The sequence below is a fragment of the Phycodurus eques genome, chromosome 4 (assembly GCF_024500275.1).
Source record: "Phycodurus eques isolate BA_2022a chromosome 4, UOR_Pequ_1.1, whole genome shotgun sequence".
NCBI lineage: Eukaryota > Metazoa > Chordata > Actinopteri > Syngnathiformes > Syngnathidae > Phycodurus > Phycodurus eques.
The window spans coordinates 7,536,993-7,642,538 of NC_084528.1; the positions used below are offsets into that span (position 1 = coordinate 7,536,993).

At 40.8% G+C, this 105,546-nt stretch overlaps 1 protein-coding gene across 1 annotated transcript; it reads right to left on the reverse strand.

The window, feature by feature from the left end:
* Nucleotides 1–4,520: 4,520 nt before the first annotated feature.
* me1 (malic enzyme 1, NADP(+)-dependent, cytosolic) lies at nt 4,521–88,159 on the reverse strand. The gene is made up of 14 exons (XM_061675522.1): nt 87,904–88,159; nt 55,093–55,226; nt 50,911–51,060; nt 24,264–24,339; nt 22,825–22,986; nt 15,841–15,944; nt 9,723–9,832; nt 8,633–8,730; nt 8,240–8,353; nt 7,868–7,973; nt 7,076–7,218; nt 6,807–6,980; nt 5,376–5,474; nt 4,521–5,291 (listed from the first exon to the last, which is right to left on the reverse strand). Exons 1-14 carry the CDS (start codon nt 88,033–88,035, stop codon nt 5,124–5,126), a joined length of 1,770 nt encoding a protein of 589 aa, XP_061531506.1. The 5' UTR covers nt 88,036–88,159; the 3' UTR covers nt 4,521–5,123.
* Between the last annotated feature and the right edge of the window lie 17,387 nt (nt 88,160–105,546).

The following is a 105,546-nucleotide window of genomic DNA, read 5'->3' on the forward strand; positions in this document are numbered from 1 at the left end:
GAGGCGTTGGCGCTTCTGCTTGGTATCTGTGCGTGGTACCCGCACAAGAAACAACAGGCTGTCTGAAACCTGCACTCATCACTACCTCGGAGGCTAAAACCTGTGCGGTCCTGGCAAACTCTGAAGCGGGGCCGTCTCTGTAAATTACTCCAATGATCATTTACACGAGCAGCAGAGTGGGAAGCAAGGCCATGTGCAGAGGTGCTGACTTAATAATAGGCCTCATTCAGTCCACCATGATGTCCTAAATAGGCTCATAAAATACATGTCATCTGTTTGTGCACTTATTTTAGATACATTAAATCCCAGCCAAGAGGGAAGCGTTAAGCCTATCCCAGCTGACTTTTGGGTGAGAGGACGGCTACATCCTGGACTGGTCGCCAGCCAATCGCAGGGCACATACAGATAAACAACCATTTACATTCCTACCTAAGGAAAATCGAGAGTCAATCAACCCGAAAATCCATGTTTTGGAATGTGGGAGGAAAATGGAGTAGCTGGAGAAAACCCACGCAAGCACGGGGAGATCATGCAAACTCCACACAGGAAGGACTTAGCCCGGATTCCAACTGCCAACCTCAGAACTGTCAGGCGGCTGTGGATAACAACTTGCCCACCATAAGGCAAGTGCACAGACACTTTTTATGGGCAGGTGCTCAAGCCAAAAAAATAAAAAGGGTATCAATCGCCAAAATTATTCACTCAATTAAGAAAAAAATACTAATGTATATTTAACTTATGTATTTATTTCTGTTGACACAATAAACACAGTAAATAAAACAACTATTAACAAAGGAAGTGAAGGGAAGCTACAGTGGATCTAAAAAGTCGACACACCCCTGTTCAAATGACAGGTTTTTGTGATATAAAACAAAATGAATCAATAAATCATTTAAAGAACCCCCCCCCCCCCCCCATTAACTAAATTATAACCTGTACAACAACAATTGAAAAAAAAATTTAAAATGGAAGTTGAAATAAACAATTGAGATAATGTGGTTGAAAAAAGGGCACACTCTCTCTTATAATGCATATTCAAACTCATGCTAAATGGGGCCCAGCACACACCTGCCACCATTTAAAGAGCATCTGATTAACCCCAGATAAATTAAGGTGGGAGCAAATGTACAATTACCCCAAGAGATCAAAGCATTGCGTGGAATTTATAAGGGTATTTTTATTTATTTACAGTAAAAATTAATGAATGAAAGGGGAAAAAAACTGAAGCAAAAGGGCCACTTTTTTTTTCATCCAGTGCAAAAGGGCAGGTGCTTGAGCACCGCTTGGAATCTGTCTGTGCATGTACCTCCGCACCTTACTGTCCATAATCAACACGATAAAGTCAACACACTGACAGTTAAAGCATAGTGTAGGATGTCAAAATGTCTGTGTACAAAGAAAAAGCACATCGCAATACAAAAACACCTTGCAGGATTTCTTTTCTATTGTTTTGTCATTCGAAACTTGATGCTTTTCAAAAGTAATGGTTGATAGAAAACCTTCAACAGCTACAACCTTGTAAATAATCAGTTTAAGCAATCCCAAAAAGTAAAGGCAAGCAGTACATGTTTTCTTTTTCTTTACATGATTTTCAATTATGGTACAGTTAACCACGGCTACTTGTAACTCGTGGCTTTGGACAAGACCTCTCCTCAAGTATTTTCTGGTCAAGAAAGCTATTCATGCATGTCAGCCTACTGCATGTGTTCATTTTCCCCATACAGGTTTCTAGTATAAGTCAAAAGAGCAATACACATAAAGTACACTCGGTGCATGTTTTTAAGGACGGAGACTTAGCAAAGTGTTGAGCAGCTATGATACACACTATAAAACACGGCAATGTGAGCTTTATTGCATCTGTTCTGAACACATTTTGTGGGGTATGCCATGAACCTAACAATGCGATTGTTTTTCACCAAAATAAATAACAGCGTATTAGAGCGCCCTCTGCTGTCCTCATCAGAGGCTGTGACAGTCAAATTTTGGTTAAAGTCACATTTTATTTTATTTTTTCTCTAACTTTCACCCCTGATGTCAGATAAATAAACATAGACATAATAGTGTGATGTTAAAATGTTATATGATTCATCAATAGTTTGATATACTTTCTCATATCCTTCAAAGTAGCCATGAACACAATGCACCAAAGTATTTTCCAAATACAAACAAATGGGCGCTCTGAGCATGATTTGAATGAGAAATTAGGAGCGATGCACTGCTAACTATGACAACAAAGAGTCCACATGTGGTGTGCGTACAGTGAATGAAAGGACAGACAAGGGTTGCATGCTCTTGCAGTAAAAAGCTGGATGAGGGTTGGAGGTAAAGCCAATATGAGATGAGTGTCAGACAGACGACAGGGAGGATGGGCAGACAGACACAGGCGGCAATCCCTCAGGGCCTTTGCTGATTGGCACTGAACACAAGGTCTTAGCAAGGTGCAATTTAATGTGAGAGTGTAAACAAGGTCAAAAAGATGTAGCTGTTGCCCAGCCTGCCTGCGACAAGAAAGGTGGCAGCAATTGCTCCAAGGTGATGATTGAGAGACTCTTTGGAACATCGGTGTGATTTTCTCATTGACAACAATAAAAAGCTTTGTTGAAACATGAAAACACAACTAATACATGATGCATTTATACAACTCCTTCCATCAAAACGGATTGATTTTAATGTTGACTAATTTTCTTGACTATAATGTTTGTTGGAATTTTTTATGGATTGTGTAGTCCACTGGTACTGAAGTGTAGTGAACTATCCTCCTAGGTCAATGTAAGTAAAAAGTGTAAAAAAAAAAAGAAAAAAAGATCAAAATATCAAATATGTGATCTTACATACCACGACAACACACCTGTATAAAAGGTATAAAAATATAAACAATCTTACATAGTACAATTACACACCTATTTAATGTACTGGCAGTTCAAGCAGAAAATACACATTTTAAGTACACGGTTCACATATTTCTTAAACAGCTTAAACATTGTTTTTAAACTTTTTTTCCCCCCTGTACTTCACCATGCTATGATTCAAGAACAGCACTGATAACTTAAGAGCAGATACAGTTTAATACTTTGCAAAAGGGTCATCCGTGCAAGGGTATGACATTTTGTCTATCTTAAATGTTACACTTAGTTCGTTGAAACTTAAATGTGAACTTTTCATGTACTTAAAGTTGACTATTAGTACCTTACTACCAATACTGATATGCTTAGTTCCAAGTATTAAAAGAGTTTATCTTATCTTATATACTGAAGGTACTTTATTTTTTACTATCCTCACTGCATAAAGTAAACTTGTCAAAGTAACTCAGTTGTATCGTCCTTGATGGGGAAACCTGCACATACATTTTCTAAATAAAAGCAGCTAAAACCTTTTTTTTTTTTTTTTTTTTTTTTTTTGTAAAGATGCTAATACGCCATTTACTTACTGCTGATGGTTCCAGACAGTTAATGCATAACGGATGGTGTTGACATTGAGACATATTGATCCACATGTGAGAGCAGTAGGTGCCCAGGGCCATGTTGGACTATTTGAAGGGAGGGACGAGCAAGGAAAGTGAGTAACGCAAAAGTTTCTCTGAAAAGAGACTTGCCTGAGGCGGGACGCTGAACACTGAATGCTGACTGGTCCAGTTGCCTCCATATTGATTCCATACTGGAAAGGCCAGTGTCAGTGGGCCAGCCAAGGCCTCTGGTACTGATTGTCTGACTGAGGATCGATTAATTAACGTCAAATCACATTTACCTTCATCCAAACCAGACAGACACAAACTAGTGTTAACCTTTTCTTGTGGCTGGCTGTCAACACACATTTTCACAGCACACTTGTTGACTAAAAAAAAAAAAAAAAAAAATTAAATAAAGAAAGAAGTACATTAGCAAAGATGACTCCGATAAAGTAATTACTACATCGGACCCTGGTGACATCTTCATTTAAAAACAATTTTCAAACCTGATGCTCTTAAAAAAAAAAAAAAAAGCAAGCAAGCAAACCTGATTCTCTTGTGAATAATGGTGAGCTGGTGACAACTAACTTATAAAAATGGAAAATCGAGCAAAGATTGCAATAGCTAGAACACTGATTTAAAACAAAACAAAACATGCCATTGTGATCTACAATTACAACACTTCACGAATATTTCACATTTGATATTGTAGTCTTTATCTTTTCTGAGTTTGCACCTCTGACAACATTTGCATGGCATTACGTTTGCAGTCAATCACGTATAATGAAGCATGATTGCGTTTGTGATTTATGTGACAAAATCTGTATCCTCAGGGACTTGACCTTCAAGTCGTTATTGAAGAGTTTTGCTGAATTTCATTGCAACTCCAAGCGTTGACCCCAAGAGGGAAGCAGATTACCATGATCGAATGCCTCTCTGAGAAGGAACATGCTCCAGGCAAGTGACTTCAGACTAACTGTTCATGTCATTAAAAGAGTACGGTAAAAAAATAAAATAAAAATAATAATAATAAATTAAATTGACAGATACAAAAAGTGTAAATCACTAGGGTTTTTTATTGTAATTTTTTTTTTAGGCAGGACAATGATGCTGTCAAATCTCTTGTTGTCTCCTATGTTTTTAGTATTTTCATTTGAAAACCACTGTCTAGAAGTCACAAAATTCCCTTTTGCTATTTTACAAAAGTAAGGTTTGGACAAAGATAACAACAATCAAAACGATTTTAATTCAAAATATTTTCACATACCAGATGGAGTCATTCAAATACAGTCATCATAATACAGAATAGTGCATTTAAATTTTTTTTAAATATATTTTTTGGATAGAGGTTGCACACTGCAGTGTGACAAGTCTGTGGTTCAGAATTAAGACACTCTGGAAAAAATAAAGCTGCTACATCTATCGACATTGAGCCCTTTTATCTTAACTGGATTACTAAAATAATCTATATAATCAGAACCTTAGTGGGGAAAGTAATGCCCAAAACAACCTTGAAACCTCTTCCAGGTGCATCAAATATCCACTGGTTCCTTTATGCCAGTGTTGTTACCATACAATTCACACTAATAGAGCAGAGTAAAAATACATTCTATAGAGGTCCTCTGTCCTTTTGTTTGGATGACAGTGGTTTACTTGAACTCATCCGAAGCTCATTATGTCAAAGTTTGCATGACTGGAGAGTCATACTGTCCTCTGGCCAGCGGTACGAGTCGGCAGTAAAGTCATCATAGTCAGTGGTGAAAACTAGCGAGCGCACATAGGCTTCTTTGTCGGAGGGCTCTGGGCGAAGTGTGGCCATGTTGTGTTCATAGGCATATTCTATTATCTGTAACACATGTTTCATATGTGAAGAATGAATAAACATAAGAGCACTACAGAAAATGGCATTGTCCATGAGCTGAACTCTCACCTTGACTGCCAGCATGAGAGACACCTCCCTCATGGAGCTGAGAGGTGGATACAGTCTTCCCTCAGACAAGTCCTTTTCCGTCACTAGGTCAGCGAGGGCCTGTTTTAGATTAAACCCGCACATAATCACAAAACTAATCCGCAATGGTGTTTGGACTAAAACTGAAGACAGTGAAGACGAGTGGTCTAGAAGAAGTGGTATACAAAAAAATAATAATAATAATAATAAATCATATGTTCATTTTCCACAAAACTATAGTGGGAACACTTAAGAATACTGCCTCATGCTATTATTTTATTTATGTATTTTAATATTTTTTTTTAAAGATTTTGTTATGACTTTCTTTTTTCTTCTTTTATCATCATTATTAGGAAGAGGCCTACTGTATTTTATTTATGAAATGTTCTGTGGCTATGGACTGAGGAAAGTGATATATACATACAAGAAAATGATAAATAAAGTATCTTTAATCAATCAATTTCCTCTACCATTTGTCCTTATTTAGGTCACGGGTAGGGTTGTCGAGCTGGAGGTGAAAAGGGATTTGGCAGGCTTGTTCAAGGTCCCATGCCACACTTATTTTATTTTTATTAAATTTAAAAAAAATAATCTTTGATGTCCTTTTATCAGGCTTGTGCGTCTTGCTGCAACTGCAACACTGACTTTCATGCTAGCATTGTACAAATGTGCTGGTAATGTGGTTAGTAGTTAGTGGGTAACATGCGTGATGTTAAGAGGTCATCCTCCATGAAATGTGCCCCAACAGCACAATAGTGGCTCCAAAATGCTTTCTCCAAAAATAATGTGAAGCCATTTCTTCTTCAACTTCTCTTGAGGTTGGCAGGTGATGCAAAGTTTCAGCTTTGAACAAGACGCAGCCGCATTGTCGTTCAGTCATTTTCGCCAAGTTTAGTGGGTGGATAGCAAATACTTGATGAGTACTACTTTAATGAGTAGTGTAACCATGTCACAATGATGCCTCAAAATGGTCATTTTCCTGCCTTTGGACTTTCATCGGCTACTGCATACAATTGCCAAACCGCATAGATGTCAAACTTAAACCAGATCACAGACTCATTTTGACCCATGTTATGCATAAAAAGGTGGTTATGATAGCATGGGATCTGCAACAATGCTCTTCTCTGCGGTTTGTCAAATTCGTCAGACATTTTTATTTTCACTTGGGAGGGACTGGCCTTATTGAAAAAGAGCATTTTTTTCTCAAAGACTGCTGAATTTTGATATGTAAAAACACATCGGTTAGGTTCATGTAGGTTGTCGCAAATGTAAGTAATTATCTAGCGAAAGGGTCCCATTTATATTATTTGGCTGGATTCGATCTTCTTTAGAGGGTGCGTTGGTGTGTTCAGCATATACGTGTATATAGTGTTTATTCAGTGTATATGTGCAAGTGTCAAATGTCAATGCTACCTTTGCGGCAGTCAGAAAAACATCTTCAGTGATGTGTCGAACGGCGCAGGCGATGACACCAAGGCCCACACCAGGGAAGATGTACGCGTTGTTTCCTTGACCGGGGTACAACGTTCTCCCCTCAGGTAAGGTGACAGGGTCGAAGGGACTGCCACTGGCAAAGATGCCCCTCCCCTATCCAACAAGGCCAGCATTATTATCTATTGAAGTGCATTACATGCATTTTCCAAGCAAAATCAATGGCAAGCATGGCTACATTTCCACAGTACCTCTGTGAATGAGTAACATTGCTCTGCGGTGCATTCGGCTTTGCTGGTCGGGTTGCTGAGAGCAAAGATGATCGGGTGTTCGTTGAAGGACGCCATGTCCCTGATGATCTGCTCTGTGAAGGCGCCAGCTACGGCTGCCACACCTGAAACAGAAAGGCAATGATGGAACAATACAGCGGTCCTCGGTTCACAGTACCAACATACGACATTATGAGGTTGCGAACGGCAGGCAATAAACTAGCGTGCGCAGCGGGGTAAGAATGTGTTGTCAGCCGACACAAGACTCAACGCTCAGTTACCGCCGTGCCTACGGTTTTTCACTTTGATTGTTGTATATTTATGGCCTTGAAGTGTTTTTCATGTCATTATTCCCTGTAATAAGGACTTTACTACTGTGTTAGCAAAACACTATCGCAAGCGCTGAACTACATTTACAACCTGAATTCTAATATTTGTTCCATGAAATTGTTTTAATTTATTCCCTTAGTTCCGCAACATTTCTCTTTGCTGCACTGCTTCCGGTATGAGTATGTGGATGCGAGATATTTTTTTTGGTGGTGGGGGGGGGGGATTAGATTTCAGTCTTTATGTGTTGCCATGTCAATTTAATCTGCCCAGGGCCTTCAGACATGTTTCTTTAAGTACAAATTCCATAAACTGAGGACTCCTTTATGGTAACCGTTTTGAAAATTCCAACAACTAAGCGCCATAGCCTAACTCATTCACAGCCATTGTGCCACATGCTTCCAGTATCAGAGTGTACACTTGATAAAAATATTGTTTGCGTTTTACCAATGAGAGCTGTGGGTTTCAGTTCACGGACCACGTCCTCCAGGTTCCTCATCTGTGGGTGCTCGTGAGCAAACCTCTCCTTCTCATGCGTCAGGTGATCTCGGCCCTTACGAATATGGAGAACGTTGAAGAAGAGGATGTGTAAATGTGTAAAGGTGGGTGATCCAATGGATGTTATTGCTTGCTAGCAGTTTTCCCTTTGTGTTTAGGCTCTTGCGTTGTGTAAAAAAATGCGCTGCGTTTTGCCATCAATTTCTTGGTACTTAAAACCACTCCAACCATGAATTGTGCTTGCCAAATATTTGTGATTTGACTGAGCTGAGCTTAGCTTGTGCAGGTGTACCTATGATAGGAATATTTCAATAAAAACACCTTGACAATGAGGCCCTTGGAATCGACCATCCAGATCTTCTTCAAACTGTCTTCCTTGGCAAGTCCCTCTTTCTCCATGGCCATTGTAATCAGCTCAGCGATCCCCATTGCTGCCTGGTACCAACATGACAGGGAGGGAAGTCTTTTATAGTTTTTTGTTATTATAAAGGGTTGGCTGGACAGCTGAACACAGGCACACAAATGAAGAATTTAATTGATTAATTTCTCAAATACAAATGAAATTTTAACAATAAAATAATTGTATATATTTGGTTGCAAGGCAAAATTCCAGTCCTTCTCCTCTTCCTACATGATCATTTTAACTGACAGTTGGGAGTTGTAAAAGTAGGAAACGTAATAGTGTAGTGGTCACACTGCGCATGCCACACCCACCTCCCCTGCACCTTGGAACACTACTGTGTGGTCACACATTTTGCTCCTGGTGATGCGGAGGGCCGCCAAGAGTCCAGCGACCGCTACTGCTGCAGTGCCTGGGGGAAATTACAGAGCAACATCAGTTATGATTTAAGGAAATACATGAGCCCAACATATTACCTGCAGTTTTACAGTATGCTACTGGTATCTAAACTAGCATCTGCACCATGGAAAACACTTTTCCTTTGCCTAATGCCCCATAATTCGTAAATCTGAATGTCAAATTGTTGGTCAAATGAACATTGATCACAGGGATTTATTCGGAACAATTGGAGACAACTATTTAAACTGAAGTATTATGTACTTTTCCTGAACCTATGCTCTGACAAGACTTTTAGATCCATCCATCCATCCATCCATCCATCCATCCATCCATCCATCCATCCATCCATTTTCCGTACGGCTTATCCAGTTCATGTCGTGGGGAGCCGGGGCCTATCCCAGCTGACTTTGGGCAGTAGGCAGCCTACACCCTAGACTGCTCGCCAGTTAAAAAGACAGACACAGACAGCCATTCACACCCACATTTGCGTCATCGCTGAGTAGGAAGTGAACTCACGCTGACTGCACAGAGATCAGGCAAGTGAACCGATACACTCTCAGTGATGGCTGTATAAATATCCATCCATCAATCCATTTTCCGTACCGCTTATCCTCAGTCGGGTCGCAGGCTTGCTGGAGCCTATCCCAGCTGACTCTGAGCGAGAGGCGGGGCACACCCTCAACTGATCGCCAGCCAATCACAAGGCGCATATAAACAAACAGCCATTCACACCTATGTAAATCGAATTTCATGCTACGCTATCATGAATGCATGCTGTGTAAATGTGTGTTGGTATGACAATTAAACTTCTTTAATCCTTGAAGTGTACAGTGACTGTGTGTTTTCATGTGGATGATGTAACATTTCAGGAAACGTCATAACATAAACACAACACCATAATGTATAAACCTAATAAACATCCTAGGATAAGTTGTATACAATTAAACAAGTGGCCTCGAAAAAGATAAAGAGGCAAAGATACGCAGTTTTCGTGTTCCCAGCTACCTTGGATGTCATCGTTGAACGTGCAATACATGTTTCTGTACTTGCTGAGCAGACGGAAAGCGTTAACATTTGCAAAGTCTTCAAACTGAATCAGGCAGCCCGTTCCATACCTGTAAACAGGAGGGATACAGTTAACATTGTTGTAGCCCCCCCAAAAAATGGGATGCTTGATGACACAATGTGGTGGAGGGGATACTGTACATACTCAAGCTTCCACAGCACTTTTATTCAGTCCTGAGGAGGGCGCTATGCACCACAGTTTTGAGTGCTATTCCCATGCTAAACGTTTAGCTAAAATAAAGGAGTTGTCTTCAGAGCAAAAATAAATCATTTTATCTTGAAATTAAGCAAAATAATACATACATTAAAATGAATTGAAACCACAAACCCATTGGACATCGTTTTGAATTACCAGCTGATAAATGCTTCCCTGTTGATGAGTTTCAATGAGAGAGGTCAAAGATGCACATGACAAGGAAGACAAAGAAAAGAACAAAAGGCCAGCAAGTGTCTCCGGTAAACCACTAGTGTTCCTTGAGTTGCATCTCAGACAAATGTTCAATATAGCAACACAGAAGCCACTGTTAATAATAGCTTTTAAAAGCACGATACAACAAAAATAAGCCCAAGGTTAAGAGCCATTCCATTAGATTTTGCAGCGATATTTTGTTGAGGAATGCCAAGTTCTCATGCCTTTTACCAGATGGCCCATTTGTTAAGGAATTCATAGAATGTTTGCTCAGTCTCCAAGATTAAAACCCTGGTGGGGCAGGAGTTAAGGAAACAATGAACTGGATAGAGGTGTCATTCTGGTGACCTCCTGCCGAAAAATACAAAGTAAAATAAAATAAAAATATAAGTGACTGTCCAGTGGGCTTTAGGCTTCTACACTGGAGGTCACTTGATTGTTGACAAATGTGTTTGAATTATTTTGTAAGCTTTTTCTGATTTTTAAAATATTTCCAACAATGATTTTACCTGGTAAATATTTAGTACTATAGTACAGTAAACCGTTAATGACAAAAGTAATGCATAGTCCACTTATCTAATAAAAGCTTATAATGCTGTTTTGGATTCATTTCCCACATTCCTAACTGACCACGCTGTCTCACCCTCTCCCTAGGTTTCCACGGTAATAATAACATAGCATGACTGACTGGCATCTGCCAATATTAGGCTTGAGAATGACAGCTTCTGCCTTGCAACAAGTGTCTGCACATACATGTGAGATAATTTGTTCATTTCATCACTTTGTCACAGCTGCACATAATAATAATAATAATGAAACATTCATTACTAATTAATATATACAAGAGGTCCCTTTGACAGTGGCATTTGCCATGAAGCATACATTACGTGCAATGTTTTATTCCCTCTTGTTGCACATGTTGTTTGAAGCTGTTAGTAGATGAGAGAGAGGAGCAAGTTTGAACGACCAGTATGAGAGTGCTGGGCTCTAGATGTCTATGGCCGGGATATTGAGATTGTAATCTTGCGATCATAGCATGCATGATGTCACTTACATTTGCTACAAGCTGAGTTTGAATGTAAACAAACAACTGCAATTTTCTAACAGCCGATAGTTCGTCGGTTGGCGAGTAACACATGGAAAAGTTCAATTATCCAGTCCCATTGAAGCTGTATTTACACCACCCCCATTTGGTCCTCTTTAAACGGACCAGAATTTGTTTCCCCCTTGTTCTGGAACTTTTGTGCAAATGTGATGCATACACACAAGCGAACCCTGATGCACACCAAACAACCGCTACGAGACCTCCTTTTTGAGGTGGTCTCAGTCCGCTTCAAAACAGACATGGTGTGGTTCATTTGTGATGTGATAAGTCATACCTGATCCCCCGTCTTGTGCTTAGCAACGCTACCCTTGCATGTTGTGGCTCAGGGCGATATATAATCCTTCAGCTTGCAGCACACATTTGCCGACGGCATTCCAAAATGAGAAATAGAACGTCGCAAAAACTCTTCCTACTCTCATATACTCCCACTCTACACTCTTGACACTCTTACATTATGTTGCAGCTTTAATAAGAGCACAAATTAAAAAACAGAAAGGCAGCGCACATTTCCGAGTCTATGCATGTCCCACCCTCATCATTTATGTCCATAGGGAGCAACGATCATCACACGCGTGGCTTTTTTTTTTTTTTTTTTTTTACAAATTATAGTTTGCGTGCAAAATGTACAATGTAATGTCATGTAAATGTAATTGTGCAACTAATAATTTGTATGAAGCTGTTGATGTCTTTCCCGTGATGCACTTTTGTCATTACCGTTATGTAAGAAGTGTATTTCAGTGGGCCACCACGTCTGCTCTGTCAATGAGGATTGCCTCCACTATGAATGCCCAAAGTTTTAAATCATCAATAAAGTTTTGAAAATGGGACTTTGAACATGGATGTTTTAGCATTTACCCATATAAAACCAAAGCGGCATAAAAAAATTGTGTTTTTGAAGTTATTCATGAAATTATAGAAAAATGACCCCTAAACATGTTCCAAGGGAAATGTGTATAAAATAACAGAATCTGGAAACCATTTTTATTCCCCTGAAATTCAGTTGAAAAAATAGACACAAGGGCAAAAAAGGACTCTGTCAGTTGAAAACTGAATTAAAATACCAGAGCTCATGTTTCAGAGAGCGACAGAGGAAATTGGGACAGGTCATGCAAACAGAGACAGCTGCCTCCAAAGCCCACTACTATACACCTGCAGTGCTGTCATAATCATAATCTTTATACTCTCTGTCATTTGCATGCTATTTCTGTTTTAGTTTTTCATTTAAAGGGAAATATCCTGAAGAGAGTGCCATTGGTGTTTCTCCTTCTGCAGGACTACAAGAAATTGCTGCCTAATTCTGGGATTGAGAACCTGTCTGCCAACACGGCAGTCGTGTTGTGGAGAAAATGTGTTTTCTATCAAGCAAGGAGCAGCTCCAAAAGCACTGTGTGTCTGCAAGAAGACAAATAATAATGAGACAATGAAGGGTGCTATAAACCTTTTATTGTGTTGGGGCTTTTAATAAATGGGGAAAAGCAACCAGAGCACGCTTGACCTTGTGCCGGTGCAGCTTCCTATTGGCAAGGTCACCAAAGTTCACACACAACCAAGGCTAAAAAAAAAAACGAGGGTTATCTGCAGAGGAAAAGAATGCTGCAACTTTTCTCCTGATACAGTTAAGACAAAAGATTATACTGTATATTTGTCAAACGTAAGGGGAATCTTTTTTAGGGATAAATGACAGGGTAGGAAACGTTAGGCACTTCAACAAAAATATCAGAATGATAGACATGGAAACGTGAAAGAAAAATCCAAACCGACATCCTCTAAATATAAGTAGACATAAACTACTAGTGAGGTTGTGGGATTGAAGCGAAAGAGGAATATCTCCCCAGTTTAGAACCTTCGGAGTTGGAGTTTAGCCTGCAGTGAAGATAGAGGTTAGTGTTTGTGTGTGTGTGTGTGTGTGTGTGTGTGTGGAGTGCACGCATGCATGTGTGTGTGTGAACGAGATTAGCACAGACCCCAAATATTTTACAGTTACTCATGACCATAAAATAAGGCTAATCTGGGCCAATATGCATAGCCAAATCAATGACAAAAACATCGGAAAAACTTACCGCAACTTGGTTTCTCAACTTAGAAGTGGGCTGGAATATGCACATTTGGGCAGACAGTGCCAGGCAAATAATACAGTGCATCAAAGCTGTTGTTTTTGTCCTCTGAAATGTAAATACAGTCACGCGCTGTTGCCTTCTATGGGAACGACGACCTTCCCAACATGGCCGCCATGTCGGCACATCGATTAGCCGGATTGGTGGATCCTGTGTTTATACCTATGCCCGCGAAGCCCAATATAAGGCGTTGAGTGTCTTGTGTTGTTCGATTGGTGAGAGAGTTAAACGTCACTAGTGGTTACGTTGTATTGGGGCGAACAGCGCCCAATGTGAAAGTCATTTTATAAACAGATTGCACATGAAAAACAATTGATAAATAAGCAATAATGGATCAATAAAAGTAATGCGCGACATGTAGCTCATTGGAACGGAGTAAAAGTACCGTTTTTTCTTAACAAATACTTGGGTAAAAGTAAAATGTATGCTGCACTAAAACAACTCTGACAAGTACAATTTATCCAAAAGGCTACTTGAGTAAATATAACTGAGTAAGTGTATCGCTGGGACAGGTGGGAAAAAAAGACAGAACGTTGAGGAATGCTCATCAAACACCTGTTTGGAACATCCAACAGGCTAATTGGGAACAGGTGGGTGCCAAGATTGGGTATAAAAGGAGCTTCTCTGAATTGTTCAGTCATTCACAAGCAAAGATGGGGCGAGGTTCACCTCTTTGGGAACAAGTGCGTGAGAAAATAGTATGTTTCAGAGAGTGAGCGACAGGGGAAAATTGGGACAGGTCATGCAAACAGAGACAGCTGCCTCCAAAGCCCACTACTATACACCTGCAGTGCTGTCATACGCAGTTTAAGGACACTGCAATTGGCTGGCGACCAGTTCAGGGTGTACCCCGCCTCTCGCCCGAAGATTGCTGGGATGGGCTCCAGCACGCCCGCGACACTAGTGAGGATAAGCGGAACGGAAGATGAACGAATGAATGAATGAGTTTCAGGACAATGTTCCTCAACATACAATTGCAAGGAATTTAGGGATTTCATCATCTACGGTCCATAATATCATCAAAAGGTTCAGAGAATCTGGAGAAATCACTGCATGGAAGCGGCAAGGCCGAAAACCAACAATGAATGCCCGTGACCATCGATCCCTCAGGCGGCACTGCATCAAAAAGCGACATCAATGTGTAAAGGATATCACCACATGGGCTCAGGAACACTTCAGAAAACCAATGTCAGTAAATACAGTTCGGCGCTACATCCGTAAGTGCAACTTGAAACTCTACTATGCAAAGCAAAAGCCATTTGTCAACAACACCCAGAAAAGGTGATGTAACACAGTGGTAAACGTGTTGCAGTCATAAAATTCTAAGTTAATGATTATTTGCAAAAAACAATAAAGTTTCTCAGTTTGAACATTAAATATCTTGTCTTTGTAGTGTATTCCATTAAATATAGGTTGAACATGATTTGCAAATCATTTTATTCCGTTTTTATTTATGTTTCACACAACGTCCCAACTTCATTCGGAATTGGGGTTGTATATCAATATTGAGCTTGGCCTTTCACGTGAAAATGTGATGAAAAGATTCAGAAGCTAAGTCAACAATAATGTACGTCGTGTGTGTGACTGCTACTTGTCTGTCGATAGTCCTGCTAGCAGGCAGATTGTCTGATTCAATGGAACAGTTGCAGTAGGGTTGTACTTATACTTCAACTGAAATGGTTTGGTTTCAAAATACATCCAATCTGTGTATTTTTACCGTGGCAATATGGAGTAACTGTGTTCATGCTCTTTGTGTTTGTCAGCACACTAAAGACGTATATTACTTATAAGCCCATGGAGCTGTAATCATTCACTCAATCCCCTAGCCTGTAATTATTGATTTTTCCGCCAATCTGGCTACGTTTTGGGGAAAATCACCGCTGTTCCCTGTAGTTGAGAAGCTACCCACTTATTAGAGTTGTGGCTTCTTTTTGCCAATTCTATTTCTGTTCTTTCTTAAGTTCTGACAAGGACTAACCTAGCCAAAGCACATCGTTGACCATGATGCTTCTGTAGCCCTGAGCTACACATATAAATATGTATCGGCACCCGATTAAATCAAATGTACACAAAACTGTCATCGAGGATATGAACTCAGCACATTGACCCATTTTAATGGTTGTGAATGAAATCTATAGCTATGGTGGTTTTTGTGGCCCCCTAATCACTTTTCAACAAGGTCTGGTCATCACGAATGAAGTTGGTTATTACGCATAGTTTTGAATAGCATGGGACCCCAAATTCCACTCATAAAAGTGAAATCATTCACTTGTGAATTTTTTTTTCCAGACAACTGAATCCCACAAACTGTGTCTGCAGCACACACTGCATTGCGTATAGTAGGCTCGAAATGTCTTCAAATCACAGCAGCAGACTGTCAAGAGGAAGTGGGCAAATGATGAGTTGAGAGCCAAAATGGACATACTGTACCTTTCTGACACAGCTTTCATAAATTCATCCAGCAGGTCATCATATGCCTGGCCTCGCACCCTCTTGTGCCTGAGCCCAATGTACAGTGGATCCTGCAACAGTGCCTGAAAAAAGACACAATGAAGAGGAAAAACACAGATGAAACTAGATGTAGTTTATGCTACATTTATTATTTAATAGGATGACTAAATTATAAAAAGAAAATAAATAAATAAACATTTAGAGCCCAGCCATCCCAAACGACACGTACATTTTCTTCTTTGACTGAGTTTGTTTGGTGAGTGTTGAAGTGATTGAGTGAAACCTCACACTCCTAATTTGCTTAACATTTTAATGCTGGCTACACATGTTTTATGTTCGTACTGATTTCACCATGCAGCGAGCCGAACGTCTCTCAAAGCAATATATTTCTGGTTAGACTGGCTATACACAAATGTCTTGGGAGTTTTGAAGTTTTAATCCCAAAAGTTTGGCAGCTGCTTTCATGGCTCATTTAAGCGGGCATCGTTTACTTCCCATGCATTTTGAATATATAATTACACAGTGGCTCTAAAATAAGCAAAGCATGAAGAGAGAAGCGGCCACCTTTCCATTGCGAGGTCAAGACCCATCCCAGAACATTATTTATATGAAGCTGACAAGTCATTTCCTGGCATGCACTTGCTGGACAGTAACAAGCAGGAGTTGGCTGAGGTAAATTGTAACCTAAACAAGCAAAACGTGAACGTCTCGGAGTAGACTAATACCAGCTCCACTCTGGTGGTCAGTTCAAAAGTGATGCAATCGCACGCAACAAGAAAAGTCATGAGAAGAGCTCGCGGAGTTTACAACAAATGTATTCATATAAAACAGTGCAAACACATGCAAAACGGTATCAACCCGAGGTTGGATGATTTGGGGAATAGCAAACAAATTCTTTGTATAGGTTATTACTGGTGACAACAAACTGAAAAGGTTGTATCATAACACAATGATGCTAAAACAGGCTCCACACCAAAGGTGTTGGAAAAGGGAAACAAAATATTATCTAATGTCTGGCGGTGTATATGAAAGTATGTAAACGATAAAAAATGTCAAACTAGAAAACGATTCATGATGACTGACAAAGGAGGATACACAGACACTGTGTTCCTCTGCAGGAAAAAAACCGCAAATACAGCACAAAGATTTTTACAGAGATATTTTACACATATTAATTGCAGAATAATCAGACAAGATTTCATAGAGGTCGATTGTTGTGACATGAATTTAAATCGTTTTGAATCTTTCCGAAAAAGAACGAAAAATAGCTTCTAAACTTATTGAATATACAGTAAAACGATCCAATTAAACTCAATATTTTAAAATGACATGGTCTTTTCAGTGGCAAACTTTTCTCAATTAATACATTGCATACGTTTTGCAAGCAGTGCACCTTAACCTGTGGTCTGCTTGCTTGACACTTTGGATGTTTGCCAGCTCTCTCTCATAACCACTCAAGGATATATATAATCCCATAATAGCAGTCATTTAAATCATCATCAAGCGCTACTACTCGCTTGCAGCCTAAAAACTGTCAGGGCCCAAATGAAACCAGCCTCTGTAAGAACTGTGTAACTCTTAAGATACATATAGCTGGTCCATTTAGCCCATTACATCTCATTTGAGCTGTCATCTCTTAAGAATAACATAAAAGTGGAAAATTCAACCACAGCCACGCAAACTGTTGTGTAATTTTGTTAAGCCGTTCTACAAAAGTTGCATGAGTAGCAAATAAATGTGAGTGCACTTGAAAGTTAAGCCTCGACCAGACATTTTCCAACCCATTCTGGTCTGATGTAATCCTATAGCTAAGACTAAAATGAACATACAGTATAAATTGAATGATAAAATAATATTAGAATATGTTTTTAAATTGCTTGTTTGCATTGAAAGGTAAAGTTTTGTAAAGAAAAAAATCACCAGGAGGCCAGAACATTGGAATTTTAGTGAGCACGTCTGCCTCACAGTCGAGAGTTGAGGTTCTAGGTTTGAATCTCGGTTTGTGTTTGCATTTTCTCCTTGTGCTTGTGTGGGTTTTCGTCCTCCCACATTCCAAAAATATTAATCTTAGGTTATTTGAACAGCATTGAATGTGAGTGTGAATGGTTCCTTGTCTATATTTGCTTTCCGATTCACTGTCGACCACTCCAAGGTCGACCATGTCAATGTCACTTAGGAATACATGTATGGATCACCTAGAGTTATAGTCTGGTTAACTGCCAGTTGAGGAGTAACACAAAGATTTCCTCTCTCAAGCTCTTTTACAAATACAACACAAGTTATTAAAACATGCGATTGTTAGCAAAACTTTCACTTATAGAATTCCGTCCAAAAGTAATGGAACAGTGAGTTATTTTTGTTGTTGTGAATTTTGGGACGGTAATGTCATGGCTAAGGCTCGCAGCTTCTTGGACAGGCTCAATCTCTTTACTCAAAAAGGAAAAATAGCAGCATTCAAATCAGAATCATTTTGTCTTCCAATTTTAAAGAAAGATGCAACTAAACTAACTGGGATATCCCTAACCATGCAGCACGATCCAAAACGACGAAGGAGTTCGTCAGGGAATGAAGTGGAACATTTTGGACTGGTCAAGCCAAGCTCCAGACTTAAACCCTATAGAGCACGCATATTAACTGCTAAAGGCAAGACTGACAAACAGCAGCTGAAAGATGCTGCAGTTAAAGGCTGGAAACATGACTGTTTTCACAGTTGTACAGTTATTGTACCAAATGTTTCTATTAAAAAGTTTTTTTTTCCATTTGCATCCTTTTCTATATTGAAAATATGTTATTTCTCCAACCACATCAGAACTTTGGGGGATTGGAGCTGAACTGGAGCTGAGTCATCTGAAGTCTGTCTTGGCAAAATAAATGACAACTTCTGACAGGCCCAGTTCATTGGTGTCAGGCACAGAACCCTCAAAGGTCGCCACGCCTTTGGCCGACACGGCATGGATACGGTACATAGAGATGTGTAAATATAAACATCCACGTGGACTATTCTTAGTCTGTTCAAAGCTATAGACACGTGCTAAACTGCCCCCAGTTTTGGTAAAGGACTGTTGGTGGGTGCTCTATTTGCTGCCCAAAGTGGCAGAGGAGAGAGGCTCTTTCCCAGCTGGCATCCATCCGTTGTAATGGAAATGTCTCTAAAAGGTGTTGCCACCTTGGTAAAGTGTGAGATTAGGTGGTTGATGGTTGATTTGTGAAGTAAGGCGTGCCTGCATGGGTAAATTGGATTAAGCGACTTCTCCCAGTGGACATACTGTACATTGAACTCACCTATGCTGTAAAGCACAACTTGAACTTTCATTCTTTCTAATGTTATTTATCTATTTTGAACAACATACTAACACAGTCCTTCTCATACTTGTACAGTTACTAATCAGCTGAAAACCTTGATTAGCTTATCCTGATTGTATTAGTAAACAATATAAAGACAATAACAAATCTGACTGAACCTGTTTACTACTACTGCTTAATAGTAAAATGTATACGGTACATTTTATTTCATACTAATTGTTTCTGCTTAAACAAATCACTTAATGTGCTGTTAAGATGATTTGAGACAAGTATACCTCATGCTTATGTAAGAACTTTTGATTTTATACTTTACACTGGATATACTGAATGAATGGCAAACTCTGCCCCCTACTTATTATGTAGCTTTTGCGGTTGCAGTAAAAATGGTGAAGTATTATACTTTAAGTATGGTCTATGAATGAATTCTCTGTCTGAGTTGTCTTATAATTTTTTTCCCAGAGGTTTATCCCTTTTCCTTTGACATTGTGTGTATGTTCCGCTCTCCTTCCAATGGACGTAAAAGGATACAACTTTATAAGTGGGAGCACGTTCATCCCAATGAGGGTCGCTCAGTGGAGACACATGATGCCCAAAAAACTAATCGCAACCGCAAAACCTTTACATATGAGCACACCTGTGAATTAGTAAAGAAATAACAGGAGCATGCTATGAGAATTAAGTGCTGGGTCTCTCACTCTGTTTGTTGGGCGTATAAACCACGATTACCTAGCTACCTTGACAGCCTTATGTATAAGAAACACTTGTGGGTGACAATTCTGATGTACAGAATGTAGAAATACACACAAAGGCGAATGGTTGGTAATCCTCCACTATGGAAAAAACACTGGAATAGTTTTTCACTGACAAAGGTTGATCTAATTAGCTAATTCAAATTGGGCAGGTTTTTTTTTTTTGGTAAATTATTTTAAAACTGAAATGTGGAGGAGGCATAGGGTACAATGAAATGTCATTAATATTAAGGCATTCTAGAGTGAAATTAGCTGCCCGGCGTCAGAAAGCTTGGTCTCAGGCACAAGACACACAAGGATGGCTTGTTTTCAAAAATAATTCTGGAGAGAAAAAGAAATGTAATTGACACACGAGCTGGTAAACATTTCAAGTAAAGGTGTGATGGTCAGTCTTTACAGCTTGTTGCGAAGTTTAATACTAGAGGGATCAGTTCTTTGACATCTGCGACTGACTGGCGACCAGTTCAGGGTGTAGTCCCCCTTTCGCCCGAAGTCAGGCTGGGATAGGCTCCAGCGTCCCGCGACCCTAACCAGGATAAGCGGTGTTGAAAATGGATGGATGGACAGTTCTTTGACATCAGAATACCTATAATGTTAATGACCACACCATACTAACTAAGCTATGTACAGAGCTTGCTATTTTTTTAACACAAAAATCGCTATTCACAGTCCATTTACAACTCAGTCTCAGTTCCCAAATCCCAAAAATGTACATTATTATCATTTTGTCACTTCTTTACAACACAAGCAATACTTGATTTTGATCAGGTAATTTGATCTGTACTAACGTTATTTCAGTGAGCATTGTGAGGTTTTCTTTAACGGAGGTGTCTAATCTACTTCATCATTTATAGTCCTTCGAATGACTGTATTCTAATGATGCCATAATGCATAGATTATTTTAGATTTGAGACTATGTGAGTCCCAGAATGCACATGTCTGGAAACAATGAGTCCCAGCCCTGAAACAATGAATGCCTGCAACTTACCATCACGGAGTACAGATACAGCAATCCTCCGTGATATGACGGATGTTGCTTCGCCGTCCTCCTATATTGCAGATTTTCTACAATGTTTTTGTGTTATCCATTGCTCTTACTCTCTTTCATTATATTATGTTTCAGCCTGCCCCGGCAGCAAATTATTTTAAGGATATTTTCCCCCCCAATTTTTATTGTTTTATTTTTTTATGCCACTGATATAATGATATCCTAGAGCATAATAATTCAAGTACATCCTTTTTAACAACAACTTTCAATTCTACAGGACATTGAACATTGGCATTTAAATGTAGAACAATAAATAGCAGGTAAATAAAACAAAGGAAATCAGAATCAGGCTGTGTACAAAACATTGCAGTGAAACAAATATTAAATATTTGGCACATAGTCATAGGCAGTCATTAAAGAGGCCCAAAAAATGTCTTAAACCCTGCCAAATTTTAATGAATAATCCGTCCATTTTCTGTACCGCTTATCGTCACTCGGGTCGCGGGCGTGCTGGAGCCAATCCCAGCAATCATCGGGCAGGAGGCGGGGTACACCCTGAACTGGTTGCCAGCCAATCGCAGGGCACATCCAAACAAACAACCATCCGCACTCACATTCACACCTACGGACAATTTAGAGTCTCCAATTCATGCATGTTTTTGAGATGTGGAAGGAAACCGGAGTGCCCAGAGAAAACCCACGCAGGCACAGGGAGAACATGCAAACTCCACACAGGCAGGGCCAGGGATTGAACCCCGGTCCTCAGAACTGTGAGGCTGACGCTCTAACCAGTCGTCCACCGTGCCACCTTGAATGAATAATAATAATCATAAAAAATACACACCACGTATGTAGTTGAAAGCATTTGGGCGTTTTCACTTTCTTAAAATCAGAGGCCATGCATTTTTTTAGTCTTTGTATTTATTGTATGAATGTTGTTGCGTTATGTGGCTGAACAATTTCTGCTGCCTCTTGACTTTTGAAAAAGTAAATCTAAATCTAAATATTAAATGTAGAGGTTCAATGCTAAATCTAAGTGTTTGGGGTCGGACAAAGTATTTAGAAAATATGCAAATCCACACTGCCAAGAAAGGGAAGTACCAAAATAAAAGCTGTGCGTTTGTAGTGTTTTTATAGTGTCAAATAAAAATATAAAAAAATCATCTTGTAAAGGGAAATGGACCCTTGGAAATGTATTATCACGACCTGAAATAACAAACCAGTTCGGGAAACTTCATTTGACGAGTACTTGGGAGTATTTAGTGTCACTTTTATGAAGAAGTGTCACATGGAAATTGTGGGGCGGGAGCAGGGGAAGCAGGGGGGAAAAAAGTGAACCAGCCAGAGACCGGTTCTTCCCACGAGCCTGCTCGCCTCAGAGTGCTTGCTCGCCAGCCGCAAGAGAGCAGACGTCAACCCTGGAGGTGGATTTGGAAAAACAAGTGGCAAGGGGGTTGATGGAAGGAAAAAAAAGAATAGTTAACTTTCCCTTTGTCCCAGTTGTGTGCATCTGTACGCCATTCTTCCAGCAGCTTGTTGCGTCGTGAGCGATGTGGCGGATGTTATCATATCAATGAAAATTCATCGAGTCAAGAAAAAACTCCCGTGTCATTGTATTTATGGAATGATAACCCGCCCTATTCTGCCTCTGACTGGCTAGCACCAAGACAGGATTCCTATTTTTGATTCGCTGTGTGTGGAAGGTCTTCACCAACACACACACACACGCACACGCATATATGTAGGGCAGGGGTTAAACGACGTAGCTACGGATGCAGAGTCAATATGCTTCATGCGTCCCTGCTAACTGTTTGTGCGTCTCAGATGCAGGACGGACATCAAACGAGATCCCTGTAATGTAACAATTGTTTCACACTCCTACAGGAGGTATTTGCCTAGGTATATTCGGTCTCCTGCTCTTACCTCATTGTCTGTGCCCACGTCAAGCAGGACAGGCAGGCACTGTTGTGGGGGAACGCCTCCACAGGCTGTGTAGAGGGCCAGCTTGCCCACTGGAATTCCCATCCCATTACAGCCAAGGTCTCCCAAGCCCAAGATCCTCTCACCGTCAGTCACGCACACAGCCTGTCAACCATAAGCACAGTGTTACTTGCGTTGATATTTAAAGCAGCATATTATTAGTATCATATTATTTTTTCAGTAAGGAGAATAGCCTGCCCGTCATTGCCAGGGCTCAACATGCAGCCACCCGTCATGGTTAAAAAAAAAAAAAAAAGAAAAAATCTCGCCGTTGGCTCAGCCCAATATAGGGTGAAGTGACCAGTGGCTCACGTGCATGAGAAAGACCCCCCCCCCCCCCCCCCCCACCCCCCACCCCGAATACAGGTTAATTCCATCATGACAAAATAAGGTGCGTAAATTGTGCTATACTTCTGGAATGTTTAGTTATTTGGTTGAAAGCATGTCACAGACATATAAAGACACTTGGGGAATTTATACATGAAACATCTCCTTTCAGACAGACATTTGCCTTGCCACTTGTTGGCGGGTAAGGTTCATACGGCGCAATCACAACTGCCCTGAAGCCCAACGAAAAAAAGGCAAATCACTGCTTTGTATTAAATATGAAATACACATCAGAAACAAAAAAAGCACCATCTGCTGGTCTAACTTGGCTCATTGTTGCCCCCCTCACTACTGAAATGTTACAAGTGTGTTCTGTTAAGTAGAGGACAATGAGTGGTGGAATGTCAGTGCTGAAGCAAATACCCTTCTGTTGACAGCTGTGAACAGGTGGCTGAGGTTATGCAGTAGGTATAATTGACATACCGGGAATAGTTGCCGGTTTCAAAATTGCACTTCAGACAAAATTACAACCATCATAAAAACAGGTTGATGCACACAGGTAAAAGTCAGATCACTATATTTGTATTGCGATTATTCTGATGTTGAAATACTTCTAATACACTAGTCAAAAACTGCATAGCATTTTCATTGACTAATTCAATATGCCTGAGGTAGTTATGGCCTTCTATTTAGGTTAAGTGATCCATTTAAAAGCAAAATTCTTATTAGTTTCGGATTTTGAGGAAAAAGAGGTCAATGACCAAATTGATTTATCTTAGAATGTTTCTTTATTGTAAAGTACATCTATTGGCGTACCCATTCATTTTATACACTGCTGACACTGTTTTCGCTTTCTTCTTCTTATTTTTTTTTGAATGATAATGATATTCCTTCAGAGATGATAAAGAAAGATCGGGTGAATGGTCAAATCATTGTTTTTTAGTTGTTCTGCTGCAAGAACGAAACCTGAAATGTTTTATACACCGTACAATGGAAATCAAAGATGAGCAAATACTCATCTGACAGTAAATGGCATCGTATGAGTGACACATTACCCTGATGTCTTTCTCTGGCCAGTTCCGTAGTAGTGATGCAACATGGCCACGGTCATGGACTGTGATGAATAGCCCCCTGGAAAGCAGAACGATAAATAAATCAACATACCTATTGACATATTTGATATTATTGCTAGCATAACCAAATCCCGCCATCCCCTTTCGTCACAATTGTTCAAACAAGCAAAAGGGAATGAAAAGATTTTAAACAGTGGTTACACTTTATTTAGAGGTTAAGCTGTTAATGCTTTTGAACCTTTATTTGTCATGATCTGTGCCCTGCAGTTCCTCTCTGGAGCGTGGGTGGACTTTGTGTCTCTTTTTGCCCTCTCTCTTCAGCACTAATCACCACCTCGCCCATGCACCTGGTTCCAATCAGCACTCATCACAGGCTGCACCTAAGCCCGCCACATCCAGTGTTCCAGCGCCAGAGTATTCTACTCTTGCTTGAGATTGATAAGATTACTTGGTGACCCGCAAATGTACTTATCCTCCTGAGCTCTCCTCCTCCTCCTCCAGTGCCCTCCGGTGCCTCCCGCTCCACCGCCTGCCCCAACCATGCCGCCAAGCTCCTTCACCTGTTCACGCTCCCTGCTCCTACGGACCACCATCTCGCCTTGGAAATGCTGACTTTGCGCTATCCCAAATAAACCATTACCAATTGCTTCCTTCGTCTCAGTCTGCTTTTGGGTTCAGTCCAATACCGTTTGGTTGCAAACCGTGACATTATTTCTCCTAAATGGGACTAAATTAAATACTGATGGCATTTTACTGTGATGGCCTTTAATGTTGAGCCTAAAGCCCTGGGTCACTGCAAAGAGTTTATTTTGGACTCCTCAGTCTGCCAAAATATTCATTTTCATATCACGAAAACGTACACCCCACCCCTATTCCGTTTCCTACTAGCTGGCATCAATGTCCTCTGCTGCTAGACAATCCCAGGATAAAGAAATCATGTCTGTGTGTGGGGTCCAACTATAGCGTGTTTTCTTCCCAGGAAGCCCATCTGTTAATAGTATGAGACATCTCATCCATGTGGCAGCAATAGTAAAAATGTCACTATTTGTAATATTCTTTTGAGGTCAATGCCAGATGATGTAAACTGTAGGAAATGTCAAAACCAAGAAGCAAGCAAAGTTATTGAAGTGAATACAAATGTCCCACAAAAGCAATTTGGCAGCTCAGGGGGGAGGAAAGGTACAGTATAATGTCAATGTATTTTTCCGCAGACTTTTGTATCACTAAATCAGTGAAAAATTACAGCATGCTTCTCTAGTTTCAATTAAATTGTATTGATATATATGTATACCTGCACGGTGAAAGACCGGATAGCACATGTGCCTCACAGTTCTGAGGACCCGGGTTCAAATCCGGCCTCGCCTGTGTGGAGTTTGTATCTTCTCCCCCTGCCTGTGTGGGTTTTCTCCGGGTACTCCGGTTTCCTCCCACATCCCAAAAACATGCACGGTAATTAAATTAAATTGGCCGAATGTGAGTGCGAATGGTTGTTTGTTTATATGTGCCCTGCGATTGGCTGGCGACCAGTTCAGGGTGTAAACCTCTCTCCGTCATATGTTGTCTGTTGCTATAGTTCACATTTCTCTTGTCATGTCGTTATATGTCATGAGTTTACCACTAGTATTTCTTTGTTACTTTGAACCTTGTTTTTGGACCCTTGTTAATTTAATATTCAGATTCTTCCGTGGCCCTTGCTCGCCCCTTTTGTGTTTTTCAAAATACATTCTTTCTTTGGAGAGTCCTGCCTTGCCTCTTCCTGCACTTGGGTCTTACCACCTTTTTGCCTCCAACACCACTACGAAAAACCTAAAAAATGACATTAATAAGCTTATCCAATGTCAAAATATTTATTTGTACCTGGAGTTGTATTAATTCGTCACCACCACTATATTGCATTAGTGTTGGTAGAGCTGAAAACCTGGATACAGTCTTTACGCTTTACTCACAAAAAAATAAAACAAATATCAATGAGTTCTGGACTCTGTAAAAGTGAAAATTATGTTTTCTGTTCCCTGAATAACTCATCTCTTCCAAAATTCAAATCCAATTAATCTTGGAACTGCCGTCCTGGAAATGCCCATGCCATCAGGGAAAAAAAATAAAGACAAAATCTTTTTTTCAAGCAGGTTTTTTTTCCCGTGCAGTTCATGGAGGCCTATAATTTGCATAATAAATTACCACACATTTATCAGCAACAAAAAAATTATAATTTGATGGAAATTAATATTTTCATCCAAGTATTTTCGATGCCACTTTTCCTCATTAGAGCCTATTTCAGCGAACTTGAAAGTGACATGGTACATCCTGGACTAGTCTCCAGCCAATCCCAGTTTAATTCATATTTACATAATGTCATGAAACCGGATTCTGTCAAAGTGAAAAGTGGAAAATGCATTTGAATTGAATTTTGTGTCCCATGAACCCTACACAAAGTCATTTAGTTTGTTTATCAAACTTTTTGGTCAAAGTGATCTGGTTATACAGTATAATAAAATGTTTTAGTTCACTTTGCCTCAAGTCAAACAACACTGTAGCCAAACCATGAGCAAAATATGACAAATAAAGTATATTACATTATAAACTATCATACACACATATTATAATATAATTATATGCACACAATTTCAGGATATTATGTTAATTTTCTGTGTGTTGCACACAGCAGGACGTGACTCACTGCGAGAGTAGAGTGAAGTATTTGAGGCGCTTAAGGAGCAATGAGATGGAAAGTTTGGTCCCACAATAGGACAGTTGCAAACCGACTGTATGAGATGATCAAACCAGACGAGCAGAGGTGGGAATGCCCTAATCTCTGTCTGGCAATGTTAACAAAAACCTTTCAGGTGACGTCACGTATCCCTCATCCATTTCTCATTTTTCTGGCCCTCTGCACTTTGATGTGCAGTTGAACTCATGACATTTGACCCTGACAAAGTAGAGCAACAGGGAAAGGCTATTAAAACAGCCTTAAAAACACACAGAACGTAACTCTTGGCAGGAAGTACAAGAGCAGCAAAGAGGTGAAGATGAATACATGACATCAGAAGTCACAGGGTTTGTTTTAAATCCATCATCACCGTGTTAAATGGTGCTATTCTCCTCAGGGCAATATTTTTTCACGGTAAGAAAGTGATAGAATCAAGGGGAATCGAAAAAAAAAATATGAAAACCATTTATCCTACACCCTGAAAGGAAGTGTGAGACAAAGAGGATGAGATTACATATTTGCTTTGTGTATTACTGTGAAATGAAGTCATTGTTGCCCGTCTACACTTCATAAAGGGATCATTGTTAAGAGTTAGGAGGAGCTTAGAGAGATAAGGGTAAAAGGGAAATGTTTATTTCAATTACCTGAAAAGCCTCAAGTAGTGCATAACAACATATCTTTAAACATAAAAAACACATAGAATAAAAATGTGAAGTGATTGCTTCCCTGAGCCTCAACCAGCCAGATTGCTTTCACAAGACACAGGAAACCTGGTTTATATCATCTGGAGCCATAAAACTTCCTCATGACTTGCACAGCTGATTGGGGAAGGAAGTGTTTGATGAATGTTAAACAATGGAACATAATCACCCCCCCCCCAGTGGTGGTTGGAGACACTGCCTGTGGACATTGAAATCCCACATTTGTCACAAAGAAAACGCCAGGAATATTCTAAATGTATGCCTTCATGTCTGTGTCATTAATGTGTCAGTTTACAGGTTCGGCTACTAGACTTCAAGGACTGTCCTCTTGATTTGAAGTCAATCAGTACGAAATGTTGTCTTGAACAATTAGTTGTTTTGCCAAGACTGAAGTTGAGACAATCATTCTGTATGCTTGATCTGTGAATAAGAGTACAAAGTTGGGAGTATTTTAGATTGAATATGTGATTTTTAAAGTCGTTTTATTAATGAGCCAAATTAAACCCCAACTTTAATTAATTAATGGTCTTCTCCACTTCCCCTGTCACTTAGACACTCCCTCTGGGTATTTAACCCTTCCTCTGCCGCCTTCTCGCTCTCGTCTTCTTGGTCTCTTGGCTCTGTTCCTCCTGGCTAACATCCCTGCAGCTAAGGCCAACCCCTCCCTTTTCCTTTTAATGTCACCACGTGCGGCTTCGATTCCACCCCCCCCAGCCTTGATCTGTGGGCGGAGCTCAAGGAAACAACTCCTGGCAGCCGTACAAGTTACCCCCGCAGTTGAGAGCAAGAGCAAACGGCAGGAAAAGTTACAAGCGCACCCCAACGGAACAACAACTTTCTTTTTGCATTTTTTTTGTTTTTTACTTTTTGTGCATCTTCTTCTTCAACTAAACCTGCCTCCTTTCCTCCTGTCATGCTCAGTGACAGACCAACCCGAGGGCCAACTGATCTACGGTCATGAGTAGAGCATGGCAAACGTAGCTCAACACACTGTAACCTATTCACGCACATTTTGAGTTCAGCCACACACGATGTCATACTTTTCTTTACGAATGCCCATTTTCCTTTCTATTAACATTATTTTCTTTGTTTAGTAAAATTCCTTTGCATTGTTTCCCTTTTAGATAAAATTAAATTTTCTATAAAATTCCACTTTCTGTTGTGTTTTGTGTGTGTTTGAGTTTAATAGTCAAACCGCTTTAATCGAGCACTCGTATTTCCTTTATGTAGCAACCTTCTAAATTATAGAGATTGATTGAGGTTTTTCGTCACTTTTCCTAAATTTCACACACATAAAAAGAGACATGGTGCCCCTTTTTGAGACGAACATCGTTTGATTGTAACGTTAAAATGTACGTCGGACAACACCGGAAGTAAACGCAAAATTAATCAGGTTTTTATCCAAAACCAATATACACTACATTGCCCAGCTGCATTCATGTCCCAAGTCTGGAAGGCATTCTACAAGGCCATGGGCGCATTGGCAAGTTTGTCCTCAGGGTACCATTTGCACCTGATCTCACCACCTGCCTTGGGTGGAGTATGCACACAATATCCTGGTCTGCTTGGCTACGAAGCTGTTTCCCTTCAAGCCTCCTCCTGTGCACCTGATCGATGGTGAGCCAGTTTACAATTTGAGGTCCATTTTAGACTACAGAAGAAGGGGCAGGGGGGTTCAATATCTGGTCGATTGGGAGGGTTATGATCTGAGGACCATCAATGGATCACCCACTCCTAATTCCGTCTATTATCCGCGAGTTCCATGTCAGTCACCCTTCCAAACCAGGTGGTCCGCCAGGGGGCGGGAGGGGGGGGGGTGTCCTTTGGGAGAGGGGGGTTACTGTCGTGCTGGGTTTTTGTTCCAGATTGGTAATGCTCTCCTTTCTCTGTCCGCAGCATTGCCTAGGTGATGTTGGGTGGAGCCCACATATTCACACCTGATTTAAATTACCTGTTTGTGCATTTAAGTTTGGCTCATGCTGAAGGAAGGTGCCAGAGCATTGCCTTTGAAGCCGTTTTGCTTGTGGTCATTCTCTAGTTTCCAGTCTTTGTTCCTGTCGCTCTGTCTGTCTGGTTCCAGTGGTACTTAGTTTGTTTTGTTAGATACTACTGTGATTTTGTTTTTTTCCATTTTGCTTGCCTCAGTATACCAGAAGTACTTAATTGTTTGAGGTTTTAAGATCAGATTTAAAAGAAAATTTTGGGCTTGGAATTTTTTTTTTCCCCTCTTTTTTGCTTGGTTGGTACCTCCTGTCAACTGTGGCCTCGTCCACCACTTTTTGTTTGAATAGCTCTCATGTTCTTTGCACGTTTGCATCTGCACGTTTGCCATCATTTTTGTTTCATATTTTTCTTCAGGCACACAGGCGTGGGTTGGTTTTGTTATTTTCAATTCTAGTTTTTCTGTGACAGCTGTTGGCTGTCGTTGTTTTTCGTTTTGCTGTATTCTGTTATGTGCTAATTATTATAAATCTTGTGCATCTTTTTCAAACTTTTACCTCTGTGTTGTGGTCCATTTACTGGCTGTTGGCCAATTCATGACAGTTGTGCCATAAAACTGTTTTTAACTAAAATTGTGAGGTTTTTTTCTTTTCTTCTTAGAACCACATAACACTAAAATCTATTATCAAAACATCAGGCGAGATCCGCAACATTGTAAGCAGAAGGTCAGCCTCACACTTTTGCAAAACACTTAAATTTGTACACTTTATATTCGACAAAAATATACTTCCTTGCTACTCAAAATCACTGACTGTCAAATTACGGCACGTATGAGCCAAGTGGTTAAATACAGCCATCAGATCCCCAAACACATGATCGCTTAAATATAGACACACCAATCACGTTTAAGCACTATAAAAATATAGCAGGTGAGTTAACCTGTCCGCAACCAAAATAGGAGTCTGAAGAAGATTGATGGTAAGAGGGGGAATCCACTGAGGAGCAGGAGGTGAACATGCTTAAAATAAAAGGATGTCCAGGGATGGATTTGACATTGAAGACTGTTCTTCCCATCTTGTCTTCCCAATGAGGATATTGCCTGCGATGTTGAAATGCTCTGGCCTGATCCAGCTAGGCAAAAAGATAATGTCAAGTATTTCCTGTGTGTATTTTTAATTTTTGCATATATTTTTTAAAGTGTGATTGTAACCTGTGCGGGATGCAGTATATAAACTGGGACATATGATTTTCCATGTTGACTGATTTGGGTAGATTGAGAGAAATGATCAGTTTGCTGCATTGGGCTTGTAAAATGTTTGGTGATTTTACATATTATATATTTGCATGTTCTCTGTACACTTCATTTAGAGTGCTCTAACCACTCAGGAGTAAAATTAGCTAAAAGTGTTTCAGGTTAGCAACAGCAGCGTGTAAATGATTCTAACAAGATTAAGTCATTCGAAACGTGTGTTTCATATGGTAACAAAATGGTTTTTTTTACAAAATAAATTAGTGTATAGTTTTAGTTTCATTATACAAAGGAGCTGAAGTGTTCTGCTACTTTTGTAAATGTGTGCAGTGTTTTGACAAAACGGGCCCTCGACAAAATTGTGTTAAAGCATCGATCCATCCATCCATTTTCTGAACCGATTCTCCTCACTAGGGTTGCGGGCGTGCTGGAGCCTATCTCAGCTATCATCGGGCAGGAGGCGGGGTACACCCTGAACTTGTTGCCAGCCAATCGCAGGGCACATACAAACAAACAACCATTCGCACTCACAGTCACACCTACGGGCAATTTAGAGTCTCCAATTAATGCATGTTTTTGGGATGTGGAAGGAAACCAGGAGTGCCCGGAGAAAACCCACGCAGGCACAGGGAGAACATGCAAACTCCACACAGGTGGGGATGGGGATTGAACCCGTGTCCTCAGAACTGTGAGGCTGACGCTCTAAACAGTCATCCACCGTCCCGCCTGTGTTAAAGCAATCTAGGGGGAAAAAAAGGTTTAAGCAATTGAAATCGTTAAACTAAAAAGCAACAACAAATTCAGCTACTGAAGCTGCAATGAAGTTCTAGTTCCATGTGTCTACTGGCCTATTCATAGTGTGCACAGTAATTATTGAATTATTAAAAACAGTATTATTGTATGCCACAGAGAAACAGAACCTGTGTAAACTGGTCACAGAAAAAAGATACAAGTCCTTGGGGATAAATTGTGGCCAACTATCACCTCGTATTTTTTGTTGATTTGTTGTTTGATGAATAAAATATGAGTTTTGGACTGCTGCTGGTGAAATAGCAGTGCTGAATAGCTTACGCCTCATTTTGTAGATGAAAGGAGGACCACATAGCAATGAGCTGCCATGTCTGGTTTCTCCTGTAAGAGCGTGGCGAGAACAGAGGGTAAAGAAAACAACCTGATGACATGAAACAGCACTGCTGCTGACCTGCAGCCTGACACAAAACCCACTGCAGAGACTTTGGAAAAGCTGGTTCACACTGTGACCCCAAACACATTGAGCCTCATCAAGATGGCCTCCAGTCTTTGACCTGTCTCCAGACTAAACAAAACCAGTCACCATTCTTCAGCCTCAACGCATTACCTAAATCTTCAATGTGCTGGACACCCCCGATTAGTGAGCCAACAACTGGGACAACAGTGTTAACAAAACCAGTCACCATTCTTCAGCCTCAACGCATTACCTAAATTTTCAATGTGCTGGACACCCCCGATTAGTGAGCCAACAACTGGGACAACAGTGTTAGAGGTCAAGATCACACACTTGAGATTTTTTGTCTTCTTTTAACCCTGAAAAGGGTTTGATTATAATGCCAACATGTTACTAGACTTTACACCGATCTTATCTGCCTGATCGGTATCGGCCAATAATTAGCATTTTATGCTGATTGGCTGATCGGCTTTAATTCGCCGATGATCGGCTCCGCAAAAGACATTTACTCCGCGTCGCCATCGTGCACGGTATATTTGAATTCAAAAGCTAGTTTATTTTTTGGTGTTGTCGCATGTCTTTTGACATAGCACTGTAAATATCTGACCCTCAATAAAGTTATTTAAAAAAACAAACATTGGTGGGTTGGGACAGATAACACATCTGAGACGGACAACACGTAATGCGTGGATCAAACTACAAGACAAATTTGGGCTTTCACGATTGCAGTACGTCAGACTGCTGGAATAAAATCTTCTATTCCGATACCACTGCATCCCGTTTTTTTTACGATCACTGGCCTTTATCTTGTCAATGTCATGGTCTGTGTTTTGGTTTGGGTTGTGTTTAGTTTTGTTCCATGTTTTCCTGTGTTCCATGTTTGTCGTGTGCTCATTTGGTTGTTGTGTCCACCTGTTCTCGTCTACCTTGTGTCGGCCAATCAGCTCTCTCCAGCCACTTGTGCCTTGTCCAGGTGTTCCTCGTTGTCTCGTCAATCTGTATTTAGTTACCGGGTTTCTTTCAGTTCATTGTCGTTGTCACATGTCTTTGCAGTATGTCATTGTCAGGTGTCATTGTCTCTGTCTGTGCCATGTCATAGTCGCCAGTTGTCAGTTGCCAGTTATTTCACCAGTCATGTCTTGTTTCTTGTTTTGGGGTTACTCAAGTGTTTCTTTGTTACTTTGTGTTTAGATTTTGGACTTTGTAAATTTAGTATTTAGACTTTTTCCTGATCTTAGTTTTCCTTTATTTTTGGAATTAAATATAAAAGGGATCAACATCAGTCTTCTGACTGATTCAGGGCAATGGACGTTAAATAAGAAATCATATGTATAGAGTGCAGCAGAGTTGTCTGCCCCGCGAGGTAACAAAACACCAACCTGTTCAACCATCTGAAAAAATGGCAGAAAAATAGTCAAAGTACTGGACAAGAAATGTGTGATCCCCTCAAACAATTGTTTCTCCAAAATGACATTACTGACACCGTATGAAAAACGACTGCAGCCTCCAGGGTCCACTTCAAAAGACGAAGTCAATCCAGCCACCATGGGTGTTCATACTTTGCATTACGGTAACACGCTGCCAATGGCATGTTACCATAATGCACAGTATGAACAATTGTTATGGCGGCTGGCTTGACTTCGACTGGTGGCTGGCCTGACCGGAGTGAAAAACGCCAGGAGTAAGTAGAGAGGGAAAACTGTCGAGTCCTTTGAAGTTTATGACCATGACTGAAGTACGGTCCAGCACAACAATGGAGCCGTACCCTTCCTTGACAATTCACTGTATTGAGGGGGATTTTTAAATGAAAAGTCAGGCACATATCTAAGCTTCTGAACGTTCCAGTGAGTACAGTTGCAGCCATAATACATAAGTGGAAAGCTAATCGTGCTACCATAAATTTGCCTCGGTCAGTTGCTCCTCGCAGGATTTCTGTCAGAGGAGTGCAAAGAATAATCAGAAGAGTTGTCCAAGAGCCAAGGACCACCTGTATAAAACTTCAAAAAGACTTGGAATTAGCAGGTACTGTTGTCACAAGGAAAATGGTGAGTAATGCACTCCGCCGCCATGGCGTGTATGCACGCTCACCATGCAAGACCCCATTACTGGAAAAAAAAGCATGTGAAAGCTCATTTAATGTTTGCTGAACATTTGGACAAGCCAGTTAAATACTGGGAGAATATTGTCTGATCGGATGAGAGCAAAATTTAACTGTTTGGATGCCATAATGTTTTGAGGAGAAAGGGCACTGCACATCACCCTAAAAACACCTCACCAACAGTGAAGTTTGGAGGTGGGAATATGATGGTGTGGGGCTGCTTACAGCAAATGGTACTGGTAAACTTCAAATTATTGAAGGAAGGGTGAATGAGCAAATCTACTGAGACAATTTTGACAAAAATCTGCTGCCATCTACGAGGATGATGAAAATGAAACGAGGGTGGACATTACAGCAGGATAATGATCCAAAACATACTGCCAAGGAAACTCTCAATTGGTTTCAAAGAAAAAACAAATAAAGCTGCTAGAATGGCCCAGCCAATTACCTGACTTGAATCCAATTGAAACTCTATGGAAAGAACTGAAACTCAAGGTCCATAAAAGAACCTTCAAGATTTGAAGACTGCTTGTGTGGAGGAATGGGCCAAAATCACACCAGAGCAATGCATGTGACATGTTTCTCCATACAGGAGGCGTCTTGAAGCTGTCATTGCCAACAAAGGCTTTTGTACAAAGTATTAAATAAATACCAGTTGGAATGTTCAATACTTTTTTTTGTGTGTGTGTCATTTCACATTATTACACGCAACTTAATCTCTGATCTTATTTGTTGTACTTTTTTGTATGTATGGATTACTTGGGTTGAAAATCGTGATGTGTTAAATATTTCACCTGCTGAAAATGTCATATATATATATATAGAGAGAGAGAGAGAGAGAGAGAGCGAGAGAGAGAAAATGAGACATTCTATTTAATAACGAGTGACCAATTGCTTTCCTTTTTTGATAATCAACAGTATTTTTCTAAAATTCACATTGTACATATAGGAGGAAACTGTATTTTCTTGTCTACAAACATTTCTAGTGAGGCAATTTCTCACACAAATAGATTTCAGTTTAAACTTGGTATTTCTTGTGAGTATCAAAAACAAAAGCCATTAATAAAAAAAAAGAGGAACACAAGTTTGTTATCTTGTTCTAAAGGATATATGTGTGGATATCTGTGGTATATCAGTCGGAAAACAAAGGGACACTATAACTAATATAGCATCAGAAAGAGGTGAAGAAGGATGTAGGTTCATGTCGAATAGATAGTGTGCTGATCGATTGGTAGATAAAGTGAATTAAAAAAAGAAATACAGTACAAGACTGATTCTTGAGAACACTACACTGACTAAACAAGGCTGTAATGTACAGGAAGCCCAGTCAGTGCACGGCCGGCCCGCCGTGTAACAATTTGCGTGATGGCTCACAATGCTTGCTGCCAATGCTAACAAAAACAAGCATACATGACGTCCCAAAATTCCCAAAATGCAATGTGGACTTTTTTGTTGTTGTTGCAATAATTAGCGTCCTTGTTACGTTAAATGTCATTATCGTTTCTGTGTATATTAACGGTGGTTCTTGGAATGTATACCTTATTTAGTTCAGATTTAGTTTAGTTTATTGTTGATTTATGTTTTTTTTTTTTTTTTTTTTAATGAAACTGTAGGTAGTGTATGAAAGAATGACCTCTTGCTCAATTTTTCTACCAGAGGAGCCTGCGCAACAGAGTGTTGACTGTTTTAAAAATAATATGAACAATTATGTCGTGGGTTACTTCCACCTAATAAATAGTCATAAGAATCTTCAGCATAACATTACTTATCGTATAATCCTGTAGTAAACCAGTCATTTGCATATATAGAAAGATAAAGCTAACACGTGTTAGTTTCTCAGTGCTTTGATCAAAGTGGCAAGTCTTTTCAAGTCAATGGGTTCAAGTCCAAGTGAAGTCATGAGTCATTGCTGTTCAAGTCCAAGTCGAGTTGAAAGTCTTTAAACATATTGTCAAGTCGAGTCTAAAGTCATAAAATTCACGACTCGAGTCCAAGTCACGCGACACACCGCTGCGTGTGAAGTGGTGTAGAAAATGGATGTAATGTAAAGTCAACAGCTAAGGGGCATCTTAGAAATGCAAATCCAACCTGTCGTGCTGATGACATTCATGTAAAATGCATTGAGATATATAATGCTGAGTGTGATCCGTCCTCGTGATGCATAAACTGCAATGAGGAAGGCCACATGAAGACACATGCACAAAAATGACCATTGTATTTTCCTCAGTGTTCTTAAAATTGATCTTCTGCACCCTATCAGACAAAAACATAATAATACATTTTAAAGATTACATGATGAGAGAAGATCCTTCTGAAGCTCAATGACTTTTGAAAACACGTTTGGAGTATCACTCCAAAATTAGCATGAGATGTGTCTGCCAGACTAGCTGCTGGGATGCTGGAATTAATATTATAGTTGGAAGGTTCAAATGGTCATCACAGGGGAGAAAAAAATATTTAGTTTCCAGTAAGCAATTTCAGAAGTAATGTCATTTCTTTTAACGTGAACACATTCAAGTGACCACAAATAACATTGTTGAAATGCAATAGGAAACCACGTTTTATTACGTGCCACAATTTGTTACTAATAATTATTTTGATTGCCTCTTCGGACTGCGGTCTGCTTCACAGGATCTTTATATTGTACGTTTACAGTTGTTAGGTTTCAAATACATAAACTCAGCAACTTTGGTCACACAAACCACCATAATTCTAAATCAGTGGGAGTCCTGCATAACAGTCCCATTTGAGGGTTAGAGGAGAGAAAAGTGATGCCCAAGGCCGACTGCCACATTAAACAGCGTGGACTTGGAGCTTGTGAATCACCTGTTGAATTGATGACTCCTATTTCCCTATTCCTATTTTCTGGTAAATGTAGATTTTTTTTTTTGTTTGTTTTTGTTTTAAGTCACAGAGCGTACTTTCCCCTTTTTCAAAGAGTCTGTCATAGTCTGTGCCCTGCAGTTCCTCTTTTGGAGCTCGGGTGGGGCTTTGTGCCTCGCCCTTCCCTCTCTCTCCTCTCCCTAGTAATCAGCAGCCTGTTATCAATTAGCTGGAAATCAGCACCAGAGTATTGATGTAATCCATGGCATACAGGCCAACGTTCATGACTCCTGGTAAATTACCTCGACCACTCGCAACCGTACTTACGCCCATGTGTTCTTCTTCCGTGTCTCCTGCCTCGCTGCCCGGCTACTCCACCTGCCCATGCTTCCTACACCTTCCATGTTCCAACGGACCACCATCGCCCCTTGGACATCCTACCCGCTGAGCGATTATTTAATAAACCATTCTCATCTACTTCCTCTGCCTTTGTCTGCTTTTGGGTCCAGTCCAACATCATATGATTACCAATTGTGACAGATGCTCTCCAGTAGATAGTTTAGCTGTGTTAGTTTGTGAGATTTTCTTACAAAGTGACAAAAGAAAAGCTCATCAGAGGGACAGCACTGATTGGAATATTTTGAGACAAAGTTAAGTTTCCAGAAGTATTGTCAGCCTGTGCTGTTTACGCGCAATGTCAAAGAAGCAGAAGCAGGAGCACGGATCTCTTCCTGAAGTGAGTATGATGGGTTTAGCTGACTCTTTCTTGGTTAAGAATGACTGTTTGGGTCCTTAACCATTGTTTCCTGTCGCATACAGCCTTCTTCGTCAGTTGGCTCTCCAACTTTGTCCACTTCTGTGAAAGTGCCGCTTGGTGACATAACTGTGTCACGCAAGCAGCTTATAATTGAGCAAAAATGGGACCTGTCTCTCTTACTTTTTCAAAAAGGTTGTTCCAGATGACTGAATTGACAAAATACCTATGAGCTATTTCTAAATAAAAAAGCAAATGCTTAATCGACTAGTCATCCACTCAGGTGTTAATAAAATGTATGATTGTAATGCAAAAAAGGATTTCAAAGAAAGTGAAAAAAAAAGACTTTTGTATGGGAAATTCTTATTTTAAGCCAAAAAAGGAAAATCATCTTTAAGAAAATTTTGCATCAGAAAATTGATCTTAAAGAATTTCTAGCTAATTTTAAGATATAGTTGCTATTCACAAGCAAGAATCACGAGTTGCACAAGGATTTGGGCAAAATGTTTTTTTTTTTTTTTTTTTTGGTAATTTAAGATTGCATAACTTCTCAATTTAAGAAATTAGGAATTACATCATTTAAAATTTTGATTCAGCTGTTATTTGCACCAAACAAACAACAAAATGTCAATGGCTCTGTTAAATCAGAACTACATGACTTATAAATGCATACCATGAAAATACACTTGAACATATAGTATTTCAAAAAAGGTTGTCAAATATTTGCCATGTAGTATATAGTGTAATTTTCAACTTGTTCTTTTGGATGAATGTTATTATTATAGCAGGCATGTACACAGACATTTTTGGAGGCAGGTACTCAAGCCCAGATAGGGCACCCATCGCCAAAATTAATACAATTAGGGGGGAAAAAAACAGTAGTGTATGTATAATGCAAATATTTCTAACAGTCAGTAATACAATTATTAACGAAGGAGGTAAAGGGAAGCTACAGTGAATATAGAAATCTACATATCCCTGTTCAAATGGCAGGTTTCTGTGATGTACAAAAATGAAAGATATAAATCACCAAGACTTTTTTTTGGTTCTTTTTAACCAAGATTACTGAACCTAGCGTGTACCTGTTCCTGTAACTCAACTGAAAAAAAAATAATAATACAATAAGATAATGTGGTTGCACAAGTGCACATGCCCTCTCATAAATCAGGATGTGGCTGTGTTCAGAAATACGGAATTACATTCAAATTCATGTTAAACTTAAGTCGCCACACAACTGCCAGCATTTAAAGTGCCTCTGAATAACCCCAAATAAATTTGAGCTGTTCTAGAAAGATTTTCCTTGTATTCTTTGTGTCTTACAACACAAGCTATGGTCATTGTTCAAAGGTATGTCAGAAGAAGGTTATACAAAAAAAAAAAAACTAAAACAAAAAAGTATCCATGTCATATCAAAACACGGGTGGAATGGATGACACAGAGGGTAATTTTTTTGAATTGTTTTTAAATATTGATGAATGAAGAAAAAATGGGTTGCATTTAATCCAGGGCTGGTGCTTGAGCACCACTAGGGGTCTAAGTGTGCACAAACCTGTTTCTTGGCTTTATATGCTCCTGGGTTGTTTTTTGGCCACATCAGATAAATGATGCTATTGCTGTTTGACAGTGGAAATTTCATGTGCTGTTTATTGTTATGATGTTATAGAGCAGGGGTGACCAACTTTTTTGAAGCAGAGAACTACTTCTTGGGTAATGATTAATGCGAAGAGCCAGCAGTTTGATACACACTTCTGAAATAACAAATTTGGCCAAATCACCATTAATATTATGTTATTATTAATAATTAATATTCGTTTATATGAAGACACTGACACCTCGGTGGGGTCAGCGGACCGCCCTGGATCCCTCGGTGTGGGATGTGTCCCGTCCGCCGGGCTGCTCTCGGTGGACCTCTGGGCCCGATCCCGCCTCTCGATTGATTGGGTGGGGAGCTCAGCCACCGCGGTGCAGGCACAGCAATTACAGGACACTTCTGTCAGTTATTGTTCATGTGAAACGGTGTCAATTCACTTGCATGTGTCCGCAGACACACACCCCAGAGATTTTCGATGGGTGTGGGGCCACTCACTTGTTGCGACAAATAACTCATGAATATGCACATCGCTTGGGTATCCCCTCACTCACACTCTGGTCCAATCGACGTTTATAATTTACATAGCCACTCCCACCCCACTTCAGTTGTACGACCCTTGTCCTGCATGCTTCTTCTCCTGTCCTTGGCCTGTCCTTCCCTCACAGGGTGTAGCACTACTGCCCCATACAACATTCATATCTAATGTGTCATTGTTCTAGATATATTAGGATTTACTTTTCTCATCTTGTTTACAGCTAGTGCTTTGTCTTTTATTGTCTTCTTTTCTCACTTCCCTCTTGAAACCTTGTTCTGTTCGACTGATCGACTCTGATTCTCAATAAATATCTATTAAAATGCCAAGAAACCACAGCAGCATCTTAAAAACTCCACTGTGACACAGTAAAACTATTCTAGCATAAAGGATACACATCCTCCATTCTGCTAGACCTAACAGCCGAACAGGACAAAATAAAATTGTGTATTTATAAATTTAAATTTAAACTAAAACGAGTGTACCCCGCCTCTCCCCCGAAGATAACTGGGATAGGCTACAGCACTCCTGCAACTCTTGTGAGGATAAGCGATGTGGAAGATGGAAGGATGGATAGCTTAGAGCAAAACATTCACCATCTCTCGAAACGACTATATTATGGAACAAACAAATGAAATGAAAATGATTTTTAATGTAGAAATTAGGCAGTATTAATATTTAGAAGGCAGTATCAAGTATTTTCCCAAGTGTTTACTGAATCTATATAATGGATGAGCACTGAAATAAATTGACTTTTCCACGATGTTCTAATTTATTGAGATGTATCTGTATGTAAATTAAGTTCATTCAATCATTCAGTACCGCTTATCTTCACTAGGGTCGCTGGTGTGCTGAAGCCTATTCCAGCTGACTGCGAGAGGCAGGGTACACCCGGAATTGGTCACCAGTCTATCGTATGGCGACATATAAACAAACAACCATTCGCACTCACATTCACATCTACGGGCAATTCAGAGTTGTCAATTAACCTACCATGCATGTTTTGGGGATGTGGGAGGAAACCGGAGTGCCCGGAGAAAACCCACGCAGGCACGGGGAGAACATGCAAACTTCACACAGGCGAGGCCGGATTTGAACCTGGGTCCTCAGAACCGTGAGGCAGATGTGCTAACCAGTCGAGCACCGTGCCGCCATAAATTAAGTTATAATTTTAAAAAGTCTTTAAAATTTTTTAAAAAGTAGTGACGTTTATTGTGTGCGGGCCTAGTAGTGGGGAACAATTGCAATAGAAAACAACGGTCTAGGGATACCGTGTTATGGCACAATTGTATTGTCCCTAGTCCAGTGGCTTCACTCCACTGCCGTGTAGGTCCCCTGGTTTTACTGAAAGGGTTGGGGTGGTGGCAGTGGTGGGGTGTGCTGGGTGGAACATGCAATTCAAAATGTACAACATCCATCTCACATGAATGAAGTCTTCCTGAATTCCATTGCATTATGAAGTGCAATTCAACTTTATAACAGATGAAGCAGACAATCAAATTATATTTTGTCATTGGATGTGGTATTTGACCACAAGCTGCTAAGCGGACCAGCAGCATAATACTCAAGCAATGATACAACACAGTTCAAGTCTTTTCTTTCCTTTCACAAGTGGTATTCAATATCGTAATGGAAAACCTCCATGCAGTGTAACAATACACTGAAGACAGTTGAAAATTTTATGTAAAACAAAATGCTTTAATGTAATACAGTATGACAGGAAGTCGTTTTGCCATTACCCATCATTTCCCTCGTAAATGGATCAGGGAAGCCAGACGAGAAGTCTACATGTGATACAAAACAAATTGATTTTCTGGATGTTCAAGTCCAAAGACCTTTGGAATAAATGACTGAGAATTCTTGCATTTGAAGGCTTTGGTGCACTTACGATGCAGTGTCTCACTCAGTGCCCAAGCAAGTGACAAAATAGTGCAGAGCAGAACAAAATGGGTACAAAGGCAATTCCAATTGATGCACTCAATGCATCAATGTGAACTGACATACATATCTGACCAGTTGAAATAAAATAGCCAGTTGCAATGGAAAAAGTGAAAAGGTGTAACAAAAGCCCGGGCCAAGGGAAAAGCAGCATATGAGCATAAAAACAAAAAGAAGATATGGCAAAGACAAAATGCAGTAATCCAAATAGTGGGGAAACAATTTTGGATCAGCTGAACCAACACAATTATGTGGTTCCTAATTCCGGAACATGTCCTCAACACAATCATTTCTACACACAAGAGCACTTTGGCAGAATTGGAGATAGAAAAAGCAACTAGAGCAAGTAATTCTGTCGAACACAGACCTCTGATCACTTTGACATGAAATGTGACTGAGGAATTTTCTTTCCGGACAGTTCTCTTTCCTTTCCTTTCACACCCTCCTCTCGGTGTTCAAGCCTCCAAAGACAATGGACTCTTCTCTTCTGCCTCCCACCCTGCTTGGTGTGCCCACACTTTGAGGTTTTTTCACCCCAGCACTCAACACACTGCCCGAATCAGCCTCTTTTTACACAAGTGAGAACCAGTTGAAGCCCCCGCCTCATTCCACTTTAGCCCACTGTAATCAACACTTTTCCACACAGCAGCATATCTTCCCGGTTAAGGAGAGAGGAAACTTGAGGGTGTTTTGGGTCATAATACACACAGTTTACTCCCCAGTCTTATCAGTCGTTCATCACGTCTACTAGAACGCAGTGGCAAAAATCGAAAAAAAGTCACCCTCCATCCTAAAGATGAAGAAAACAGGAACCACAGTGTGAAGTTCTGGAATTTCAAAGATGGACATCAACCATGGATGTCCACGTGAAATACAAAACTTCACGAGTCCAGACGACGGGTGTGGATTTCCAGTTTATCTTCTCAGCCAGCCTTACATAACTCAGCAGGCAAGAAACAGCAGGCAAGGAATCATTCCAGCACAGGAAGGCACTGCTAAAGAAATCAGAGCCACAGGCCTGATGAACCCAGCTGGTTATTAGATGAGTTTTAGCCCAATGCAACCAGGTTTCTCTTTCATTTGTGTTTTTCTAACCAATAAAAATGTCTTTGCCCTGCCAATGACTTTTTGAATGGGGTTCAAATTTATAGCCAAATCAAAGGCAACTGTTATAACTGCAGCTGCACTGTTTGTATTTCCAAAGGATGCATGGTTTTCATGAACCGCACAATATGAGAATAATGATGTTAAGGGAAGGGGGCATGAAAAGAAGGACCAGACATAGTATGGATGCCTATAATTTTTTTGATGGACTATTATCTTTAATGATATTCACAGAACACTTGAATTTCATGCAATTGTAGCAAGCTGCTGCATGATATGTTAAAACAAATGGAGAAAACATTGAAGGGTATTTCATTCTAGATGCGTTATGGCAGACAAGTCATTGTTCACCAACAGCGTCCTGTGATGAAAGGTTTAAAACTATCATTATCATTATCATAGACTGAAATATTTTTTATTATAATAGGGGGGGTGGGGGCAAATACATCAGTTATTTACCACCTGGTGAATGCTAGTTCTGAACAACAGATAAGTATGTTTACTTTTTATCCCAGTGAAGGTCATGATTTTAATTAATTTTAGACAACACCAATATGAATTCCTAACCATAGCCATTCATTTTCGATACTGCTTGTCCACATTAGGGTCACGGGTGAGCTGGAGTTTAGTTCCCCGCTAGTTTCAGGTGGCAGCAGAACTGGTTGCCAGTCAATCGCAGTTAATAACATCCATTTAATGACAAATCGTAGCAAAAAATAAAAGTGCAAATACGATATTAGCGAATCAAACTATATATGGTCACAGTTCTCACTAGACTTGATCCTTGACTGTTGTTGTTTTATATTAATAGTTCATCAGCTTGTATCGCACATCTTGTGCCCGAGCCAATCATATACTGTTCGCACTGGCCCGTGTCTTCTCTGTCAATTAGACTGAATGCTTCATAATAAATAAGTGAGCATTTGTGGCAAATTTTGCATTGCATGCATACGGTACACAGCGCAGAACATGGCACTAGCATGTGGTTTTAAAAGGCAAAGAAAAAAAACAGGCTGGTTCAGGTCAGCAGGAAGAAATAACTGAGACTCCACAAATTCACTAGTTTTGTAACCCCTCCAACATCTGCTTTGGCAACCAAAAATATTCACACAAAAAAACTGACAGCTGAAATAAAGACATCCATCCATCAATCCATTCTCTGTGCCGCTTACCCTCACTGGAGTCACGGGGTGTGCTGGAGCCTATCCCAGCTGACTTTGGGCGAGAAGCGGTGTACATCGTGAATTGGTCGCCAGCCAATCGCAAGGCACGTATACCATTCACACTCACGTTCACAGCTACAGACACACTTACCATGCATATTTTTTGAAAGGGGGAGGAAACCAGAGTACCTGGAGAAAACCCACACGGGCACGGAGAGAAATGCAATTAAAATTTAATTTCAGTTAGGATTTATATAAGCTAAAGTAGCAGTAACTGAGGAGAAAAACAACAGTGAGCCCAAGAACAAAGTTGGTGCTGTTCCATGCAACACTTCATTTAACACTCGAGTTTTTATAGATTGGAGCATGTCTTGGCAGCTTTCGTATTTCAAATGTATAAAGCAATGCACTGACTCTTCACAGATTGATTTAAAAACTTTATCCCGCTTGTTAAAATGTACTGGGGGGAATCACATTCAAATTACCACAACACTTTCCAATTTCCAATTTGTCTGACCTTAGCTGGGCAAAATCGACTGCTACGACGACCCCTTTGGGGTTGTTTTACAGAACCGAGCAAAGCTGAGAGTGATTTAAATGGAGTATGAAATCTATTTCATAACTAGATCAGGAAATCATATTTTCCAGTACAGAATGGGGAAATAATATTGCGTGACGGAAAACCAGTTTTGTTCCAGCGAAAGCTGCGTGGGAAAAGCGGCCGAACACAGCTGACATTGTTGCGAGTTACTTAGTTGGAAATACTTGGCCCATTTCTACCACTACAGCATGACGTTAGCTAGCTAGCTACAGTACGCCTATACCCTAAAAAATTGTCAACCCTGGATGCCACAATTTACACAATTATTGAAATGGTTATGTACTTTCTTATTTGTGGTACCGTAATCCAGGTATGTTGGAATACAAGGCATTGTGGGTATACAAATAACAGCAAGTATGTGCTCAAATATCTGTCACATTGTGTGAGCCACAGGCTGAATGGACTATGTGCACCATGCATGACGAAGCACTTCTGATCTTGCCACTGATCTGCAAATTAGTTTCCAGTTAGCCTGCTCCATTCAACATGAACAGACAAAAAAACTTGAGCGCTGCCAGAACGATTAGTAAATTTATATGATGGGAAGGGATACTTTTATGTTCCACAATATGGTGGGTGGCTCAAATGTGCATTGTGGTGTGCAACTCATTGGATTGAGTCACTGCAGTTGCGTATTATAATTAGCTTTCACTATTTTCCTTGCCCGTCCTCCTTTGCGCATTGGAAACAAAATACAAAGGAGGGGTTTGTTGTTAGTCGGCGCACAAAGGTATGTGGCAGATATTTCAGCTAAGGCCTAATTCATTGTACTGTTCGGGGGAAACCGGTTCGAGACACAAATGCCATACCATTGCTGTTTGACTGGAACAACTACACCAGAAGCGACGTCGCCATGGCGTACATTGGGAGTTTGACCACAAGAGAAAAATACTTACGTAAACAGTGTAAACTACTGTAGGTGTCCATATAATAAATTGTGTCCACTGCATGCTGAGTGAAAGAGCTCAAGTTTTTCCGATTTTTTTTCCACATTTTGAACAGAGCAGGAAGCTAACCGGAAACTAATTTTTCCGATCACTGGCGAGATCAGAAGTGCTTCCAGGTGCTGGCGGACATAATCCATAATGTGTGGCGGTGTGGTTAATAAATGGTTGACAGTCCCTGCAGTTTCTGAGTTATGTGAACCTACACACAGACACAGCACCTGTGAGGAGGTGACACCGTGGCTGAAACAGTCTGCAGAGGCCTGTTAGCTCCCAAGATAGCTAGTGGCTCTGTGGATTATAACCTAGCCACCGGAGCCATAAACTGATTTATTTTTCTGGGTCCAACATGTAGGGATGTGTAGACATAAGATGCTAGACAAAGCTGTATTAGATTGACTGTTGACAGTTGAGTGGGATGTGGTTTCAATGCATTCAGCAGACACGTCCACAGCGTTCGACAGCAGAGACAACGATTTGATTTTTCCCGATTTTGAAGCCGTACTTCACATACTTGGTAAATTCTTATCCATTTCATTTTCCACTTCTCCTCACTAGGGTCCTGGGTGTCCTAGCGCCCATCCCAGCTGACTTTGGGTGAGAGGCGGGTTAGACCCTGAACTGGTCACCAGACATTCGCAGGGCACATATAAAGAAACAATCATTCACACTCACATTCATAACTAGTGGCAATTTAGAGTCTTCAACCAACCTACCATGCATGTTTTTGGAATGTGGGAGGAAACAGGAGTACCGGGAGAAAACCCGTGTAGGCACGGGGGAGAACATGCAAACACAGGAAACCCAGGTGCTCAGAGTTTTTTAAAACAATCCAATTTGCAGGGGTTGATAACAACAGTGTTCTATTAGGTGTGTCAACTTTACATTTATTTTCACTTTACAGGGACTTCAACATTTTACTTCAAAAAGATGCATGTTTTTTTTTCTAAGTCTCATTGTTGCCAAACATATCTGAGAAAAAGCAAGAGAATGGATGGAACACCACTGTAACATCCAAAACCAATACTGCGTATGTTTGGCTTTTGAAGGCCAAATGGAAGAAATTGGATTTTCTCCCAAATGAAGCAAATCCAAAAGTCTTGCTGTGACCTAAACTTCACAGTTCAGTTTCCATAATCGTTTCAAAATGTATGGCACAGGTAGGAATATTTTAATCATGCTTCTTAAGAAGACAGCATAACTTGCAGTTTTCTCCTCCCTAATTCACCAATAACATTCCTTTCAACCCGGTTATATTCTTCCCATGCAGAACGCAATTTGGAGTAATCATTAATCATTGGCCCTCTTCATGACACTTACTAGCTATTATTTTCATGTTGGACAAGGGTCATTTCTGTTTGTCTTGGATGGTAACCAATCCTACTTGCGCCTCACACCTGTACTGTAACACTGTGTGCGGGCTTGAGTGAAATGAGATCACAACACTAAAGCCCATAATCTGCAAGATTGGACGTTTCATCAGTCTGTAGGTGCCACTTCAGAGGTGGCAGCCTCAACTGATTCCTTTCATTAAGTTGGGTGGAAAAAAGACCGACAGTATATTAGTTGCTATAAACTAAACTCACAATATATTAAATAGTAGGCGTGCCTACCCTTGCAATCTTGTAACACAAGACATTTAAAACGTATTGCAGAGGCACTATGAAATTAAGTTTTATTTTCTGTGTGCAGCTAAATGCAACATTACAATTTACTTTAATAGGTGCCATTATGGCTCACTAAAGTGGGGGCACCTTTTGTTTTTTTTTCCCAGTTAGGAGGAATCTCTTACCTTGCTGACAGTTACGGCTGTCACTCCAGCCTTCGTCAAAGCTGTCACTGCTTCCTGGTGGTGGAAGCTTTACTTTGAAGGTTTCCCAACCCAATCAGCTGTTTGTAAGCCATGTCACACCAGGAAGCAGTGACAGCTCTGACAAAGGCTGGAGTGAGAGCCGAAACTGTCAGCAAGGTGAGAAAAAAAAAAATGTCTTAACAGAAAAAAATACAAAATCCACAAAACCTATTTAAAGATGACAAAAAGATGAACATTTTGGACGAATCACAATTTGAAATCACGTTAATATGGTTTCATTTTACCATTGTGTTTAATCACTATCTCCATTGAATGACCGTCTGGAGGGTGACTTTCTTTCCAGCTCATGATGATCAACGGATGTAGCGCTTGCTTCCTCCACTTTAGCCTGGTACCAGAGTTCGAGTAATGACCGAGCAATGATCATCCATCTCCATCCCCAAGATGAAGTGGCTCATGTCACTAACCCAGAGAGCCCCTTGAACAGCCTAACTGACTTCAGATGCGTATATCAGTTTATTGAGCATTCCATGAAAGTTCTTCCCAAGAGTCATGCTCACACAGGATTGATTGAATTGAAGAAAACAATCATGTATCATCAGTGAAGATGGTCAGTTGTCAGCCAATATACGTACATATAATGCTTTCTCAGTAATAATAATAAAAAAGTGACAAAGAAGGATTAATGTGCACCACTCAACACTGTGTTGGCTCTTGAGCCAACAAACGTATAAAAGTTAACATGTGCGCTAAACGTTTGATATGTGAATGTGTGCGTTTCTTCTGTACCCTCTGCGCCGTCAAAAGATCAGTGAATCCACTGTGTTTTCACACTTAATAGCGCTTGACCTTTGCCCTTTTGTAGACTCCATGAAGCAGATTAACTGGTAAAGTCAAGCACGACTAGAAAAGGCTGCAGTTTCTGCACAGAAAGCCTTTATACCTGAGTGCCAGTGATTAGAGACCTAATCTGAGCTGTGATGGTGGTCCAACTTGAAGACACGCATGCATACACACCCACAGTGGGACTGTTGTTTTGGTCATGTGCACGGATGTGCACTTTCACACAGAAGTTGAATACAGCTGATTTCGATTCTCATACACAACTCCGATTTCATGCCAATAGCCCATTTTTATTATTTACGTGTACATTTCAAGAGACATAAAGGCATTGAGGCTGTGTGTTTATATTCAGTGGACAACAACATGCATGCAGAGAAAGCCCATATTGCATATGCAGAGACAACAATAAGTGAACATCCATTGATCCCTCCATTTTCATTGCGGTCCCAAACAGGGGAAAGACCTGTCCACCAAACAGTCCTACATCTACACTACTAGTGTAAAAAAAAAGAAATACTATGCAGCAACTACTACTACCAAAGTGTCAGAAGATTTCAATTTGCAGGCTTGGTTAGCAGAGAGAATCTACCAGAAAACATTTAAGTGTCTTATCAATACTGTAGAAATTCATGGAGGTCTTTATCCACAGTGGTTAAGCTCCACAGAGTGTTTAGAACGACTCCTCCAGCCCGTTAAGTGTGAGAAGGAGTAAAACATGCGAGGAATATTTTTCATATGGTTCTGGGGGAATGTGGAAATCTAGAGCTACTTGGTCACCAAGCTGTGTAAAGAAGAACTTTGCTTTCCATCTATTTTAAAAACATCCCAAATAAACATTTATAATAAAGTGCTGGGAGACACTTAGGGATTTACAGTATTATATTCCATGGTGGTGTTGGCGCCGCAGTGTGGCTAAATGCTAGGGGGAACGCCTCTGTAAACGTTAGGAATTGTTCTTGAATAATTTCAAATTGGGTTCATCACTTCAATATAAGAACCCACAAAAATCTTTCTGTATGCGTTGCAATGAGCACAAAGCAATATGCTTTGTTTCCAAATACAATAGCTAATCACTGACTTGTTAGAATGTGAATGAGTTGTGTGAGGAGGACAGTAGACCAGGGATGATAGTTCTATTGTCCGTATTTTGAAAATGAAAACACAAGGTTACACTTACAACCACCTGAATAAAGTGAAATCCAGAGATGGGGCCCAAGAAAAACAATACAGGCCAGATTCAGTCATTACGATGAAAGCCTCACCAGTTCAAGTTGTACAAGTTAAAATGAGTTTTGCTGTTATACACTGAGACAACAGACAGTCAATTGACAGAGAACACCTTTGAGACATAAAGACATTTGGGAAAAACAGTAATTGAGCAATAAAGGGTTGCTAGTTATCTGGTAATGATGGACGTTCCCTTTCCGGGTCGTCTCAATTGTAATTTGTTTCGTCTTTTGTAAAAGTGTTTCTGCTTTTGTTAATGTGTTTTCTGAAATGTAAAAGTGTATCCTCACTAGGGTCGCGAGCGTGCTGGAGCCTATCCCAGCTATCTTCGGGCGAGAGGCGGGGTATGCCCTGAACTGGTCGCCAGCCAATCGCAGGGCATGTAAAAGTGTTTCACAATTTGTTTTGCACTTCCAGGCCACCATACACCATGAGTCGACAAGGCTGCACCTCTAGCTCTGCTGCATGACATCATAAATAAACAGGATATTGCACACCCATACACCGTGTTTGTTGCAACGACACGTTACATAAAATAGCAAATATGTAAGATTTTCTGCATATAATGGAGCATAATCCCTCACCCCACTCACCCAAAAAATCCCCAGTATGAGCGAATTTGCAAATACCGAACCGCAAATATGCAGAGGTCCACTGTAGTATCATATTCCTTGAGCAAATACATGAGGAACTTGCAAAGAAAGGACAATATCAGCAAAACAGAAACTTTATCTGAAACTGAGCAATAAAAAAAAAAAAAAAGTGAAAGTACGGTTCCTCTTTGCGGTAGTTCTCATAAAACAAAGGACAAGATATTTTCTTTAAGTTGGCACATGATTGTTTGGAGTTAGCGGATATGACCCAGCGTACTACCATCTTTTATTTCTTTTCTGATCACTAGTATTAGACGTGGGTTGTCATTGGTGTGACTCTCAGATTTTAATGTTAAAATTAGATTGTTTAAAAATTAAAATAAATTGATTATACTATTACAAGATGCACTAACAATGAGAACAACATATACAAACACACAAAACTCACATAAAAAGCTCTGCCTCTTGGCTAGGTCGGCATTGGAAATGTGAATGTGTTCTCAATTGCCTTACCTGGTTAAATAAAGGTTGAATTAATAAATACTGTCAATAAAACAAGCATAAACAAATCTGGGTGATAAGATCAAGTCGAAATTCATACAAAATCCCATTTTCCTCCCCCATTCTAGTTAATGCCGAGCGCCTTCTCATGCGGTCGGACTGTTTGCTGGACCTTGGACGTGGGCCACAAACTGTATCAACAAGCTTCAATGCCCCTTGACTCATTTGGTATGATTGTTTTAAGACATTTTCCACATTCACAAGTGGCACGTCTTGTTTGTGGGTGCGTGTGTCTGTGTTACCTTGGTCTTCTAAATATCAGGCCGTATTGTTGGCAAGCGAGGCCAACAGTGGGGGTGTAAATGATGGGCATAAATCTTTCGATGTCTGAAATAAGCACACGGTAGAAGAGCTTCTCGCTGCGATCCTGGAGCCCCATCAAAAACACGTATCTGGGAATGACAAGGATGAACACAGCGGAAAATGGCACATGTTAATATTTAACCTTGGACGACTCATACCTCCTGAAAAGAGGAGGGCCCAACTATTGAAGTTTTATTTAAGTCAGCTGTTACATTCAATGACGTAACAGATATAATCAGCGGAGCTGCAAAGAATTGCTTTGGACAGAATATATGAAAGAAAACGAGTGGGAAAGTAGAGCAAAATAGTGAGAGAGAAAGCAAACAGTGAAAGGAATTAGATGTGCTATACAATAACTACTTGTATCTTAGAAAAAGCTGCACAAGCTCTTTATTGTTTGCATATGACCCAAATTAGGTAGAACATGCCAAACATTTGTATTTCTAATCAGAACAATTTCCATAAGTTCTCAAGCACAAGGTGGCTCTTGTTGAGCAGATGAAAATATTCCACACCCTCTCTGCTATATATTAAGCTGCAGCGGCTGCACAATGCAAGATGGTGACAGCTGATCTTGAGAAATGTTTTCATTTTCTGCAGTATGTAATATATCATATGGGTTGTTTATTACCGTGTTCTATTGTATGCCTTTTCTTTTTCTTTTTTTTTTGTCAAGAATTTATTGTTAAAATCATTTCAGTTGCTAACATTCAATGATATTATGTTGTCCACGGATTTGAACCTAAAATTGTTCGCATTTGTCAGGGTTGCGGAGAGCTGAAGTCTAACCCAGTTGATGCTTTTGGCTTGATACTACCCTGGACTAACCATTTACACTCACATTCACACACCTATGGGACATTTTGACTCCCCAACCAACCCAACTTGCATGTTTTTGGAACATGGGAGGAAAAAGGTACTACCAGCAGAAAAAACACTCGAACGCAGAATATGTAAACTCCACGCACAACGGTCGGAGTTGAGATTCAAACCCGAAGCCTAGACCGAGAAGCAGAAATTGCAACCTGAGAGCAAAACTACAAAATAAAACATAAAATAACCCAGTTGGAACTGAATTTTTTCAATTGTCAAATTGTTAGATTTTGATGAGTGCCTGATTGAGAGCACAACTTGCATTTGATTTAGAAAAGTATTTTTTCTTTGGCTTCATTGCACAGGAAAAAGGGAAGGCTGTGATTGGGTAATGGTATTGTTATTATTAAGTTACTTTTGACGTCTTCAATTTAATGATTCTGTTGCTGTTCGTGTATTTTTAATTAATGGCAGGTGTGTTTAACATTTTTATTTCAATGTTTAGGTTTGGTTACTGTTCGTTTTTACTTATCGCTTTGAGTTCAGCCTCTAAGTTTGTTTTCATGCATGTGTTTGAAATGAGTTAATTGAACCTAAGGCGTGTGGTGATGCGACCCCTACCCTAGACTGCATAGCAGGGTGCAGAAAGGCCTTCCAGACTATGCGTTCTTGTTGTTTGTTTGTTTTTTCATTTTGCCTTTTTCCTACAGAAGGGATTATTGTGCATTTGACTTCCAGGTTGGTCATGACCAACCAATCGAACTACTACTACTAAGGCATTTACGGTAACTAATCCCGAGAGTGATGACTGATTCTCTTCAACAATGGGTCATGAAAAATTACAAGTCATACAATATACACTATACACAGATAGTCCTAATTCTTTTTTTTCCTCAGATCGGAGCTTTATGAGTGCAGTTTTCCGACAAAAATTGATGGAAGATGATGTCAGGGTTATATGAATTTCACACTGACAGTTCAGACTAAGGTCCCTTTGTACAATATCCAAACTGTATTAGTTTAAAGGCCACATGTTAAAGTGGCCCAAATCCAATCTTCAAAACACTGAATGCATTTGTTTTATATTGCTCATACTGCCAAGAAAAGTCAAAGTTGAGCAAAAATCAGACTTGGTTTAAGGATTGCACTGTGGCATATTTTAAAACAGGATGACTAACATTCTATTTTAGCTTTAACTTTATAAAGCAGTATCTTCTCTCGCTTTATCCGGGGCACTTCACAGACAGCCTAGAACTCTATAATCTTTTTTCTTTTTTAATTTTTTATAGCATGAGTGATCAAGTCTCTGGTCTGAACATTTATTGCTATTGTTTTCTAATAAGACTGTTGGGAAGGAGAATGGCCCTTACTGCAGTATTTCAATTGGCAGAGCCTTGGGATATTTGTTACTCCCTCTTGATGGCAGTCACAGTGGTTACTTGAGTCCTGTGGCAACATTTTGGTAAGAGGGACATAAACTTGCAGTGCAGTTTTAATGACTTGTCATAAATAGATCCAAACACATGTTGCGCAATAATTTAACGGTCACCTTTCATATTTTTTTTTAATTAATTTTGATTATCTTTGATGTCCTTTTATCAGGTTTGCATGATAATTTTGGTTGGAAATGCCCAAAATGTCCTTTTTCAATCTATTCTATTTGGCCCGTGACCTGAGCGAGTTCAATGATTGAAAGATTTTCCTCATTATTATGCGACACGTACATGAGCTTTGCTCTGATTGCATCTCTCATCTTCCCCAATTTAAATATGGAAAACAGCTCGACTCTGATATATTGTATATTACAGCCTTTGCACCATAGAAGCTTGGCAGCCAAGCATTCATAGCGATGTCATGTCCTTTGATGCAACATTCCGACTCGCGTCGCTCATTCGCTTCATTTGCACTACATTGATGGAGTATTATGCTCCTCCCACCTCGGTCCTCTTCATCGGGTTGTTGACACGCTCACGTCTGCCGAAGGTGTGCTGTCAGCAGCCACGGCCAGCGTGACAAGTCATCCCGGCTGACGTCTTAGATGTTTTTTTTCATTGTTCTAGTCCCCATTCCAGCCCCTCCACCCTGCGACCATGACAAGTGGCCAACGGTGGCGAGTTATGCTCGTCATCCGCTCCCATTCATTGGAAATTGAAACTGCTGCGATGATCGAATATAAATATAGTTAAGTATTGTTGTAAAACACATATGTATACTTTACAGACTGCATTTTTATGCCTTGGGAGCAAATGAGACTCGCTTGCTTAAAACCTGGAAATGCCGTATTGCCGTTGAGCTGAGGTGCGTGGGTACTTGAATATTAAGTAACAAAACTATGTCACAATATCGGCTATTTAAAATCCACCTGTCTTGCAAGCCTTATGCCATTTCTTGTTTTTCCGCATTAAATTGACAAATTGCATAGCTCTGGAACTTAAACCGTGTCACAGACTCATCTTGACCTAGGTTATGCACAAAAGAATAGAAAAAAAAATTATTCTGATGGAAGTGGACCTTTAATAAAAATAACTGAATATTGATTGAATTGATGAGATGGATGAAGAGTTGTGGGGCAGACTGAAACAGAATAAAGTAACGACAGCAAAATAACGTCCATTAATCTATGAGAGCAAAGCCAGAGGACGGAATGCACTTGGGCCACTGACAGATTTTAAGTGACATCATAAGGGCATTGGAATCAAAATAAAAATCAAATAGCCCTTTTTAGATGTTGATGCTATGGTGTTGCTATGGTGCTAAAGTAAGTGTGGGTGTTGCTATGGTGCTAAAGTAAGTGTACAGTAAGTATCTATTTAAGTGCGTCACAGAAGAAAATCACTCATCTTTGAAAATAGAAATGACTGATGATGGAATGATCGACTAGGAGACGGGCAAATTGACAAGCAGATAATATCAAGCACTTGGGTCATAATTCAAAGCAGTGAACCAGGCTGAAGTTCAGCTCTGGGCCTGGTATGGGAACAAACAACTCCTACTTATGTATGTACACACTGCTTAGGAATGAAGCATGCAAAAATGCAACTGATGTTGAATGTTATGGTTCCAGGGTTTACAAAAATACTCATGGGAGGAAAAGGGAGGATACAGGAAATTTGGGTGAGTGGTAGTTGAGGGGCAAGTCTGTTTAATGAAATATTTGATGTTAAATATGAAACTATCCAGATATAGATTTCCCGCAGAGTCAGTAAAATCTGCTGGGGAATCTTTCAACAATCCAGACACAAGATAAGAAAGCAGTACATCAGTGTGGTGAGCCACTGGGAGGTATTCGGTCTGTGTTTGCATCTCACCTATCCAACTCATCTTTCTTCATTTCATAGTTCTTAAGTACTCGGAGCAGCTGGACGTCCTGAGTAATGAAGCAAGGAGGTAGCAGGCCGTGGATCCCCAGCTGGAGACGTTCCTCCATGGAGAATGCCATGCCCTATAAACACACACAATAAAGCTCATTATTAACCAGCATCTTGATGCAGGCAAGGACATGTAGATTGGCAAAGACTAATTTGGGTTCAATGCGGTATTCAAGGAATACATATTTGCAACTGTGAATACTGTAGTCTTGAACTAAGACTTAACACGTAGGACGTTTGCCCTTTGACTCTTTGTCATGAGGTAACACACAGACACTTGGAACAAAAAGTTTCTGGGTTTATTTGACAGAATTTCTTTATGTCTTTGTGTAGCCTTTAATGTACATTATTTTGTCAAAAACATTTCTTCTCAAGCCAATAGTGATAAACCAAGTGAGTCACATAAAGTTGAAACAAGACAAACAAGGGACAGACAGTAGCAAAAAGACACACTTGCTTACACACGTGTCTCTAGTCCATGCGTTCTGGGCTGCCCAGAAACCAAGGACACCCAGGAACCAAACAATGAGTGTCTTTGTTGGCCACAAATACTGACTCAGCACTCACGGATGAGACACGGTGGTTGGTGATGCATTGGGCGTTGATCGTGCATCATACCTCCCAGTAGCACGAAGGTCTTTCCCCAGGAATCACAAGGAAGACAGCTCAGTCAGCCCCCCAAAGCCACAGAACCCCAAGACCACCAAAACCCATCTAAGTATTGCCTCCCTACCAGCAATACCAGTGCAGCACACAGGCACACCCCAAGGCCAAACAAATGGTGGGCCCCAGAAGCGCACACCCTTCACCACTCAATCGCCATCTGGGCACCACTAATCCCATTGGTGAGTTTATAGCAACCTTACAAAAAGGTTCTTGGTCACGCATTGGCTACTGCCGTCACTCAGTGTGGCCTGGCAGTGTGTTGGAGGCATGCGAGTCAAGTCTTACTTATAATGATCCTATTTGGAATGTCAAACCTTCTAACCTTTATACAGTACCATCTTTCCTTAACTTTTGTAGAAAAGGTCATCAGGTCAATGCGAGATGGAAATTTGCTTCCATTCGAGCAAAGGAAAAGCACCACTGTTTGAAATTAATTCAAATCCAATTTTCCCAACAGAAGTTCTCACGGGACGGCGAGTATTGCTGACGTCAATCTATAGCATGAAACTACCATTTTCTTACAAGTAAGATGGACGATAAAAACTGCTCCTTTGATCCATGCGTGCTTGTTATATTAATTGCATTTAGGTTGTCGGCAAGTGTGAGAATCAGTTAAGAGGCTAAACCTTCGTTAATGTGGCAATTCATTGTCTCGAGTAGTGTTTCTTAAATGTGAAGTTGGCATTTTATGTCATTGAAAATGTGTGACTTATTATGAAGGTCAAAATACGACAACACCGGAATGTTGAGCAAATGAAGTTGTGCATCAAGCAAGAAGGGGAAATAATTCCACCTAAAAAGCAACAATTTGAGCGGTTCATAAAATGCATGAATGAAATTTGCCGTTGTGTTATTCACTGTTGTAGTTTGCACTTCAGTGCCACTGTAGTCTACTTTCGTTACTGGATGCAGTCCAGACTACAACATCAGTGCCTATGACACAGTATGTTAAATGTTTTTATCCTTAATAAATCCATAAATGACCTGCTACCCTGTAAAACCTCAGCATGTTAGATCCTGTTGCAAACTAGAGGGCACACTGTAAACAACTCTTTGGACCAAATCCAGCCTTCATAATTACAACCCCAATTCCAATGAAGTTGGGACATTGTGTTCAACATAAAAATAAACAGAATACAATGATTTGCAAATCATGGTCAACCTATAATTAATTGAATACACTACAAAGACAAGATATTTAATGTTCAAACTGATAAATTTAATTGTTTTTAGCAAATGCGAACAACACATGGCTGCAACACGTTCCAAAAAAAAGGCTGAGAGAGGTGGCAAAAAAGACTGAGACAGTTGAGGAATGCTCATCAAAAACCTGTTTGGAACATCCCACAGGTGAACAGGCCAATTGGGAACAGGTGGGTGCCATGATTGGGTATAAAAGGAGCTTCGCTGAATTGCTCAGTCATTCATGAGCAAAGATGGGGTGAGGTTCACCTCTTTGTGAACAAGTGCGTGAGAAAACAGTCAAACAGTTTAAGGACAATGTTCCTCAACATACAATTGCAAGGAATTTAGGTATTTCATCATCTAAGGTCCTTAATATCATCAAAAGGTTCAGAGAATCTGGAGAAATCACTGCATGTAAGCGGCAAGGCCGATAACCAACATTGAAAGTCCGTGACCTTCAATCCCTCAGGCGGCACTGCATCAAAAACCGACATCAATGTATAAAGGATATCACCACATGGGCTCAGGAACACTTCAGAAAACCAGTATCAGTAAATACAGATCGGCGCTACATCCGTAAGTGCAACTTGAAACTCTACTATGCAAAGCAAAACCATTTATCAACAACACCCAGAAACGCCGCCGGCTTCTATGGGCTCGAGGTCATCTAAGATGGACTGATGCAAAGTGGAAAAGTGTTCTGTGGTCCGACGAGTCCATATTTCAAATTCTTTTTGGAAATTGTGTACGTCGTGTCCTCCGGGCCAAAGAGGAAAAGAACCATCCGGAGTGTTATGGATGCAAAGTTCAAAAGCCAGCATCTGTGATGGTATGGGTGTGTGTTAGCGCTGATGGCATGGGTAACTTACACATCTGTGAAGGCACCATTAATGCTGAAAGGTACATACAGGTTTTGGAGAAACATATGCTGCCATCCAAACAACGTCTTTTTCATGGACGCCCCTGCTTATTTCAGCAAGACAATGCCAAACCACATTCTGCACGTGTTACAACAGGGTGGCTTCATAGTAAAAGAGTGCGGGTACTAGAGCATTCCTCAACTTTCTCAGTCTTTTTCCCCACGTGTCCCAGCTTTTTTGGAATGTGTGGCAGCCATAAAATTATAAGTTAATGATTATTTGCTAAAAACAATAAGGTTTATCAGTTTGAACATTAAATATCTTGTTTTTGTAGTGTATTCAATTAAATGTATGTTGAACATGATTTGCAAATCATTGTATTCTGTTTTGATTTATGTTTAACACAAAGTCCCAACTTCATTGGAATTGGGGTTGTAAAACTGATCCAAGCCACAGGCGCTTTATAAATTGTATTGACTGAACTGATGATTTGAAATGCAAAACAATTCCTTGTAGTAATGAACTAAAAAGAAGTAAAAAGAAAGCAATTGGCTAAATTCCGTCATGACATACACATCCTTTGAACTGAATAAACAGTGGTTTGAAAAAATAGCAGCTGGCAGGTGTCTGTCATTGCATCATTAATTAACAGTATATTTTTCTACCATGACTGCAGCAAGGGATTTAAGACATAAGTATACTGAACATACATGATTCCCTAATCACAAAGTTCACAGTTTCATAGTCCAATATGTACTTGAGGAGACCTCAAACAGACAGATGCAGTGCTGAGTTACAACTTAACAATAGCTTTTATCATAAAAGGGTTTGTGTTTTTCACAGAGCCAGATGTTTGAATCAGACTTCATTCATTTGGAACAGCAGCTGGCGCACAATGCACTATTGCTGGGCTTCCCGTTGCCTCTGAGCATGGTGAGCAAGGATTATGTGGGAATATTTTATAGGGAAATAACAAACAAAAAGCATAGACAAAAAAATAAATAGACCTTTCAGTTCCCGAATTCAGTTTCAAATTTGCATTTTATAGTGTGTATTGCTACATGTATAATGAAAAATGGTAGCCAATAATAAAAATGTTCTTGCTCGGTGGAGGCTGTTTTACTAACAGAATGTGTCAATCACGTCATTCCCTGTCAACTATCGTCCAGGGGGGAAAAGATAGTGAATGAAAACAAATTATTGCAGCCAGTAATTGTGCATGAAAACACCCATGAACTCAAAGCATACTATGCCTCATTTGGAATAATTTCCATCAAAGACATTCAATTACCACAAATGGACTGGTTGAGGGGGAGATAGGTGTGATACCACGGGCAAAGGGTTCATGGGAAGCTTAGAGATGCACGGCTCTCAAAGATTAATGTGGTGGAGGCATGGTAACCATTGATGCCAATTTCTGTTTTGAGTTGAATATTGGCTTTGCAATGGTTCATTCCTCAGCAAGTAAAAATGTGATCCAATCATTTTAATTTACTGGACTCTCGGGCAACATATTGGCTTTTGAGAAAAGAGGAAGTGTATTCTAAATGTAGGCCACCCTGTGTTTGGGGGTGTTTTCTTGCAACAGGACATTGGACATGTATAAATGTGATAGCACCTCAACTAAATGATAAAAGATGCTGTAAATAAACAGATTTGGCTGTGATGAAACTATGGGTGTAGCGCAGGGTGGTACTGACCTGCACATTTGACATGGTACTGTGTGTTTCTTGAGTTTCTCATGTTTGTTTGTAATATTGTCCACGGTAAAATGAATTTCACCCTGGAGGGGACCAGTTTCTCTCGTGCTCATTAAATATCGTCTTAAGAATCATGATTTTTCTTTATCATGGCATGAGTTTCAGGTGAGCCAGTGTGAGATAATCTTAGGATGATCTTTATTGGTTATATTTGACATGAAAATATCTGATCTTATTTGTGGATGGAAATGGCAATCATGATCCAATTTTATCCACAGCTGCAATAGTCAGAGTTATCTTTTAAAATATCTTATGAGTGACTATCACTGTTAAAGGTTCCATTTGTTTCTACTGTTTATGCAGAACATAGGTCAAAATGAGTCTGTGACATGGTTTAAGTTTGACATTTATGCAGTTTGTCAATTGAATGCAATGTCAATAAATGGCATAAGGCTTACAAAATTGATGGATTAGAAATACTAACAGTGTGACATAGTTTTCTCAATTAACATTCAAGTGCTTGCCCACTTCATGGGTGGTCCCCACCCACTCAACTCAGCCGAACGGCAACACGATGTTTCCAAGTTTTAAGGGAGCAATTCTCAGCCGCTACCAAGCCACAAACATAGAGTCTATAAGTCGACCACTTCAGGGTGTACCCTGCCTCTTGAACGAACATTCAAAAATACTAAATGTTTGCATTGAGTTATGAAAAGCTAAAATCCACACTATTTTGATATTACTTAATTAACCCATGATTTCTCGAAAAAAAAAGAAAACAAGATGAAATCAATTTCACCACATTTCAATAAATTAGAAACGTTAAAAAACAATTAGCACACATGGGAACTAAATGGTTAACGACCCACGCGTAACTGGGCAACCAGCTCAACGGTAGCGCTCACACAAACAACAATTTAACTGCTACTTTTATTTATTAAATGAGAAAACATTACACAGTTGTGCTCATATGTTTGATTACCAGGGCAGAATTTGTAGGATGCGTACAATTCTTTATTATGCTCTGATATTATATCAGTGGCATAAAAAAAATAATAATAATTAAAAAAAAAACATCAACGATGTTATCGTTTATCGTGTTAAGTTTTTGGGGAAAATATTTTGTTGTAAAAAATTTGCTATCGTGGTAGGCATAAAGACATAATATATTTAGAGAGCCCAAGAGCAATGGATAACAGAAAAATATTGTACAAACAGTTGTAGTGTCTACGGGTTAAATAAAAATGTAATTAATTTAGGAGAAAAGAATGAACTTTAAGTGACGCCTGCGTTACTTCCGGTTTAGCGTAATTTTAAATTACAGCGTTATAAATTAAGCTATTTTCTTGTAAAAGGGGCACCACGTCACTTTTTATATGGATAAAATTTAGGGAAAAGTGACGAGAAACCTTTTTATCAGTCTTGTAATCTGAAGGTTGCTACACTTTCTCAAATTTTGAGAAGAGTTCTAGACGGCCAGAGATTTCTTTCTTCGAACACAAACACCCACAACAATGCAGGTAGTGAATTTTATGGAAAATTCAATGATGTAACATGGGGAATATACACGGAAGCAATACAGAAAAACACAAAACAAATGAAGTACAGACGAACATTGGCAAAGGAAACTGGCATGTGATGTGAGATTGGTAGAATGAGCTTGTAGTGACAATGCCTATAGCCGGGGATTCCTGTTCTCATTAGTTTAAAACCCAAATATCCACTAATCTGTACTTTTAGTTGACTGCAAGTTTGACTTACATATGTTGACTAATTCAGGCAGGCGAGTCGACCTTTCCGGGGTTTGGCAAGAGCGCTCACGAGGGACGGTTTGTAGGAAAAGGTAGCAAAGAGAAAAATACACACTTCAAGTGCAGGTTGGCCGGCGCGCTGGCAGTGGCAATGCTTGCCACGTGGTCAGGGAAAGCTCTCACTGCAATTCCTTCCCAACGGAGCCTCGTCCGTAAACTGCCCACACCCAAAAGAGTAGCTTTGGGGAGGTGGCAGGTGCTCCCTGCGGTCCACCCTTGGCAGCGTGGCAGGGAAGTTCGGCGTCTGCCAGCCTCCGCCACCTCGTGGTGAGGTCGGGGGTTACCCGGGCTGGGCCTGCCCTTCGGCAGGTGGAACAATGAGAGAGAGAGTGAGAGCGAGAGAGACAAAAGAGTGTCAGCCTTTTTATCACCTTCAGGGAGCGAATGGAAGGCGGACCGCACCTTTAGAATTGCATTTCATCTTAGTATAGTTTGTGGTTTAAAACTATCCATCCATCCATTTTCTGAGCCGCTTCTCCTCACTAGGGTCGCGGGGTTGCTGGAGCCTATCCCAGCTGTCATCGGGCAGGAGGCGGGGTACACCCTGAACTGGTTGCCAGCCAATCGCAGGGCACATACAAACAAACAACCATTCACACTCACAGTCATGCCTACGGGAAATTTAGAGTCTCCAATCAATGTATGTTATTGGGATGTGGGAGGAAACCGGAGTGCCCGGAGAAAACCCACGCAGGCACGGGGAGAACACGCAAACTCCACACAGGCGGGGACGGGGATTGAACCCCGCACCTCAGAACTGTGAGGCTGACGCTCTAACCAGTCGGCCACCGTGCCGCCGGTTTAAAACTAGTGGAATAAAATATTAATAATTGGATTTAAAATAACGAGGATTAAATAAAATAATGAGGATTAAATAAGATTTAAGATCCCGCTTTCCATTGTCCCGCACTCATCCTCTTTAATCCCTGTAACGAATGTTTCAATTGTATGTGTTTGTTGAGAACACTAATATTTGCAATGTGGCATATGTGTGGTGTGGAGTGAAATATTTCATCTGGTTCAGTTGACAACAGATTCGACATCAGACATTCAGGTTTGCAGAAATACAGTCACTAGTTGCGTTCATGTAAAGTTCTTAGATCCCAGTCAAGTCCGGTAGAGACTGATGGTTTGTGAACCCGCGTTTGCAGTGCCGTTCCTGTGGGTGTCGAAAGTATCCCGTCCATTGTCCACTGGCAAGTGGCGCGGTACACAGCAGGGCGGAGACTTTCACACCCCACACCCACCCAGCCGCACCACCGACCACAATCACTCCATAGACTTCTGCGTTAACCATCCACGACAGGATGTGAGACGCATCTTCAAACAACAAAAGAATAACAAAGCGGCAGGCCCAGACCATGTGTTCCCATCCTGCCTCAAAGTCTGCACAGACCAGCTCGTTCCAGTCTTCACACAGATATTCAATAGATCTCTGGAACTGTGCGATGTACCATCCTGTTTCAAACACTCCACCATCATTCCAGTCCCCAAGAAATCTACTATCTTGGGTCTAAATGACTACAGGCCTGTCACCTTGACATCTGTGGTCATGAAGTCCTTTGAACGTCTCGTGCTGGACCACCTCAAGAGCGTCACAGCTCCCCTGCTGGACCCCCTGCAGTTTGCCTACCGAGTCTGCGGATGATGCAGTTAACATGGGACTGCACTTCATCCTAGAACACCTCGACAGTGCAGGGACCTACGCGAGGATCCTGTTCGTGGACTTCAGCTCAGCGTTCAACACCATCATCCCTGAACTCGTCTCACCTGCCATCTGCCAGTGGATTTACAGCTTTCTGACGGGCAGGACACAGCAGAGCTGTCTTGAGCTGAACACGCTCAAGACTGTAGAGATGATCGTGGACTTCAGGCGGCATCCTTCGCCACAGCTGCCCCTCACGTTGTCCAGCTGCCTTATGTTAACCGTCGAGACCTTCCAGTTCCTGGGAATTACAGTCTCTCAGGACCTGGAGTGGGCGACCAACTATCAACTCCGTCCTCAAAACGGCCCAGCAGAGGATATACTTCCTGCGGCTTCGGCCTGCCACAGGAGCTGCTCAGGCAGTTCTACACGGCGGTCATCGAATCAGTCCTGTGTTCTTCCATCACAGTCTGGTTTGGTGCTGCTACAAAAAAGGATAAACTCCAACTGCAACGGACAATCAAAACTGCTGAAAGGATTGTCGGTACCCCCTACCCACCCTTGAAGACTTGCACGCTGCCAGAACTAAGACAAGATCGTGCAAAATCCTCTCGGATCCTCCACATCCCGATCACCAGCTCTTCCGGCTCCTTCCCTCCGGTAGGCGCTACCTATCAAGTGCTTTACAGTGATAGTAACGAGGGACAGGTGTCCCGCAGGCCGCCATGGCTGCTCATCGCCGGCTGCAAGGGTGTGGTCTGGGGAGTTAAACTGGGAAGAAAACAAACAAAAACAAAAGAACCAGCCGGGGTGACTTGGCATGCTGGCCATGGCACCTGGCAGCACACCTTCTTCACCAGACGTCAGTGTGTCAGTGATCCGCTGAAGAGGACCGAGGTGGGAGGAGCATATCAATGTGGTGCAAATTAAGAGAATGTGTGTTCGGTGTGTATAAATAACTGTCACGATCAATCTCTTGCAAGGGACATGACGTCGCTATGAATGCTTAACATCACCAAGCTTCTACACTAGTAGATGAGATGATGTGGACAATGCAAAGCCAAGCTGTTTCCCATATTAAAATTGGGGAAGACCAACGATCCAATCAGATTAAAGTGTCACGAGTTGATTCAGACAGAACCCAAGAGCAGGGGAAGGCTGAGAGGTTGTGATGAAAAGTTTATTGAAAAAGGGGGATGGAGATGATCCTTGAGATATGCTTGCGGGTTGTTGAGTCATGGAAAGTGTGGCAGGCGGTGGCGAGGTCAGGCGGCTGGCTTGGCGGCGTGGATGCAAGGAACACGGAGGACAAGGAGCGACACGGAGGTCAGAAAGGACACGAGGAATGGAGTAAGCTTACGTGGAGGCTGAGGAGCTGTGGTATTCCAAGAGAGTGTTAATACTCCGGCAAGAATTTCAAGGATCTGGCAGGCTTTTATGCAGGTGATGATGAGGGTTGATTGATGACAGGTGATTACTGTGAAGAGAGAGAGGGAGGGAGAAAGAGAAGGCGAGAGGAGCGTAAAGCGCCAACAGGCTCCAACAAAAAGGACTGCAGGGCACCGCTCATGACACAAACCTCATTTCCATTTTACATAATAATGAGAAATCTGCCTGTCTCAAATGCCAGGCGGAAAAGACCAACTAGAATAGCTTGAAAAGGGACATTTTGACCATTTCCAACCAAAATGGTGATGCAAACGCAATAAAAGGACATCAAAGATTATTTTTAAAAAATGATGGAATGGAACCATTAGGTAAAACAAAGGTAAATATTCTCATTTGTTATGTTTTATTATTTACACAGTCATAGTAAAGGCTCACAAACTGCGCGCATACACAAACACACGTAGAGTAGTAACGCTACTGTAATACTTGTTTGAACACAGGTTGGCTCGTGTCTGACTGCTACCACATTCACTTGCTCTTTGTACTGTACATTGGGTTGGGCCGGATAAACCCTAGAAGCTTCCACATGTCCCAGACCACATCTGAAGTGGCCGCACCTTGTGCCAACACATGCGATGCCCGCAGCACCATGTTCCAGAAGCCAAAAGCCAAAGTAATTTAGCTCATGGGCCATCCCTCTACTTCAGACTACCTCAATGTCCACTCCTAACTTTTATTCATTTGAGAGGAAGCAGCTAATTAGTTGACCAGATGGCCAAACAAGAAAGATCAAGGTTTAAGTCCTTTGAAAGTGATAAAATTCCTTCTGGGCATCTCAGCGGTTTGAAATGGTGGTTATGGTGCAACATTTAAGGGTAACGTTGAAAAACATAAACATTATGCTACTTCAGCCTTTTCATTCGCATCTGTCACAATCACACAGAAGCCAAACAGCAGGACACTCCCTTCCTTAAAGTCTGGGAAGAATTACTGTAAATTCCTCAGTGCCACTGTTTGCTTAACTACATCCAGAGGAGTAGGTTCCTTATCACAATATTCACACTGTGAGAAAGCTATTCTCACGCACTATTATCACATGATCTAATCTCTCATATTTCACCATGTGTCCAAAAAACATTTTGTTCATGAAGTGTCATTCCCCCCACCATGTACGTACACATTTTTCATGTGTATCTTACTGTGTGATCGGTCTTATAACATCTTGTTGTTAGCATTCTTATACAGTATAATAAGTTGATCTATATTGATTGTTATTTTAACCTTTTATTCACATTTTGACCCTTTTTCTACATGTATAGATACCATACAGATACATTGCATGTAATTATATACAACCCCAATTCCAATGAAGTTGGGACGTTGTGTTAAACATCAATAAAAAACAGAATACAATGATTTGCAAACCATGTTCAACGTATATTTAATTGAATACACTACAAAGACAAGATATTTAATGTTCAAACGGATAAACTTTATTGTTTTTAGCAAATAATCATTAACTTTGAATTTTATGGCTGCAACACGTTCCAAAAAAGCTGGGACACGTGGGAAAAAAGACTGAGAAGGTTGAGGAATGCTCATCAAACACCTGTGTGGAACATCCCACGAGTGAACAGGCTAATTGGGAAAAGGTGGGTGCCATGATTTGGGTATATAAGGAGCTTCCCTGAATTGCTCAGTCATTCACAAGCAAAGGTGGGGCGAGGTTCACCTCTTTGTGAACAAGTACGTGAGAAAATAGTCGAACAGTTTAAGGAAAATGTTCTGTGGTCCGATGAGTCCACATTTCAAATTTTATTGGAAATTGCGGATGTCGTGTCCTCCGGGCCAAAGAGGAAAAGAACCATCCGGACTCTTATGGGTGCAAAGCTCAAAAGCCAGCATCTGTGATGGTATGGGGCCGTGTTAGTGCCAATGGCATGGGTAACTTACAAATCTGTGAAGGCACCATTAATGCTGAAAGGTACATACAGCTTTTGGAGAAACATATGCTGCCATCCAAGCAACGTCTTTTTCATGGACGCCCCTGCTTATTTCAGCAAGACAATGCCAAACCACATTCGGCACGTGTTACAACAGCGTGGCTTCATAATAAAAAAGTGCGGGTACTAGACTGGCCTGCCTGCAGTCCAGACCTGTCTCCCATTGAAAGTGTGTGGCACATTATGAAGCGTAAAATACAAGAACAGAGACCCAGGATTGTTGAACAGCTGACGCCGTACATCAAGCAAGAATGGGAAAGAATTCCACCTACAAAGCTTCAACCGTTAGTGTCCTCAGTTCCCAAACGTTTATTGAATGTTGTTAAAAGAAGATTTTATGTAACACAGTGGTAAACATGACAATCACACACCTTGTATGAGTGCCCGTACAATACAGGCATGTACAGGCATGAACAAAGCCTCTGAGTCAACTCATCTCTTTTTTTGGCATGCAGGGAAACCTTCTCTCGCAAGCATCAACATGAAACAGCGCGTCTATCCGCAATGTGGCTGCCGATATGGCTGTATTTTAAAATGTTTTATTAATTTCTTTTAATGAGCCTATGCCAGCTATCATCGGGCAGGAGGCGGGGTACACCCTGAACTGGTTGCCAGCCAATCGCAGGGCACATACAAACAAACAACCATTCGCACTCACAGTCACACCTATGGGCAATTTAGAGTTGAGAGCTCCAGCACGCCCGCGACCCTAGTGAGGAGAAGCGGCTCAGAAAATGGATGGATATATATATATATATAATGGGTGGGTTGCATTAGGAAGGGCATCCCATGTAAAAACTGTGCCAAACAAATCATGCAAGTGACTTGCTTTGGCGACCCTTGATGGGTCAAGCTGAAAGTAAAAAGAAATCAACAATAAACATAAAATGATTTCTCCTTTTCAAACTGAAAATCTATTCTGACTAGGTGGTTTTGTCTGTTAATTTTGCAAATGAAGATGAACTGAAAACTTCAAAAAGTAATATTTTCAATTTTCTGGGAAACCATTAAAATTATGTAATTCAGTAAAAGCCTCAATCATGCGTTCAAAATTAAGTCAATAGAACAATGGTAATTCACCTCATATGACGCTTTTCCCTTGTGTGTTCACTTCAATTGAAATATTCCCTCAGCACCAAAAGAATCACTATTGAGATTGGCCTTATCCTAAAATCATATTGGGTCTCCTCATTGTGGCTCTTGCAACCACAGTCACCAGTCAGACACAGGACCCAAAGTCCACAGGCCAGTCAACAGGGAGAGGGCTTAAATGTTTGGCACTGATATACAGCCTGGCAGGGATCATTGCAAAGCACTTTTCTATTCAGTGTGGGAGTTGCTTTGTTTTCTAAGAGGCCAAGCCAGAAAACATGGCGATGGCCTTTTTGTTTGACCTGTTTGGCTGAAAGTGATGTATTGTGATAGCCATCTTAACCCCACTTTCCTCTCACTTGCAACGTATTCATGTTGAAATGGTGCTACACCATTGTAGCTAACAAACTAAGTCAGGTCAAGTTGACAGTATTCCAAATGAAATATGACCTAACCCAATCCATCAAACTTAAAGGGAGACGTGTTTATTTGACTGTGTTTTCAAGACAGTATTTACACTGCTAAGCATTCATATAACTGAAGGCAACTCGAGTAAGGTTGGGATACCGGATGACCGAGATCTCTAAGGGAGAGCTCGGACACCCTGCGGAGGAAACTCATTTCGGCCGCTTGTATCCGGGATACTACAGGAGTGTGATCCCCCTGTAGTTGGAACACACCCTCCGGTCCCCCTTCTTAAAAAGGTGGACCACCACCCCACTCTGCCAATCCAGAGGCACTGTCCCGATGTCCACACGATGTTACAGAGGCGTGTCAACCAGGACACCCCTTCAACATCCAGAGCCTTGAGGAACTCCGGACGAATCTCATCCACTCCCGGGGCCTATCCACCGAGGAGCTTTTTAACCACCTCGGTGACCTCAACCCCAGAGATAGGCGAGCCCGCCTCAGAGAACCCAGACTCTGTTCCCTCATGGGAAGGCGTGTCGGTGGACTGGAGGAGGTCTTCGAAGTATTCTCCCCATCGGTTCACAATGTCCCGAGTCGAGGTCAGCAGCGCCGCATCCCCACTATACACAGTGTTGATGGTGCACTGCTTCCCCCTCCTGAGTCGCCGGATGGTGGACCACAATTTCCTCAAAGCCATCCGGAAGTCTTTTATATGAACTATTTGTGCGTTAAGCTTCATTCCATAGTATAATAAACATGAATACAGAATTTGTATGTTGCATGTTGTTTTAATTTATCGTCAAAGAAGGATCTTTACCATCTGGATGTGATTATCCAATCCATGTGTCTGCTTGGCCAAAACAACATCTTAAAATTGGCTTCAAAATTTATTTAAAGTCCATCTGTTGTGAAGAAAAGGAAATATTTGTGGCACATCTATGACTATGTCATTTCTGGTTTCACCTTTAGTTTTTGTCAAAATCATTGTGAACAAAAAGATCCCACACAAAGGTTTGGGTCATTTCAGGACACAGACAAATATCTTTACCAGTGTTTTACCCAATGGAACGACAAACGCCCACTTGCACTACTTTTCTAAAATTTAAATAAATCATAAAATGGGAGTCTTGAGAAAAGTAAACTGTTTTGGGGATCTTTAAAAAAAATGCTGTTGTATGATTCTTACTCTTTCACACACTTAAAATATTCACGGTGTCTGCCAATACAAATGTTGGTTTTGAATGAAGCTTTTAAAAATGGCAATGAAAGGTTAATGCTGAATAATACTCAAATAGACAATGAGAACACTGGCTGAGTCTGTGAATCTGGATTCACTTCAGCTGGTGATGTCAGGGCTCCTCGGATCAGCAAACCTACTGCAGCTGACCAAACAGGGAGCATGCAGCACTAAGGTTTTCCCACAAAAACCTACACAAGCGCCATCTTTCCTAACCCTCTAATACTGCCACGTCTACTTCCCAAGAAATCAGTACAGCCCTGAGTAGTGTTGCATCTCAGTTATTCCCACTGATGGGTGAAATAAACCAAAAACTTATTTTCTCATCATTTGCTTCTTGTACGTGCGCTAGATATTCTTTGTAAGCCAATTTGGACACCAAAGCTCATGTGGGATGCATTTACATATTGGGAGTCAGCAGAACTGGAATATCTCCCTGCTATCAAAGGAAACCTCCTGATGAATTCATGGCCAACGGTGCCCCGCACTGGGAGGGGGCTACGGCCAACAGCTGCAGGAAAGAATGAGTCATAATAGGCTTTCCTTTCGTGATCCCACATCAGTATTTACAAACACACACTTTTGCTTGCGTATGCATACTGCACACACGCACACAGTTGTCATCCTCAAGCCAAACAGCTTTATGCTGTGTATGCGAACACTATGTACACTAACAAGCATTTCTATGCATATGGTCAAGTCCACGTCCACAACATAAAAATTATGTCCCAAGATGTGATACAAAGTGAAAACAGATGATCTATAATGACGCCTTTCAATCAAAAGAACTTCCTCAGAACAGCCTCATTAATGAGCAGCGCGCTGTAATGTCCTCTTGTTTTATCAGCAGAGGCATGTGCGTCTAGACACTGTGAAAACAGCTGCTGGGGTTAAGAGAGTGGATGGCCGAGAGGAATGGCAGACTAGTCCCACAGTTATCACAGTTGGGATTAAGAGGATAAAATTGAAATCAGGAGAGAAATGGCAGGGAAAATAGTAACAAAGAGAAAAAAAGAGTGGGAGAAAGGAGGGTAATATGGTTATGGTCACTTTTTTTATTATCTATAATGGTCAAAGAAAGACAGAAGAAGTCCTGGCGTCTGGGTGCCGAGCGCAGCAACTCACTAGCTGTAACTGGCCACTGACCAGGCCAGTATTTACAGTTTTTAGGCCCCGGTCTGGTGGTTGCTGTATATAGAAACAAAACCACTTGGCCCCATTTACCTCCATAGACTGGAGAGAGACAGCGCAAACAATGCAGCATCAATTACAAGCAGCTTCTTACTCAAATATGGTTCCTCTGCAATAGGATGACAGTTCTGTAAAAAGAAAACTCCAAAAGCAGTGCTTCTCGTTATTGTTCGCAACACTGGACGGATAGTTTTCTCCCAAATTTACTGAAACAAATGCACTTAAAGTATATGGTGCAGATTCAGGAGAAAATACTGTGCATGACTGACACTAACAGGAGGGGTTCAGTTTTCCCTTTCTCTTGTATTTATCTACAGTTAGGGTTAGGGATTGCATGGTTTCTCTCAGGTACTCCGCCATCCTTACACATTCCAAAAACATACATGTTAGGTAAAGTGAAGACTCTAAATTGTCCTTTGGTGTGAATGTGAACGATTATCTGTTTATAGGTATCCTGTGATAAGTGGCGACCAGCCTACAGTGTACACCGCTTGTTGCACAAAGAACTATTCCTGAATGTGATGTACTTAAACATTCTTAGCAACAAATTTAAGTTGTCAGTCATAAATGTGAATATTAGGTTGTTATTCTAGCTTAATATACAAATTGTAGGAACTAAAAAAAGGCAATAAATAATTTACTCAACCTTGCTGCACTTGAATGTGCTCAAGAAAAGACAAAGTAAAAGTCAATAGTCGTTGCATGTCACTGTTTTCGTCTCTTTTGGCATTAGCCATCCATCCATTTTCTATATTGCTTATCCTGTTCGGGGTCACGGGGCTTTTCCCAGCTTACTTCGGCGAAAGGCGGACTACACCCTGGACAGGCCGCCAGTCAGTCGCAGGGCACATATAGAGATGGACGACCATTCGCATTCACACCGTCAATGAGTAGGAACTAAACCCATGCAGCCTGCAACAACGTCGTACGGATTTAGCGCTGCATCATTAGTGACTCCTTCAATGTTAACGGCCACTAACTTGGTAGAAGCATGTGCCGGTGAAAGATGTTTTATCGGGCTAGTAAAAAAAAAAAGTAATGCACATCAGTGATGTTGTTATGACATTGACAATGTTATGACTATGACAACAGCAGTCCATATTACAATTATATTTGTTATTAGTTGCCAATTTAAATTTCGCAACTACTTCATTTTTGTGTAGAGGCAAACTGAAGTAATTTTTGAACATGCTATTTTGGGAACTAAATCTGGTTGAAAATGTTAGTGTTGATTTAATGTCAGTGTCAGAGAAACTTCCAGCACCTGCAGCATGTGTCACAACATTATACATGGTGGAGTGGAGGCGAAGGCAGGTGGACCCAAGCACACGGAAGCAGGAAAATGCTTATTTGTTCCCTAAAAACGGGTTGCTGGCGATAATCAAATGTCCAAACAAATTTGAGACAATCGGCGCACAGGGAAACCAAGAAACAGATTCAACACACAAGGCCAGAGACATGTTCCAACTCTCTCCTCCTCTGCTCCACATTCACACAAACCTGAGCCATGTTTTCTAATTAGACACATTAACATTGACATTAACATTAACCCCGTGTGCCCTAATGTTATGTTCCTTTTGGTTTCCATCCAATGGCTTTCTCTCTCCCACTGTCTGCTCTATCTAATAAATATGCAATATTATGTACCTCTACTCTTGATTTAGTTTTCGTTTTTTTGCTTTGTTTGTTTGTTTTTTTACATAGGCCTTAAACTCACCTGTGCTGAAGGATAGTTCTCCCACTTTTGTTTAAGCACTTGTTTCACTGACTAATCACCTTTTCAGAATCAGAATCAGAATTATCATTATTTGCCAAGTATGTCCAAAAAACACACAAGGGATTTGTTTCCGGTAGTTGGAGCCGCTCTAGTACGACAACACACAGTCAATTGACTTTTTGGTTTCCCTTTATTTTTCTGTGCTGAAACCCACATTAATCTGCCTTTTTTTACAACAAATAATGTCTCAGATATTTCAACCAATTCATCTGACCTACTTTGTGATGTTCAGTAAAGACATCACTTCTGATAATGAATCTGGACACACTTTAACCTAATTTAACCTGTTTTGTACACTGTACGCTGTCCACTGTAGTTCCATCATAATTGCAAGCAATTCTACTGTATATACTGCTACGTTTGTTTGTTTGTTGCCAATCAATTAATCAATCAAGTTTTATTCATATACCACTTTTCATACATAAAAATGCAACCCAAAGTGCTTCACAGAGTTAAAAAAAAAATTGTTTTTCAATTCCGTTTCAGATCTTAATCTACAACAAGTTCAACACATTCACAAATGATTCACAAACATGCAAGACACAATGAGAAGTATGAGTTTCTTTTTAATGTATTTTCAGAACCTTTTTACATTTTTGATTTTGCTGCATTGGAGTTATGATCCTCTGTATATCTGCTACATAACTCTAAAATAGACAATAAAGCTTCTTAAATCTTTTTTTCCCCGTATACTGTATATTCTACTGGAGGCAGAAAAGTGGATTGGGTGTTAGCACATCTGTTTTACAGTGGATGGTTCTAATCTTGGCTCAGGTCCCTCTGTATGGACTTTGTATCGTCTCCCTGTGCTTGTGTGACTTTGACTTTTCTCTGGGTACTCTGGCTTCCTCCCACGATACAGAAACATCCATGTAAGGTTAATTAAATACAGTAATTTGTCCATAGGTGTGAATGTGAGTGTGAATGGTTGTTGTTGTTGTCATGTCAATCCAGTCCACCAATCCAGTGTTCCTCAGGCCCAAACTCATCTGTGATAGGCTCATGGTGACCCCCTAATTAGGGCAAGCTGTTCATCAGACGAATGGCTGGATCCCTTGAGGTGACATCAAGCAAAGAATCATCAGAGTGTAAAGGGAGAAGGAGTGAGAGGGATAACTGGACTGGAACTGTTGCGGTAACTGAAACCATCAAGAGGCATGGAGTTTAGCTTAACATAATGTGTTTTCCAATGTCCAACCCAGGGTGCTGTCAGATAAATGCTGTTTTTGAGTCTCGTCTTCTTTGAACTCTAATGCTTTCATCTCTGCTCCTTTCCTCATTTAGTTCAATAAGCTTGGTAGTTTTCATGCAATCATGCTGATGGCAAAGCAGACAGACAGACGGTGACTGCTGGTGAAAACCTTCCTCGCTGAGGATGCAGGGGTGAGGAATAAAATAAATGCAGTCATTCATGCCAGAATGGACATTCATGTGTGTTTACTCATGCTTACTATTGTATGCGTTTGATCTGCCAAACAACAACCACCATAAAGCTGAATCCAGATGGACTAGTTTGAACACAAATAGTGACCCTTCTCGTCTCCCCCAAAAATATCTTCACCCATATTTTTTTCCTTGGCCCTCTATTCATCCATCCAGCCATTCTCAACACCGCTTAGCCTCGTTAGGGTCAAAGGGTACTGGAGCCTATCCCAGCAGACTACACCCTGAACTGGTCACCAGTCAGTCGCAGGGCGCATATCGACATGGACAACCATTCGCACTCACATTCACACCGTCACTGAGTGGGAACTTAACCCACGCTGCCTGCACCTAAGTCAGGCGAGTGTACCACTACACCATCAGGGACTCCCCTCTATTCATCACTTGGTTTTTTTTCTGGGAAGCACTTAGGCATACAGCGAGGGAGGCGTGTGGGCATGGCTTCAATACGTCATCAATTTACTGATAACATATCTTGCTATCATACCATAAGGATGACACAGGATCTGTATCAGTGTCACTTATCCAAATAATACACCCATTTACAGTCTCTTCACCAATGCTATCTGATTACAGGGTCAAGTTCTGCAGGTTGGGGTTACCAGTTTCACATTGGGGTCTATTTCATACTTTTTTTTTCTTGATGGCCATAACAATTCTACATGCTATTGTAATATTGATTTTTGTGTGCAGGCCAATTTTAGTTTGTGTTTATACAGTATTTTGCATGTTTATAACATGGTAGGTCTTTCTTACCAATTAGCAAGCAACTTGTCCGCAAGTTCAATTAAAAAAAAAAAAAGTAATGCTTTTGAGCTTATAAATATCAATCCCCACCATTGTGAAAACATTACCTTGTGGTGCTTAGACTTTGTGGTATAAAAATGATGACACTGTAATATTTAAAACATGAAAGCCTAAAAAAATAATACATATACAGGAGAACCTTGATTTAATTGACTAATAGGGGGCAAGGGTCATCTCTGCCACAGGTTTGTGACGGGAGCGCGGCTGGCTCGGCCGGAGCTGAGTAGCGTGGAGTGGAGAAGGCGACGGGGCTTGAGAAACTCAATGCTTGCCAGAGTGCCTACTGCCTCTGTTGCCGCCAGAGCGGAGTTCCACGTCCTTTTACTGAGCAAAATTTGCAGTCGGCTAACAAAGTATTGCCATCCGTGTTTACTTTAAAGTATCTCCACACAGCTGACATGGTTTCTTCTCCACCTGCCTGGAAGGTATATGTCAGGCTGTTAAAATCGTAGCATCTGATTTTTATTTATTTATTTTTTTTGGGTGGGGGGGTACAGACGTACATTATCAGCACTAATACCAATACTGGTATTGGTGCAATCTTAGTAACTATAAATTTTGCAACTAATTTGGCCTGATAATTCTGGAAGAAGAATCCAATGCAATTTATTATATTTATTCATTGCAATGCAATGCTTCGTGATGTCAGAATACGAATCTATAGCATAAACCTTATTATCATGATTACTTTTCTCTCCGTGTTTACTTTCAGTGACACTGGTTTTTGAAAAATTCCAAATATTCAGGGAATCACGTTTTCTGGAACTGTCAACTGGCTATTTAGCTAAAAATTTACCACCCATGACAAAGTGTTTTCAGTCCAACTTCTATAAAGCACAGGAAACTGTTGGGCATGGATGTCACAAAAGGCACCATCAATCATTAGTATGGTTAAATAGAAACAATGCCTCAACCTACAAATATTTCAGAGCCCCAAAGGAAGTGCAGGCTAAAGAGTCAGAGAGCAAATGTTGGTCAGAAATCATTTTGTACAGATTACTAAGTATACGAAACTTGACCACGTTAATCACATGTTAAATGATCAAGAGCCATCTTCACCAAACCAGAAGTCTTAATAAAATCTATACCTGACGTTGTAGGAGGACAGACCTGTTATGTAAGAAGACAATGTTAAGTTTACTTTTAGATTATCTAGTAACTGCATTGTGGTGTCAACTTCTTCTTCTCTTCTTCTTCTTCTCTCTTGTCATGTTGTGGTCATACGTGGAGGACACATAAAAACTAGGGTTGGGAACGTTTAACCGATGCGACCTGGTATCCGTAAAGGCAAGAGATATGACTGTATCGGCAGCAGACTAGACTATTGATACAAAATCCGCCAGGAATCCTTAGATACATCGGTTGTAGGACTCTGGGTCACATCGCGAGGCTAGGAATCCATTGCCTTAGGCTTTACTGTTTTCATCTCGTAAAACAAGTTTAAGAGGTCTTGCGCAGTGATCTGCAGGTAACGTTACCTTTACAACCAAATAGAATGCTTGAGTGCAGTGGTGGTTCTGGCTTGAATGGCACAATGGGCAAGGCCCCCTGTGGCTCTTTAAATATTAAAATAATTATTGGATATTTTTTAAAAAGCGTATATATGTATATGTATATATATATATATATATATATATATATATATATATATATATATATATATATATATATATATATATATATGTTTATATATATATATATATATATATATATATATATATATATATGTGTTTATATATATATTTAAATTATTTTAGGTAATGGCTGCAATATAAAGAGTTAAAAATTTAAGGGGGTCTCAATACTTTCCGTACCCACTTTATATTTCTGAAGTCTCTCACTCTGAGCTTTGCACTATGCTTCTGTTTTCTTTAGCCAACTTGCTTCCTAACTGGCTATCGTTCCACACCACATGAAAATCAACAGTATATTTTTTGTATTATTATCAAGGGTCAATTCTAGGATCCCTTCTGTTCAGCCTGTGTATGCTACCCTTGAGTCAAATTCTTCTGAACCTCAATATTGACTATCATAGCTATACATATAACAGACAGTTATATCTAGCAGTGTCTCCATGACTTTGAGGTGTTGCGTCACTGTCTAAAATACATAAATAACCAAAACTTTCTTTGATTAAACCACAACAAATCCAAGATAATTGTTTTTTGCAGTAAAGAAAAGAGGATTCCTGTTAGTAAATACCTGGAATTGCTCTCTTTAAACACCATGGAACAAGTCTGCAACCTTGATGTGTTGATGGACGCCGACCTGACTTTCAACAGTCATATTAAATCAATCACTAAAACAGCCTTCTACCAGCTGAAGAACATATCCAGAGTGAAGGCTTGCATGTGCCAAGCAGGCCAGAAGAAGCTCATCCATGCAAGTAGGCTTGACTATTGTAACGGTTTTCTGATTGGACTCCCTCAACAGAGCGTTAAACAGCTGAAGCTCATTCAGAAGGCTGCAGCTTGGATTCTAACCAGAAGCAAGAGATCAGAACATATTATTCCAATTCTAAAGTCTCTACACTGGTTCCCAGTCAGCTTTAGAATTGACTTTAAAGTTCTGCTACTGGTCTATAAATCACTCAACGGTTTAGGTCCTCCCCTCCTTGAGCCGTCACCTTATCATGGTGGAGGGGTTTGTGTGTCCCAATGATCCTAGGAGCTAAGTTGTCTGGGGCTGTATGCCCCTGGCAGGGTCAACCATGGCAAACAGGTCCTAGGTGAGGGACCAGACAAAGCACGGCTCAACGACCCCTTATGATGAAAACAAAAAATGGACACAGGTTTCTCTTGCCCGGACGCGGGTCACCCCTCTGGAGCCAGGCCTGGAGGTGGGACTCGAAGGCTCGAGAAGCTCGGTCATCCCGTAGGGTCTCAGAGTAGAACCGCTGCTACGGGCACGTCCCACCGGGAGGAGACCCCGGGGACGACCCAGGACACGCTGGAGAGACTACATCCTTCGGCTGGCCTGGGAATGCCTCGGGATCCCCCCCGGAAGAGCTGGATGAAGTGGCTGGGGAGAGGGAAGTCTGGGCGTCCCTGCTAAAGCTAATGCCCCCGCGACACGACCTCGGATAAGCGGTAGAAAATGGATGGATGGATAGATGGAAAGATAGATGATTTAGGTCCTGAATTCATTAAAGACATGCTAATGGATTACAAGTCCAGTAAGGCTCTGAGATCTGTTCACTCAGATCAGATAACAAAGCACAAGTCCAAAGCAAACATGGTGAAGCAGCTTTTAGCTGCTATGCTGCAGGCAAATGGAACAAGTTGCCATCAGAATAGAATTCAGCCCCAAGTGTCAATGTCTTTAAGTCCAGGTTAAAAATTATTTTTTTCTCATGCTTTTTAGAACATTTCCACTTTTAAATAATCTTTCCTGCACCTTATGTTGTTTTAAATTTGATTTGTTCTCTCTTTTTTTTATTATTTTTAAGCTGCTTTTTATTTTTATCTTTATTTTTAAGATGCTTCTGATCATTTAAAGCACATTGAGTTACATTGTGTATGAAATCCCCTACAGTATATAAATATATTTGCTTTGCATTATTATTATTGTAGCAATTTACATACAATGTGTTTATCATTTACCATTCTAAGCTCCAACCATTTAGAAAGAAATTTAGAACTCCATCACATAACCTATGACAGATGGTAGTTGTTAAGTTATTAATAAACACAACCCATAAATCAAGTGCAAATGTGTAATCAAGGGGTTCCAATATAAAATCAATTAAAAAAAACAGGATTTCATTTCACCTCAACCAATACTATGACTGTATCTGTGATCAAAAAGCAAGCACCATAGGATGATGCTGTTATCCTCTTACTGTCATGAGTCATGCTATCTTGGCCACACTGGCAATACAAAGGTGTACTATTACCCAAAATTGTCTTCAAATCTTCTGAGCTGCTCAAATCAGAAAGTGTCCACTTGTGAATGCACAGACAAGTTTGTTGGTCAAATAGCCTTGAAAGGTGAGCTGCTGTTGACTTAGGGAGGGCAGCCTTGAGAGGGTGGAGGTAAGGGCCATATGTAGCACTCCTCAAATGCAGCTGATCCTTTTAAGATGGCCTTTTCATCCTCCTCAGTCCAGGTCCCTTCGGAGTCTGAGTGTTCCTGGGAAAGTGTCCAAGTCTCACAAGAATCATCAACTCTCTCAACCTTCGAGTCTAAACATTGACTAAAGACCTTAATAAAGACCAGTAGTGCTTAAGCACTCAGTGCCCCTGTTCAGGTGAGAACTAACAGATTTGTCAATGAAACTGTCAAGTGTATTAGTGGCTAATTATATCTATCTCTCCATCCATTTTCAACAATTTATCATATTCAGGATACAGAAAAGCTTGGGGGAGGACATGTTGAACATGTCCCCTGCACTTCTTTAGAAGACTTTTTTTTTTACCATCCAAAAACAATGTTACACAGTAATCAACAAAGACTCGGCAAAGCACTCGGCCAACACCCGCTAATTGCAGCAGTGCATTGATCGAGTTATGAGGAAATCCACTCTTGTTCTTGGCAGGACATGCCCCGCTGCTTGGCTCCTGGATTGCGGGAAGGGCAGGCTACGCAGATGAAATGAGAACCATTCAAAATATTCATTAAATTTTTACAAAATAAGAACAATCATAGGCTCCAGCACGCCCGCGACCCTAGTGAGGATAAGCGGTACAGAAAATGGATGGATGGATGGATGGATTTTTTCTTTGGTTAAGGTTAGGGTTATGGGTGGGGTTTGGGTGGTTTAGGGTATGTTAGGGTTAGTGGGATTCATAGAAGTGTCGCCAGACTGAAGTTACATCCTTCTTTCCCTGTCTAGGAGCAGTAGGGGGTGTCCCACAGGGATAAGGCGGCCAATCATGTTGCATTGGCGCATGTCCTGCAGCCAGTTTTATTGGAGCAGGGCGTGTTCTAGGCAGGACTGTCTTCAAATGACACTTGACTTTGACTTTATGTCACAAGTTTCCCAATCCCTGTTGAAAAATTCACAATTATCTTTATGAGGCAGCCGTCACTATAGATATGAAGAATAGGTAGGGACTGTGTACCTACGATGGAAAGCTACTGGGGGCAAAAAATTCCATTTTTGTGGACGGCATGAAAATCAAAATACCAAGGATGCCTGCACATTGTGCTGCATACGGTGGCACACAGCATCGTAAATTCGGAACAAGGGAACTTGGAATAACCCCTCACAGGTAAAAAAAAATAAAAACATGTTAGGGCTCTTCTTTTAAATGTTCTCCATTGATAAGACACACGCTTTGGCGTAGACAAAAAATGTGACCCTTATGAAAATCGGTTGCAAAATGAGCAAACTCATATTTATTTGCCCCAACCAACATGTCCGCCACGTAGGCATGAAACTTACCTGGGCTGCTACTGCGTGCTGGCGTATCTAGTAAGTAGTATTGCTGTTAGTGTGTTTAGTAGAACATTCTAGAGCTCGAGGCACAGCGCCGTGACGGCAAACACCCTGCCTTGAGCATCACTGCGCAACTTTGCCGACAGCGCACTGCGCCTTGGTAGGCGCAGTGTGAAAATGTGGTACCTATTTTAAAAAACACTGTGTGTGTCTTCCATCCATCCATCCATTTTCTGAGCCGCTTCTCCTCAGTAGGGTCGCGGGCGTGCTGGAGCCTATCCCAGCTGTCATCGGGCAGGAGGCGGGGTACACCCTGAACTGGTTGCCAGCCAATCGCAGGGCACATACAAACAAACAACCATTCACACTCACATTCACACCTACGGGCAATTTAGTCTCTCCAATTAATGCATGTTTTTGGGATGTGGGAGGAAACCGGAGTGCCCGGAGAAAACCCACGCAGGCACGGGGAGAACAAGCAAACTCCACACAGGCGGGACCGGGGATTGAACCCGGGTCCTCAGAACTGTGAGGCTGACGCTCTAACCAGTCGGCCACCGTGCCGCCTGTGTGTGTGTGTGTGTGTGTGTGTGTGTGTGTGTGTGTGTGTGTGTGTGTGTGTGTGTGTGTGTGTGTGTGTGTGTGTGTGTGTGTGTGTGTGTGTGTGTGTGTGTGTGTGTGTGTGTGTGTGTGTGTGTGTGTGTGTGTGTGTGTGTGTGTGTGTGTGTGTGTGTGTGTGTGTGTGTGTGTGTGTGTGTGTGTGTGTGTGTGTGTGTCTTGTCCTCCGTCAAACCCCTGAGACTGATTTACCAACCCCCTGATGTTGGATTGAACCCAGGTTTAGTACCACTGCCTTAGAAGTAGCTATAATGTGCCCAATACAGATTTTATTTATTTATTATTGTGGGTGGTATACATTTTCAAAGACAAATAATCATTAATAAAACCAATTTATTTTACACCTGGTCAAAGTACTACAGAACTGTGAAGAAACAATAATAGGCCCATTCACCAAGACTTTGAGGTAACTACTGTATAGGCTCGTGACGTATTCCTACCGGAGCATGCATTTCAAATCTATTGTAAATGTCTCCTGGACTCTAGAGTGGGTGTGGTTATCAGGACAGTCAACCTCAATCTCTTAGTTGTCTCACTACATTTTCATTGTTTGTGTCACAATTAATTGAATACACAGTGCTTCAGTAGTCACAACTCCAGGCAGTGAGAGTAATAACATACTCTATGTGATGTTCTCCCAAAAACATGAATACCGAACACTTCTTTTGAAGTAATCCAATTAAAGTGATTTATTCTTATCTCAGTCTGCATTTATGAGACGCTACAAAACATCTCAATCAACACAGCATCAGCCACACTGCTGCAATCTTTTGTGGCCTTGGGAAAACCACGTATACAAAACGTATGTTGTCCAATACTGAAACTAAATACTGTCTGAAATCCTTGCATCTGTGTCTCTTAAGAGAGTCCAAGACCTGCATCACTCTGATATTCTAAACAAAAAAAGCATTGAGGAAAAAAAGAAAGGTGGAATGCTTGAGAAGCGCTTCAGAGGAAGGCGATGAGGCTTAGAGTGTCTTGTCTCCCTGTGTCTTTTTGAACAAGGCTAATGGCTTCGCTGTTGTCCTCACATGAATGAGGACTGACTTACAAAAAGAAAAAAATCTGACCTGGGGAGTTTGTACTATTTGGATGAAGCCTTTGGTTGTGTGAACAGTTGAATTGATAGACAGATCATATTACTTCCATCTGTAGGCCAAGCCTGTGTCTGCTATTAAAACTAATGTACTGTACATATATGCCAACATGCTTTCGTTTCATGTTATGTTGTGCCCGATATACTGTGATTTACCTAAGATTTGGGTGTCGGTTATTGGGGGGAAACGAGGATGTGCTTTCTTTCTGGTCGACACGTCCCCACTCCTTCAGAGGAATGTCTGACCACCGGCAACCAATGTTAACAACTTAAAACACCTGGCTACACCTGGGACAACCCACATGCTCATATGAAAGCACATTTACACTAAGCACTGTAGTCCATTGAGTGAGGTGTGGGTTGACAAGTCCCACTGCTCTGGATCAACAGTTTGCATTATCACCATCCATCCATCCATCCATTTTCCGTACCCCTTCTCCTCACTAGAGTCGCGGGCGTGCTGGAGCCTATCCCAGCGATCTTCGGGCGAGAGGCGGGGTACACCCTGAACTGGTCGCCAGCCAATCGCAGTTGCATTATCACGAGTGGAAGTAATTCTTGGTGAAAGAAAGCCTCCACCAAAGCTGCATGTGTCATCGATCTTGTTCACTATCTCTGTGGACATAATTTCTAGGCATAGGGCAAGGCGTGGAGGACATTCACTTTTGTGGCTTGACAATCTCATCTCTACAATTTGCCGATGATGTGATCCTGTTGGCTTCATTCAATGGGGGATCTTCAGCTACACCCCAAAACTGAAGCCATGGTCCTCAGTGGGGAAAATGTAACTGGCTCCTTCTGGATTTGAAGTAAAAAGTAAGTAACTCAGAGTTGTACTCACAATTGAGGGAATCTTTTGTCCCACTCACGCTCACAGGTCTGAACGAGGTCGAGGTTCCATATATAGGATGACCTTTAAAAAAAACTGAAAAATCACTTCCACAAGATCATGTCTTTCCAAATTGCTCTGAGAAGATTGATACCAACCCTCCAGTGCTTCCTGCTTTCACTCCCCATTTCAGAAATGAAACATTCCTAAGTGCTTCACCACATATGTGAAATCACTGGAATGGAGACTGCAATTGCCGAACATGTCCCGATCCAAACACTCGATGTTTCAGCCGAAGTTATTTTTCCATTGCAGATTTGGTAAGTCGGCAAATTTACTGCATGTTGTTTGTTCATAGACTTGTGCATGCTGGCCATGTGTAAAGGAAAATTCACTCCTGGTGAATAATCTGAGGGCAATAGTTGATGAATGTCGCAGCCAAACCAAAGTAACAAACATGAGAGTCTAATGATTTCCAGTTGCTGTAGTGGCTAATCAGGACTTGTGGTATTTAGCATACCGTCACGTCTTCAGTGCCAAACCAGATACACTAGTTTTAAGACTCTTAATTCAAGTCTTTCATCTAACAAGGTCATCAGAACAAGCCACAGCATGGTCTGGGTAGTGGATAAACATTTGTTTCACTATTTGTATTTTAAAAAACATATATATATAAATCTGCTTTTTGCAACAATTCTTCCACAGTTTTCATACATTGACTTGATTTCTTTCCGTGAATGTTTCTCTTAAAAGTCATCAAATGCCTTATCTTTTCTCATGGGCCTAAGTATATACATTCAGAATTTATATCATCTCTTGTCCATTATTAATGGAATTTTCTATATCTATGCGGGGTCAGATCAAAATGTCAAATCAAAGCACTTAATCAGATCCGGAGTTAATATCTGGCTGCAATTTAAATTTTCCGATTCTTTTGTCAGTGCGCATCTAAGCAATTAGATGGATTTTGCTGCAGATAGAATGCATAAATGTCATCTTTTTAAGTAAAATATTTTTTTTAAATCATCAGATCTTGACTATTAAACAGGCCTACAAGCAGCTGTCCCAGTTCTCTGCACCCTTTATTACTGGATGCACTGGTTATGGGCATCTACAGTACAGTACATAGTCAGTAGATGGGGATCTGTAGGTCGGTGACACCCAACACTCAGTTCAGCGTTTGAGTTGAAACAGCATCCCAGATTTGCTGCTATAAGCGTTTTTATAGAGGTTGTTGTTGTTGTTTTTCAAAGCAGTAGCAGGCAGAACCAGCGTCAGAGACGTAGTGCGGGCTGCGATTCACACAGATGCCTCATTAATGTGTGATCAAGCACAGAGACAGAGGACGACTGTGGAGCGTGGCCAGCGCTCTCGTCCTCACCACAGAGAACCCTTTCTACACCTCGCAACCCACTTAATCTCTTTATTGCACAGAAAGCACACAGAAAACGCATCTATTATATCCAGTTCCCCCTCTGGAGAGGGAGGAGGCAAAGTTAACCAAAGAGCGATGTGAAGCTGTGGCCACATACACTACCCAGTGTGCATGTATAGTGTGTGTGCAGAGATTAAAAGGAAATCATAGCCTGTCAAATTGAGGATAGGCTGTTTTCAGCGCTGCTTCCCTCAGCATCAATTAGCAGGTTGTGCTGTGACTGGCTCCTCTTAAGGTTGAAGTGGACTTGACCTGGGTGAGGTAAACACACCTCATCCCCAGGGCTCGCTGAAATCAGATGGAGGGCAACAATGTGCCACTGCCTGAGCCACAGAGGCCCGCCTGTGCCTGGCCACTGACATGCTTTAGTAGTCATTTCCGACCTTCTGCTCCAATTTCCTCAGGCCCAGTTCAGGCACAGCACTGACAGTGGAGGCTTCACCTGGCTGCAAAGGATGCATTTTTTTTTTTACCCATTACTCAAAACCCTGAGCGGTTGTCACAGCCGCTGAGGTGGTTTTGATTTGACAGAGCCACCTCTCAGCAAAAGCAAATATGGCTATGAAACGCCAGCATAATTAAGAATAAAACATATAAAGACTAGTACAAAATGATGATCAATCCCAGTCAACATTAAAAATTGTGAGCTCAGTCGAATGGCCAACTTTTAAGTGGGATTAAAAGCATAAAATGTGGATATAACATTCACTTTCAAGACTGCACGAAGTAACACTGAGCCAGTAAAGTAGAGGAGAGGCTCGTTTTTCTTTTGACACAAAAGCCTCAATCCTAGAGCAATGGCCCAGGTCATAACAGGTTTCTATTAAAAGAGACAAAACAGCATGTAACATCCGAAGTGGTAAACCAACCAGCCTTCTACATGAATTAGGTCAAGCTATCAAGGACTGTTTAAGAGCATTCTTGAACAGTGGGTTCATTCATGGCCCTGGAGTGTAAATTGAGATGTAAACAAACAGTTTACAGGACCAGAACGTAGGAATATCCAGTTTGACCTCTACTCCAAACATTCAGACTTATAGTTTAATGGGAAAACTGTTCCAAATCATATCACTTGGGCAAATATGGATTTATATAAGGCCAGATGAACTCTTAATGTGTTTTTATCCACCTGTTTTATTGCGTGTTTTCAGTTTACACAAAAATAAACACCTAAATGTAGAAAAGCAATACTTTTCCTTCTCCAAGTGCAAAGGTTAAAAAAAAAAAAAAAAAAACATGGGACAATTACTGCTGTATATACAGTACACAGTAGGAAACTAGGAGCATTGAGAATGGAGGAGAGAATTCAAATTTAGTAGCAAGTGGAAAGTGAAAATGATAGACCATCTCAAATGCAAGACGATACCATTGATGTGAAGTGTGAACAACTGTCACTTGATGGGTGAGAATTACTTGCGACGATTACTTTGTGTGTTGTATATATCTTTAGTTGAATAGAAAATTGTACTTGACGTAAGACAAATCACAATTGTTACCCAATGTTCCACTAAGGAGCGGTTTCTGATATGGGCAATATGGGCAATCTGCACGCATTTACCTCAATGGCATTTACCTATCTTCTGCCACGAAGCATTACAGTGATCAATTTGAACAAAACAAGACGACCCAAATGTATCTAATCTGACTATTTAAACTTTGTTACTTCTTGCGCCACATGTAGAATATAAAAATATAGTTGCATCGGACAATAGGATTTTAAATTAGTTGGTGAGAGGTCAGCTAGAGACTGTTGTCTTTCGTAATGCAATATGGTCACCATAGATATACAGTAATAGCAACCGGGTCAACAATTGACCACTATCTATTTGTCCAAGTGGACTAGCACTTAATATTTGCATAACTGATTGAAAATGTGCATTGTGTTTAGATGGCATATAAATTACGAGCAAATCATCAGTGAGAGCTAGTGTCTCAAAAAATAAATTCCGTCCAGCATAAATCCAAGAACATGACTTCCACTTGATTACCACCAAAATGAAATCCATCAAGTTTCCTGCTAACTGTAACACTGCGGGCACACCTGGAGAACAATTGCAGTCCTGATGTGTTCTTATTAGCCGTAGCATGTGAGCAGGCGGCTCACCTCACTCACAACACTGGACTCACTTTAGTTCTGGAACATAAACAAAAAGGGTTCATTTGCAACATTTGGTGGTTTAAGGATTGGAGTCATTAACTCTAAACAAACGGGGCTCTGTGCAGATAAACAGATCAGCACCACTCACACTCTGGCTTGTTTGAGCTCCACTGTTGAATGTATCACTTCAATCCCGGCAGCTCCTTTAACGGACCATAGCTGCAATCTACCATGAATGCCATGTTTTTATCACCATTGGTTTGTCTGTTCATCTGCCCTCCCCGTTAGACCACCACACGTATGGCGAAATCACACTAGCTTGCCTGTGTGTGGGTACCTCCTAATACGGTTGTGTCCAAGCCTCTTCCTTCAAGGGCCGCAAGAATGGAAGGATGCCAAGGGCCCGCTTTGAAAATCTATTGGCTTTATTAAAATCACGCTAAAATCAATCACTCAAACAATGATTTTTTTTTTATACACTGTATTATAGAAATTATTATAAAAAAATATATATTATAAAAATGTATTATATGTGTATTATATATATATGTATTATAAAAATAAAAAAATAAAAAAATAATTAAAAAAAAACGCTACTTTACAGAATTCTGCTAAAGGTGATGAGCCCAACAGTTTAAGATTTTTCAACATTTTGGGGTGGCCAGCAGCCATGTATCCTTCTGGAATAGACTCACCCTGCACTGAGCGGGAGCCGAATACCACCTCCACATTCAGGACCAAAACAAGAGCAACCCGTAGTAAGATGACCATTTTTAAAGTAGTTACTTGAGTATCATTAATGTGATATATTCACAAATCAAAGTGGAGGAAACTATATTTGCTTCTGAAACTGAATCATCTTATTTGAATTAACCCATCCATTTTTTTTTAAACCCACACTTTCAAGCTGCTCAACTCCATTCTTTTTTTAAACTAGCATTGTGGGCCATGTCAAATGTAAATTTTAGGATCTGGCGCAGCCCGTTGAAAATTGTACGGCAGGCCGCAGTTTGGACACCAGTGTCTTAATGAATAAGCACCAGACAACATTTGGAATAGTGAATAGTCTTGTGTGTGTGTGTGTGTGTGTGTGTGTGTGTGTGTGTGTGTGTGTGTGCGTGTGTGTGCGGTCAGTCAGCACCACGGACAGAGATCGCGTCACTCCAAGCTGGACCAATGACCTCTGAGGCCCTCATCGCGCTACACAAAACCGGAGAATTCACCAGAACACTTGCCAAGTACACTATTGTTCAATATGCGTTTGCTGCAAACAATAAAGGTTTAGTGAGAAGCCTTTTCTCGACAATAAGAACATGTGCGTCATCCTCTTTTGTTATTAAAACCATGACAGTTGACTCAACGTATGTCAGCATGACGAGGCACCCTTCCAGCCTAGTTCCGCATTTTTTTTTTTTTTCAGAAAACACAATCATTATAACATGTTTCACCCGACATATTTACAAATACTGCATTGCAGGCGGCACGGTGACTTCATCTTACACCCCCGGTAGAATGTATAAATGTTTGTGTGTGCCGGTCATTTATAAGGTCAAGCGTCAACACTGTTAAGTGAATGTTACATGACAGGGCGACATTGACACTGTGTATGTTCCACCAGAAGTTGGGCTCTTTAAATCTAAATATAGTGCCTAAAGCTGATACGTAACCCTTTCGCTAATGCTGAGTTCACTTGCTCCCCCAGAGTCAAGTAGACTTGTTACAGTGACATTTCAATGAAAATATTCAAAGACAGCTATCGTAACGGTCACAGTTGCTGCGTCTATAGTGAACACTGGTTTGATATCTTAAGAGTACTAAAAGAACACGCACATATAAAAACAAGTTCTCAGCTACTTTCAACTGCGAACAACAAAGTTCAGAGAGGCTTTGAACCCTGAAATATAACGTGCTCTCTTGTTGCAAATGATTTGTAGCGATTTTTAAAAAATGTCCATGACGATTTGATCGTTGGAGCAAATTCCCAATATTCCTACAGTCGCTGAACGCGCCAGCACGCGCTCACAGGGTTGCGGTACATAGAAAGTCGGTTCACCTCTTTGCGACCTCAGCACACTTACTTTGTTGAGGTGAGGGTTCCGGGTAACCTCATAGCCCCTCTTCTTTGTGTAAACGAAGGCTCTTGTGTTGTCGTCGGACTTGTGCATCTCCGTGTCGCCGGATTCCCTTCTCGCCAAAGCGACGTTTGCCATGTTGTTGTGGTCGCTTTAAATAGCAACAACTGCCGTGAACGCAACAAGTGGATGTGAGCGCGCGTCAGTCGCAGCAGGCTCACCACTGCGCTTCTTATCAACAAACCACTTTATTGGAACCGCGCAAGTCTTTCATGAGCTTAGTTGCGTTGTGTTGTCTGCCCGTCACCATAGCAACGGGTGGAATACGAGCAAAAAACAAAAAAAAAGTACCCTTCATTCAACGACTGATAAAAAATATACTCTGTTATAACAGGCGCCATTTCGTTTTAGTGAGGTTGGCAATATCTAAATGACATCATTTATTCACAACGAATTATAGTAGGCCACTGTATAATTCACACTAACGAAATGAAAACAAGATTTGAAGCCTATTGAATTTCCATTGCATGTCATTTAAAAAAAAAAAATGAATAGTGGTTAGCACGTCTGCCTCACGGCTCCGAGGTTGAGGATTCAATTCTCAGCCGTGGCCTACCTGTGTGGCGTTATACTGTATGTTCTCTCCGTGCTTGCCTTGGGTTTCACCCTCTCTTGTACAACCAGTGTGCTGTGAGCGATCATCAGAGGTGCTGTGAGAAATCATCCAATTGGACTTCATTTGTCAGAAAATTATTATTATGGGAAAATTTTCATGATGTGGAAATTTGTTCATCTACAACCCCAATTCCAATGAAGTTGGGACGTTGTGTTAAACATAAAAAAAAAAAAACTGAATACAATGATTTGCAAATCATGTTCAACCTATATTTAATTGACTACACTACAAAGACAAGATATTTAATGTTCAAACGGATCAACTTTATTGTTTTTAGCAAATAATCATTCACTTAGAATTTTATGGCTGCAACACGTTCCAAAAAAACTGGGACATGGTCATGTTTACCACTCTGTTACATCACCTTTTCTTTTAATAAACGAAATTCATTCAATACATTCAATAAACGTTTGGGAACTGAGGACACTAATTGTTGAAGCTTTGTAGGTGGAATTCTTTCCCATTCTTGCTTGATGTACAGCTTCAGCTGTTCAACGTTGTCGTATTTTACGCTTCATAATGGGCCACACATTTTCAGGTCTGGACTGCAGGCAGGCCAGTCTTGTAATTGATAAATGGCTTTTGCTTTGCATAGTAGAGTTTCAAGTTGCACTTCCGGATGTACCGCCAAACTGTATTTACTGACACTGGTTTTCTGAAGTGTTCCTGAGCCCATGTGGTGATATCCTTTATACGTTGATGTCGGTTTTTGATGCAGTCCCGCCTGAGTGATCGAAGGTCACGGGCATTCAATATTGGTTTTCAGCCTTGACGCTTACACGCAGTGATTTCTCCAGATTCTCTGAACCTTTTGATGATATTATGGACCGTAGATGATGAAATCCCTAAATTCCTTGCAATTGTACGTTGAGGAACATTGTCCTTAAACTGTGCGACTATTTTCTCACGCACTTGTTCACAAAGAGGTGAACCTCGCCCCATCTTTGCTTGTGAATGACTCAGCAATTCAGGGTAGCTCCTTTTATACCCAATCATGGCACCCACCTGTTTCCAATTAGCATATTCGCCTGTGGGATGTTCCAAACAGGTGTTTGATGAGCATTCCTCAACTTTCTCAGTCTTTTTTGCCACCTGTCCCAGCTTTTTTGGAACGTGTTGCAGCCATAAAATTCGAAGTTAATGATTATTTCCTAAAAAAAAATCTTATTTTAAGAATTCAATTCATACCTAATTGGCAGATGTTTTTCACTTCAAACAAGACATTTGTTTCTCTAAAATAAGTTTTTTTTTTAAATCTGCCAATCAAACTAGTATGAGGTGAAATCGTACGATTCTTAAAATAATATCTTGTATCCTAAAACAACTCTTTTTGTGTTGCTTGAAACGTTTTTAAAATAAGTACAGTATAATGTTTTCACTAGACATAAGATACATTCACTCGGTAAAAGTTTGCCTTTTTGCAAAGCAGCAGTAAGAATATTGGTTTTATTGACAGACGTTATCACAAATGCTTGTTTTGCTTTTATTAATGCTGATGAGTGACATTTCTTACGAGCACAAGATCTTTTGTGTGGCACGATACGTATGTGACACAAGGATATTTGAAGCCAAGGTCGGGCTTGGCACAGTTACAGCTGTTATGCAACATTAGCCAGCCACAAGCTCACAAGCACGAGCGTACAGCTCAGTTTAGGAGAAAGGTTATTCCTTGATATACTGTACTGTACAATATGGAAAGTCAGGTGACTGATACAAATCCACACCCAACCAGATCACGCTTATATCTTTTAATGCAATTCAATTTTAAACATTCCACACCTTTATGTCTTTGAACACAATTCGATATTACACATTTCCCACATTTTAAACTTGTGTGACCAGTTTAGCTTTCAAACAACTCAATACAATGAGGTCATTGACACTGGGAGAGACCATTTGGAATATGATTTTGTGGTGAATTTGAGCTTATGGCAATGGTGTATAGTAGGTGAAAAACACAGTTAGAGCCAAAAGTATTTGGAAAATGTTGATGTGACCCACAATGAATGCGAAATAGAGCAATCAAGATGTATGTGCCTGTATATACAGGTATACAACAGTACTGCGATTGGCCTGGGTGTATCCTGCCTGTCGCCCAAAGTAAGCTAGAATAGGCTCCAGCTCACCTGTGAGCATAAAGAGGACACACTTTACAGAAAATAGATGGATATATAAAAAGCATATATACAGTGTTCTTTTCTGCAGCACGCAGGCAAAATTGTTGGTCCCCTTCCATTAACGTAAATACAATCCACAATGGTCACTGAAATATATGCTGGAATTTGCCAATACTTGCATTGGCAAGCCAAAAAGCTTCTGTCCATTTGAGCAGGTTAGGGCCTAACCCAACCCTGACACTCACACCTATGGATAATTTAAAATCCGTCCCCCCCCACACACACACCCACACACACACAAGCATGGCGAAAACATACAAACTTCAACCCCAAACACACATCTGAAAATACTTGAGAATGGGGAAGAACTAATCACTGGACTATTCTGAGGAGCCCTGATCTAATTGTACGAAACATCTGTGGAAGGAGGTAAAACATGCAGTCGAGAGAAGGCACCCTGAGATCATGGGAGAACTTTGCTTAAGTAGCAGGGTACATGCATGCCAACAACTGGGCCCAATTTGAGTATTTTTCCTCCCTTGCAATCTCAAAAAGTCAAGTATTAGTGTATTTATGAATCCATTTTATCCTGTTGTTGTATTGGATTTCATTAGATTGTACAGGTGTACCAAATGTTTTGAACCGTGAATGTATACTAAGTATTCCTCCGATGTTTTCCAAAATAACTTGATTTGACTTGATTGGTTTGCTCATCAGGGTTTCTTACTTTCTTTCATTTGAAAGTCTCTTCTGGATGGTAAACATCTGCCTTCTGTTTCCCTATCATGAGTGGGATGTTATTTTGGAGGGTTAGGCAGGACGCCAGTTGGCAGTTGAAGAGCATGCGGAATGCTGGGAGAGATTTGGGAAGCACTCTGAGACAGTGTAATCTTCATGTTCCTATCAAGGAAGGGAATGGAGTGACCACAGGGCTGCCTGGGATATGTCAACTTGGTCAATAGGCTGTCTATACAGCATGTTTAAATATATACAGCATCTCCATTTCAATGGACTTCATGCCATCTAATTCATAATTGTTTGTTATCATGGTGTTCATGCCCACCAAAACCCGAACTGCTTACCTGATGCAGAAAATTGGGTTTTCCTATGGACAAGACTACTAGACAACAGGTATGTGTCTCGCCAAATACAGTGGATACTGTATTTAAGGATTCCATAAAGAAGCTACAGCCTTATATTTATCCATCTGAAAAGGAAATTCACCCAGGATCTCAGCCAACACAAGTCATTATATGTTAATTTCTACCCCGTTGCTTCACGGCATTGAAACAAATCCAACCAGCAGTGTCGCTGTTAGGGGGAGAAAAGGGATTTCCACTCAGAGCGCTCATGTATTTGCAATATGAAGTTGAAGTGGTGGGGCTCTTTTTTGCCACCTGTCCCAGCTTTTTTGGAACGTGTTGCAGCCATAAAATTCAAAGTTAATGATCATTTGCTAAAAACAATAAAGTTTATCAGTTTGAACATAAAATATCTTGTCTTTATCGTGGATTCAATTAACTATAGGTTGAACATGATTTGCAAATCATTGTATTCTGTTTTTATTTATGTTTAACACAACTTCCCAACTTCATTGGAATTGGGGGTGTATATATATATAAGCGGCACGGTGACCAAGTGGTTAGAGCGTCTGCCTCACAGCTCTGAGGACTGGGGTTCATCCCTGGCCCCGCCTGTGTGGAGTTTGCATGTTCTCCCTGTGCCTGCGTGGGTTTTCTCCGGGCACTCCGGTGTCCTCCCACAACCCAAAAACATGTATGGTAGGTTAATTGACAACTCTAAATTGCCCGTAGGCGTGAATGTGAGTGCGAATGGTTGTTTGTTTGCGATTGACTGGCAACCAGTTCAGGGTGTACCCCAACTCCTGCCCGATGATAGCTGGGATAGGCTCCAGCACGCCCGGGACCCTAGTGAGGAGAAGCGGCTCAGAAAATGGATGGATGAACACAAAGCGACCACGGCGAAGACCTAAAAGTAGATGTAGATGAAATCATTAAACACACCGGAATACACTGGCAACAAATTATAAAATGTCGTAGTAGTTGGAAACGTGAGAAGATTCCTTCATCCTGCAGTGGATAGATAATGGCTGATGAGGATGATATATATGTTTATATATAGAGAGAAAGAGAGACAGAGAGAGAGAGAGAGAGAGAGAGAGAGAGAGAGACTACCTGAGTATTCTGTGTTTAATTTTTTGAAAGCAATGAATAGGGGTGAACAAAATAATAATAAAGACTTTGGGTTCCTTTTTTAATTCCTAATGACATTAAGATGAACATGAATGGATTTCAAAGAATAATTGTTCAGCAATGTAAAAATTAAAGGCCTGTAAGATATATATATATAATTTAATAATATGCACATGTGATGGTTCTTATGATAACCTTTGAGACAAATCAAATCAGCTTATATAAACATCATATAATTTTACAGGTTTGTGGTGTACTTAGATCGAAGATTGAGATTCTTGTTGAATTGAAAGCTGTTTGGGCGTTGATGACTGTTGATGATGACTGTGCAGAAGTGAATTAAAAGGTGAGAGGGAATAAAGGTTAAAGTACAAAGGTTAAAGTAGGTTAAAGTACAAGGCAATAAAATGAGTTAAATTAAAACTGCTCTGGTAAGCACTCACCTCTGGGAAGCTCTTTGACCTTTTAATCTCTGAAATAATCATTAGAATGTGCTACTCAATTTGAAACTCAGTTACCTTTATGTGGATGCCCCAGAACAACCTTCCCATCATTTGATGATTCCTAGAGGGGCTCAGAAAGAAATGGGAAACCTAAACACTGAAAAGTCACACATTTCATCCCACGTACAGTTTAGCTTGAAAGTTTGTGAACACTCCTGACATGGTCACTCCTTTTGTAAAAAACATTAAGCTAACCTTGTTAAACATACTGTACATACAAATCCCAATTTATAAAGCATACCATCCAAATAGTAGACTCACACACAAAAAGAGATATACTTTCATTATTTAGTCCAACAAACGTGTTTTTTTTACAGAAAAAAAATGTGAAATGTATGGGTGCAAAATGTCACATAGGCTTTGTTTTTTTTAAGGCAAGGAAGGCAAGGCAAAACATGGATGACCCAAGTGCAGGGAAGCAGAGAGGCAAGGTTGAAGTCTCAAAAATTATTTTTAATTCCAAATAAAAAGGCAAACAAGGAAAAAGCAAATTAAACAAAGTCCCAAAACTGATAATCAAAGTAACAAAGAAACACTTGAACAAACCTAAAACTGGAAACAAGACATGACTAATGAAACTACAGGCGACTACGACAGGTGACACAGACCGTGACAATGACGATGAACTGACATGGACTGAACGAAACCAGGCAACTAAATACACACAAATTGGCGAAACAATGAGGAGCACCTGGACAAGACACGAGCGGCTGGAGGGAGCTGATTGGTCGACGCAATGTAGAAGGTTGACGAGAACAGGTGGACACAATAACGAAATGAGCACACAAGACATGAAAAACATGGGACACAGGAAAACATGAAACAACACTAAACCCAGCCCAAACCAAAACACAGACCATGACACAAAAGTATGTGAACCCCCAACTACATTGGTTAAATTCAGCAGCTAAAAGACACGGGCTCAACATTTGGGTGCTTATTAAATCATTTAAGCAGACCAATGAAATGAGACTTCTTTGGGAAAGGGTTTGGCCTGCACTAATTAATAACGAGATGAAAGTGTAGCATATATTGCTGTTTCGATAAAACATAATTTATTTAAGAAATAAATTCGTCGAAGCAGCAACGCCTGCGTTGCTTCCAATTTAGCGTGATTTAACGCTTAGCGTTATATATCAAGCTATTTTTGTCTCGTAAAAGGCACCGCGTTGCTTTTTAGATGTGTAACATGTAGGAAAAGCGACGAGAAACCTTTTATGTCTCATCATCGAAAACAACCATTCGCACTCACATTCACATTCACACCTACGAGCAATTTAGAGACTTCAATTAACCTACCATGCATGTTTTTGGGATGTGGGCAGAAACCAGAGTGCCCGGAGAAAACCCACGCAGGCACGGGGAGAACATGCAAACCACACACAGGCGGGGCCGGGGATTGAACCCGGGTCCTCAGAACTGTGAGGCAGACGCTCTAACCAGTCGTTCACCGTGCCACCTGTTAAAATCAATCACTGCAGAATGAAATTCATACTTTTTTTTATATCTGTCAATCCATCTACACTGCTTGTCCTAGGGTCACAGGGGAGCTGAAGCCTATGACTGTGGGCAAGTGGTGGGGTACACCCTGGAGTGGTCGCCAGTGAATCGCAGGGTACACATGGACAAACAACCATTGACACTCACGTTGGTAAATGGTAACTGGACTGCACTTATATAGCGCTTTATCTACACTATTGCAGTACCCAAAGCGCTTTACAAAACCTCACATTTACCCACTCACACACACATTCATACAACAATGGGCGACTGCCGCCATACAAGGCACTGCCAGGCCCAGTGGCAGCAAATTAGGGTTCAGTGTCTTGCCCAAGGACACTTCGATATGTGAATAGTCGTAGCTGGGATGCGGACAGTCGTAGTTGGAATTTGCTACATCTACAAATGCAAGTTAAAACTCTACCAAGCGAAGCGAAACCCATTTATCTACAACACCCAGAAACACTGCCGGCATCTCTGGGCCCGAACTCATCTGAGATGGACTGACGTAAAGTAGGAAAGTGTGCTTGTGGTCTGATAAGTCCATACACCCATCCATTATTCCAACATGGCTGTGTAGCGGTGCACAAAGCAAGGTTGATATGGACATAGATGACATGGATGAAGGAATTTGGTATGGATGAACTTTATTCCTTCATTCATCTTCCGTTCTGCTTGTCTTCACTAGAGTCGCGAGTGTGCTGGAGCCTATCCCAGCTATATCCCTGTGAGAGGCGGGGTACACCCTGAACTGGTCACCAGCCAATCACAGGGCACATAGAAAAAAACAACCAATCGCACTCACAACACATGGATACACAACACGGGCAATTTACCTACTACGGGCAATTTACCTACTGCGGGCAATTTAGAGTCTTCAATAAACCTACCCTGCATGTTTTTGGGATGCATCCAGGTGACACTCCGTAAAAGAGGATACAGACAGGCGTTTCCGTCCATCCACCTCGTGAATCTACGCTTCCTACCCAACAAAATGGACGAGCTTCATCTTCTGATAAAGACCAGTAAAGACTTCGGACATTCCGCCGCCATGTGCTTTATGGAGACTTGGCTTTGTGACCCGGTACCCGATGGCGTCGTCATGCTTCCTGGCTTCCATCTTCACAGGGCAGACCGCGACATGGAATCATCGGGGAAAACAAAAGGCGGCGGGATATGCTTCTATATCAATGAAAAATGGTGTACGGACGTCACGGAGCTCAACATACACTGCAGCCCGCATTTGGAGTCGCATGACACTGACAGGCAGGACACAGCAGGTGAGGCTGGGAGAGACCACCTCATCCACACGCAGCATCAGCACTGTTTAGTTGTTTAGTTTTGTTCCATGTTTTCCTGTGTTCCATGTTTGTCGTGTGCTCATTAGGTTGTTGTGTCCACCTGTTCTCGTCTACTTTGTGTCGACCAATCAGCTCTCTCCAGCCACTCGTGTCTTGTCCGGGTGTTCCTCGTCGTCTCGTAAATCTGTTTGTATTTAGTTCCCTGGTTTCTTTCAGTTCTTGTCGGTTCATTGTCGTTGTCACATGTCTTTGCCATGTCATAGTCGTCAGTTGTCTTTATCATTGTGGTATGTCATTGTCAGGTGTAATTTTCCCTATCTATTCCTCGTCTTACTCGCAGGTTATAGTTTGTTTCCAGTTATAGATATTCAAGTGTTTCTTTGTTACTTTGGTTTGATTATCTGTTGTGGGACTTCGTTCAGTTTTGCTTTAGCCAATATCCTTGTTTCCCCTTTCTGAAGATTAAATATTATTTTGAGAATCCCGCACGCCTGCCTTGCCTCCCTGCTTCCCTGCAATTGGGTCCACCATGTTCTTGCCTTGCGTTACTCGCCCTCGCACTAACCACGTACGTGACAATAACTAGCAACCCTTTATTGCTCAGTGACTGTTTTTCTCAATGTCTTTATATCTCAAAAGGTTTCTCTGTCAATGGACTGTCTGTTGTCGTACTAGCGTGGCCCCAACTACCGGAGACAAATTCCTTGTGTGTTTTTTGGACATACTTGGCAAATAAAGATGATTCTGATTCTGATTGCAGGGCATAATCATAATAATAACAACAACAATAATAATAATAAAAATATCATCAGTTTCCACAAAATAATATCAAAAAGCCATGGGCTGGTAAAACCCGAGTAGTGCGCCATACTTTGGACACCCCTACCCTTAATGCTTGTAATATTTCAACCGGTAATTGCACTCTTGTCTTTCTGGTTTTCTGGCTATGTTTCCATTCGATTCCAAACATCATTTTGTTATTTTGTTACCGCACAATTTATTTGTACAGTACTGTCCCCTCTTGATAGCCTCATACTGCAAGTGCAATCATTCCAATGGCTATGAATGAAAATAATGTTTTGAAGTGAAATCAAGAGGACTGTGGGGGGAAAAAACAGCATATCTGAAGAGGGAATTCTTCTTCAATTACATCATTTAACCATGTGAACAAATACCTTGATCTATCTGCACCTTCTCCTCTCTCATGTGTCAAGTTCTAGCAGGGTAAATCACCTCCTCATTCCAAATAGTCACTGTAAACAGGGATAAATGTCAGATTTTGCTTGTCTAAACAGTTCTCAGGTCTCAGTGCAGACATGCTACAGATCTTTTAACCAGGGCTTAGGAAACGGCATGAATTCTTGGTAAAAATGTTTTACAGAATGAGGCTCGCACTAAAGTGCTTGTTCGGCAAGTGGAGGTTAATTCAATAGTAAGAACCGACGACGATGTTTATTGCACTTTGCATATTTAGCACAATTTGCAATCCTACCTCAAATCTCGGGGGGAAAAGTCCTCTCAAGTCATCCTAGACATCACAATTCAAACTGCTATTGTGCATGACGACACGCCTCAGTGATCTAGCGTTAAGTGAGCATTCAGGATGAACTCTGTGTGTTTCCCTTTTTTTTGCTTTTGAGACACTTAATTCCAGTAGAAGGACCAGAAAAAGACGAGCACAAAGAAGATCTCAGTATCACCATACGTACCATTGCATGCTATCAAAGTTAAGGTTTAGTATTACATTGTTTTCAAATTGTGTAATATTTGTGGCATTAGTTAAATAATTGGTTCATATTTTTACAGTAAATAATTAAAATATGTATTATTACATATTTTAATAGTCCCTGATGGTGTAGTGGTACACTCGCCTGACTTTGGTGCAGGCAGCGTGGGTTCAGTTCCCACTCAGTGACGGTGTGAATGGGAGTGCGAATGGTTGTCCGTGTCTATATGTGCCCTGCGAATGACTGGCGACCAGTTCAGGGTTGTAGTCCGCCTTTCGCCCGAAGTCAGCTGGGATAGACTCCAGCGTCGCGCGACCCTAACCAGGATAAGCGGTGTTGAAAATGGATGGATGGACATTAAACATACCTATACATTCAGCAATTAAGTGACCATAATAATTAGTTGTATATAATAATATGAAAACAAATATTTGTATTATTATTGTTTTAACAGAATAAACCATTTGAAATATTTGATGTACACATTTGAACAATTTCCCACATCTACAAATGTCAAAAATCAAATGTGGCCCTTGAGCACAACAGTTTGCCCAACCATGCTTCAGAGGCTCGACTATGTGTCTTACGATGTTTGATTCACTCCTTTTTGCTGCCCACAGTTCTCAGTAAATGTTATGATAATAGTTTGATGGGCCACTGGTCACGCACTTTAATTCAAACAGAGCTTCAGTATGGCATACACAGAGCTATACTGTATATAATGCCCTCTGCATGTCAGAGAGAAGTCAGCTAACAAGCTCCACATGTACCATTTCAAAGAGGGTTCTTTTAACCCTTTACAAACTTTGAGGGTTTCAGAAGCAAATGACAAGCTCATCAGTCATGAGGAGAAACCCCACATCCTCAGATAATATCTGGAGCATGAAAAAAAGCAAATAGGTAGTCTGTTTCGTTGCTAGATAGAGGTTTATTCTCAATGTGGACGCGATCGGCGGGGAATATTTCAGATGCAAGCAGGCGTGTGATGTGGAATGGTATTTTTTTATGTTTTTATTGCAGCAGAAAAAAAAATATGGGGATTCAGTGTAAACGCATGCTCATATAAACTCAGACTTATGCAAGTGCACATGTTGACCTGTTTTCAAGTTAAAGATATCAAGCTGCGTGTCAAAGCACTCTCAGTTCCTCTGCCCAAGACACTGTTTAACTTTCATACCTTTCCTAGCTTCTCTGTAAATTCCAATCACTGTCGTGCAGAGGCACTCTTATGCAGAAACACCCACATTGCCCATTTTGTCAAAACTAAAAGGGAAGCAGAGGTGGACTGAGTTTTGGTGCTTGTGTTTGGTGATGTGTGTCCACATACAAAAAGTGAAGTGTATGAGCTGCTGCCTCCACAAGTAAAATGATTTTATTGTTGTTCGAGGTTCTTGCTTTTATTCCACACTCCGGGCTCTGCTCACACAACTGTCTCCTGCCTTTACACTGAAAAGAATTAAACATTGGATAACTTAAAACAGTGAATAACATTGGATAACTTAATCTGTCACAGTGAATATTTTATCTTTCATTATTAAAACAAATATATATATTCATTTGGTGTATCCTAAAAGTTTAATCTGAACCTTTTTTATTTCATGTCAACCATTTTTGGATGTTGGAAGAAACATTACAGTGTTAGCACTTGATAACGTAAGTTTAATTTAGAAACACGGGATCGAGTTTCAGTGCTCGTACATATGCGCACACTCACACAAGCTTCACACAAGGCACAGACGCTTTATGGCGTCTTTCTGTTTTATTTGAGAGAAATATATACTTTTAAGCAGCATGCTCCTCTTGTCCCCAGAAGGCTACTGTCTCCCCGGCCTGCACTCTGCGGACAATAACGCGTCCGGTTCGAGGGCTGACTATTACGTCCAGTCATTGACATATCCGTGTTTAAAAACATAAATGACTTTAAATTAACCTTAATGTTACCAAAATGCCAACTTTATTCATTTTCCCTACGAATGTCAACGTCCTTCCGTCCAAGTCCGTAATGCCGTCACAAATCAATCAATTACAGAAAATCCTTTCGTCAAAATGAAACATTTCACTTCGGTGCCCCGCTGTAAATTTGAATTACACTAAAGTAAATAAAATTTATTTAACCATAAATATCAATGAGAAAGTACACCATGAAGTGTAAATGCACCCCGAGGGTGCCATGCTGAACACCTGAGATCTCCACTTTATGATGATTTTGTCTTCTTGCATAATCACATTCTCCCTGTTTTCTCCTGCATGTACTTAAATATGTAGCTAAAGAACCAAGAAAATTAAGTTTTAGCATCTCCTATTCGCTGTCAGAGCACACACTGTACGCCCACTTTGGAACATACCTCCCACTTTCACTTTGTCTTGAGACAAGAGACACAACGCGCTGACCCTAATTGAAAAATCAATGTCAGGTGACTTAATCCTATAACTATGAATTACGCTGGTGTCAAAGAAAACAGTTTTACAAGCTGAACAACTCCTAAATATTTCTTTGTCATAGAGAGGCATTATGACATTTACATAGTATGCTTTCACCGGGAACGCAGAATTTAAGTATACTTCTGCTTCACAATATAGAAACATTCTGATGCCGACCTTTTCACCATGACGTCACACGTACTTCCAGGTGGCAATATCTCTGATGGCACAACGAGTAAGCAAACCCTTACATGTCATTCAACCAGAGCTGAGCATTGTCGAAAACAGGCTACAGTAAATGGCTTTAATGATGAATTAAGCCTTTTTTTTCCCCCTGCTGCCGTAGTTTGAATGTGTAGAGTTAGGGTCAAAAAGAAGATGTTACATGATGTTACAGGTAAGTTGATTCAAGAGTAGATGGAATAGGATGCAGCATGTGCGGCTAGAGAAGACTGCCTTGGACACTTGGACCATAAGCAACGTAAAAGTCCATAAGCAACGTAAAAGTACACATCCTCAGGGATGTGTACTTTTCCTCTGGCTCTTACTGCATGCCTGTACACCAACTGCTCCACCTCCCACCGTCAGTCCATAAAACTGATTAAGTTTGCAGACGACCTCCCACACTGAGCTTATCTTGGACGGTGATGAGTCTTCCTACACGAGGGAGGTGGACCGGCTGGTGTCCTGGTGCAACAGCAACAAGCTGGAGTTTAACACCCAGAAAACAAAGATGATCGTAGACTTCAGGAAAGTCACACCCCCGCGGTGCCCCCTTCTTCGCCACCCAACAGTCTTCACTCGTCAGTCCTGTGAGCTATACTGTTCAACTGTTTACGACAATCCACTTGATTTACCTCACTCACCCAACGCTTCTGGTGAATTTAGTTCGATTTAGTTTTTTAAGGAAATTGAAAAAAAAAAACTTTTGGGGTATATGTCGGTGCAATTCCAAGCACAAGTTTTGTCATCACCAATGAGTCAACGGTAGTCAATCTTTTTATACCATCCTGGCTCCGATTGTTTTACAAGCATTATGAACAGGTACGAACGGATTTCTGATTCTGGTGATGAATGTGTCGAATTAATGTTTTGTGTTGTGTTGTGTTTAAATGAAAATGCCATAAAATGGAAATCATTGTAACTTCTGATGATACACCGCGAGGAGTCACAAAAATAAACACATGGAACGGACACGCCATTAACCAGATGGCACCCAGCAACCCCCAATCTTGGGTCGTGACGCGTACCTGCCTCGGTCGCCCCGCTGAGCCCGTCTGCGTGCGCAAGACATTTAAGGAAAGCCTCGTCCACTTATCAAAGGAGAAGCACTCGTGATTGTCTTTCTGCAAATGTGAATGTCTGATGTCAAATCTGTTTGTCAACTTAACCGGATGAGACGTTTCACCCCACACAACACAAATGCCACATTGCAAATCTTGCAGCGCTCTCAACAACCTCATCCATTCATTACAGGCATTAAAGAGGGATTAAACAGTGCAAAAAAAACCTGTCCCCATCTTAAAAGTTGTGTTCAAGGAAAACATCAAACAAGCTTGTGCAGATGGCAACAGAGCTTCACTATTTTTCACAGTGGACTACATTTCTTTTCGACTAAACTTCGCTTCCTCCAATAATTACGTATCGACTACACCAGAGCGCAAAGGGAGCACTTCCCATGAGGGTGCGACACCCGGCACAAAAGCCCCTTTATCCGGAGTACACAGGTCCGATCCCTCAACCAAAAATATCACTTTTCTCAAAATCAAAGGCTGCAAGCAGAGACTTGACTCCCTCTTGTTCTATTCCTCCTACATGACCTTTGACTTTGAATTGAAGTGAAAATAAGAAAACATAAGCTATTCAAACATAGGATTTTTTTTTCTGCAGCGGTTGTCAGTATGATTATAAGCAATACTGCTAATTAAAAAGTTGATTAATTAGAATACAGAACTAATTAAAACATAATATTTGATAGCTGTCTAAAAATGTTCTATTCAATTGCAGATGAAATGCATGAACATTCTCGTTCTGACATGAAGGAATAATCAGAATTACGAAGAATTAAGTTGACATTCTCAGCTCTTCAAAAAAATGTTTGGAAACATTTCGGTCAAATATTTCTGCCTACTAATAATACCTTTTGGTGTTGTATGAGTCACTTCCATGCTGCGAGCATGCAAGTCAGTTCCCGCACAGTGATGGTGTGGATTGGAGTGTGCATGATTGTCTGTTTCAATATGTGCACCCTGTACAGGATTGACTGTCCGCAACTCTGAGCAGGATAAGCGGTATAGAAAATTGATGCAAGGCTGTTCTAGTATTTACGAAGAAAGCCTAATTAATGACCTTTACAATGATATATAACTTGTCAGGCTCGTACCTCTGTGGAATTAGCTTCCGCTAAACACAAAATGTGGCAAAAATATGTTGGTATTCACTCTTGTTTTGAGTTGCTTGGTGGGATTGGATGCTTGCCCTTTTACACAGTGATAATGAAAAACAACAGCAACAGCATTTTTACACTTTATTCATTTTGCACTGCCGGGGACCTGAGCTTCGCCTCTCCTCATCATGCTACCCCGAGGCCTGAATTTTCTCATTTTGTTGTGGGATACCGTCCCGTTCCTCAACCACGGGTTGTTGAAAGTCAACCGGCGTGGTTGTGTTGGTCCACACAGGATTGTTGAAGCTGAAATTCAAACCTGGGACCTTCTGACTGTGAGCCGCACATGCTAAACACTAGTTCAACATTTTCCCCGACCTTTACCGCATCTCTGTTTGTCGCCTCAGATAAGCCTATCGAGCACCACATATCCCTTTCAAATATTTAGTTTGTGATTTGACATAGAAAATCAGTGTGAACATTCTAACGTTCTTCTATGAACCTTATATGAACCTCATCCAATCAATATGGTTCTTGTACTGCATGGAGCAATTATCTTTGACAAGATTTTTTTTCAAGATTTCAGGAGGGCCTGGCAAACTCATTTCCAAGCCAAACCATACTACTACTGCCAATGTATGCTGTTGCGAGACTGATATGAAACAGTATCGAATATTTTAGGATCCTTTACATTGGAAGCACAGAATGATGTCTAACTGAACAAAACTACTACTTGGTGGAAGCGGCATAGTGGATGCACAATTCCTTGTTGTACCACAACTTTAGAGGAAACTCATAATTAATTAGTATAGTACACAAAACGATCGATTTTTTAAATTATTATTTAAAAGGGTTCATTTGGAACCTATAATGTTATTGGTATGACAGTAAGTAACAAGATGTTAAGGCCTATGGATGAAAAAAAAAGAAAAAGTGCTGTATTCCTAAGAAGTGTATTATTTTTCATTAGACATCCTAAAAACTGAAAAGACACGCAGATTGAGAGCTGAACATCAACAGTACGACCAGCCGACTCTGCAGTGCTCATTTTACGACGAATAGTTTTGTAAACTTTCACCAGAGACAACATGGCTTCGTGGGTAACTTGACACTCGTGAATGGGGCCGTGCCAACTGTCTAACGACCTGGGATTCCTTCTACCGACCCGCTGTCATCAGGTGTCGTGTTCGGCTGTGACACTGTGTCACCAACAATGAGGGTAAGTTGACTTGTGTGCTTATTCCTATAATTATAGTCCAAATTAACCATTCAATTTTGAAGTTGAGCCTCCTCACCTGATTTTACATCGTATAAGCTACCACCCCCTCAGTACGTTTGATTCCTTTCGGCGCATTCGTTCGACATGCCCACAGCGTCTGAGAGCTGCGAGGTGGCCCTTATTATTCAAGGTTTGATATACTTAACGATTTTTTTAATTCATCCAAATTTGGCGGGCTTGTTACCATGACTCTTCTCTGTGGTGTGTCCAATTTAGATGACCTTTTTTTTAATGCCACTTTAAACTCATTCCTTCCCACAAGACTTGAAGCTGTTATAGCTGCAAAGGGTAGCCGAACATCATATTAAGCCATATGGATTTAGAATGGGATATCGCTTAAAATCATCATGTGAGTCAAGGCAGGTGTGGGAATATTTTTGGCAATACGGTATATCTTGAAATGTTTGAAATAGAAGGCCTGATAGAAGAATATAATGCATGTTCAAGCACACGCAGAAGGCGCCGACGGAATGAAGACGATCGTGCTGTGTTGTTTATTCGTAATGTGCACACCCACACATGTGGTCATCGCCCTCACGGAGAATTAGCTGCATCATGAGATTTGACATCAGGTGTGCACGGCCACCCAAGCCTTCCTGTCCACTTATTTCCTCTCCCAAGCATTTGCACACTCACAGAAGCACTCACGCTATCATCAGTGGTGGAATATTATTAACAGATGGGTTATAAGTATGGAGTCAAGTAAGGGATTCTATATAGGTCAGTTTCAAATACAAATGACATCATATGAGTCTAATTTTGGGTCGTGCCAGGTGAACCGCATCATGCTCCTCCACATTTTCATTCCCCTATCTTTATTTTTATTTTTTCTGATTGAACCATTTCATATTGCAAATATCGAATCAAAGCAGTGTTCGGGGAGCTGAAGTTTGGTGAGACCAACGGGATCCTCATATTTAGACAATGGAGACAAAAACAGATGCACAATATGTCAGTCATACATGTGTGCTTCAGCTAGAAAAATACCACAAAATACTTTTTCCAGCTGAACTAACAAGACAAATTTGGAAAATACACCACACAATTTAGGTGCACCTGCTCCCGTACCCACATAAACCATCACATAAATTAGGGTTATAGCAATAAATTATGGGTAGGTACCAACATATTTCCTCAAACAACTTGAAGCAAGCATGCTTTGCCTCCTACTACATTAACATAGTTCTTTAAAAAAAAATAAAAAAATCAAACAAGTATTTAAACTACAAACTGAAAATTTCAACAAAACAATTAATTAATAGTAGGTTACAATAAATTGGGCTTATTACTTTCTGACCGCCTCTCGTATATAAAAATGTATCCCCTGCGAGAAACGGGGATTCACTGTTCTCTTTCTTCTGGCTTACTTAATCATATGGATGTATATACAATATGTCAGTGTAGACTGAATGGGAGAGGGTTTCTGTCCTCACAATCGTATCTCTTCATTTAGGAGGAGATATTGAGAGTGTAGGAATTCCGATCTGTAGCTCCCCCACGCTATTGTTGTGAGACCAGTGGAACTA

Excerpts from the sequence above, each read along its gene's own strand:
- me1 (XM_061675522.1), bottom strand. The coding sequence starts at position 88,035 with ATGGCAAACGTCGCTTTGGCGAGAAGGGAATCCGGCGACACGGAGATG. Across the intron at positions 7,974-8,239 it reads CCAAGGGCCTCATTGTCAAG|GGCCGAGATCACCTGACGCA; the intron begins GTGTTTTTATTG and ends CATATTCGTAAG. Across the intron at positions 6,981-7,075 it reads AATGTTACTCATTCACAGAG|GGGAGGGGCATCTTTGCCAG; the intron begins GTACTGTGGAAA and ends CTTGTTGGATAG.